At 40.7% G+C, this 121,896-nt stretch overlaps 4 protein-coding genes across 6 annotated transcripts in view; 1 reads left to right on the plus strand and 3 right to left on the minus strand.

The window, feature by feature from the left end:
• The window catches only part of rb1 (retinoblastoma 1), a 174,754-nt gene extending 126,323 nt beyond the window's left edge, over positions 1 to 48,431 (minus strand). The window contains exons 1-12 of the mRNA XM_048540579.2: positions 48,224 to 48,431; positions 44,520 to 44,646; positions 32,841 to 32,944; positions 30,820 to 30,954; positions 23,540 to 23,578; positions 23,393 to 23,457; positions 19,971 to 20,081; positions 16,651 to 16,799; positions 13,274 to 13,351; positions 11,885 to 11,994; positions 10,615 to 10,692; positions 2,053 to 2,140 (exon numbers count right to left, since the gene is read on the minus strand). Coding sequence (XP_048396536.1) covers positions 2,053 to 2,140; positions 10,615 to 10,692; positions 11,885 to 11,994; positions 13,274 to 13,351; positions 16,651 to 16,799; positions 19,971 to 20,081; positions 23,393 to 23,457; positions 23,540 to 23,578; positions 30,820 to 30,954; positions 32,841 to 32,944; positions 44,520 to 44,646; positions 48,224 to 48,288 — 1,149 coding nt within the window. The 5' untranslated portion in view covers positions 48,289 to 48,431. The remainder of the gene's footprint in view (positions 1 to 2,052; positions 2,141 to 10,614; positions 10,693 to 11,884; positions 11,995 to 13,273; positions 13,352 to 16,650; positions 16,800 to 19,970; positions 20,082 to 23,392; positions 23,458 to 23,539; positions 23,579 to 30,819; positions 30,955 to 32,840; positions 32,945 to 44,519; positions 44,647 to 48,223) is intronic.
• An 11,866-nt stretch (positions 48,432 to 60,297) lies between these two features.
• Positions 60,298 to 79,739, minus strand: LOC125456842 (integral membrane protein 2B-like). 2 transcript variants are annotated; one of them, XM_059650429.1, is made up of 6 exons: positions 79,481 to 79,739; positions 74,224 to 74,358; positions 67,924 to 68,133; positions 67,492 to 67,602; positions 64,055 to 64,199; positions 60,298 to 60,858 (listed from the first exon to the last, which is right to left on the minus strand). In XM_059650429.1, the coding sequence occupies exons 1-6, from the start codon at positions 79,565 to 79,567 to the stop codon at positions 60,770 to 60,772; spliced, it is 777 nt and encodes a 258-aa protein (XP_059506412.1). In that variant the 5' UTR covers positions 79,568 to 79,739; the 3' UTR covers positions 60,298 to 60,769. The 2 variants fall into 2 exon arrangements, with proteins under 2 accessions (XP_059506412.1, XP_048396244.1); XM_048540287.2 differs by having other exon boundaries at positions 64,049 to 64,199; positions 79,481 to 79,734.
• A 62-nt stretch (positions 79,740 to 79,801) lies between these two features.
• On the plus strand, positions 79,802 to 100,730 carry med4 (mediator complex subunit 4). Of its 2 annotated transcripts, none has more exons than XM_048540288.2 (8): positions 79,802 to 79,907; positions 84,209 to 84,366; positions 87,403 to 87,469; positions 91,233 to 91,403; positions 93,711 to 93,768; positions 95,070 to 95,156; positions 95,954 to 96,085; positions 100,286 to 100,730. In XM_048540288.2, the coding sequence occupies exons 2-8, from the start codon at positions 84,296 to 84,298 to the stop codon at positions 100,456 to 100,458; spliced, it is 759 nt and encodes a 252-aa protein (XP_048396245.1). In that variant the 5' UTR covers positions 79,802 to 79,907; positions 84,209 to 84,295; the 3' UTR covers positions 100,459 to 100,730. The 2 variants fall into 2 exon arrangements, with proteins under 2 accessions (XP_048396245.1, XP_048396246.1); XM_048540289.2 differs by having other exon boundaries at positions 84,212 to 84,366.
• nudt15 (nudix (nucleoside diphosphate linked moiety X)-type motif 15) lies at positions 100,721 to 116,233 on the minus strand. The gene is made up of 3 exons (XM_048540113.2): positions 115,998 to 116,233; positions 114,490 to 114,686; positions 100,721 to 108,092 (listed from the first exon to the last, which is right to left on the minus strand). Exons 1-3 carry the CDS (start codon positions 116,153 to 116,155, stop codon positions 107,935 to 107,937), a joined length of 513 nt encoding a protein of 170 aa, XP_048396070.1. The 5' UTR covers positions 116,156 to 116,233; the 3' UTR covers positions 100,721 to 107,934.
• Between the last annotated feature and the right edge of the window lie 5,663 nt (positions 116,234 to 121,896).

The raw sequence follows: 121,896 nt of genomic DNA on the forward strand, positions 1-121,896 counted from the left end.
GGTTAGCCAAGGAATTACAAAGACTAAAGCAACTCAACCCACTCAGCCCAGGAGTTCCTCAAAGACATAAGAAAAAACCATGATTGTCCTTTGATGTTACCGCCCTATCCACATTGATCGACATACCGCTAGCAAGAGAAACACTAGCAACACTACCGAAAGAACCGGACCCGAGCAAACACCAAACCACAGACAACATGCTGAAATTACTGGACCTATGCCTCACGACCCACTTTACTTTTAAATGGCCAGATCTATCAACAAATCAACAGGATATCTATGGGGTCATCCACCTCTGAACTAGCAGAAGCAGAGATAAAAGGCTTGAAAGCATGGCCCCTCCACAGATCCAACCCAAACTATGGATCTGATACATGGACAACACTTTCATCATAGTCAAATAGACTAAACTAGAAGAAACACACCAACTTACAAACAACATTTTCACCAACATCAAATAATTCAGAGAAGTAGAAACGTTCACATTCCTGGATATGATGGTAGATCGCACAGCCAAGGGGAATTTCTGACCAAAGTATACAGAAAGGCCACACACACAGATCAAGTCCTAAATTTCAACTGTAACCACCCCAACACCTACAAACAGAATTGTGTAAATACACTGTTCAAACGAGCTGCAACACACTGCAGCAACTCAGAACTATGCCAAAATATTGAATACCTCCACCAAGTATGCAGAGACCACAGATACCTGAACAGCTGGGACTGACATTGCCTGTCACACAAACAGAGATACAGTATACCCAGAGGTATAGTATAGAAGGGTCTAGGCCTGAAATGTCAGCTTTTGTGCTCCTGAGATGCTGCTTGGCCTGCAGTGTTCATCCAGCTCCACACTTTGTTATCTTATACAGTATACCCTGATACTTGTCACATTACCATACATTAAGAACGCATCTGAACTGACTACAAGACTCCTATGGCCACTGGGCATCACAGTAGCACACAAACCAACATCAACCCTATGTCAATTGCTAACAAGACCAAAAGACCCCTTACCCACCATGGGCAGAACCAACGTAACATGCAAGATTCCATGCAAGGACTGTGACAATCATTACCTCACACAGGCAGGAAGTAAACTGGCCACAAGAATACAAAAACACCAACTAGTAACAAAAAGACAATGACCAGTACTCATTTGTCTCCATTCATATGGATAAGGAGAACCACCAGTTCGACTGGGGCAATGTCAGGGTCTTAGGATAGGCCAAACAGAGGCAAGCACAGGGGTTTCTAGAGGCCTGGTTGTCCACCAAGAAGACCATCAATAAACACTTAGAATTAGACCCTATGTACACAGCACTGCAAAGAAACGCTAGAAATCAGGTAATCAACTTCAACAGACCTCAGCATTTAAATAACAAGCAGGAAAACACAACAACGCTTCACTGGAGAAAGCACTGGTGATGTTACCCAGCAAGGTAATGAAACATCTGCAAACCAACGAAACAGCTTGGCGAGCAACCCAAACACAGCACCCACAATCCGAGCTACAAGTCTACTCAAGAACCTTATCTATATTTGTAACCACCTCAGTTGTACAAGTAGATTCTGAAAGAAGCCAATGTCATACTCACAGATTATCAAGCTTAGATTTCAATTTGTAATAAAATTTAGCTAAAAAATTTTCATTTTGGAGGATAATTTTTCAAAGACACACCATGCACATATCTTATAGGTCCAGAACATATTTAACGACAAAACAGCAAAAACTGCCAATTAATGTTTTTCTTTTTTGACGCATGATGAACACAAAGTATATCATCCAACAACCCTTCACACTAAGTAAGTTTATTTTGTTTTCTCAATTAGGTTACAAAAGTGATTCAAACATTTGAAACCCAGTGCACAGTTTTCAGTTTATGAATTTCCATAGATATATGCAGCCTACAGAAATAACAGCATAGCATACAGCAACGACAAAACTCCTCTTGATAATTTTGGCTATTAGCAGTTGCAACCTTTCTTTTCATAAAAACAATTTAACTTTCCCCAAGGTCTAATAACCTCACTACAAAATCCACTTACGTCAAAGTATGCTTTAAGTAGATTTGAAGGTGTGTCATCAGCTGTATTTAAAATCATCTGTAACTGCTGGATGGTGTTCATTGCGGTCCTGCATGGGAAAACAACGTATGCATAAAGCAAAAATTAAGGAACAACATCTGACACATACTCAAATCACACCGACACCATAAAACAAAAATTCTACATATCTAATGACATCTTAGAATTTGTTCATCTCACATTTTCCAAGACATATTGTCATAGCTGATTTCTTCCACAACTAATTACACAAAAATATAATCTACTACAGCAACAGTTTGATGAAATACATTGCATAAACATTAAATAGAAAGAAGAGTGTACAGCAGAAACATTAAAAAGTGGTAAACATCAAAATAAAATTTATTTTAAAATATACAGTGAGCTACTTATGTCAAATTAAGAAATAATGTTTTAAGATCATTTTAACAACACTATCACAGCACTGCAGAAATTACTTTTTATTTTTGCAGTGAGGGTGCCTTTTCTCTCTTCAGAAAATGGCAGTAGAGAGAACACAACTATAATAGCAAGTCACAAAGTAATACATGTACTCAAGACTCTTCAACAGAATGGGTGGATTTGGGCTGAAATTTGATATGTGGAGAATGCTACAGCTGAAAAATAACAACAACGTAATATGACGTTTCTTTCCTATAATGCATTAGCAACGCCTAGGAGAAAAGCTTTCTTAGTCAAAATAAAACATCTGCATGAATAACAATATATTGCCTCCTTAGTTGCCAAGCTCATATTGTTTGCAGTAACAGCCTTTCTTGTGTACATGTAGCCCATGAATTAAACATACTTTTTTCAAGTCCATCACTGCACTCTTACCTACTGATCCTCACCTGTGGTAAATGCACATGACAATAACTGATCCAAAGTACATTGGAAATTGACAATACCCACAAAATGATTGTTGTCTACAGAATATTCTCAATTTATTCACACAAAGGAACGGGCTTCTCAATTCTGATCAATAGCAATTGTTTGTTACAAATTAAGCTGCAAACCTACCTTAAAAATGTTTGGGATGAGATCAAAAAATTCAATCATACCAAATTAGGTATGATTTGATCACTAGTAACTGGGGTTTATAGCCTCTTATGCTATCAGGGAAACAAGGTTTGTACATGAGAAATAGAACTCCGACAGATCAAAGAGTTTAATCTATTGCATACTGAGATTAAATCTTACTAAAGGAAGGGAGTCCCCTTCAAGTGGGAATTGGGCAGCACGGTAGCTCAGTGGTTAGCACTGCAGCCTCACAGCGCCAGGGACCCAGGTTCGATTCCAGCCTTGGGCGACTGTCTCTGCAGAGTTTACACCTTCTCCCCGTGTCTGCGTGGGTTTCCTCTGGGTGCTCCGGTTTCCTCACACAGTCCAAAGATGTGCATGCTAGGTGAATTGGCCATGCTAAATTGTCCATAGTGTTCAGGGGTGTGTGGGTTATAGGGGAATGAGCCTGGGTGGGATGTTTCAAGGGGCGGTGAGGACTTCTTGGGCCGCAGGGCCTGTTTCCACACTGTAGGGAATCTAATCTAATCAATACAAGTCAAAACTCTCCAAGAAATAAACACAGTAGCTACAAAAGATTTAATTACTCAAAGAACCTGGCTTGAGACTAATTCAAGTATTGAACTGAAATTGGTTTAGTTATCACTATGATTCAATAGCTAGTCTGCTAGATGCCATGTTAAATGAAGAATGAATGCTGATGTGCAAGATGGTAGCTCCAAGACATTTGTTTCAAAGTGCTGCCATGATATCAATGAAAATTTGGACAACTTCAGAGCGCATCACCAGAATTGCTGATCAATTCTAAAATTGTCAGAAATAAACACGAAATAGAATGACAGTTCTTCTTGCATCAATTCACATTTCCCAATTTTGATCCTTGTTGTATTGGGGCAAGTGCAATTCTGATTAAGTTTCAAGTGAATGATCAACTTACAAGTTAAAGCTTAGAGTTAAATGCCACAAAATCCATACCCAACCACGTGAATCAATGGTTCTAACATGGATTGACTTTTGTAATTCATCCTAGCGTAAGGAGTTAAAAATGTTTCAACATCCATGTTAGCAAAGTGGGTCACCGTGATATCCTGAGTCCACTTTCAAAGCCTTTTTGGTGTGTAAATTTCGTTCAATGCTAATTAGGTCACTCAAGATTCAGAGATTGAGTCCGAGTCATGTCTATACATCGTAGATGATAGTGGAAATGTAATGTAAATTCCAACATAATTGCCTCTAGGACCCACTATGAGATCCCAGTCTCATGCCAGAGTTAGTTTCACAAATAAATGACTGAAGAGTCACCCAAAGTGGAAATTTAGTTGCAAAAATCTCAAGAGGCTCTTTTTTGAGAGGTCACAAGAACACTATCTAACAGAAACCATTGGTTATTTTTGGACAGGATATATTGACTTACTCCAAAGGAAAGTAGTTTAAATTCTTATTTGATACTAATCACAATCTTCAAGGAAACTGAAGGAAAAAATGCAGTTGACCTGCCAGGCTGCTGAGCCAAGCCAGGGATGTCTACTCATGTGTAAATTCAGATGAGTGTGCAAAGGGAATAGCTAGTTCCATGTGCACTTGAAACCGCATGCATAATTTTATAGAAAAACTGCTACTTGCATAAAAGGATCTTTGCTGTCAACTCTAGTCAAATAAATTGTGGACAGTTTATTTTTTAAGATGTGTAATTTGAGACAGTATTGTTTTGTCTGGTTCTAAAATATCAGGGCCTTTTTCAACAAGTTTTATGACAAAGAAACAATGAATATTTCTTCATGAACTGTCTCACGATTTCCAAGCATAGGGCACATCTTTTTAGCTGAATCTTTATTTGCAAAAGTTAGATGTATTTCTAACTGCTTACAGCCTTAAATATAAAAAGCAGATTTATTCAACGCTCTACCATTCCCAGTCATTTTCAGGAAATTCTTTCCATGGCATTTCAAATTAGGCCCTCTCATTCGAATCTATAGATGTCATAAAAAGTAGGTCAAGAAAATTTACACTTTAATCATCTCAGCAGATAGGTGGGAATCTTGATGGCTCATCTAAAAATATGAACACATTGCTAAAAATTGTGTTCAATAGTCATTCGATTGTACGGAGTTCGAATATTGCTGAAAACAAAGGCATTTTTGTTGAAGCTTTTGTCTCACACTCATCAGGAAATTTTGCAATAAAAATTTAATGGGAAGACCATTTATACTGTATGTATTATATGCAATTTAAATGTTGATTTGCCCAAGGAAATCAACATTTGTATTCTCGCAAAATTTCCTGATGACTATTAGATGAAAAATTTCAATAAAGATGTTGATTTTTCAAGCAATGCTCAAATTCTGAAACTGAAACAACAGCTAAACTAGATCATAAAGATTAGGACCCCATGAAATTAGTGCAAAATGCTAAGGTTCAAAGAGATGACAAATGAATGGATTCTGGGTAATCAAAGATAGAGAATGGGAAAAATATTGTAGCTGTAAGGGCTGCTCCTTTTTTTGAGGTATTTTTTAAGTATTGGAGATGATTTCCTCGAATTCCAGGAGCAGTAATTACTGTTTTAGAAGCGGTTACATTTTTTGCCCCCCTAAGTTCCAAAACAATCAAAACAAAGGTGCTTTAAAAAAGAAGGAAGTGAGACAAAGGCAGTGACCACATAGTGAATGGAGAAAGAAACCTATACTGCTGTCTGATCGAACAGTGAACCTTCATAGCTACTGCCTCTGCTGTTTGATTTCAAGTAACTCTAGAGTTTGTCTAAGAAAATAAACGAACAGTGATATTCACAGCTGACCTTAGAGAAACCTGTGTGGGGAGATCACAGCAGGGGAGCAGCTAAGTACCTAGGTTTTTACTGTAAATCTACAATAGTGAGTACAAAGAACAAAGAGAACAAAGAAAATTACAGCACAGGAACAGGCCCTTCGGCCCTCCAAGCCTGCGCCGATCGAAATCCTCTGTCGAACTTGTCATCTGTTTTCGAAGGGTCTGTGTCCATTTGCTCCCTGCCCATCCATGTACCTGTCCAAATAGATCTTAAAAGACGCTAACGTGTTTCCGTCTACCACCTCCGCTGGCAACGCGTTCCAGGCACCCACCACCCTCTGTGTAAAGAACTTTCCACGCATATCTCCCTTAAACCTTCTTCCTCTCACTTTGAAGTCATGACCCCTAGTAATTGTGTCCCCCACTCTAGGGAAAAAGCTTCTTGCTATCCACCCTCATGATTTTGTAGACCTCAATCAGGTTCCCCCCTCAATCTCTGTCTTTCTAATGAAAATAATCCTAATCTACTCAACCTCTTATAGCTAGCAGCCTCCATACCAGGCAATATCCTGGTGAACCTCCTCTGCACCCTCTCCAAAGCATCCACATCCTTTTGGTAGTGTGGCGACCAGAACTGTACACAGTACTCCAAATGTGGCCGAACCAAAGTCCTAAACAACTGCAACATGACCTGCCAACTCTTGTACTCAATACCCCGAGCAATGAAGGAAAGCATGCCATATGCCTTCTTGACCACCCTACTGACCTGCGTTGTCACCTTCAGGGAACAATGAACCTGAACACCCAGATCTCTCTGTTCATCAATTTTCCCTAGGACATTTCCATTTACTGTATAGTTCGCCCTTGAATTTGATCTTCCAAAATGCATCACCTCGCATTTGCCCGGATTGAACTCCATCTGCAATTTAATCGACCCAACTCTCCAGTCTATCTATATTCTGCTGTAATCTCTGACAGTCCCCTTCACTATCTGCTACTCCACCAATCTTAGTGTCACCTGCAAACTTGATCAGACCACCTACACCTTCCTCCAAATCATTTACATATATCACAAACAACAGTGGTCCCAGCACAGATCCCTGTGGAACACCACTGGTCACAGGTCTCCAATTTGAGAAACTCCCTTCTACTAGTACCCTCTGTCTCTTGTTGCCTAGCCAGTTTTTTTTTTAACCATCTAGCTAGCACACCCTGGACTCCATGTGACTTCACTTTCTCCATCAGCCTGCCATGGGGAACCTTATCAAATGCCTTACTGAAGTCCATGTATATGACATCTACAGCCTTTCCCTCATCAATCAACTTTGTCATGTCCTCAAAGAATTCTATTAGGTTGGTAAGACATGACCTTCCCTGCACAAAACCATGTTGCCTATCACTGATAAGCCCGTTTTCTTCCAAATGGGAATAGACCCTATCCCTCGGTATCTTCTCCAGTACCTTCCCTACTACTGACGTCAGGCTCACCGGTCAATAATTACCTGGATTATCCTTGCTACCCTTCTTAAACAAGGGGACAACATTAGCAAGTCTCCAGTCCTCGGGACCTCACCTGTGTCTAAGGATGCTGCAAAGATATCTGTTAAGGCCCTCACTATTTCCTCGCTCGCTTCCCTCAGTAACCTGTGACAGATCCCATCCGGACCTGGGGACTTGACCACCTTAATGTCTTTTAGGATACCCAACACTTCCTCCTTCCTTATGTCAACTTGACCTAGAGTAATCAAACATCTATCCCTAACCTCAACATCTGTCATGTCCCTCGCCTTGGTGAATACCGATGCAAAGTACTCGTTAAGAATGTCACCCATTTTCTCTGACTCAGCACATAACTTTGCTTCTTTGTCCTCAAGTGGGCCAATCCTTTCTCTAGTTACCCTCTTGCTCTTTATATATGAATCAAAGGCTTTGGGATTTTCCGTAACCATGCTTGCCAGCAATATCTCATGTCCTCTCTTAGCCCTCTTAATGCCTCGTTTCAGATTCGCTCTACATTCCCGGTATTCTTGCAAAGCTTCGTCTGTCTTCAGTCGCCTAGACCTCATGTATGCTTCCTTTTTCCTCTTGACTAGTCTCACAATTTCACCTGTCATCCACGGTTCCTTAATCTTGCCATTTCTATTCCTCATTTTCACAGGAACATGTCTCTCCTGCATGCTAATCAACCTCTCTTTAAAAGCCTCCCACGTATCAAATGTGGATTTACCTTCAAACAGTTTCTCCCAATCTACATTCCTCAGATCCTGCCGAATCTTGGTATAGTTGGCCTTCCCCCAGTTTAGAACTCTTCCTTAAGGACCACTCCCATCCTTGTCCATGAGTATTGTAAAACTTACGGAATTGTGGTCGCTATTTCCAAAGTAGACCCCTACTGTAATTTCAACCACCCAGCCGGGTTCATTCCCCAACACCAGGTCCAGTATGGCCCCTTCCCGAGTTGGACTACATACATACTGCTCCAGAAAACCCTCCTGGGCACACCTTACAAATTCTGCTCCATCTTGACCCCTAACACTGAGTGAATCCCGTCAATGTTGGGAAAATTAAAATCTCCCATCACTACCACCCTGTTTCTCCTACATCTTTCCATCATCTGCTAACATATTTGTACCTCTATCTCACGCTCGCTGTTGGGAGGCCTGTAGTACAGCCCCAACATTGTTACTGCATCCTTCCTATTTCTGAGTTCTACCCATACTGCCCACTGCTTGAGTCCCCCATGGGGCCCTCCTTCAGTACGGCTGTGATATTGTCTTTGACCAGTATTGCAACTCCTCCACCCCTTTTACCTCCCTCTCTATCCCGATATCCTGGGACAACTAGTTGCCAATCATGCCCTTCCCTCAACCAAGTCTCAGTAATAGCAGTAACATATTTCCAGGTACCGATCCAAGCCCTAAGCTCATCTGCCTTATCTACTACACTTCTCGCATTAAAACAAATGCACCTCAGACCACCTGTCCCTTTGTGTTCATCATCTGCTCCCCGACTACTATTCCCTTTATTCTCACTGACTCTATTATCGAGTTCCCTACAGGATTTCGTTACTACCTCTTTTCTGTCCAATATTTGGTTCCCATCCCCCTGCCACATTAGTTTAAACCCTCCCCCACAGCATTAGCAAAAGCACCCCCAAGGACATTGGTTCCAGTGCGGCTCAGGTGTAGACCGTCCAATTTGTAATAGTCCCACCTTTCCCCAGAACTGGTTCCAATGTCCCAAAAATCTGAACTCCTCCCTCCTACACCATCTCTCAAGCCATGCATTCATCCTGACTATTCTTTCATTTCTGCACTGACAAGCACGTGGCACTGGTAGCAAACCTGAGATTACTACCTTTGAGGTCCTACTTTTTAAACTTGGCTCCTAACTCCCTAAATTCTGCGTGTGGGACCTCATCCCGTTTTCTGCCTGTATCGTTGGTGCCTATATGCACCACGACAACTGGCTGTTCACCCTCCCCCTTCAGAGTGTTCTGCAGCCGATCGGAGACATCCCTGACCCGTGCACCTGGGAGGCAACATACCATTCGGGTGTCTCGTTTTCGACTGGGGAACCGCCTATCTACTCCCCTTACAATTAAATCCCCAATGACTATCACCCTTCCACTCTTTTTTTTGCCCTTCTGTACAGCAGAGCCAGCCACGGTGCCATGAACCTGGCTACTGCTGCCTTCCCCTGGTGAGCCATCTCCCCAACAGTATCCAAAACTGAATACCTGTTCTGGAGGGAGATGACCGCAGAGGACACCTGCACTGCCTTCCTGCTCGTCCTCTGCCTTTTGGTCACCCATTCGCTTTCTCCCTCAACAATCCTAATCGGCTGTGTGACCCACTTGCTAAACATGTTATCCACGACCCCCTCAGCATTACATAAGCTCCAAAGTGAGTCCATCTGCAGCTCCAGAGCCGTCATGCGGTCTAACAAGAGCTGCGGCTGGACACGCTTCTTGCACGTGAAGGAGTCAGGGACATCAGCCCTGTCCCTGAGTAGAGTGGGTTCTTTTTGATTAAATGCTTTTACTGAGATCTACCTCTTGATTAAACTTTAAAGGTGTAAAAGGGGCCTAAGGGACAACTTTTTCACACAGAAGGTGGTATGTGAATGGAATGAGCTGCCAACAGAAGTGGTGGATGTGGGTACAATTACAACATTTAAAAGGCACCTGGATATGGGTATATGAATAGGAAGGGTTTAGAGGGATATGGGCCAAATGCTGGGAAATGGGACTAGCTTTATATAGGATATCCTGACAGCATGGATGGGTTGGACCAAATGGTCTGTTTCCATGCTGTATACCTCTGTCACTCTATGAATATTAAGTGAAAAGACAAGCACCCCGAAGAAGAAATTTGATCACATATTTGCATAAGAAAATCATAGAAAGGGATGTACAGGCATTTTCATGACAGACATTCCAATTGAGATGGCAGTGAGATAAAGATGTAAAGAGGAACCAGGACCAGCCTGACACAATTGACATGCCAGTCCTAAACCTTATCCTCAAACAGAGCTTTTGTCAGAATAGAGGGGCAGGAGGAGAGGAGAATGAAAGCCAGCACAAAAAAAAAAAGAGGTATTTAACTAGCAAGCAATACATACTATAAAAGCTTACATTTTCATTTCTGACAGATCTAATTTAGTGCACATCTATAACTTAAGATGTTTATTGTGAAACATAGCTGGCACATTTTAGTCAGCATGTTGACATAAAAATGAGCATAAAGTCAGTACCTGACAGGAGTCTGGGGAGGAATAACTGTGTGACTATCTTCAGTCTGACATTTCTTTGGCGTGCTCTCAAGTTCACACCTTTAAAGAAAATATATTCATTATCAAAGAATCACAAAGCGTGTCAAGATATAGGACAGAAACAGGACAATTGAATGGTGGAGAAAAGTGGCCTCAACGAGATCACGACTGATCTGGCAATCCACAACTCCATTTCCCTGCCTTTTCCCCTATTGAACCTTTTGACCTTCTTACTAATTAAAAATCTGTCTATCTCAACCTTGAACATATTTAACAACACAGCCTTTGTGGTCCTCTGTGGTGAAGAGGTCCACAGATTCATAAACCTTAGAAGAAACTCCTTCTCATCCGTCCTTTATTGGTGACACCCTATTCTAAGGCTTGGTCATTGATTCTAAACTCTCCCATTGCGGGAAACAACCTTCCCACATCTGTGTTGTTAAGTCCCCTAAGAATCTTTTTAAAATAGCATTACCTAATGCCACTCCAATATTAACTGAATGCAAATTACTCAAAATAACCATTTTAGATGATTCTTACATTATGGAACCAATAATAACGGTCCATATTTCTGCCAGACATTTAGACTGCGTTTTGAAGATATATCGCTGAAACTAAGCCCAAACAAATTTCAATAATAGGACGTTTAACGTGATTTATTTGAATATCTCAATTTATCAGCAATTAGACAGGTTATTTATTTCTAAATTTGGTAATACTTTTTTTATTGTTCAAATTTACTAAAATCCGCTCCAGTAATTTTGTTTTACTTTCCTTTCTGAAAGTCCCAACTGTGCACTAACTGTGATCAAAACTTTATCTTGGCTTGATGACCGAAACACAAGTCTCCTTATCCTTTCAGGAAGTATCTGATTCACCACAGAAAAAGTGGGTTAAGTCTGCAATTTTTTCAGCAATGGAAAAGGCTTAAAGAAAAAGTTTGGCTGAGACGAATGAGTTGGGATCATGCTGGCAGCATACTGAATGATTGGAATGATAGTGCAATTAAACAGTAGGGCATGGGTACACTGTCACTGATCCTTCAATAGAGTCTAGTTAATACTTGTCTTCAATGAACTAACCACTTTCTTGAAAAGAACCTTGCTAACTAAAAATAAAATAACCCTCAATGAGCTATCCTGACACTTTATCAAACATTGCTGAGCAAGGCAATAGAAATCTACGACAGGAGCAAGTTTCTTCATCAACAGCAAAATACAGCATCGGTCTTTTTTCCACAAGAGCGTATTACCTTTGATCTGGATCTATTTGCAGAGTTTTATCTTGCTCAAGGAACAATCTTCCATCAAAATCTTTGTTCTTACGGTAAAGCTCTTCATATTGTCTTGCAAGTGGCTCCATCTGTACAGATGTCACATCAGCAGAAAAAAACCCACAAAGAATATGATACCTAGCATTAGTGCAGCTCATGTTTAGAAATGCTTCAAGTGCTTTCCAAGCTCAGTACAATTAAGAGACTGATCTGACCACATAGCGCTTTATATTTTTTCCTGGATATGGTGATCATGTTAAGATTTATTATTGCCTATCTCTAGTTGCCTTGAAGAGATAGTGGTTGGAGTTCTGCTTGAGCCTCACCCAAGCAAAATTATGGAGAGAAATTTAACCATCTTAACCAAGTGAAGGACAAATAATTATATAGCTCCGTGGTGTATGGCTTGTAACGTTAACGTTGAGGCAACCGTATTGTCACAATGTTACTGCTCAACCTTCCTAATAATAAAAGTTGCAGTGAAGAAAGATGTTATTCGAGAAACACTTAAAGATGTTGCATGACTTAACACAAACCATCAATGATGAAACAGAGGTACATTGAAACAGATGGTAGAGACAATGAATCAAGAATACTACTATAAATATTCTTGTAATTACACCCATTCAGGTGAATAAGAGATATCCAAACATATTCATGACTTGAGCAGTCTCTAACCTGCTCTTGTAGCTATAATGGTGTTGATATTTTGGGCTAGTTAAGACGATGATCAACGTGACTACTCAGCCCTTCAATACCCATTCTTCAACAAAAGATATCTATGGCGATGCTCTTGAAAGTTAGAAAAAGATGTTTAAGTTCATTTTACTAAATAGCACAAGTTACTTGGCCAATTGTGAGACAATGGTTAGGTAATAAAGTGCATTTCTCTCTCTCACCAGGAGGAGATTAGATCAAACAATCAAACTGCCTGCTTTCTTTCAACTGATGAATGCAAATTGTTTTTATAAATACAAAAAAATGTCTTGTCATTGAGCAAAATTGCTGAAACACTCCCCAAAGCCAGTTCTGGGGACGGGTCACCGGACCCAAAACGTTAATTCTGTTTCTCCTTCACAGATGCTGCCGGACCTGCTGAGCTTTTGCAGCAACTTTGTTTTTGTTCCCGAAGCTTGCAACCACTTGGCGTTTTACCAGCAGAGTTAAGATGTTAAGTTCTGACGCAAAGCATGCCCAACAATCTTAAAGTTTGGCTCATGAACATGATTGCTGACATGAAGATGTTCTTACAAAACTTTTTTTCTAGTCGTAATGTTTGTAAACATATTAGTGTGCAAACATATTAGTTTGCATGACAAAATGTATAGTTCTCGTTAACAAGTATAATTACACATCATCTCTGTTTACCTCAGGAAACCCACTAGAAAAGGGTATTTTAAGGTTATCCAGGAAAGGAAGAAAGCTCTTCAAATAGATGTTCTTTACCTAGACAAATGAAATACAAGGTTCACAGATATCACATGCAAAAATGTGGTCACAAACATTAACTTAATTAGTTTTAACATGTTAAACCATATTTCTTACAGGAAAATAAAGAACTACTTTCATGATCTGAGAAGTACACTCTTCTCACCAGGACTGTGATCTCAGTTATTTGGTTTCTGCTGCCCTCTCCAGGTAATGACATCCAAAATAAATCCTGATACTGCGTGAGAAACCATCAAAAAATGGAAGTGGTTTGTGGGCGCTCTGTTGCTAAAGGATTAATTGAGTAAGCAAAAATAGTTTGCTGTCATGAGCTTCTGAATGCAAGCATCTGCAGTTCCCCTTACATTTTTTGAGCTGATAACACAAAAGGAAGGTTAAGGAAGTGAAGTAACAAATTATATGGTGCATTCTACCCTGTGACTCAAAGACTAGTCATTCCATTTTAACATGCAAGGACAAACCTTTCTTCTAAAAGGGTAATTCTATATTGAGCTTCCAAAGAATACTGGGTTACGATCATACAGCACGGAAACAGACCCTTTGGCCCAACCAATCCACGCCAACCACTTTCCCAAACTAATCCAGAACCATCTGTCTGTCCTTGGCCCATATCCCTCCAAACCCTTCTTATTCAAAAATGTATCCAAATTTCATTTAAATGTTACAACTGCACCTGCATCAGAGAAACCTCACTAGAAAAATGGCTGACAGAATACAATGAGGCACTATCAAAACAACTTTCTGGCCAGACTTTCTCCATGACTTATCTAGGCCGTCAGAGGGTGCGCCAACACACAAATCAGGGCCTGGCAGTGGATGGCCACTCAAAGCTTTATATAAAAGGCCACTTAAATCAATTAATTTTACATTAAATTAAAGAAGTGAAAAATCAATAAAAAAAGGGCAAGGAATTAGAGATCAGATCATCAAACGAATAGATTTTATTTAACTAAACCAATTTGAATGAGAATAGAGGCAAATGAGGAAAAATTATGATCAGCTCAAATTGGTATTGGCTATAATCCCACTTCTAAATTGTTTGTCTTCAATGCATCCCTCACAAAAAAAATGTATTTGTTATCAGAACAAAGGGACAGGAAAAAGGTGAGGAAAAACGTGATTCCACTCAAGCTTTTTCACAGAAGCTTTAGAAGCATCAACATTTGTAAGAGACAATTGTTTGCAAGACATGATGGGGCTGCCAGCATTCAGATGAGAGAATTTTGTATGAAAAGAACAAACATGACCTGTATTCAATATGGATTGGCATTATTTATTCTCAATGGATGATATAAATTTTTAAATTATCCTTTGTCATAAGCATGTGACTTATACTGAATTCAAATTATGTTTTTAAAACTTCAGTTTTTCAATACTTTAATATCTTATGTATCTTAACACTTTTATTTTATCACTGAAAAAGTGAAATTTACAAATTAACATTCATGAACTTATAACTGGGAACTGTTTAAGAAGACCTAATCGAATTCTTGATCAATAAGCCTATATGGCTTGCTTGCTATGGGGAAGAGTGAAAAGGCCCAGGTTGTTTGACTACTTAGTAGTTGCCAGACATTCAGATCTGTAAACAATAGGAAGAACGTCTGTGTTGACACTTATGTCTCACAGACAGGTATAATAAATACCAGGTACTCTTTGTACACTCATGACTGCATGGCCAAATTCTACCCCAACTCCATTTAGAACTTTACTGACAACATCACCATTGTAGGTCAGATCTCAAACAACAATAAGACAGATTACAGGAAAGAGATCGGGTGCTTAGCGGCATGGTGTAAAGACAACTATATCGCCATTAACGTCAGCAAAACAAAGGAGCTGGTCACCAACTTCAGGAAGCGGAATGAAGGGTACACCCCTGTCGGCATCAAAGGTGCTGAGGTGGAGATGGTACAGTATCAAGTTCGTGCACGTGACGATCATCAACAATCTCTTGTGGTCCATCCACATCAAGGCAATGGTCAAGAAAGCACAACAACGTCTCTACTTCCTCAGGAGGCTAAGGAAATTCGGCAGGTCCACAAGGACTCTTACCAATTTCTGCAGATGCACCATAGAAAGCATTCTATCTGGTTGTATTACAGCATGGTTTGGCAACTGCTCTTCCCAAGACTGCAAGAAACTATAGAGAGTCATGAACACAGCCAGTTCATCATACAAACCAGCGGTCCATCCACTGACTCCAAACAAAGAGGTCTAGGGGTACATGTGTACCGTTCCTTAAAAACACAGTTGCAGGTTTGGCACATTTGCACTTATTAGTCAGTGACTGGAGCATAGGAGTTGGGACGTCACGTTGCAGCTGTACAGGACATTGGTGAGGCCACTCTTAGAATACTGCATTCAATTCGGTTCTCCCTGCTATAGGAAAGAAATTGTTAAACTTGAAAGAGTGCAGAAAAGGGTTAGAGAGTTTGAACTATAGGGAGTGGCTGAAAAGCCTGGAGCTTATTTCCCTGGAGCGTCCAGAGGCTGAGGAATGGCCTTACAGAAGTTATAAAACGGGGGATGTGTGTGTGGGTGTGGGTGCGTGCGTGTGCGTATAGGATGAATAGCCATATTTTTCCACCTCAGGGGAGGGAAGTTGAAAACTAGATGGCTCAGGTTTAAGGTGACAGGGGAAAGATTTAAAAGGGTCCCAAGAGGCAGCTTTTTCACACAGGTGGTGGTATGTGTACAGAATGAGCTGCCTGAGGAAGTGGTGGTAGTGGGTACATTCACAACATTGAAGAGGCTTCTGGATAGGTACATGAATAGGAAGGGTTTTGAGGAACATGGGCCAAATGCTGGCAAATGAGACCAGATTAGTTTAGGATATTTGGTCAGCAAGGACAAGTTGAACCCAAAAGTCTGTTTCCGTGCCATCCAACTCTGACTCCTTGTTGTCATACTCGGTTAAGTGCTGCCTTCACGTCAAGTACTGTCAGCCTCACCTCACCTCACCTCTGGAATTCAACCCTTTTGTTCATGTTTGAACCAAGGATGTAATGAAATCTGGACCTAAGTGGCCCTGGCACAACCCAAACTGGGCATTAGTGAGCAGGTTATTGCTGAGTAGGTGCTGCTTGATAGTACTGTTGATGACACCTTCAATGAATTCACTAACGAGCGAAAGTAGACTGATGATGCTGTTTTTGCCAATTGGTTTATTGGCATAAAACGTGTGGGTTATGAAGGATTCTTCAGTTACGGAATAAATTTAGAACTGTACCATTCCATTTTGTACGTCTTTCGATTTTTTATTCTAAATCCAATTTGTATAATTTTGAACTTGCCTCTTCCACACTGCACTCATTTTCCTCACAAAGGATTTCCATAATTCTGGGGTCTACTTCAGCTGAGTTGGCTGTTTGTGTAATTCTGATCTGACTTCGTCTAGAAGATCGTGGCAGGCCAGTGGAAATTACACTGCTTGCAGCAGCTCCTGTAAGAAAAGTTGTTTCGTAAATTACACAAAACTACGAGTACATTATGAGCAGAGCATTCCTGTACAACTTATTTCTTGCATTTTACCCTCTATTGTACATACACAAATGAATGGTGACGCATAAAGCATGCAAGAAAATAAGTACTGTAATCAAGTCACCGAGATAACATTTGGCTGAGACTGCCATAATTCAATTCTAGTAGTGGTGCTTGGAATGTAGATTCCACACACTTTAAAATGCTATATTGTTATAGTTGTGCTGGATTTCTAAACCAGATTTGTATAAGAAACTGCTAAATGCGGTTTCATTTAGAATTTTACTTTTAATTGATCACCATTTTAATTACAATCTTCAGATCCAGGCGATCAGTGAAATTTTGTCTTTTATATATATTTACACACATGCACACAAATATACACACAACATACATGTACACAGTGATGTAATAAAGGTATAAATGTAACTATTAAAATATTTTAAAAGAAAGATATTTTTACATATATTGTGTCTAATCAGTATGTTTCCTTAACATGATGATACAAAATGACGAACATGCTATAGCATCAATAACTAGCTCTTGAAAGTGATGGCATTACCCTGGATTACGGGGTACCACTAATTAGAATGTATTTGACTACCAAAAAAAGTAGTGATAATCAAACAGTAATTAAGGCAGTTTTATTTAGATACCTCAGCTGAGACTTCATAGCTTTCTCAATTTTAAACTTACAATTAAAATTGTAATTGCAGATTTTGCAATTGCAAAAGTCAAATAGGACTAAAGATATCTTGTGGCTCAGTTGACTTCTGTCCATTTCTCTGAGCCAAAAGCTGTGGTTTTAGTCGGACCCCAGTATTTGAAGACTGTGGAAGGTTTGTTCACAGCGTAGTCAAACAGATTAATTATCAACATACAAAACTTTCCACTACATCTATGGCAGATTGACTAAGTTGGGAGAGTTGCCTGGTCAGAGCTGTATGACGAGCTGCAGTTCCCCCATCACCTTTTTTGGGGGAGAAGTTAGAAATGGACAACAATGCTGGCCTAAGCAGCAACTGACACATATCATAAACAAGTTAAAAGACTTCCATGTCACTCCATGATAAATGCCCTTTTCACCTCGAGAGAGATTTATTTTTAAGGAGGTGGTAATGTAATTGTAAGTTCATTTTATTAATAATTAGATAAGTGTTTTGGGGACATATGTTCATATCTCACCACAGTGAAATTTGAATTCAATAACAAAAACAATCCGGAATAGAATTTGTCTCAATGGCAACTATATATACACTAATCAATTGGTGGAACAGGTTTACTTTTGAAGGAAATTAACTGCTTCCTGAACAATTAGGAATGGTCAATAACTGCTGCTTTAGCCAGTGACACCCTCATTCCAAATTTAAAAATACTGTTCCAGACAATAGAAAACTTTTTAAAAACACTGTTCAGCATTTCAGTTAAATAATTTCCAAAAACAACTAGGTGTGTCATCAAGAACACATGACATACTAAAACAGTAATGGAGAAAGGGGTCAACAACATATTCTCCTATGCAGGTGCAAAGAGGAGAGGGAACACTTCCATCATTTAAAGAAATGGATCAATAGATAACAAATCAGCAGTGTAAATTCTCACCCCAATTCTTCTTATCTGGGTGCTGAGACAATTGCAGCACGGCCTGGATGAAATCAAGGAACATACCATGGTCTAACAACAAAAGAGGGATTTCATTCTTTAATAAGACAGCATTAATCCTTCTTTATAGGTTTCTGAGGCAACTCTTGGCCAGATCCATGAGCCAATAACTTGCATGGAACAAGCTTTTACTTGCACCTGTGAAGTTACATGCCACTAACTACTTATTAATATATTGCTTTTAAAATGTGATTACCAAAAATGAACTGCCTTAAAAGACTGTTTCAAAGTACACTGGGTTCTCAAAATGCACTGCACAAAAAAAAACTAACAGTATTAAATTTAGTCACAGTATTAGAGAAATCTTTGGAGTTGAGCAATCTAAGAACAAACATAAGTTGAGGACTTGAAGCTATTCAACATAACTTGAAAACAAAACGTTTCAAAACTAACTGTTACTTGCTGCTAAGTAATTTTCATTCAATGAACCTGGAAGATGTGAAAATATAGAATACCAAGTTGGTTACAAGACTTTAATTAAAAAAAACTTTCATAAGTTACATTATTTGTGACGTGCCTATTCATGTATTCATTTAGCAGAAATAACCAAGTTTACAATTCCTCTTCCAGTAAAATATTCCAGACCTGTCCTAGTCTTAATGTTTACAAAATTACTGATCTCTCCAGATGTAACATTTACAATTGTCGAATATTTAAGCATTGTCAGGTCTGGGATGAATGTTTGTATCATTTAAATTAGCACAGTGAATATAAGGAGAATCCAAATCCATAGTAAAACCCAGTGGCTTGCTAATAAACCCTCAATAATTGAATGTATTTGAACAGCTCTCTTACTGTTTGCACAATCAGCACCAAAAAGCTCCACTAAATCTAAGATGAGAAATACCATACTCAAAAGTAATAGGAAAGGTATTATTAGCTATGCCTTCCTTTATCCAACTTATCAAAAACATTTATCGTTTTGGTCATGGTTCTTTAATTTTGTTTCTTATTTTAATCTCAAAATTAGCTATACCCACACTTTTTTTCTTTAAATTGTTATTCCTTACATTGGTAGATAGTTAGCTAATTATAATATCTGATTTAAAAGTTGTGTCATTATAGAATTGTGAAGCTTGATACTTCGTGTGTTTGCAAGCTTCATTCTTGTTCCTTTTAATTTATGCTGATTTCCTCCCCTGGTCAGCTAATAGTATGACTGTTGATAGGATATGGCTCCACTAGCTACAGGCGCCCTCTGATAACCTCACTCACGATGTTGTTACTTGACTTGGCAACTCACTACCACCTGGGTGGTTTTTGGATTATAATTTAACTCCATTAACTAACTAGCTGTACGATATTTCGGTTTAACGAAAGTAACTTTAAGACAGAATAAATAGTAGTGGTACAAAACAAGTTTACAGTCTCATTTCATTTCCAAAATTAAACTTTCTAGGAACTAGTGAATGGTTACATTTTCAAAAATTAAAAATGGAAACCAAATTTAATTGCTATTTTTAAAACCTACTGTAAGGCTCCTTGATCATTGCAGGGGGTGAGATCTTGATAAAGTATGCCAAGATACAAAGTAACAACTGGAAAGAGAGCACAAGGTCATCTTCCATCTGTAGCAGCTTTCCTGAAAGCATAATGCAAGTACCAAAGGCAAAAAATTAGTATGACTTATTGCAATTTATTTGAACTGTAAATGTACAGCTTAAGACTAAAAGAACAATACATCTTCGTTTACAAAACCACTTTTCTTGATACCTAAAGAACTGAAATCATGTATAGTGCATAACAAATTCCATATGAATTTTAAAAAATAAAAAGTAAACGAAAAGTATCTTTATCCTTCAAGCAAATCAAAAATCTTGAAGAACTGAAGTAATATCTAAGCTCAGATAGTTGCCTAGGGATTTTACATCTCTTTCAAATAGAGATCATTAAAAATGCTAACATGTACAATTTTTACTCATAAATACAAATCAAGATATGGTGGTTATTCTTTATGCTGATAATTGAGACTCACCGAGCATTCATCAGCACCCTTAATGAATTTACACTTATAAGTTAATAATTCTGAAGAATATCACTGTACTTTTACAACAAACTGAATTTCCACTGAACTTGGCAAACCTACAGAACACAAATTTCCTGCAATAACTTTATATTCATCAAATGAAATGAACAACGGACATACAACAATACCCTCTGGTGCCTGAAAACAACTTATCACACTGAATTTATTTACATGAAAAAGAAACTGCTTGAATGCAGCACAAATGGATGTTTTGGAGGATTCTGATACAACTGAGATGTCCAAACTTTCATTCTGGTGAGACACATAGTGGATGTTAATGAAACAAAGGAGAATATTCATTTCAGGGAATAATTTAGGATATGAATTGAAAATGAGTCTGAAAACTTTAAAGTGGATGTACCAGTGTAGGACTGGGATGGACAATGTCAAAAGTCACGTGACATCAGGTCAGAGTCCAACAGGTTTATTTGAAATACAAGCTTTTGAGGTACTGCCCCTTCATCAGGCAAAGTGAAGAGAGCACCCAAGCAGAGACTTTATAATCCGAGAGATCAAAAGATCATACAAATGATGTGAGTGGAGTGTCAACAGGCTGAATACCATGTCTCTGCAAGTGATCAAGAAAGTCAGATGGTGTAAGTAAAGTCTCAAAAGCTGAACAACAAGGGATGACATTTAATCCAATTAATTGACACACAGACATAATTACAAAAACTTAAAAATGAGGTAGCGCAGGAGAAAAACCAAATGACTGCAATAACGTTCTGGGTATAACATTTGCATGCCGAGGGTCTAACCAAAGTAATAAGTAATTCAAAACTGTACAAACTAATCATGGTAGACAGATCATAACAAGTTATTCAGGTGATAGTGTCAAAATAGGAGAGTAAGGAAGATTTTACAGAGCAGTTTGGTGGGGTCACACGTAGCGTGACATGAAACCAAAATCACAGTTGAGCCATTTTCATGGGTATGGAATTTGGTCATCAATTTCTGCTTGGCAATTCTGCATTGTTGTGCAACATGTGACCCAACCATACTGTACTGTAAAATCTTCCTTATTGTCCTATTTTGACACATTATCGCATTGATAACTTGCTATGAGTGCTCTACCTTAATTAGCTTGTACAGTTTTGGATTACTTGTTACTTTGGTTAGACCCTGGGCATGCAACTCTTATATTTATGTTATTCCAGCCTTTTGGTTTATCTCCAGCATAACATTATGTTTAATTTTTTCGTAATTATCTCTGTGCCTCAATTAATTAGGACACACGTCATCCCTTCACTTACTATTCAGCTGTTGACACTTTATTCAAACATGGGAAAGAAAAGGTGGGGGGATGGTGTTAGATAATGGGGAGGTTCTATTTGATCAATCAATCCCATGTGCCTGTGCCCTGGGGTTCCTTTCACTTTATTTCTGCCCAAATGGTTTTGGCCCTCTCCCATGTGCATCTATCGGAAGGTAACGAAGTTTGCTTCTTTATTCTGCTAAGCGTTCACATCCCCTTAAGCTTCACTTATTTACAATTTGCCAGTCCTAACAGAGGCTATCTCCAAGCTTCACTTCCATTCTGTACATTCAACTGTCAATAATCATCCAGGTGTTCAGGCCAGGTTTGAACCAGTGTTTAACATTAAGAATAGGCCAATATTAAGGTAAGAAAATCATGCCAAGTGTACAGAAAAAGAATCTGTTTAACCCTACAATGTTTCTTTTAACTTCCACATATATTTTCAGAAATGTTACAAAATATACATTGACTAATTGCTAACTGCTTTGCTTCTTGCACTATTTACAAGGTTATAAAACATTCTTGAAGATGTCAATGAGCCTTAAAAGACAAGGTAAGTTACCTACTTCAGTTTTAAAGATTTGCTTTAATGCTTGTGCACCATTGATTAGTTTCTTCCCCTCATCTGTTAACTGCTACTCTGGTAAACCATCATAAAAGATAAATTTCTCATTAAAATACAAGGACCAATATCATCTTCATTTGAAATGAAACTGTGGAATTCACTTTCCCAGAATGTGGTGGACACTGGCACACCGAATACATTTAAGGAGGAGATAGTTAAAGGGTTGTGGGGAGTGGGCAGAAAGGAGAGTCAAGACCGGGATGAGATCAGCCATAATTTAATGATTGATGGAGCAGGCTTGATCTTACAACTACTGAAAAATGTCAATTCTTACCAACACATTTGATTAAAAATGTGTTAAGATAATAATCTCTAAATGTGTTAAAAAATAAAAAGCACCTTAAAGCAGCTGGAAACATTTTCAACACATAATGAGGACACTGAATTTAATTAGGACAGAAGAGAATCTTACAAAATCTTCTACAATGTCGAACATCGAACAATCTTTCTATTAGATTTCAATCAAAAATCTCACTCACTTTATTCAAAGCCTCCCATACATCCTTGCTCAATAATGATCAAAGCATTTAGGCTCTAAGCTGTCCTTGATCTGGTCTGCTGCCTTATGTTGTCTAGTAATCTCACTATTTTTAAAATCAAGTAAACATATTTTGTAAATAACTGAATTTGTCTTTAAATTTCATGAATGTGGAGGTTTACGAAGACCCGTCAAGTAATGCAGCAGTTATCTCTCTGCAGTTTTTTGACACCATTAGGAAATTAGCATTAGAGATGATGTTCCAATCAGGGCAGGGACTGAGGGACTTCTTAGCATTTAGCATGTCTTCTTAGCATTTATGAGGAAGGGGCCACTGAAAATAAAATTCCAATAAATTTTAATTAATCCAGGGTAATAGCAAATTAGAATCAAGAGAGAAAACAAGAATCACTTGGGGTTCATGGGGAACAGTTTAGACAACTCCAAAAGTCAGCTCTCGATACATATACTTCTCAAAATAACATGTTTTTTTAAAAAGAACAGACCTGTTGCCAGTAGAAACGTGATCCAGCAGATTTTCACCACTGGTTTATTAGTTTCTGATGATGCCCTGGTTAAGAAATGAAACAAAGTCAAGCATGATGACTTTATTCAAAAAGTTCTAAAGAAATAAAAGATAATTGAAAACTTACTGGATATTTGGTGTCTCCACAAATATCTTTTCACATATCCTGTAAATTTAAAATAAAAACAGCTTTTGTTACATTTTTAGGGAATGTCATTCACAACTTCTGAAGCACACTTCTCACACGTTTACAAAATTCTATAAGGTGCTATAAAAATGCACAGTGAATTAAATGTACAGCTGTAGCTGGACCTGCTCTCATTTCGACAGAAGAATTGATGAAACAAACAGAAATAAGCTCAATGTGTGAAATCTTTGTCCAAGGTATTCTTTACTTTGAAGAGACAATTTGCTCACTTCTGTTACACTTTTGAAACACAACCTTACTGATCGCTCTTAAAATGGTAATTAAGGTCAAAAAAAGTGAGACAGCAATACATTCAAACTAGTATGATTTCAGCAAACACCTGCAGTCAGTGCTTGTGTATCAGCAGATTTGTGCTAGGCCCACCAGAACTCACTTTCTAACTAATAACCTAAACAGCAAAGTTGGGGTAATAGTCAATAGGTTCACACAAAGAACAAATTTACCATCTTGTGGTCATGTCTAAAATCAAAAACTTTGGATTCAAGTTACATTCCCACAAAAATTAGGTCTGTCACTCCAGTGCCAGGCTGAGGGATGTCACTGTCAGAAGTGTGGTGCTTTGGATGAGATATTAAATCAAGGTCCTACTTGCCTTTTCAGGTAGGCACAAAAGATCATATGACACTATGTGAAAGGAGAAGCAGGTAGGTACTCTTGATTCTGTACAATATTTATCCATCAAACAACATTTTTTAAAAAATTACCACATTGCTGTATTTGGGGGTCTCTTGTGTGCAAACTAGCTGCTGTGTTCCCTATATTACAACAATAACTACTGTTATGACCAGCTCAGGTATGGTGAACTGACTCCTCTCTTTTCCACAGTTGGGGTTAAGGGGTTTGAATTTACAAGGATCCGATTTGTCAATTCAATTGGAGAGGCAATATTGCTCAACTATTAAGCCAGAAACTCAACTAATGTTCTGAGGACCAAGGTTCAACTCCCACCATGGCAGATAGTGGAATGTGAATTCAATGAAAACTTTGTCAATTATCGACTCACCGGAGTTCTTCTGGGAAGGAAATCTGCCACCTTCACCTGCTCTGGCCGACATGTGACTCCAGGCCCAGAGAAATGAGGTTGACTCTCAATTGTCCTTTGAAATGGCATAGTAAGCCACTCAGTTGTAAGTGATTGCTGTAGAGTCTCACAAAGAAACAAAAACCCTGACACTGACCAAGGCACTGGAAAAAGACAATGGCACAAATAGCCTCTAGAAAGTCATCCTTTCTAACATCTGGGGGCTAGAGCCAAAATTGGTTGAGCTGTCTCACAGATTAGACCATAAGACATAGAAGCAGAACTATCTGGCTGATCGAGGCTGCTTCACCATTTGATCATGCTGATAGTCTCCTGCCTTCTCCCCTTTCCAATCAAGGCAAGTCAAGCAACTGCTGGGTCTTTGATGACAGAAAGAGTAGGGGCTAGCTGGCTGGAATAATAACGCTGCCGCTTCGGAGCATACCTAACTCAGATCTGGGGTCAGCTAGGCCAGACCAGACAAGGACAGCAGACATTTTTTCTATGAGGTCATTGGTGAACTAGATGGGGTTTTTTCAAAAATGAAGCTTTTTTTTCAGGCTTTACAGATTTTTATTAATTTAGTTTGAATTCTACCACCTGCCATAGTGGGATCAAATTCATGGCATTAAGACACTAGCCTGGACTTCTGGGTTACTAGTGCAATGGCAGTACCATCTATCCACCTGCAACACACTGCATTTACCTATGCTGAGCCATTTGCCATTGCTTACCTGAATTCCTTAAAAGCTTTCTGGAAAGATCTGCATTTCAAAGCTCTCTTCATAACCACAGGACACCACTTTCAAGTCAGTGTAGTACTTTTGGAGCACAGTATTATGAAGATGTGCAAAACAGATTATTATTTTGTCATTTTGGGTCATACATGAATATTTCCTTAGAAGACTTTGGTAAACAATGGATACTGACTCGAGATAACAAAGTGTGGAGCTGGATGAACACAGCAGGCCAAGCAGCATCTCAGCAGCACAAAAGCTGACGTTTCGGGCCGAGACCCTTCATCAGAGAAGGATGAAGGGTCTAGGCCCGAAACGTCAGCTTTTGTGCTCCTGAGATGCTGCTTGGCCTGCTGTGTTCATCCAGCTCCACACTTTGTTATCTTGGATTCTCCAGCATCTGCAGTTCCCATTATCTCAGATACTGACTCGAATTAGCTGCTAATTTGCATCTGTGAAGTCACAACTGAGTCAGACACTCCTAGAAGTGTGGCTAGTTCCTTTCTCCCTCATCAAGATGATCATCTGGGAGTTAATGACTGACCTTCCTTTTAAAAACACCATCTTGGTCATGAAACAAGGGCTAAAGAGAAAATGAGAGATGTGCTGGAACTCTATTGTTTGAAGAGTACAACCAATATGGGGGAAGTCATGTGATAAAACCATTTGTAGAAATGCTGGAATTGGGATCTGGGCAGAAAACACACAAACTGCTAGAATGAACAACTTTCTCCTCAACCCTCCACCCGAATTCAGAACTATGGCAGACAGTTTTTCTACTACATGGCTTTGGATTTCTACATCAGTGATTCCAGGAGAAAAGAAAGAGACTAACCTTGACTGAAAAACAGCCGCTTCAGTAAGACTCAAAAATCTGGGCTCAGTGATTTTTTTCTTCTTGACCTATCATCATGCCTGCATTCCTCTTGGCTAGATTTAACATCCGATAGCCTGTACAACTGTATTTCATTTTTGGATGCTTGGAGAGTGTAGGTGTCAAGAGGTAATGGAAATAGGTCATGTTTGTAAATTTTTAACATTTTAAAATTTGGTTCGCAATAAACCTAACTCATGAATGTCTAGCTCGAGAATATATGTTTGGCTTACTTCATACAAGGCTGCAGTCAACTACATTTTTTTTAAAATTCACTTGTGAGATGTAGACATCATTGGCTGGCCAGCAATTACTGCCCATCCCTATTTGGCCTTGAGAAGGTGGCAGTGGGCTGCCTTCTCGAACTGCTGCAGTCTACCTACTATAGGTTGACCAACAGTGCGCCTATGGAGGGAAATCCAGAATATGACCCAAACACTGTTAAGGAATAGTGAGATATTTCCAAGTCAGGATAATTAGTGACTTGGAGTGAACTTGCAGGAAGTGGTCGCAGGCTTGGAAAACCTACTATTCTTACTGCCACCTGTCACAACCCCAATTTTGCAGCCATCTCAGGTCATTCAATCTAATTTTCTGTATTTGCTGCTCACAATGTGGTCTCTTCTACATTGCGGAGGTGCAGTCAACTTTTTTTTAAAATTCACTCAAGACATGGACATCACTGGCTGACCAGCATTTATTGCTCGTCCTTAGCTGCCCTTGAGAAGGTGGCAGTGAGTTGCCTTCTTGACTGACTGCAGTCCATGTTTTGTAGGTTTACCCACAATGCTCTTTGAGCAGGAATTCCAGGATTTGACTCCGCAGCAGTGACAAATGGCAAAATATTTCAAAAAGTGAGTGGCTGGGGGGAAGCTTACAAGTAGTGATGTATCTACTGCTCTTGTCCTTTCAGATGGAAGTGGTCATAGATTTAGAAGCTGCTGTATGTCTACACAGGCATGCAGATGAGAGTTGTGGAAGGGACATTCATAGGTAAAGAGTCTCAAGTCTTCGTTTGAAATAGCTCCATATTCGCACATGTACAACGCAACCGGCTGCTTATGAGAAAGATGTTCTCATCAGGTAAGGTGCTGTTGAAAAAACTTCAGTAGATTCTTTGTCAGTCTTAGTAATATTAAATGTTTATTCTTGCCCAGTTCAACTCATGATCCCAGAAACCAGGGGAAATCAGCAGATTTATTGATTTAGTGGCTTATACAGTGTGCACAATTCCTGCAGCTTTAGCATCTTGAAGGATGAGCTTTACATGGGCAGGTCATAGTCTTCAATGACAAACTGAATTTTGCAGTGTGAAGACAACTGTTAGATAAGCATACAATCCCACATACAAGGCAAGCCAAATTTTTTAAAAAATGCATATGAAACAAGGATACAAATCAGCCAACTCAGAAGGTCAACCCAAATACATCAGTTTGCTATGTCCAAAAATGTCAGCCCTGCACTGCAAGAAGGCTGCCAGTCACAGGAAAGGCCAGGAAATCACTATGTTGAAATGCAAGACCACACAGGTGACAAGACTGTTCAACTGTGGGCACCCAACACATTCACTATGGTAGAATGAGTAATTTGGAAAAATTATGAAATACAAGATCACCTCAGAAAAGCAAGTCAGACAGATGAAGACTGTTCAGAAGTCTACACAGAATCCATCAAGTCTAAGTTTTCTTCTTATTAAACTACACACATTCATTGTTAAGTGGAAACCATTGTTAACTTGTATAGGATCAATCTAGACCAGGATTTCTGGTCAGTCACCTTTAAAAAGTCAAGAACTTTTAGACCAAACTTTGTCTCAACTCAGCAGTAAGTGTTATTCTGTCACCTACCATTTTAGAACAAACTGTGTGCCTTAAAACATCTGAAAGAGGATTTTGGAGGCAACATCTTTTCAGTTACCTACAATGGTAAAGTTATTAATGAGCATATTTATGTCTTACAGAAATCAGAATAGATTAGTGTTGAGTTGAAGGCTTGTGTATAATTAGCTCATCTGCAGCTAGTACAAGACAGTGCAGGCCAAGTTAATGGCTACATTCCATTTTGTGAGGAATTGCCCAGTCTGACGAGGAAAGTGATCCTGTTTACAAAGAAGATTGGGCAGTATTTTACACGAGCTTTTCCAACAAAAAGCCTGGATGATCTTCCCCCAAAAAGCATCCAAGCTTTTCCAAGATTTTGATCAGCTTCCTGATATTCCAAATCCTGTCATACTTGAAGATGATCAGCCTAGTTTCTTTAGAAGTTCCTAGCTGGGAGACATACCGAGGTCAGGCCCAACTTCTGCATTTTTAGAACATTTTGCAGTACATCAGTTTCCAGTCATTGATACAGTACATTGAGATCCCTCTCATTTTCTTCCAGTCCAGGAAGAGCAGAATGCACCTACTCCTCTAGGATTCAAGTTCATTTAATGTTGTGCTCATGAAAAATCACTACAGCGAGGCTATCAAAGATGTGATGGAACTATCAATACCCTCAAATGTAAGAGGTAGTTACAATAATCTTGTAACCAACAGACAGATAGTTCAAGCCTAGTGGGCGGCACAGTGGCTCAGTGGTTAGCACTGCAGCCTCACAGCGCCAGGAACCCAGGTTCAATTCCAGCCTCGGTAAACTGTCTTTGAGGAGTTTGCACATTCTCCCAATGTCTGCGTGGGTTTCCTCCAGGTGCTCCGGTTTCCTCCCACAGTCCAAAGACGTGCAGGCTAGGTGGATCGGCCATGCTAAATTGCCCATAGTGTTTAGGTGTGTGTGGATTATAGGGGGATAGGGTGCTCCAAGGGGTGGTGTAGATTTGTCGGGCCGAAGGGCCTGTTTCCACACTGTAGAAAATCTAATCTAATTTACTCAAAGCCTGATGAGATCTTGTAGAATGCACAGGATCATAAAGAACAACAAACTCTTCACAGAAGTCCCTCAATATTTCAGCAAGAGAATATTTTCTACTTTTCTATGAGACCCCAGAGGTTCTTTGAGCTCACCTAGCCATTTAGGAATACTTTTACCTTTGAATTCTAATATTGCTAAAGTCCATTCCAATTTATCTTTTTAATCCAGGAAGGTTTACAACAATGACAGACTTAGTCTAGACAGTACAAACAGATTTTCCACTGCAAGGAACAATGTCTGAAATGATTTTCAACAATAGTCCATAGTCCTTGCTCATATATATGAATACTGAACCATTCTTCCAGATAATTCATTCAGTTCTTCTCCCTAAACTTGAGAATATGATTCAAGAATCTCAAAATATTGCTGTACTATCAAAAAGGAGGAATAGCAATACCCATTAGCTCTTAAACACAGCTGAGTATTAAAGGTGCACCATTAAGTTTCAGATGACGTTTTCAATAAAAAAAATACAGGAAAAGATAAGATCAAAGTTCAATTGAGTGGAAGTGTATCTTATCAATGAGCACCCAACAATCCATCCGGAGCTAACAAGTCTGTTCAATATCATACCATGCTACTAATGTTGCTCTTTCTATTTTAGTTGATGAAAGCACAATTCAAAGTCAGCCTACAATCGTCAATTCCAATTTGTTCAAGACCAGGGAGAATTAGGAAGCTGTTCCAGCAGGTTGAATCAGAGAGCTGATTGAGAAGATGTTTTTTGGTGGTGGTGGTGGTGGTGGGAGAAGAGAAAGACAGAGAGACAGACAGAGGGAATACTTACTGCTTTCTGATGACAGTGTTACGAAATTACTTTCAATAATGTTAACGACTGAGAATGTATGAGGTGTTTAGGTGGGGTTTTAGGGATAGAGGTTACTAAATACACAGATAAGCATCTGAGGAACACTGTATACAACCTTAATTTCAGCAGGTCCATGGGACAGACATACACTGCTGGAACATTAGAACTAGAGCAGCTTATGGTGGAGATGACTGCAGCAACATTATGTACATATTTTACTCAATGCTGTTGAAGAAATATCTTGATGTCTGGCTTGAACTAATAAACCCATATTAAAATGGTTAGAAGCCATGTGGTCCCAAATGGGCAGGCTTTTGCAGAGTTCATGCTGCTTGACAACATTGTCAATATCATCCTCCACTACTTTGGTGATGATTAAAATTAAGCAAATGGGATAGCAATTGCTAAGGCTGGATTTGTTCTGCATCTTGTGCAAAGGGCATACTTGAGCAATTTTCTATATTGTCAAGTAGATGCAAGTGTAATTGTTCTGGAACAACCTAGCTAACTTAGTTGTAAATATGTCAGCCTTATCTTTTGCATCATCATTATTTGGTTCCACACACATTCTTTGCCAATCTCCACAACTTAATTGTTTATTGTTCATCACCAATCCTGAATCGATGGGAAAGGACTGCACAGCTTTGATCTGAGTTGTCGGTTGAGAAATCATTCTACTCTAGCATTTGCTGCTTCCACTGTTTGGCATATAAACAGTCCTGTGTTGGAGCTTCACCAGGCTGATCTCATTTTTATACGTGCATGATACTGCTCCTGCTATATTGTTCTGTACGCTTCATTATTGTGAGCTTAGAAGCTTAATAGTAACAAATTTTCTTTAGAAGTTACCTCTTAAATTTTTCAAAGAGCGCAGTGAAAACAAGGCACTTCTTCTCCAGTTTCAACACCAGTGAATTTACTTTAGTGCTAACAGTGTCCAAGTTCACATCCATTTTCTTCAGCAACTGCAAAAACTCAGTCACACTTCAGGAAGGAGAGAGGAAAAAAAAATCATTTGTCAAAGAACACTTATCAGCACCACCCACATTATGTTATTACTTAGTTGAAACAGGCTTCTGTTAAACAGCGCTTTTTTTTGAACCAAAGTATTTCAAAAGTATTCAGTAATCCAAATTAAGCAACTTTGCAAAAACCATAATAAATTAATACATTTGACATAACACACATTTATAACTTTTCAGCAATAAAGCAAACTCCCTAAACATACAACAGAAACTGAAGGGTTAGGCCATTCAGCCCATCAAGCCAGTGCTACCATTCTAGATCATGGCTGATCACACACAAAAACAAGTTACTTCAATGTCTTTATGATTTTTGACCAGCCTATTGCAATGGTTCTGCTCTTAAAATTGTTTAAACATTTATTTACATAGAGAACAAAAATAAAATACTGTGGAACATAGAAAATACCGGCCAAACTCAACAGGTCTAGCAGCATCCACGGCAAGAGAAACTATCATAATGTTTTGAATCCAGTATGACTCTAGTCAATACAGACTCCAAATGCTTAGCCTCTCTCGCCACCATACACTACCACACCTGCTGAGTTTCTCCAACATTGCCCATGTTTGCTACTGAATGATCTTAAAAATAAGATTTACCTGAGTCAAGTTCATTCACTTAAACATGTTTAAAATTAATGCTTACATTTTGATGTCAGAATTTATTTATTTTTTTAAAAAAGATTCATTTCTCAGGTGTGCTTTCTCTACCTGCAGGGGCAAGTTTCAGATTTAAATGAGTAGCATCATAGGTGCTCTCATGCTTGATTATAATTTCACATTCCAGATCAGAAGGTTACGTGCCTTGATGGTGGTACACACCATTGGCAGAGATACTGCTACAGGATTTGTATTTATCATCAGACTTGTGTGTCAAATGTCTCAGCACTGTTTATTAATTCTTTTTCTTGAATTAACACACGAGTATTCTGGTTTTCTTCCCTTCATGTTATACTTCTTCCCTCTTAAAACATTAGTTTCCCCTGGTATTTTGTCCATTGCATTTCCTGAACAAGATTCAGGTTGGATGTCAATGAATCTTGCATACTTGAGCACGCCACCAGGAGTATATGCTTACTAATATTTCCTCCTTTCAGAGAAGCCACTGGCTTTTAATTCAATAAATCCAAAACTGACCATTGAGGACTGTGCAAGTGCAAATCTAATTGTTAATCATACATGAGCGATTTAATACAGTATTAATTCACTTTGGCCACTTTGTTTAACTTTTATTTTCAAAAATGAGCTCATCAACTGCATATTTGTTTGCCTATTTGGTCTCATGTGTTTGTTTTCCCTTTTACTATTTCCACAACTGATTACAAGGCCTTCTAGTGCCCATGAACACAAGCTTGCAGCCTACACAGAAGCTCAAAAACTTTGACTGATCAGAATACAGACCTAATTACTGCACCTAAATCAATATGCTGTGAAGGTGCCAGTGTTGGACTGGGATGAACAAAGTCAGAAATCACATGAACCTGATATAGTCGAACAGGTTTATGAAGGCCTGAGAAAGGAGCAGCACTCCTAAAGCTTGAGATTTCAAATAAACCTGTTGGACTATACCCCGGTGTCATGCAACTTCTGACCTAAACTGTAAACTCTCAACAGTGTCCTGAACACAGTACACACAAATGTCATTACTCTGCATAAAAATTTGCAGGATGAATTCAATGCACAAAGCCAGATATCAAAACACGGTTGAGCAATTCTTTCAAAAAGTTCAACTTCACAGCAATGATTTGTTTAAACTAATTAGAAGATTCCTGAATTTCAGCAAAAAATTATGTGAGATTAAATGACACCTTCAACAGAAATTAATAAAATGCAAATTCATAAACCTACTTCAGATCTAATGTTTTCTGCAAATCTGTCACAGTGAAGGAAACTGCATTCAAGTCTACGGCTGCAATGAAGATGCAGACACCCCAATACTTTCGTGTGGCCGCCTAGAAGAGAGCATCCATTTTAACGTACTGAAAATATTAACAGAATAAAAATAAACATGAACATAAATGGAAACAGAGCACCTCAATGTATAAACAAAATCAAATAACTAGTGCCATTAGGTTTGAAACTGATTACAGCATAACGCAAACAAAAAGTGCAGAAATACAACAAGCAAATGTTTCTGGTTGATGGCCTTTCAAAAGGTGGAAACATAACAGGTTTAATCAGGAGAAATTGAAAAGGGTGGATAGAGAACTAAAGGAAAGATTTGAGACAGTGGAATGCACAAAACATTAAATGACAAAAAAAGTTGGTTGCATGACAAAGGGAATGGAAATGGAACAAGCAAGGAAACAAATTATGTGTCCACAGTACATTGCACAATAATGAACTGCCACTCAAATGCAAATAATACAGGAGAAACACAAGATTAAGACCAAATATTGCCAAGAAATCAAAATGGGGATAAAGACTGTAGACTGAAACTGCTATATTCAGCGTTGAGCCTGAACGTTAAAGTGCCTCATCAAAAGACAAGGTGCAGTTCCTCAAATGCTTGAGGCTGAATGCAGACACTTTGCAAATTAGGTATCCCTTGTGTAGAACATAAATATTGAGAGGACGGAATGCAATGGACGAAATTGAAGGAAGCACAAACTGCAGCTTCACTCAGGAGTGTTTGGACATTAGATGGCGATGTGGGAGGAGATAAGAATGTAGGGGCTGCGTTTTTTGCACTTGCTTGAAAGGAGACTGGGTATTGAAGTGATTGAAAGGTGATTAAGAGCATATGATCTCATGGGAAGGCTGAAGGGGAAAGTGTGTTTGCATTAGAACCACAGAGACAACGGTAAATGAGTCATCCTCCAGAGTGAGACGTGAGGGTAAAGAGAACCTTGTCTTGGGTCTGGAAGGAAGGAAAATAGATGAATGTAGAAATGAGCATGGGAAATGAGTGATGCATGAAGGGGATGGAGCTTGTCAAGTAATGAGATGCATCAGTAACACCAGTGTGAAAGCTTGTAGCACCAGGTCGGTTGTATCAGAGAAGCAGGAAGAATAGTGATCTGAAAGGATGCAGGATGTAACGTAGAACTAGGTGTGGGAATCACTGGGCTCATAATGAATATATGCCGTTAGCCTATTTTCAGAAGAGAGGCAGGGCAGTAATGAAAGGGGAGAGTCAGCAATGGAAGGGACAGAGGGTAAGATCTGGAAATAAGGTTAATCAACTTTCTCAGCTCAAAGCACAGACACAGTCATCAGTGCATTGCAGAAAGAAAAAAAGACAGGGTAGACAGAGGGTACCGGAGGAGGAGGACTGAAAGAAACTTTTTAATCCACATCACACAAAAATGGCAGGCTTGAACAAGTACCCACATGGATATCCATAACAACCTATTTTAATTCAAGGAAAAATAACAGGGACGACGTAGTGCAGCAAGTTCAAAGGAACTGTTTGAAAGACAGAAGGCAGCAGATAAGCTAACAATGCCAGTATCATTGTCAATTCTTGATGAAATGATCAAGAGAACGCAAGAGGCGGGTTGGGGGGGGGAAGCCGGGTCCAGACAGAAGGAACATCCTGCAGACAAGTGAGAGGATTCATTAAAAAAAGTTGCTGGAAAAGGTGAGCAGATCTGGCAGCATCTGTGAAAAAAAATTAGAGTTAACGTTTTAGGTCCATTGACCCTTCCTTAGAACTTAATTGTTTTTGTTTCTGATTTACAGCATCCGCAGATGAGCTCAAAGTGTCTTGCTGAGCATCAAGCTCAAGGTGTTGGGATAAGGGATATAGTGACTCCATCACTGTACCGAGATGGTTTTGGATTCGGGTGAGTCACAGGCATCGTGAATACTTCAGACTCCAAGCACCTGCACTATTGTGCTTTTGAAATAGATTACTCGAGTAAGTTTCCCACCAAAAATGCAAAGGGAAGGAGATTCTTTTAAAAATTGTGTTTATTTTACTTCTGTTTTTACTATCCAGAGTGAATGAATAGCTGAGACTCACTGCAGCACATTATGGATTTTGACAGGAATGAACAAAGCAATAACTAGTTGATGCCAAATTTCAGTTTTTAAAAAATTAAGGATAGCAGGATGAAGGAAAGACAAAAATACCTCCATTATAAGTCTACAGATTATGATATCCTACAAAAAGTGCAAGCAAGCACACCATACTACAAGCCCCGACTGACAATCCTAAGTTGATTGTCAGTGTAATTCTTTGTGCACTCAGGGGTATTTAGCAAATGTAATTCAATTACAGAACAGTATGATTAGATGTAATTTAGAGGTTTACAGGTGTGGATGTGATCAGTTGGGGTCAGTGTGGTGCACTTGCATGCATTGGAAGCTACACGCATTATACACAGGATCTTGTTCTTTGCAGACAAAACATGCCATTACACTGTCTGCACCTACTCAATAAAATTGATAGGTAGTCACTTTCTGGTTGATTTATCAGGGCAATCCCTTGACAAGTGTAAACTTGTCGGGCTTAATATTTAATCAATACTTGACAGTTAATTGTCAATCATCATTCTTCACAACAACACCTGTACCAGAGTTCATTTGAAACCCAGACCAACCACACAGACAATCATTGTTTATAGTAAGGCTTGCATGACATTAGAGGCTACAAGGCGAAGTTGAACAGAATCAGTGCATCGTTACCCAACGAGCTCAATGCATTCAATGCTCGCTTTGAACTGGAGGTTATTGAAATTATGTCACATATGCCAACAGCCTTGAATGCACCTGAACCCACAGTCACCCCTGCAGATGTTGGATTGGGCTTCTTGAGAGTGAAACCACAGAAAGCGACTGGCCCAGATGGAATGCCTGCCCATGCACTCAGATCCTGTGCGAACCAGCAGGCAGGAGTATTCACGTACATCTTTAATCTCTCCTTACTAAGATCTGAAGTCCCAAACTGGTTCAAGAAGACAACCATCATCCAAGTGCCTCATGACTACCACCCAGTGACTCTAACCTCCATAATTATGGAGCATTTCGAGAGGTTAGTCATGACTCACATCAACTCCAGCCCACCAAACTGCCATCTCCCTGGCCCTACACGTATGAACAGGTTTAAGAACAGCTTCTTCCCTGCTGTTATCAGGCATTTTAACAGACCTCTCAAATCTTAATTCTGATCTCTCTCTTTGCATCTTCTCTATGGCTGTAACACTGTATTCTACACTCTGTTCTGCTACCCTGGTGCACTTTTTGTATGTTACAATTTGCCAGTATAACATAAAAACAACACTTTTTGCTGTATCTCAGTATATGTGACAACAATAAATCAATCAATTTGTCAAACAATCAGCACTGTCCGCTCATACACTATTAATGTCGTTTTCCCCTTATATTAATGTTTCGTGCAAATTGTCCCAATGAGTCCAGAATGAAAAGCTTTGACCAAATGTGTCTCTTTTCCCAGGAATATTCAGACTATTGTTGCTTATTGAAATTCATCATTTCACATCCACTGCAAATTTGGTCATAAAATTGTCACAGCAAAAAGGTTGTCATTCGGCCCATCATATTCATGCTGGCCCTTTGCATCAGCAATTCATCCAGTGTAAGTCCCCTGCATTTCCCTGTAGCCCAACGCATTTTTTTCTGTTCAGAAAATATTTCAATTCCTGTTGAAGGCCTCAGCTGAACCTGTCTCTGCTGCAGGTAGTATATTCCATGATTCCATACCCTAACTGTTTGCAGTGTAAAAAAATGTTTACCCCTTATCATTGTTGCTTCTTTGGCCATTTACCTTAAATGTGTCCACTGGTTCTTGAACCTTCCAACAAAGGGAAAGTTTCTCACCATCCAGACACCTCATGATTTTGAACACCTCTAACAATTCCTCTCTCACCTTACTCTTCTCTAAGAGCAGCTTCACCAATCAATCCCCCTAATTGCAGTGCCTCATCCTTGAAATCAATCTTGTAAATCTTTGTAACACGTTCTGCAATATCTTCAGATCTTTCCTCAAGCTTGGGTCCCAGAACTGGACCCAAGATTACCGTTGTGCCTGAACCAGTCTTGAAATCTGAACCAGGTTTTAAATATATTATTTATTTGCTATTGTACTGTTACTCCTATTTAAATAGTCTAGAATTCTGCATGCTTTAGTAACAGTTCACTCAACGTGTCCTGCCATCTTTGATGGTTTACATACACATATACACGCAAATCTCTCTGTTCATGCACCACCTTTAAAAATGTACCCATTAATTTATCCCGTCTCTCTGCAGTCTTTTTACCAAGATGAAATCTACTGGAGAAAAGCCATGAAGTATTTAAGCTACTACGCGTCCACCCATTCCACGAAACCGTTTCTCCTCTCAAAGTTTGCAATACTTGCACATTTCACATCATCTGCAAATTGAGTCTTATCCAACAAAGGTCCAGGTCAAGATCATTAATATACATCAGTAAGGGTAGGTGCCCTAACCTTCCTCCAGCTTGAAGGCCAACTCTTCAATACAATACTTCCATGTCACAACATATTTTATACTACCGTTCCTTTAATTCTGTGAGCTCTTCTTGTGCAAAGAAATCTGCTGACTGGCACTTTGACAAATACCAGTCAAAGTTCATGTAAACCACAACCAGCTCATTCCTTTCATGAAGTCTCTGCATTAAGCCATCAAAAACTTGAGCATTTGGCCAAGGAAGATTTAATTTTGACAAACCTGTGTTGGCTTACTTAATTACTCAACTGACTATTAATACTGAGCCAAATTAACATTCTTAAAGCCTCTAACCATTGACATTAAGATATAAAATTAAAGAGAGTTAAGAATTATCTTTGCATTTTTTCAATAAGGATGCGCCTGGGATGCTGCTTGACCTGCTGTGTTCATCCAGCTTCACACTTTATTATCTTAATTGCTGATACTGTTCAGTTGTGCACTGGAAGGTGGTGGAGGCAAGCCAAATCACATCCCTTTGTCCTTAGCACCTTCTCTGTTCCATTGTACTGTTGGATTGTCTAGCTAATTAGATTTTTTTGTTGTTACGTCGTCGACGTTTTCACCTCTTATGTGCCCAATTGGAAATAATTTATGCTGCATCACACTTTGTTAATTTGAAAAATATTTGATTAAATTTGTTGCTGTCATGAAATGTCACTTTCTGTATGTTCTAAGATATTTTCCATAAACACTTTTTAAATGTTGTTCCATTGTAATTGAGAGTGGAACTAACCTGCTTGTTACTTTTTGATGGTTAATGAGTCCCATATCAAAGCTCAGGATATGCAGATTCAGAAACCGCATCTACACTATCTGGTTAATGACTCTCTCTCTTTCAATACGCCCATTTCCACTGAGTGACATGATTGAACAGATTACCTGTGGTTTAACTCCTAATGTCAGTGAAACGCTGTTTGAATACTCTAATTTTGGCAATAATATTAATGTTCTTCATTAATTTTTCCATTTTACTGTGTAAGTATCATTGGTTGATGTTCTTTGATTTGCTGAATGAATGTACTGCCCTTTGCAATGATTTACAGACAAAAAGGTGCCAGATATTGTTACTCACTCAACGTAAGGCAACATAGAAGCACTCCAGTATCTCTAGATTAGAAAGGGTAAAATCAAACTGCTGGACAGGGAACATGCAAACAGTTGGGACATCTTCCATGCTGAGATAGCTGCAGATATATATTGTGTGAGCACACCAATAAGAGGCACAAGTGAACTAAGAGTCCTAATGATTGCACTGGAATTTGAATGTTATGTGAGGGAGCAATTTTGGGGGAGACAATGGTCATGTCGCCAGACAGTACTCAAGGGACCCTGACGAGGTGGATTCAAATTCCATTATGTCAACTGATGAAATTTTAATTCAGTACCTGGAAGTCAGTGGTGAGTGGTGTTCCACGGGGCTCTGTCCTTGGGCCTCTACTGTTTGTAATTTTTATTAATGACTTGGATGAGGGGATTGAAGGATGGGTCAGCAAGTTTGCAGGCGACACAAAGGTTGGAGGTGTCGTTGACAGTATAGAGGGTTGTTGTAGGCTGCAGCGGGACATTGACAGGATGCAGAGATGGGCTGAGAGGTGGCAGATGGAGTTCAACCTGGATAAATGCGAGGTGATGCATTTTGGAAGGTCGAATTTGAAAGCTGAGTACAGGATTAAGGATAGGATTCTTGGCAGAGTGGAGGAACAGAGGGACCTTGGCGTGCAGATACATAGATCCCTTAAAATGGCCACCCAAGTGGACAGGGTTGTTAAGAAAGCATATGGTGTTTTGGCTTTCATTAGCAGGGGGATTGAGTTTAAGAGTCGTGAGATCTTGTTGCAGCTCTATAAAACTTTGGTTAGACCGCACTTGGAATACTGCGTCCAGTCGTGGTCGCCCTATTATAGGAAAGATGTGGATGCTTTGGAGAGGGTTCAGAGGAGGTTTACCAGGAATCTGCCTGGACTGGAGGGCTTATCTTATGAAGAGAGGTTGACTGAGCTCGGACTTTTCTCATTGGAGAAAAGGAAGAGGAGAGGGGACCTAATTGAGGTATACAAGATAATGAGAGGCATAGATAGAGTTGATAGCCAGAGACTATTTCCTAGGGCAGAAATGGCTAACACAAGGGGTCATAGTTTTAAGCTGGTTGGAGGAAAGTATAGAGGGGATGTCAGAGGCGGGTTCTTTACAGAGAGAGTTGTGAGAGCATGGAATGCGTTGCCACTAGCAATTGTGGATGCAAGGTCATTGGGGTCATTTAAGAGACTGCTGGACGTGCATATGGTCACAGAAATTTGAGGGTGCATACATGAGGATCAATGGTCGGCACAACATCGTGGGCTGAAGGGCCTGTTCTGTGCTGTACTGTTCTATGTTCTATGATGTAACATTTGAAAATTTAAAAGAATTGCTTCAAAATTTTCAACAAAAGAAAAAATAAAAATCAGAAAGGAAGATCCACTTGTAACTTATTTTGAATGTTAAGTGCAGTTTTGGATTAACAAGGGTTTACAACATTGCGAAGACTATTTTGTAGTTTGAGGACTGGCTGCATCTTAATCAAAGGGTCTTCAAAAAGTTAGTTTACGTTCCAATGGAATGAAAACAAACTAGCCAGGAGTATAAAAACAGGTTGGAAGATTTTATTAATGTATGAAAAGAAAGAAATAAGCTTAATTTAATGCTGGTCCTTTCGAAATAGAGGTAGGAGAATTTTTAATTAGGAGTAAGCAAATAGCAGACACGTTTAACAACGTCTTGTGTCTGTCTTCACAGAAGAACGCAGAGTTACATATGACAAATGGAAGGTAACCTTTATTTGATTCTTTTGTGGGATGTGAGCATCACTGGCATGGCCAGCATTTGCTGCCCAGCCCTAACTGTCCTTGAACTGAATGACTTGCTAGGCCATTTCAGAGGGCAGTTAACAGAGTCAACCTCATTACTGTAAACCTGGAGTCATATGTAGGCCAGAACAACCAAGGGCAACAGATTGCCTTTCCTAAAGAACATCAGTGAATCAAATGAGTCTTTACAACCGTCAACCACCATTTCATAGTCACTTTTACTGTAGTCAAGCTCTCAATTCCTGGTTAACTGAATTTTAAATTCTACCAGTTACGGCTGTAAGCACATTAGCCTGGGCCTTTATGTGGCAAGCTCAGGGAAATTACCACCATCTCCCCTTTACCTAGGGGGTAACAGATATAGGCAAATGAAGGTAATTAATAATATCTGCAAAGAAAAACTAAAGTAACTAAAATTTGATGAATCACCAGGACCTGATGATCCATACCGTAAAAGAGATGAGTTCAGAGACAATGGATTTCTTGGCTATGTTCACAGAGTCATATAGAACAGAAACAGACGCTTTGGTCCAACAGTCCATACTGAACATAATCCCAAACTAAACTAGTCCCACCTGCCTGCTCCTGGCCTGCATCCCTCCAAATCGTTCCTATTCATGTACCTATCCAAATGTCACTTAAACGTTGTAAATGTGCCTACATTCATCACTGCCTCAGGAAGTTCATACCACACACGAACAACCTTTGGTGTAAAAAAATTTGCCCCTCACGTCTTTTTTAAAATCTTTCTCTTCTCATGTTAAAAATGTGCCCTTGGTCTTGAAATCACCCATCCTAGGGAGAAGACACCTACAATTAACCTTATTTGTACCCCTCATGATTGTAAACTTCTATAACGTCACCTCCTACGTTCCTGTCAAAGAAGTCCCAGCCTATCCAACCTTTCTTTAGGAGTCAAACTTTCCACACACAGCAACATCCTGCTAAATCTCTTCTGAACCTTCTCAAGCTTAATATTATCCTTCCCATAACTGGGTCACCAGAACGGGACACACTATTCCAGAAGAAGCCTCAATGTCCTGTACAACCTCAACATGACTTCCCTATACTCAAAGGGCTGAGCAATGAAGGCAAGCATGCCAAACGCCTTTTTAACCCCCCTATCTATATGTGATGCAAACTTCAAAGAACTGTGCACTTGAGCCCCTAGGCGCCTCTGTTCTACAACACTGCCCAAGGCCCTATCATTAATTGTATAAGCTCACAGTTCTTTGTTGTACCAAAAATGCAATACCTCGCATTTATCCAGATTGAACACCATCTGCCATTTTTCCGCTCATTGACCCGTTGAATCAAGATCCCTTTGTAATCATAGAAAACCTTTACTGTTTACAATGACACCAATTTTGGTGTCATCTGCAAACTTACTAATTATGTCTTCCTGTATTTTCCTTTATATAAATGATTTGGATGCCAAACGAAAAAGGACCCAGAGCCACATCTTGTGGAACACTACTGGTCTTTGAAGAATTTAAAGAAAAGTATGCATTTCAATGTCTCAGCAAACAACTGCCATGTCAGGGACATCTGCCCAGGATAGTACTGAAGTCATGATCAGCAATGCAATTATGAAGACAAAGTCTCAGCTTGAGTGAGGCCATCCTTCATCCAATGGCATTAACACAACATTAAATATTACAGGCAAAAATCAGATCGGCTCAAAAGCGCACATCCATGAGACACAGTTCATCAGAAGTAAAAGTTACACACAATCTCAATATAGGATTTCCTAGCCTGAGACGTCACTTAATCCTTCAAATTGCCATAAAGCAGGCTGATAAACACTAATGTTTAGAAAGGGCAATTAGTGCTATTTCATTTGAGGCATCTATGAAAAGATGGCAAAGGTCTGGCCAAAAAGGGATCCTATTAGTGGAACTGGCAAAGGGAGCTGCGAGAAGGGAAGCCAGCAAACAGGTGAGGGCAACAAGCAGGGCAGTGAGGGAAGGCACCATCAATGGGTGCAATAATTCCTGTTCCATGACAGGTGCACTTCAGATTCCAGTGTATTGTCATCATTGTGTGACCACATCAATGGCACTAATTTTCTAATTAAGTATGCAAGTACGAAAGTTGTTTGCTGAGACATTGAAATGCATACTTTTCTTCAAATTCTTCAAAGACCAGTCGTGTTCCGGGTCCTTTTTCGTTTGTCATCCAAATCATTACTTCTTTACATCACTCATGTATAGTTCTGCCTCAGCCTATCTTCTCCACTACTGTGCCCAGGTAAAGTATACTAAACAAATACACAGGACCACAAAACAGCAGTTAGCAAAAGTGAGGCGGACGAGAGGCTGCAAAGCTGAGATGACAGTAGAAACAAACAGTGCTCCAGTCAAGTCTTACATGGAACTACTCTTCAGTAGTATCTTCAGCCAGAGTGATGGGCCTGTGGAACATCATTGCCACGGAGTGCAGTGGAGGTCGGGACATTAAATGTCTTCAAGGCACAGAGTGATAATTTCTTGATCTCGCAAGGAATTAAGGCTACGGGGAGAGTGCGGGTAAGTGGAGTTGAAATGCCCATCAGCCATGATTAAATGGCAAAGTGGACTCAATGGGCTGAATGGCCTTACTTCCACTCCCACGTCTTATGGTCTTACTCTTATATATAAGCACAGACTTACTGCAAGCAATGTCATGGCAGGTGCAATAAAGTAACCTTGAGCATGTATCCAATACACTTCATGTCATGAGTGCAACTGATTGATAGTATAGCTATTTTCATAACACACTGACAATCACTAGATAATGTAAATCAAAAAAGAAAAATTTCTTTTGATAATGATAACAATAATTACCAAGCTTCATGCAAAAGTAATGATTTTAAGATCCATGCAAAGTATGCACATTGGTCTCAATGCCAAATGCTAATTATTCCTGAAAGTCATATAATATTCACTAGACTTGCCACAGAGTTATTAGTCCTTAACAGATTAATGTGCTTTAAACTTAAGATAATGAATTAACATATCAACACGTGTTTATATGCCTTTACATTGTACAATTCCCTAACACATTTTCAAACAAGAAAATGGATGCTGAAGAGTGATGACAGCATGACGATAAGTGACCAAAAGACGGACTGTATATATACAACTTCCAGGAAGAATTTAAAATGCTTGAGGAAGTAGTGAGACAAAAGAGTTTAAACAATCTGCATGCATGTGCTGCCTTTCATTTCACAAAGTCAAAAAACACTTTATAGACAATTAATCATTTGAACAGTAAAGTGGAGAATCAGTGGAGCAATTGTTGGACAGAGGGCCAAGTCAAAAACTATTATCATAAAATAGTGGGGTTGCGTTTATAAGAATCTGAATTTTTTTCCCCTCTTTAAATATAGAATGAAGACAGAGCTGCTTATGTAGCTTACCCAAGTTAAGCCACTCGACTAAGTCAAAACTGGTTCATCTTTGTGCTGGCAAATCATATCATTTCATCACAATGATGCCTCGGAAAAATAGCTATCGCTCTGGATACAAAGTCTTTATTATTGTGTATTCTAAGGTCCAAGAATAACAAAATAATAATGATAATCTGAACAAGCTCCTGGGATGCTGCTTGGCCTGCTGTCTTCATCCAGTTTCACACTTTGTTATCTCGGATTCTCCAGCATCTGCAGTTCCCATTATCACTGAACAATTAGACAATATTAGCTTCTTACCCCAGCCCCCACCAAAAAAAAGAGCAAATTACATATAAAGCAAACCTAAGTACGCTCTTCATAATCTATAACCTTGAAGTATTGAGAACAAGTCTGGGTCAACATCACTAACAACTAACCTAAGAAGTTCATTGCAAACAGGTTTCTAGAAATATGAGTGCATGTACTGCTTTGTATGTAGCCTTAAGATAATGCTTTTAAATAATAATGTGATCAATTGCCAGGTATGTTCTTGTCTCTAGCTTTTGGAACTGGTTATTAAAATGGATTAGAATCATCTTAACAAAGATGCACAGGAAATAAGAATTAGAGGACAGAAACTACAGGATAGAATGAGAACTGCAGGTAAAATGGAACAAGACCTTCAAATTCAAAAATTAGCCTACAGTTAATAAGAATTGGAACTAACTCTTCAGTAGATAATGTTTCCACCATTTCCAAAGTAATCCCGTACATATTATTTTAATTACAACCATGTAGAAACCAGATCCTGTTTTTCATCAATCAATCAATAAAGCTAGAGTCCAAAGCTTCCAAAAAATTATAAACTTACCAATACAATACTATCATTTAAAAGTACCGATACTGACTCCCAAATCTTCCAAGCCCTCTCATTCACATTTTCTCCCACTTTAAGGCTTTGGCACAGTAAGACAAAGTCTGTGTCTTTGTGATCAGGTCTAAAAAGAAAAAGACAATGTGAAAAACAAATACGAAATCACATTACAAAGACGAGTCCTTAATTTCTGTGGCACTCAGCTACTCAGTAACAATTATTTTTATGAATTAAAACTTCAGGTTCTATGCTCCAGCATAATAAATGGTGCCAATGGTAAATGAATTACAAAACAATGGATCATTCTTAATTGTAAATTTTTATTTTGTACTCAGCGTGGGCATTACCGCCGAGGCGAGCATTTACTGCCCGTCCCTAATTGACCCGAAAATAAGGCACCGTTTGAAGGTCCAGTGAGAAACTTTAATCTGGGACCATGGTTGTTTGATTGATGCCTCGCATGCTCAGCAGCAGCAAAATCTGTAGATATCTTTGACTTCTTGGTGAATGTCTGTGAACTGCAAACTGCAGAAGCAGCCAATGTCTTCCAAAAGGCTGGGAGAAACCAGGGGAAGGACTTCCAGTGGGTCTGGAGTCACATGTAGTAATGATGTAAATTTGGTTTGAAAGGGGTGCACAAGGACCTTAGGGACTGAAGGAGTTCAAAGCATTAAATGCAATAAATTGACCTGCTTAATCATATTCACAGACTTAATGATCATCACTGTAATTGCCAAATGAATGGTAACTGCCAAAGCCACTGTGCTACCACTGAAGATATAATAAAGCTAACATACGAAATTACATGTAAAGGAAGTCACTGAATTTGAAATATCTGAGATCACGACAATTCTACCAAGCAAACGAATCTGATGAACAAAGACAAATTCAACAATTACAGGATGGAGTATTTAACCCTGCAGTGGAAAAACTTTCAGAAACAATAATCCAAGACAAAATTAAGTTATTTGAACATACATGAATAACAGAAATCAAGTGTTTTCCAAAGACAAAAAGAGTTTTTACTACTTTTTAAAAAATTAGTAACAGGTTTTTCATAAGGGTAATATGATTCACGTGGTCCATATGGACTTTCAAAAAGTGTGCACCAGCAAAACTGAAGCATGTGAATAAAAAGGACAGTGCCAGCATGATTTTAAAGTTGGTTCAGTGACAGGAAACCGTGCAATGGTTATGAAGTTGATACGAACAGAAAATGCTATAAACACTCAGCAGGTCAGGCAGCATCTAGAATTAAAAAGAGAGTTAACGTAAGGTTGATGACCTTTCATCAGTGCCTTTCTGGAAGTTCTATATAGTGGAACAAAAGACTCACCCTTACAGCGTCCAATCTGAGAGAAAGATAAAGCCAGCTGCAGAAATAAGCAAATGCAGCATATTTCAAGCAACAGCTTTTGGGCAAAGTAGAAAGGAATAATGGGTTTCTAAGAATAGAACTGGAAGCGCTCTCTCTCTCGCCCTTCCCGTGGTTTCTACCAGCCTTTTGGAAGACATTGTCTGTGAACTGCAAATTGCAGAAGCAGCCATTAACCAAGAAGTCAAAGATATCTACAAATTTTGCTGCTGCTGAGCATTCAAGGCATCAATTAAACAACCATGGTCCCAGATTAAAATTTCTCTTTGGACCTTCAAACGATACATCATTTTCTTGGATAACAAGGTGTAGAGCTGGATGAACACAGCAGGCCAAGCAGCATCACAGGAGCAGGAGAGCTGACATTTTGGGCCTAGACCCTTCTTCAGAAATGGGGGAGGGGAAGGGGGCTGTGCAATAAATAGGGAGAGAGGAGGAGGTGGCTAGAAGATGGATACAGGAGAACATAGGTGGAGAGGAGACCGACAGGTCAAAGAGGTGGGGATGGAGCCTGTAAAGGGGAGCATAGGTAGGGAGGAGATAGGTCAGACCAAGGAGCACGGACAGACAGGTCAGGGGGTGGCGGGATAAAGTTATGAGGTAGGAGATGGGGGTGGGGCTTGAGGTGGGAGGAGGGGATATGTGGGAGGAAAGACAGGTTAGGGAGGTGGGTACAAGTTGGGCTGGTTTTGAGATGTGGTATGGGGAAGGGAGATTTTGGAGCTTGTGAAGTCCATATTGATACCATTGGGCTGCAGGGTTCCCAAGCAGAATATGAGTTGCTGTTCCTGCAACTTTCAGATAGCATCGTTGTGACACTGCAGGAGGCCCAGGGTGGACATGTCATCTATGGAATGGGACAGGGAGTTGAAAATGGTTCATGACTGGGAGGTGCAGTTGCTTAGTGTGAACCGAGCATAGGTGTGCTGCAAAGCGGTCCCCAAGCCTCCGCGTGGTTTCTTCAAAATCTCTCCGCCGTCCTCCCCACGCTCCACCACCACCACCACATCTCAAAACCAGCCTGTCCTTCCTCCCACCTCAAGCCCCACCTCCATCTCCTCCCAACTAACATACACTTTTACTGGCACCATCCCCACCTCTTTGACTGGTCTGTCTCCTCTCCACCTATCTTCTCCTCTATACATTTTCTATCTACCTCCCCTTCTCTTCCTATTTATTTCAGAACCCTCTTCCCACCACCCCCCACCCAATTTCTGAAGAGGGGTCTAGGCCCGAAACATCAACCTTCCTGCTCCTATGATGCTGCATGGCCTGCTATGTTCATCCCGCTCTACACCTGGTTATCTCAGATTCTCCAGCATCTGTAGTTCCTACTATCTGAAACATTATTTTCTTGTCTGTACTTGGCACTTGTCCCCTTTTAAAATGTAAAATCTGTAAGAATACAATGTGTTTTATTGATTTTTCGTCAGACTTAGCAAGTTGCAAAATTCCTTTTTCTTTCACTCACTCAAGAAAACCTTGGAATTAGCTCCTTAATGCTGAACTACCAAACTATGTTTTAAGTGTGAAAGAGTAGTGTGCTAAAACAGAAAGGGAGCCAGTTCAGCCTTTCTCACCTCGTCAACATTTTATCACACTGCTGTTGAAGGGAGTTGCCTGTGAGGAATTGACTGTCAGAAACCCTTCACTATCTTACGGTTCAAAAGAAATTCATCAGGGTATTGCGCTGTCGAGAAAGGCTCTGTATAAATCGAAGTCCTCTTTCCCCTAAAGTAAATTGTGAATTAAAAGGCTGTTGCCAAGGAATGATGCATTATACTATATTCCAGCTACTACCGATTACCCTATATTTGAAGGGTCGTCTGCTAGCTTCTCTGGGTAATGACTATCGTCAAAAACACTACATGTGATAAATACGGTGTTTTGGAAGATTACCCTAATGCTACCTACGGAGGATTATGCCCTTTTTTAACTGCCACAACAGTAGAAATTGGACATTTAGCACAGAGTCGGTCTCACAGAATTAGCACTGAGTCAGCAGTGGGGTTCTGCACCAGGTTACTGCGGTGCTGCGATCCGACTTAAAAGTTCCCGGGGATTTTGCACAATGAAGGAAAAGGCTAGTAGCCAGGTAAAGGGCCACAAAACTGAAGCACAGGGCAACGACAAGTGCAGCGAAAAAGAGAGACAGAAAGATGTCGCGTGGGGGCGGGGATTAGCTGCTCTCGAGAGCCACTTTACAGGTAACCACCCAAGTATTCCCCACACCTCTTGCACCCTCCCAGTGCCCAGGCCGCGGCTGGCTGAGGTGGGAGCTCGGCCGACGAAAGCAACAGCTGCTGCCCTGTTACCCCGTCCTTACCTGGCCGGAGAGATGCTCTCCTCGGAGCCACCAGCGGCCGTTCTCCTCAGCGACTTGGGGGGCATGATGTGTGGACAATGGTGGGTGGGGCTCGGCGGCGGCAACCGTTCAGCTCGCGCTCGAGGCCACCGCTTTCGAATGTTTAAAAGGGTGCAAGATTCTAAACCGAATAGACGCCACCACAGCCCAGAGACCGCGCCAAACTCACGCCGCTTCCGACTTGTGCGTCACTTCCTTAGCAGCGCCGCCAGCCCAGCCACAATGAGTCTGATTCTGGCAGCGGTGAGTCACGTCTTCGCTACATCCATAGTAAACGGTCTAGCTCCGTTATACTTCCAAATGCTCACCGTTCTAATCCCCAGGCGATGGCGTTTACTCCGTTCGACAAAGACGATTTGGAAAAAGGAAACGAAAGAATACGGATGCTGTAAATCAGGAACAAAAAAAACAGAAGTTTCTGGAAAAGTTCAGCAGGTCTTGGAGTTGAAAAAGATATTCAGATGATTTTGAGAATTCTCGAGGCTGAGCGGTTTGAAACGGTCAACCCTTTGTTAGGAAGCAGAGGTCGAACCCCTCTTATTTAAAATCGAAACACAAGCCTGCAAATCTGTTAAGGCAGGAGTCGAGGTTCCTTTCGAATAATTAAACTGGAAACATTCCGAGAAGCTCGCCTCACCTCACCTAAAAGGGAGTAAACTTAGAGAAGGGGCAGCTAAATGAAAGAAAAACCATGATATTTGTTTTATAAGTAATAATTTATTTACTTAACCCTAACAGTGAACAAACTAACAGAATTACAACCAAACTGCACAATTCCCCTTCACTACTATTCCCTAACTGAACTGAATTCTACTGCTATGCTGTTCCAAAAATCACAAGTCCCACTTATATAAACCCAAGTAATAAGAAAATAATTTAAAATTTACTCTGTCAAAGTCTAAGTATCTTTCTTCTGTCGTTCTCCAGTCGTAAATGTCTTTCTTCCGCTGATCTGGCTGTCAGGGATGTTTTTCTGTGAGAGCTCTTAGTTGGAAATGCTGTAGTACCTTTTTTATGGATAAATGGTGCTTACGTTGAGAACTTAGTGATTTCTTGTGAGAGCTAAACGCTTATTTCTCAAATGGCAGTTCACTCACTTTTTTAAATATCCTTTTCTTATATACCTTTTGTTGAAGTATCAATTTTTCTTCAAATAGCATTGGTCTCAGATTGTCCAAACCATCAGATTTAAATTCAACTTTCTTTCAATCGCTAAGTGCTTGGTTTAAATTAGTTAACTGATTCCAGCTATTTGCCAAAACATCAAAACCAGTCTAAGGTTTCCAATCACACAGCCAATAGATATGTTTCAATTTCAGAACTGTCTGCACCATCTTCAGCTACTGACATGTTCTGTATAAATCTCAAAGCTTAGAAAAGCACTTTACCTCTTAAAAGGAGCCACATACTCCTTTCCCCATCATTTTTACAAACAAATTCTAGCTTCCTGTCTTTTGATTCATGATTACTCTACACAACTTCATAACATCCTACTGATGAAGAGTCATCTAGACTCAAAACGTTAGCTTATGCTGTCTGACCCACTGTGATCTCTAGCATTTATTGTTTTCAGTACAGGTTCCAGCATCTGCAGTAATTTGTCTCAACTGATTCATGTCAATTTCATTAAAGTCTTTCCAAGTGATGGTGAGGATTCTCTAAGACCAGTTCTCACTTTCCAGCTCACCAGCCTCCACACCCAAAGTACCATAAGCTGCCATTTTTACCACCTCCAGAAGCATAGTCCCATCCTCTGTTCTCCCTAGCCAGCATTCTGCAGGAACTATTCACTCCAGGCCACCCTGGTCCACTCCCATTACCCCCATGACAGCTTCCGATGCAATTGTGGAAGGTGCAACACTTACCTGTTTCACCCTTCATTATCTCAGACCCTGGACACACCTTTTCAGGTAAAGTGGCAATTTACCTGCACCTCATTCATGGGAACAGCAGTAGGCCATTCAGCCCCTTAACCTTGTTCCACCGTTCACTGAGATCATAGAATAGAATAGCCTTTATTGTCACATGCACTTAAATGAGCGCAGTGAAAAATTTGTAATGGTGCCTGTTGATGCCATCTTAGGTACAGGGTAACCAAGTACAGATACTTGTCATAGAACTGAAATAGTAGAAACAAAAACTAGGATTGTAATAGAGTTTTAAACTCTGGAGTGAGAATAAAAAGTGTCTTTAAAGTACTCAAGTTATAGTCCTTTTCTACCAAGTCTGCACCTACCAGGTTACAGAACACACCTCCACTCTGTCCTTTTCTCGGATACGTACCCTGAGCCAGCCATGGCTGATCTGTGGCCTAATTCCATATTCCTTTGCTTAACCAAAAAAATTACTGTTTCAGATTTAAAATTAATTGATCAAGCATCCACTGCTGTTTGTGCAAGATCATTCCAAACAATTACCACCCTTTGTGTATAGAAGTGCTCCTTAACATCTCTTACGAATGATTTGGCCCAAATCCTCAGACCATGACCCCTAGTTCTGGTGTGTGTGTGTGGGGGGGGGGGGGTGTGGGGTGGTTGTGGGGGGGTGGTGGTGTTGGGGGAGGTGGTGGTTGTGGGGGGTGGTGGGTGGCGGTCCGGTGGGCGCTCGGCAGTAGGGAGCTAAATTAGTGGGGTTGGGTGTCAATAAAGCACTTCAAGTAGGCCTGAAACGTCTGCTTTTGTGCTCCTGAGATGCTGCTCGGCCTGCTGTGTTCATCCAGCTTCACACTTTATTATCTTGGATTCTCCAGCATCTGCAATTCCCATTGTCTCTGATCACAAGCTTTCCCACCGAGGGTCTGTTTTAGTTTTTTTTCTTTAAAATGAAGGGTCTAGGCCCGAAACGTCAGCTTTTGTGGTCCTGAGTTGCTGCTGGGCCTGCTGTGTTCATCCAGCTCCACACTTCGATATCAACCACTACCAGTTTCATCATCTCATTTAGCCAATTAGTTATTTACATGCAGAATTTGTTACTAGTGAGGGAGAGTAGGAAGTGACTAAATCAACATGGAGTTGAAGAGGGAGATAAAGCACTATATCCCCCACTGTGCCTACCTCTCTCAAGACACTGAGCGCATTGATGGAAGCTGCATGCTCCCTCTCCCTGGGTCTGCTTTTTCAAACGTGATCCATTGGGTCACGGCCGTGACCTGGGTATGCTTTATTTTCTGTTGTTTTCTAAGCAACCTGTTCAAGTACAGCAAGTAGGACTTGAACCCATCTCCTGCCTCATACTATCATTGTATTATTGGCATTCAGCTGAATGCATATTTATTCTACAGCATTTCTTTTGCATTTGAATTGCTAATATCATTTTCTTTCACTGAAGAGAGTTCTGTTATCCAGCATTGATCTTTTACATTAAAAAAATCCTTTTTAATGCCTTGCAACATTGTTTTTTTGTTTTGGTTTCTTTACTTCCTTCAGCACACACTCAAGATCTAGTAAGCAGTTCCTCAGATACTCCCTCACCCTAGCACACACTGCTGTCCTCCTCCTCCTCCTCCTCATAATATGCTACCATTACTGTGTGTCTGGAAAATCAATAAAAAGGACATGCTAGCCTTGCTCCCCTGCCCACCAGGTTGCCAAACCTCCACAGTACCACATCTATCTCTGATTATTCTAGAACAGGGTCAACTCCTTTTACATTGAGAATATAAGCACACAATTTTCCTTGACATTCACTGACCATCACCATTCACTGTTCTGCCCATGACTGCTGGGATGGAGATGAGAGCAAATCCCACATGGTATCAGGTTGGATTTATTTTTGTATTTATAACCAGAAGTTCCATTCACATGTGTGACTTTCCCCACCACCAAATCCTGTTTGTAGGATACATGGAACAGTCCCTCTTCCACAGCTACACTGGCACTATCCCCCTCTGCTAAATTGATGATGATCAGTGCTACCTCATGCTTCCACTAGGAGCTTGAACAGTTCATCAACTTTACTAATAACTTTCATCCCAACCTCAAGCTCATCTGAACTCTCTGATACCTCTCTCTCCTTCTTTGATCTCACTGTCTCCATCTCTGATGACCGTCTTGAAACGGACATCCATTTCAAGCCCACTGACTCCCACAGCTACCTAGATTACACCTCCTCTCACCCACCTTCCTGCAAGAACGAGATCTCCTACTCCCAATTCCTCCACCTCTGTCTTGTCTACTCCCACGATGGGGCATTCTAGTCCTGAACATCCCAGATGTCCTCTCAATTCAAAGACTGCAGCTTACCTCCTTTGGTCAGATATGGTCTCAACTGCATTTCCAACACCTTGCCCTCACATCCCCTCCCTGAAACAAAAACAGAGACAGACAAAAAACAGAACTCCGCCCTTGTCCTCACATATCACCACACTAACCTCTGGATTCAACATATTCTCTGCCACCTGCAATCTGACCCCACAAACAAAGATATCTTTCCCCTTCCCACCTCTGCCTTCTGTAGGGACCTCTCTCTGCAACTCCCTCATCCCCTACCACTCTGGCACCTTTCCCTGCAACTGCAGAAAGTGCTACACCTGCCTCTACACCACCTCCCTCGCCTCCATCCAAGGCACCAAACAAAACTTTCATATCAGATAGAGGTGCACCTGCATATCCATCAATGGTCTGTTGTATCCATTGCTCCCGATCAGGCAGCCTCTATATTGGAGAGACCAAGCGGAGGCCCGGAGACCACTTTGTGGAGCACCTTTGCTCTGTTTGCGCTAAACAACACCTTCCAGTCGCGAACCATTTCAACACCCCCTCCCACTCCCTGGGCAACATGTCCATCCTTGGCCCTTCTCCAGTCTCACAATGATGCCCCCTAGAAACAGAAGGAGCAGCACTTCATATCTGCCTTGGGAGCCTCCAAACCAATGGTCTCAAAGTGGACTTTATCCATTTCAATATCTCCCCACTCCCAGCTTCATCCCATGACCAACTCTCCCTCTCATCCCCATCTCCTTGACCTCAGGCAACCTGTCCATCTTCTCTCCTGTGTCTTTGACCAATCCCCACCACTGCCTACGTGCACTCACCTATTACCATCCCACCTACCTTCCCCAGTCCCACCCCTCTACTTATTTTGGAGCTCCCTTCCCCCTCCCCATTTCTGAAGAAGAGTCCTGACCCAAAACATCAACTTTCCTGCTCCTCTGCTGCTGCCTGGCCTGCTGTACTCCACCAGCTCCACACTTTGTTATCGTTGTGACTTTTAGTTTTATTTAAAAGAAACTAATGACCAACAATCATCAGCCAGTTATATTGATAAGCAAAGCCCATTAAGCAGAATGCAAATATCATAAATGGAGAGGGTTGCAGGGGCTAAGGAAGAATAGGAAGGCACTAAGTCAAAGTGGAGTTGGAATGGGGCAAGTCTACATATTTTTTAAAAAGTTGAACTATTTTTCAAATCATCTTTTTCAGAGATGTTATACAGCTCTGTAGCAGCTGACATTTTAACCCAGGCCTCCTCTTCCAAAGGTAGTCCAGATGGGCAGGCTATTCCTGTTTCAAGGGAACTTTCACTCAACAATACCAGACGAGAGATTAATTAGTGATTTCACATGGACCCTAAAGATGTTATCACATGCAAGAAAGAGAGAATTCCTTGTGGCTTAATATTAGTGAAAGAGAAACATTCCAGAAGCACAAGGATACGGAACAGCAGTTAAATAATGCATGGTTTTAAAAAAAAACTGTCCTAGCAGTTTAAAGGAGCTCCAGAAGAGACAGTGAAGAAAATATCAACTCAAAGCAGAATTTGCCAAAGTACAGCCATGCCAACTGACCAAGAAATGTTAAAATGAAAGTTCTGTGTAAAACAGGATTCTTTCTATCCCTGGTATCCAATAGACTCTGACATTGGAAGTACATTGGCAGTTTATGTTTAATAACTGACTGTGTTAAACAAATTACAAAAATACCACCTACGGTCTATCAAAAACTGCCATTCAGTAACAGTGGACAATTCAGATTCCAATCAGCTGTGATCATCACAGGTAGCAAAATACATTTTCCCATGGATTCACTGGTGTTATAGTCACTATTTAAACCGTAACATATTTGGTTGATACTGCTTTAATTAGAAACTCATTGATAATATGTGGAATCACAACATTGCTATGTTAATATAAATGGGTACAAAGTATCCAAATATTATTGAAAGTTAAATTTTGAAGCACATCCAAAGTAATCAGAACGTGAATCAAAAGCAGCTAGTCAACACCTAATGAAAAAAATTTAAGCTACAAAGAAAACCTAATACAACAGGGAGGGGAAAAAAAGCAGATCCCACAGGAAAAAAAATTCAATTTGACTAAAATATTTCAGTGGAAAGTGGAAAGATACTTGCCGAGGTCCTCAAAATGCTATTCACCGGGAATTAGGTGGTTTGCAGTGCAAGTGATGCCCTGCCTCTGAACCAGAAGATCAAGTCCCTTCAAGTCAAAGAGAAAGTGCATGAAGGTTGCTGTTGTTTCACAAACACAGCATCAGCCAATGGCCAGAAAACTGAGGCATGGGTCAAGCTTTTAGCGTGAACAGATGTGTGCACAAAATGGTCATCATATTTGCATTAAGTGTCCCCCATGTAGAGGAGACCATATTGAGAACTGCAATTACAACTGAAGTGCAAATAAATCATTCCTTCACTTGGAAGGATTGTTTGAGGCCTGGGCAGCCATTTGGTGAGAGAGGTGGTGTTCATCCCCTGTTCATATAGGAACATTGACCAAGGAAAGGCAGAGGTTTTGGGTGACTGAGGAGTGAACTCAGGTTTTGTGTCCTAATTGCTGCAAAGTTGGGTAGAGTATTTGTGGATGGAAGACAGGACATTAGAATTTGATGTTTATAAAATGATAGGGGGTGAAGACTGCAGGTCCTTTTAAAAGATGTCCTTATTCTTCTGTGCTTACAGATTAAAAAAAATGTCTGTGCGCACCTTGTGGATTGCAGGCACAGAGTTTCTGAAATTAAAACATTTGTATCAAAGGCTCTTTGGTTAGCAATCTAGGCAGCCGTTCTGTTAGCAAGGCAACCAGTTTAAACCATGAATTTAGAGATTAAAATTCAATTAAATTAAATCTGGGTTTGACAACATAGGACCAATCCTATTGTGACATTGATGTCATCAAGGGTATAAGAGGGCATTTGAAAATCTGTGACAGCAACTGCCGTCTGATTGAGTTAACAATCAGCTATAGAGAGAAAAATCACTGACTCTCTCAGAATAACCACCATGTAACAGTAGGTACAGCAGCATTCTTAGCTAATATTCTTCACAAGAATTCAGAGAAAGGCATTCCGGACTGAAGATCAGCAGAGAAAATTCAGACGTTCCAGATGATGTATCCCGGTCGTAATTTTGAGAGACTAAGTTTCAATTTTTAAATTTTGATTTATATTTAGTTTGTATTTGTATTTATTGGAACAGCATACCAGTTAGAATTTTGTTTTTACTCTGGAATAGTTAATAGCTAAGGGGAATTGTTCAATTTGTTCACTGTTAGACTTAATGTATAATCAACAAATCAATGAGTAAAAACGACTTCATTTCACTTAACCGCTCCTTTATAAAACAGCCAGAGGGTGAGAGGCAGGTTATACCACGTTTCACACATTATAGCGAGAAGCAAGCCTCTCTGTGTGTTTCAATTTCAGTCATATGGGGGAAATGGCAGTCAACCTCCACTTCAGAACACCATCAAATACTGAACTGAGCAGGGGTGGGGTAAGATACTGCATGAGATTGTTTGGTATTTGTCATGAAGTTGGAGGACAAAGTCAGAAGGCACATGATACCAGGTTATAGTCCAACAGGTCTATTTGAAATCACAAGCTGTCAGTGCTGCTTCTCCAGTTGAAGTCAGGTGAGGGAGTGAGTGCAGAGATGTACAAAATGACACACAGGACCCTCCAATCAACCTTTCAGGAGGATGGGGTATATGTAAAAGGAATAGAGTCCTTGAGCAAAGGAGGATATGAGGAAAGTTCATCACGCAAGAATGGTGCACAAAAGAACTCAAAAGTTCAGACCAAATTGCAAGTTTCAGTATCATTACAACTGCAAATTTGATCATTCTGACCAGAAACTCTTCATCCGTACAAATCAGCATGCAAGTGTAAAGTCCAAATAAAAACGTAAAGAACTATGGATGCTGTAAATCAGTAAGAGAAACAGAAGTTGCTGAAAACTCAGTGGGTCTGGCAGCATCTGTGAAGAAAAAGAAATCAGTTAACGTTTCGGATCCAGGTGACCTGAGACGTTCTGAAGAAAGGTCACCGGGTCCTAAGTGTAATGTCCACCTATCTAAAAACCAAATCAAGTCGTTCAAATATTGTTTAGCCTCCTATTCTCTTAATGTACTTTCTGAACCCAGAATATTTTATGAAGAAAACATCCATGGAATTCCATAGAGTACCTTTAAGCATCTTTTGGGAAGTCCATTCGTGTACTTTAATGTCCATAGTGTGAAATTGACAGTTTGGCTACAGATATTACCAATTAAATCTGCTTATTACCACAAAGCCACATGCAAAATTTTTGCAGTATACTTATACCAATGCAGTTCTCTGTGGAACTGTGTCTATTTCTGCTGCAGACAAAACAGTTGTATTTTCTTTAGAATTATTTTCACCCAGCTTTTGAACTAAAAAGAAAGCAATCATGGAAAATTTTTTTCTTTCCTTCAAACAAGAAGGTTTTAACAAGTGACAGGCATATACAAAGACCAAGGCATAATGAGGAAAGTGCTCTATTTGCTGTTACAAACAAATACAATTAGCTTGCATAATGATAAGTTTGTCTTTCCATGTGAGAAAGTTTTTGCCCTTAAGAAAATGGTCACTAGAATTTTTCCACAATTTGAAAAAAAATTATAATCTTGTAGAATGGAATAACTTCTTTCCAGTTTGCAGGGCAGATTTTATTTATTTCCATAGTGGCACATATGCTTAGGAGTGGTTTGCAGCCAGATCTTTCCTCATCAGGAGCAACTGCAGTCAGTATGTCCTGGGTGGGTGTTTGTATTCAGGAACGAATAAAGCTTGGGAAAAATATAATGAGACACTTTACGTGTAGAAAAAGGGAATTGTTTAAAGAGGAATAACAGGAAGAGGTTTGGCACTTCTGCAAATAACAATGAAAACAAATTAAGTTTTTTTAAAAGAAAGTGTACATAAAACAGGTCAGAAAGCCTTTTCACAACTGTTATAAAAGGAGATAGGACCGGTCAGTTTGGTTTTAGAAAAAGTGAGAAATTCCCAAGGAATAGCAAAATGACAAGTGCACAAGATTCAGGAAATACCAGGAAACGACACAGCCTTAATTTTAGCACTTGTTTTGAATGGGACTTGTCTGGGAGGGGAAAAATGCTGCCCATTCCTAATTTCAATGGGCAATAAGAATTAACCATAGCACCAGATCTGTGGCACATGCAAACCAGGCCGGTTACAGAAAGCAGGACATGCTTCCCTTGGGTGCTTACACCAAGTACTGACAGCTCTAACTCCAGCCTAAAATTTATCAAGATTTATTGAATTCATCTTCGACAGTGCAATTAACTACCTCTGGACTGCTAGTCCTGTAACCATAAGAACACTGCACAGATCATACATAGCTGATGCCTTCAACACCCTCTAGCTTTTGTTGCCTCTATAGCAGTAAATCAACATGCATCAATCACGTACATAGTCAAATGAAGCTTTTTCCTGTGTTCAAGTTTAAAAAAAAATAGAAAGGGGAGCTACAGATAATTACTGTTTGTTTCCTCTTAAGTTTAGATGGTAAAATGTAGAAATTGCATTCAGCAATGTTTTAGAATAGAACTCAGTAATTTAGTACAAAGGAAATGAAACAAAAACCAAGTATAATAGCAGAACATGTAATGAAAGCAAAGTTACAATATACGGGAGCCAAATAAAAAGTGGCAAGGAACACAAAATTCTACTATGTACTGGACAATTGAAGTGACCAGAAAAACAGCTATACAGACAGAATCAAAAACTGCTCTTCCCACTGTAGAGCAGATCACACTAATCAAAGTAGACAGTGCAAAGTTTTTTAAAAAACTAAGGAACACCTGGGGCCCTGGATATCAAGATGAAAGGGTGAACAAATGAGGACGAAGTGAAAAGACCACCTAAACAAGGTCATGCGAATCCTCATTGTCCTGTTCAACTCAGCTTTCTAAAAATTCTCTCATGGGCACGTCAGCTATCTGACATTTATTACCTGTTCCTACTTGGCCCTGAAGGTGGTGGTGGACTGCCTTTGGAGCTCCTACAGCCCATCTGCTGTAGGTGAACCTACAATGCCATTAGAAGGGGAATACCAGGATTTTGACCCAGCAGTGAAGGAAGAGATATTTCCAAGTCAGGACAGTGAGTGGCTTGGAGGGGAATTTGAAGGTGTTCCCATGAATCTCTGCCCATATCCTTCTAGGTGGGAGTGGTTGAGAGTTTGGAAGGTGCTAAGGATCTTTGGTGAACTTCTGCAGTGCATCTTCTAGATCATATACACTTGCTGAGCATCAGTGGAGAGGGGAATAGATGCTTGTGGATGTGGTGCTAAAGGGGCTGCTCTGTCTTAGATGGTCTCAAGCATCTTCAATGTTATAGCTGATGGGAAGTGGGAAGCATTCCACCACACTGCTATCTGGTCTTGTGGATGGTGAGAGTATCCTCACTTCTTATTAATCAGCTAGATTAATTGCCTTAAAAAGAGGCTTTTACAAAATACCTGCCCCGTCAACCTGTCCAAAATGTGGTTGGTCATGCCTTATTTTATTATCATCTTAGCAGATCAGTCCTCGCTGATGTCCCGACACCAGTTTCACAATTAATTATTAATTTCAATCCTAGTTTCAAAGTCCCATTGTCCCTCAAACCACCAATTCTCTGCAGTCTCAGATCACCTCCAATTAAATAGTCAGTGTGTTTGCAATCACATTCACTTCTCCCAAGCATTGGTAGCACCTTGCAGGGTCTTGGGGCTGCTTCTCTCAAACTCTTCCTGTCTGTAGACATAAACTACAGAAAGAAATTCTCCCAATGACTCTTTTGGCTAGCCAACGATTCAGTATCAGTTTTTCTATTTACCTCAAGACATGGGAGGGTTAGTAACTAATTTGCTAAATATACTGTTATTTTTCTTTTAATGCTAATGAATGGGAAATGGGGATCAGTTGGTAGGCAAGCATTATGTATTCTAATTGCCTAACAGTTCAGAGCAAACTACATTTAAATTGTCTGGGTCATACCAGCTCAGGTAAGAACAGCAGATTCATTTTCTAAAAGGCATTACTGAACCAGATGGGTTTTTCTGACAATGGTCAAAAATACTTAATCCTAGACTTGTACTGAATTCAAATTCCACGACATGCCATGACAGGATTTGAATTCAGATCCCAAGAAAATTACCTGGGTCTCTGGATCAGTAGGCTGGCAATAATACCACTAAGCTTGTGTAGAGTGCTGGCCAACTAATCACAGAATATTACTACCCACCATTGGAACAATTTCCATCTTATATCCTAGGATGTCCTGCCTTTGGAAAATCTACCTCCAAACAAGCAGCTTGGCGTCTTTCCCAATATTTCTTTTGGGAAATCTTCTTTCACTGATTACAATGTGAAGCTCCCTGGGATGCTTTCCTATATATTGAGATGTTATGCATGAGTGGCACATTGGCTCAGTGGTTAGTGTTGCTGCCTCTCAGCGCAAGGGACCCATCAATCCCTCTGGCATCTGTGTAGAGTTTGCACATTCTCCCGTTGTCAGTGTGCATTTCTGCTAGGTGCTCCAGTTCTCAGTCCAAAAGTATGCAAATTACCTGGATTGGCCATGCCAAATTACCCATTATGTTCAGGGATGTATAGTTTAGGTGGATTAGCCATGGGAAATGCAAGGTTACAGGGAAAGGGTAGGCAGATGGGTCTTGGTAGGATACACTCCAAACTGGACTTAGTGGGCTGAATGGCCTGATTCCACACTGGAGAGATTCTTTGTTTTTTTAAAAAAGTTGTTAAACATTTCAGAGAATAAATTTAAAAGATTTTATTTTGTTACCTTATACCGTATACCATTTATATATACAATCAATATGAGTTTATCGTAATTTATCTTTCCCACACCCACCCCAGTGTATATAGGTTAACACAGCATGTATTTGAAATGGAAAAGAACAAGGTGGGATAGTCTCCAGTTTCTTCCCACCTATGCAAAGAAAGGTGTTAATTGTGATAGATTAAATTCCAGTCTAATACATAGTCTATTAGAATGAGTAAAAATAATCTCAATGGCTAGCCTTTTCTTACAGTCTACTATTGCACCTTTAGAAATCTGCCTGAATCTTACACTTCCAATAGTAGTTAAGCTGAGATGAAAATTGCAGATGTACAAAATAAACCCTGTTTTCATCACTGTTTTTAAAAAGATAAATGCATTGCACACCAGATAAAAGGAAGTGATTTTCTGGGATGAGCTCTGAGCCTGCACTGGTTGTCTTCTGTAATTACTGCTCACAAATAAGTGTTTCTACCGCAACCCGGCTTTCAAAATGGAAAATTGAGAAACATTTCTTTACATCTCGCTTTTGGATACCTAAAGGGAGAAGAAGAAACTTATTAAGTAGGTCATTCCTATAAAATAGGTCAACATTGAATTTAAATTCATAAAAGGCAGTTGGGCATAACTGGTTCCTAGGTAATGAAAAGAATCCACCTGACAATCAAACAGCACCCTTGCCATACACAGTACAAATTGTTATTCCCTCAAATTTGTAATTTGTGCATCTCTCCTGAGGACTAAGACGAACAGTTTTAACGTTGTTTCTATTGTTGAAGGAGACACAAATTGAATAAACTAATTCTAAATCCAGGTACCTCTAATGCAAAGATCAAAGATGAGGAGAAAGGATGGTTATGGGACATGACTGAAGACAAATGGGAGTTGATTGAGGGGTTTTGAATTGGGAGACACATACAGCCAGGCAAAGATGTTATGTAGTAGGGCATAGACTTATACATCTATCTAGTTTCTGGAATTTGTCTAAGTGAATTCATGCAATCAAATCTGAGTATTGGACGCAGGTGATGTAAACATAATTCAGAGCTGTGTGCTTTAATATTTCATTTTCTGTATGGAAAAACTTGGCATGAACTTAATGCCTAATCATTTTCCAAATTGATGAAGAAATGTGAGAAAATGAAGCAAATTTCTACTTAAATCACACTTTACTATTACTGTGGTGGCTGAAGTGTTTTATCTACAATGTTATTTTCTCCAATTTAAATTGACATGGTTCAAACCATGCTCTTCGGTTCCACCAATCTTCACCAGTTAGACTCTATACCCTAGCATTCCACAGCTGGATGTGAGTGCCAAATTTAAAGGTCTGCAAGATTGGTGTCCTGTTTGGCTTTTGAAGAGATTTGAAACCCCCATGGCTGTCTTAAGGATCTACCCCCAAATTCTCCTTCATTCTCAATTTATGTAAAATTATTCCAAACTATTCTCCTGGGCCTGGATAAGTTATAACTTGTCAAAACCTCTTCTGCTCAAATCCTGTTAAGGCCCATTGCTCTTGTAATAGAAACCAAAATTCACAATCCTTAAGGATCCTTTGCAACTCTCAATACACTGCCCAAATTTGAACTTTCTTCTTAAAAGCAATAAAGAACCTTGTCAATCTACTGTCAGATGCCTGCTCTCTACTTTTGAAAGTCTTTAAGCACCCTGGTCCCACACATCTTTGCCTGGCTATCTGCTTCTCCCAATTCAAAGCCACTTAATCTACCCCGGTCGTCTTCAGTTGTGACCTTTAACCATCCTCTCTCCTTGTCTACCTTAATAAAATTGCCAAAACCTGACATTACTGTATAAACAGTAGTTGCTGTATTTTACCACACAGCTCAATCATTCAGAAGATAAAGTCCTATTTGCAATATACTGGCTTAAAGTGTAGCTAAGTTTTCTCCTGTTTGATGCATACATGCTTTTTCACTTTCCACTGAAAATTGTGAATTTGGAGAACCTGATTAAATAGTGCCAATGATGCATCACTGTGCTTTTAAACTACTCTCAGTTCATCTTTAATGAAGAAACTACAGAGTATTATACTTTAAGCAATATTGCTTAAAGTCAGTCAACAGTATTTAAAATTAGTCAATCCAATGTATATTCTCAAAAGCACAAGACAGGACCAGACTACACGTAGATGCACTTTGTTGCATTTTCCAAAATGGAACATATTACTTGCTGCCACTGGCTAAATTTGAAGTCCCTTCTGGTGTATCAAGTGCTCCAGCAGTTTGATGCAGAAAGCATTGGATGATGCATGGGTGTAAGGTAGCTGCAAACACTTTTTGGCCACTCACTTGCCCTTCTTCAAACTCTGACTTTAAGCTGGCAAATATTAAAAATTATTCCAATGAATGAAATTGTTAAGAAAAAAGTCCTTTATATCCTCCAAATATCACCCCCACATCTTTAAATGGCTACATATACTAATTTTCCCTTGCAGCCTTTGGGGCTGTCACTACAAGTGTGAGGTGATGCACTTTGGTAGGAGTAACCACAAGTGTGAGGTGATGCACTATGGTAGGAGTAACCGGAAGGCAAAGTACAGGGCTAATGGTAAGATTCTTAGTAGTGTAAATGAGCAGAGAGATCTCGGTGTCCACGTACACAGATCCTTGAAAGTTGCCACCCAGGTTGACAGGGCTGTTAAGAAGGCATACAGTGTTTTAGCTTTTATTAATAGAGGGATTGAGTTCTGGAACCAAGAGGTTATGGTGAAGCTGTACAAAACTCTGGTGCGGCCGCACTTGGAGTATTGCGTACAGTTCTGGTCACCGCATTACAAGAAGGATGTGGAAGCTTTGGAAAGGGTGCAGAGGAGATTTACTAGGATGTTGCCTGGTATGGAGGGAAGGTCTTACGAGGAAAGGCTGAGGGACTTGAGGCTGTTTTAATTAGAGAGAAGAAGGTTGAGAAGTTACTTAATTGAAACATATAAAATAATCAGAGGGTTAGATAGGGTGGATAGGAAGAGACTTTTTCCTGGGCTGGTGACGGCAAGCACGAGGGGGCATAGCTTTAAACTGAGGGGTGAAAGATATAGGACAGATGTCAGAGGTAGTTTCTTTACACAGAGAGTAGTAAGGGAATGGAACGCTTTGCCTGCACCAGTAGTAGATTTGCCAACTTTAGGTACATTTAAGTCATCATTGGATAAGTATATGGACGTACATGGAATAGTGTAGGTTAGATGGGCTTGAGATCGGTATGACAGGTCGGCACAACATCGAGGGCCGAAGGGCCTGTACTGTGCTGTTATGTTCTATGTCTATGTCTATGTCTACACATTCAAAAAAAATAGAACACACCCATGGTGACACCAATATTTTTGCTGCAGGTTAGTCATAAGAAAAAGACTGTTTGATTTCTCCTCTTCACCCATTTTACCTTCAAACTGTTAGTAACTGCCATACCTCATCCAGAATGACCATTCCACACACAAGCCTAGTTATGGAGGTTACTGTAAATTATTCAGTTGAGAAGGGCATGATAATTACACTTGATTTTGTCCCACTCAACAGTCATTTTATAGGAGGACAACTTTTGAAGGATCTATGCCAATTGCTATTTATCCACCTCCCAGCAATGATGCCAGTTATAAAGTTCACAACTGATAATCAATTAAGACATCAAACACAAGGGAACAAGCTTAGGCCAGTTTTAGAACTGTTAAATCAAGAGTTAAACCAGGATATTCATTTTTAAGAATTACCTTTACCAAGCTCTCTGCGTTGAAGCTTGAAGGTCTCCTTCCCACGACAAAGACGTGCAATAAAGTATCCAAGCTCATCCACATTTTCAATGTAATCAGTAACCACCATCTCTTCATGGATCAAGTAGGATTGGGGCAAGTACGTACCAGCCTGTTTAATTAAGTACAGTTTAAATTGTTAGCAAAACACTTGATTCTCATCACTATCCAGTTACGGTCAGCCAAGTTCAAAGTTGACTGATACTTGCGAGATAGATTTTTTTCTCATCTCCATGGGACACTCCATCAGCAATACCTCTCAATTTGACTCTTTACTGTCCAGCTAGCTTTCATTCAATTTTGCCTTCATTTTTAGTCACTCATTTGCTGGTTTCTAGAGTTTGTCAAATCTTCTCTCATATACTAACAGCATGCTCTCTGGTTGGCTCTTGAACATTTGGCTCTAAGAAATTACATTGAATTGATGGCACTGCGTAATGATGGAAAGCCAGAACATTTGCATGACTGCCAGTGTAAAGATAGTCTTGAAAGGAAAAAATTATGACAGATCTAGACTTGCATACTTTTAACTGGAACTGTCAAATAATTTAGAATAATCAAAATCATTAAGAAAACAGCATTTAAACTAATTAGAATAATCTAAAAGTGATAAAACTTCAGGGAGCTTTGTGTGCATATGTACACAAATCCTAAATTCCATTGGCATGTCCATTTACACAACATAATGGGAAGCAAATGAAGCAGATAAAAATAGCAGACATAAACGTATCCCTCCCTGACTTGCTCAATGCTTCTTACGCTCAGTTAGAACAGAATGCCAGTGGTGTGGTGTGGTGTTGCCTGCCCCAAGAGCCCCTCAGACTCCCTTCAGTCACCGTTGCAGACGTCAGATCAGCCTTCTTGACAGTAATCCAGAGGAAACTGACTGGCCCAGACAGAGTCCCCATCGTGCGTTCATATCCTGTGCAGACCAGCTGGCAGAAGTACGTGCTAACATCTTTAGTCTCTCCTTGCTACAATCATCAAGATGACTAGCATCATCCCAATACTAAAGAAAGTACGTGCATCATACCTCAATAATTACCACCCAGTGGCTCCGATCTCCATTATCAAGTGCTTCAAGGAGTTAGGCACAGCCCACATCAACTCAGTCTGCTTACCAGCAAAACAGATAGCAGACACCATTTTCCTACCCCTACGTGCATCCCTGGAACATCTAGACAATAAGGATATCTACGTCAAGCTCCTTATTGACTACAGCTCTGCCTTCAATGCTATAATCCCAACCATCTCAAAACTCCGAGGCACAGGTATTGGCCTTGACCTTTGCAACTAGATCCTCAGTTTCTTGAACGGCAGACCAGAGTGAAAATAGACACCAGCACCTCCTCCATGATAATCCTCAACACCAGCCATCTGCAAGGATGTGTTTCAGCCCCGACTATTCCCTGTACTCTCACAACTGAGACCAAATTTTGTACAAATGCCATCTACAAGTTCACTGATGACATCACCACTGTAGACCAGATAGCTAACAATGGTGAGTCAGAATACAGGAACGGGAGATTGTGATTGTTATCATTGCACCACAACATCAAACACTTTCTCAAAATCAGCAAAAAGAATTGATCACTGGCTTCAGGAAGAAAGGTGGAGGATAGGCCCACTGTCTACAATCGACAGAGATGAAGTGAAGTGGAGAGGATCGAGAGTGTCAAGTCCCTTGGAGTGACAATAAACAACAATCTGTCCTGGATCTCCCAAGCAGATGGTCAAGGCGGCACGACAACTTCTTCCTCAGGCTGAGGAAATTCAGAATGTCAATAAGGACACTCACCAACTTTTGTAGAATGCTTTCTTTTTATGGTGCATCTATCTGGGGTATAAAACACTTGGTGGAACAACGGCTTTGGCCAAGACAAGAAGAAACTACAGAAAATAGTGTACATAGCCCAGACCATCAAAGACCAATATCTCATCCGTGGACTCCATTTTCACTTCTTGTTGGCAGCACTTCTGCAGCAACGTAAAAGACCTCTCCCAGCCTGGTTATAATCTCTTCCAACCTGTGTCAGGCAAAAGATACAAAAGCTTGGACGTACATACCAACAGGTTTAAGAGCAACTTCTTCTCTGCTGTTGGATTGCTGAATTGATTTGAAATTAGAGATCTAATGTTGATCTTCTGCAGCCATAACTTTTATATGCCTCACTGTCTAAACACCTTATGATTTGTATGACCTTGTATGATTTGCTTGCAAAGCAAAATTTTTCACTGGACCTAGGTATGTGACAATAAATCGAGTGCAAGAGCCTTTATAAAATGAAGAGGAAGATTCCTTAAATTACCTAAACCTAGAGTAGTAATTTCATTTAAAAATCAGAGCGAGCGCATGTCTGGTTCTTCCGCATAAATGAAAAAAATTGCACTGTACATCTAATTCTATTTTAATCCTGAGCAAATTTACACAAATGCAAGCCATTTAGCTGATATTACCATCCAATTATGTCTCATCAAGTAACTTCCTGAGGATACAGAAAGAAACATTCTATGCAAAATGCAAATAACGAAAATGGGCAAATTTCTCCTTTCAAAGTGTGGGCGTCGTCATTATTTGTGGTATCCACCATTGGGTAATAAAAGTTTCATCACTTTCAGTTAATACCAACCTACCAATCTGCATGACTAGAATCCACCCTGCATAGCAGTGCTGTTTTACCACTGGTGATAAACATCAAGTTTCCAGCGGTGGTGAGATGTGTCACCTATTTTCTACTGCCCAGTATGCCTTATCTTCCTTACCAAATAAGGGAAAGCAGGAGTTTAATTGCACAAAAAAAATTTCCTGTACACTAACAAAAATCATGAAAATTAGGAGTATAGCATAAAACCCAATGAAGGTGGAGTAGAGAAGACAAATTCAATAATTGAGAAGAATAATTGGACTGCAAAGTCAACCCAAATATTTGCTCAGTCAAGACACATTAGCTGACTTAAATTGGATATCCGGGCGTTTGGAGTTAAGACAATGAATTAAGAGATATTTTGATACCATTAAATAGGTAAACTGTTACAATACAGGTCCACAACTACAAGTCCCAGTATCTGAAGAAAATTTTGTTAGACCTAACAACAAGATAGCAGGACAATGGAGGCTTCAACTTGCATCCACAATAAGCTTCTGCAGACAATGTAACTTAACAATTTTGTCTTTTCTCATTCTCCTGCAATCTTGAAAATAGATTAACTATAATTAAGAACCAAGTCAAGGCCATTTTAACCAAGGGTTAAATTCAAGAACTAAACAGAGTACTTTACCATCTTCCAGACAGGGATTAGAATACATTTTCTAAATATTACACCTTCAAATGATCTGCATTACGTAGAATTTTGGGTCAATTTCCACTACCGGATTTTCAATTGTAATTTTGAGCATTACATACCTTGACATTAATTAGCAATTCAAACAAATTCCGTGGTGGCATGACAATAGTTGAGTTCAATGGAATCATGTAGCATTTGTCCAAATTGAGATCCAAGTATGCTGTGAGACCCTAGGAAAGAAAATTTGAGAGCTCTAAGCCAGTTTCAATTGGTTTCAATAAGCATGCAAAACACATTAGATTAGGAGTGCAAGTTGATTGAAAAAAAGTCTCATTAAAGTAGATGTGTTTCCCAAAGCAACACAATTATCCTACTTTCTCGTTTTTGGGTATTTTTTACTTTTTTATGCATGTACGTAATCTATACAGACACTGAATTCAATTTTGATTTTTTGTAAAGTATATCATAAAGCAAATTTATAAAAAGCTCATTAAACAAACTAAAATGCAACTCGCTATGAAAAGCACATCTGTATGACAGTTAATACAGACCCTGTGGAAATCATGAACAATATCTGCTGGATCGCCATCAGCAAATTCAGGGACAAGAACATTGATCAATTCAACTCCATCATCCTCGAGGATCCGGATGTTTTCTTTAATCGATTGGTAAGGAGCCAATTGTGGATCAACGTCAACATCTGGGACATGATAATCTTTAGGATCACTGTACTTTAAGCCACAAAAGAAGACTTCACCTTCCTGGGGGAAAAAATCATGGGAAATGTTTACTTTTCATAGGGTTAAAACTAAATTTGAGGAGAGTTTGATTTTTTTTAAACCAGAGAAAGATGACATAGGCCAGGAAAAGAATAAAGTCAACTTTCAACTTAATTCAAAAGAACCTGCAGACCATCTCAGATTATTACAGCAGCATTAGAAATAAATAACTTTGGTAAGGGTACACAGTTCTTACTTTAGAAGTTAGTGTTGTCAAAAGTGTACTGATTAAAAAGGAGGAGATGCCTGCAGAGTCGAAATAGAAACAACCTGCATTTGGAATTCACATAGGAGCTGACACAAGATCAAGCTAAAATGCAAGTAAATCAGATTTCCAACTGCTCACCTCAAGTCCCAACTGATATGGGCCACATCATTGGAAACCGTAACATCAAATGAAGCAATATTGTACAAATCAGGTTTTTACCATTATAAAGTAAAAATAGTACTTAAAACCTATCGAACTTGAAACCTTAAGTTATCATGCTTTACAATGCTAAATTCCTATACTGGTAAATGAAATGTGTTTTGATATTTATTTCAGAAGGAAGGAAAGAAATATCATGAACTTGCTTTCCTTCCCCCCCAAGTTCCACTCTGGCAGAGGGCTACAAGTTAAGGAAACAGAATGAGTAACATTGAGTTGCTCAAGAGGCTGGTCACACCTAGAAGAGTCAGGGCATGGAGGTCACTGCAAAATGGCAATCATTTGAGTCATGTGACTCCACATCAAATCCAAGGTAAAAGTGTTTAAATTTAGAACTCCCCAGTTGCTAATGATGAAAACAGGGCCTATTAAATGATTGTTTAAAGAGAACAACTTAAACACAGCTTACCACTTATGTTTGGCAATTTTTAAAGACAGTTATCCTTTTAACTAAAAAAAGTGGTCCCAAGGCACAGATGCATTGCACACCATTTTTAGCGCTCACCACTCAATACTTTAACTACTGCAACCTACTTTTTGTGATGAACCAAAAACTGGAAGAGACACAGGCTGGATCATTTGTTTCAAACACAAGAAGTCTTTTGTGCTACACATTTCTATGATTTACCATCTTCCAACCTGCAATTTAGGCAAAATTAGGCTAGCACTATGGATTGATTCATTTAAATATTAACATGGAAAGTGTAGATCATTAAGTTATTTAGAAAACAATTGGACAGATAAAGGCTTTGGTTCATATCTGTGGTCACCATGTCCTTAAAGACCTTGTCACAGTACTAGCTTGACCACCTCAAGACTTTTACATCTGCTCCCACAATACACAGTTAATCAAGGATTAAGGGGAACAGGCTGGAAAATGAAGTTCAGAATTATCAGAACAGTTATGATTTCACTGAATGGCAGAGCAGAATCAATGGACTATGGCGGCCTACTTCTGATCCTCTACCTGCCAGAAAGAATTATTCCTCCGGACTGCACCAGCTCTATGCTAGTTAGAATCATAGAATACAGAACAGGCTCTGTGGCCCATCAAGTCTGAACCACAAAATACATTACTACCTGTACTAGTCCCACTGCCTTGAATGTTATCACATTTTAAGCACTCACCCTAGTACCTTTGAAAGGTTGCGAAGTTACAGCCTCAACTACCCTCCCACGCAATTCATTCCAGACCCCACCAACCTCTGGGTGAAAAATAAGTCTTCCTCAAATATCTTCAATGTCTGCCTTTCACAAAAAAAATTTCCTTGTTCTTGACCCTTCAACTAAACGTAACAGTTGCTTTCTATTCACCTTTTCCATGCCCCTCAAACAGATCCCTCCTCAACCTTCAATGCTCTGAAGAAAACAAAGTAAGCTTATCCAGTCTCTCTCAATAGCTGAAGTGTTCCATCTGAGACAACATCCTAGTAAATCTCTGCACCCGCTCCAGTGCAATCACATCCTTCCTTTGGCATGGTGACCAGATCGGCACACACTACACTGCTCCAACTGTAGCCTAACCAAAGTTCTGTACAGCTCCAACTTCATGTTTCTTCTCTTATAATCTATGCCTAACTGAGACAGGCTTGTGTCCTTAATTACCTAATCAACCTGTCCAATTACTTTCAGGGATCAGTGGACAAGCACCATAAGATCCCTCCGAACTTGGTGTCCGACTGTTCACTGAGGTCTTCCTTGTCTTTTTGCTTCTTTCAAGTGCATCATCTTACATTTATCAGGGTTAAAGGCCATCTGCCAGTCATCTGCCCAAATTCTGGTATATACTCTAGTAACCAAAAGCCCTCACCCTCATTGTCAACCACCCCACCGGTGTCACCTGCAAACATAACATTCTCCCCACATTCTCATCTACATCATTTATGAATATCAGACAGTTCAGGACCTACACATTCTGCAGAATGCCACTGCACACCAGACTCCAGTCACACAAACAGCCTTTTATCACCATCCACTGGATCCAAAATTGTCTCCTGCCTCTAAGCTAATCAGCCATCTAATACAGGATCCCATGAGGTTTTAAACCTTCTTTATCAGTATCCCATATGGGACTTTCACAAAGGCCTCACTAAAATCCATATCATGCTTTCATCTACACCCTCAAAAAAATTCAAACTCATGAAAAGTGTGACCACCCTTGACAAAGCCATGCTGACTACTTTGATCAAATCATGCCTCACGAAATGGAGATTCAGAATATTTTCTAATGGTTTCCCTACCACTGATGTGGGAAACAATGGACCATCACCCTTCTTGTAAAGTGGAACCATATTAGCGGTCCTTCAGTACTTCTCCTTTGGCCAAAGAGGTCTTTTAAAAAAAAAAACAACTTTGGAACATGGCCCTCTTATTTCCGCTGTCATCTCTCAGAGCAGCCTGGGATGTAACTCATCAAGACCAGGGGATTCTATCTAATTTGAAACCCACCAAAACTTCCAACATCCTGGCTTCTTATATCAACCAGTACAAGGACACAGTCCACCTTTCCAAATCTGTACTTAGATCCTTCACCTTCCAAGTAAAGATATATGCAAAGCACTCATTTATTAATCTACCAATGTCCTTTGGCTTCATGCAGATTTCCTCTTTGGTCCTTACTGAGCCCCACTCTTTCCCTGATATATCCTACAAATATCTTGGGAATCTTCCTAATCTTGCTTGACATTTTGTTTTTCTCTCCACACCAGCACCCCCCCAAACTCTGTTCTTCCAAATACTTTCAGGTGATATGCTAAATGAACTCTGTACATTCCGCTAGGTCCTACATTGTTTTACCCCTTTAGTATCTGTTGTTATATTTGTCTCTTCTTCAGGACTGACTGTTCCTAAACAGACTATTCTCTGGGCTTGTTGCTCCTACACTTCACTCTAAAGGGAATATGTTGGGCCTGTACTTTTCCCAGAACCTTACACTCTCCCACTGTTCTGCTCTAGATTTATCCTTAAGTAGCTGTTCCCAGTCTAATGTGGCCAGGTTTTAATAAAATCTGCCTTACCCCAATACAAAAAACGTTTTTCTACAGAACATTTCTCCCTTTCCACAACAAACTTCAAACATAGAGTGTTGTGGTCACTACCACTAAAATGCTCCCCCATCACGACCTCAAACACCTGTCCAGCTTCATTCCCTAGAATTAGGTCCAGCTGTGCAATGTCCCATGTGGGACCATCTATATGCTGATATGAAAAGCTCTCCTTTACATTTCAAGAAATCTGCCCCATTAAACCCTTCAGTTAGCTGAAATCCCTAATATAGTTACCCTTTTATTTTTACACAGCTTAGTGAGATGATTGATGAAGGCATAAGCCCAGAGGGGCTTTCAGTTTTATTCCTAAGATCTATCCATAAAGCCTCATTTAACATCTCTTCCAAGTTATAATCCCTCCTTACTGTAATAACTGACTCCTTAACCAGATGTGAGACCATCTCCATTTCAGCACACTCACTGTCCCACATTCTTACACCCCCAGGATGTTAAATTGCTGTCTTGTCGACCTGTCAACCACATCTCTAATGACAACATTGCAATTCATGCGGTCATGTTGGAGAGGTGATCATCTCGTGATATTAATCACTAGACTTAATCCAATGACCCATGTAATGGTCTGAGCGCTCTGGTTTGAATCCAGTCATGGCAGATGGTGGTATTTGGATTCGATAAAAATCTGGAATTAGGAGTCCAAATGATTACTATGAATCTGTTGATGATTGTCAGAAAATGCCATCTCATTCACCAATGTCCTTTGAGGGAAGAAAGTGCCATACTTACCTGGTCTGACCTACGTCTGACTCCAGACCCACAGCAATGTGGATGACTTTTTGATGTCCTCTGGGCAAAAACTTGCTGGACTGGCCAGCAACACCCTCATCCTATGAATGAATAAAAACCCCACACCCTTAACTTATCTGCATTATCTCTGATACTCCTAGCATTAGAGGCCATTCTGCATCGCATTACTCCCTTGAGACACAACAGCATCCAATTAACACTTACACCTCCTCCACACCCTTGATAATCATTTGCATTCAAATACTGTCTGTAACTAATTCTCTTTTGAATGTCATTATTGGTGAATATAAACTTGCCGCAATCTTCTTTAAAGAAGATCCTCAGCCTCTCCAGTCTCAGAGTTGAACTGTCACAATCATTGTAACCTTCTTATAAATCCTTTAGGCACCTTATCCCAAGATTGATATTGTTCCTGAAATATGTGCCTAGAGTTGGGTGATAGCCGGTTACACCACAGAAAGATGGAGAAAGGTACATTAAAGTTAAAAAACTTTTACCTGATTTTCACACAAATTCGATGTCTCGTGGAAAATAAATTGTTTTATTTTACTGTCATAAAAAAGGCTAAAAACTGCTGAGGCTAAAGATGTAAAACAAAAATCTGAAACTGCTGGAGAAACTAAGGTCTGGCAGCACGTGGGCGGAGAGCAGAATTAACTACAGGTCAGCTTTCTGAAGAAGGGTTTCTGAACTTGTGATGTTAAGTGTGCTTCATCTCCACAGATGCTGCCAGACCTGCTGTGCATCTCTGAAACAAAAAGAAATTTCTAGTCTTCCAAAAATGTGTGTATACATTTAGTGTTCTTAGCACCTCTTTAATTTTGTATCATTAAGTTGTTCCTGTATCAACCAAAGTAATCTTTGCATTGTTAGTTCAGTTTTATTCCTGCGATGGTGGCATTATAGCATATGCCATGTCCATCCCTAACTGCCCTTGTACAGAGCAGTTGTCAGGCTTGATCGTAAATCAGTTAAGAATCTGTAGTTATGGTGTGGCCTAGTAGGTTGCCTCCGAGTTTTTACACAGCAGAGATACAGCCAAGAGACTAAGACAGAGACACCGAGTGGCTGGGTGGGGGTGGTTTGATATGGCAGTGACATGACATATTCCACTTCAAATGGACTTTGGTAGAAATCAGGATGTAAATCGATCCAAGCGTACTAAACCCAGCTTCTCCTGTTTCATATACATGACCAGACTCCGGTGATTTATTTCCAACAGCTATCTTATAAAAAGATGAAAAAGACTTGAGGTTGTAAGTCTTTTGCCCAGAATTGAAGACCACACTCCAGATGTTAACAAACTAGCATTTTATTGGCGTACAGCATAGTGTACTGTTTGTTTTGAACGCCATGCCTCTACTTACGAAGTTTAGGAGCCCACATTTTTTAAAACTCGGAACTATTGTGCCACCTTCAACAAAAGTGCATGACGTTGCACTTTTCTGCATTGAATTTGATTTGACATCTGTCCACTCCACTTGATAATTTCATCAAGAAGTTTGCGATGATACGGTTTTAACTTCAACCTTTCATCGCCACCAGAAATGCGTATATAAGAATTTACATTTTAAGTTACAATACAAAGATGGAATTTAGTATACAATACTGCATAGCAGGAAAATCTTTTAAATAATGCAGTGTAGTGCATGTTTTGGCTGTTTATTCATACAGAAAATATTCAACTTTACTGGATAAGATAACAAAATGTATTTAAATATGACTAATACCTGGACCTGGTCATCACTGCATCTTTGAAAACCTTTATTTCAGCTCACATTTAAAATACATGATACCAGTTAAACAAGCAAGTTCTATTTGGCATGCCCCTACCTGCAAGATAAAATATCTGTAGAGATATGCACCACCAACCACTACACCAGACAGCAAGAGAGCTAGTCCAAGGCACATGCACCAGCACCAGACACGAGACTGGCGTCGAAATGGAACAACATCTTCCTCTGGATCCTGCATTTTAAAAACAGGCTGGTTCAGTATGGCAAAGTGTTCATGACATTGTAAATCTGCAGAACTCTACACTTTAGAGAACTTTGTATCGGACTCAAAATATCAGTTGCATCTGACTGAATGAATATGACTAGCTTTTACCAATAATGTGTTGATTGTGATTAATTTACAGTTAACTATTAACATCACAAACCAGAGATCTGCGCACTTAAGTTACATTAAATATTCAACGACAACACTGCACTGAGTTCAAAAAGGTGTCCGATTCAATGTTACTGATTTATTCACTACTCCCAAGTACAAAACCAGAGTTCAAATTGTCTGGAGACTAAACACCAAACAAAATCAAGTTTGATTTTCAAAATCAGGATGCAATTCAATTCGTTATATTTGTAATTAACTGGGACGGTTACCCCAACAGATCAATTTCTCTACAGAATATCTAAATTAAGGAACAAGCAAAGTCAAAATGAGAACACAGGAAAATCATCAAATAAATTAGCTGACAGTCTGGGATTAAAAGATTCTGTTGCTTTAAATAAACTGGAGTGATGAAATGAATTCATATTGGAACAAGGGAGCTAAAGTGAGTGAGCACCCAGAACAGGGATGTATGGCTGGAATTGGTTAAGAGGCCAACGGGGGTGTGGCTGTGCAAAAATTTAAGGAGGCAGGAATTAACTTTAGTAGTACAGAACTATTGACGATCATGGAATAAGTAAGGAGCAGGCTAAGTAGGCTGGAAAACAGGTTTGAGGAATGGAAAACCAATATAGAACCTGTAAGTTGGAAAAAGATTCAGCAGGATTTTGGTTCCAGTCAGGCAAATTTGCCTGGAATGAGCTTGCCAATTTTGCAAAGACAGAAATAAGCATCATTTAATTTTACAGGCCGGTTTCCTTGGTTTAAACTTCGACTGGAAAGCCAATGTACTAATTTTAAAAAAAATCAACTTGCATCATTCAGTTGTAATGATAACATGTATATGATGCCTTGAAACATCCAAGATGCATAATGAAACTGAATGAACCATGTCACATAACGGAAATATAAACAGATGGATTAAAAATTTGGTCAAAGTAGTTTTTGAAGCACTATAGGAAAGATATTGTTAAATGTGAAAGGGTTCAGAGAAGATTTACAAGGATGTTGATAGGACGACAAAGATTGAGCTACAGGGAGAGGCTGAAAGGGCTGGGGTTTTTCCCCCCTGGAAGGTCAGAGGCTGAGGGGTGACCTTATAAGGGTTTTTGAAATCATGAGGGCACAGAGGGTGAAAATCTCTCTTTTCAAAAGAAAAATCAAAGAATCTCAACAGTGTGGAAGCAGGTCATCAGCCCATCAAACTCACACCAACCCTTTGAAGAGTGTATCATTCAGAATCAACCCCCTACCCTATCCTTATAGCCATGCATTTTCCATGGCTAATCCACCCAACCTACACATCGTTGGACTGTGGGAGGAAACCTACACAGACATGGAGAATGTGCAAACTCCACACAGTCAGGGGGTGGAATCAAATCCATGTCCCTGGCACCATGAGGCAGCAGTGCTAACCAGTGAGCCACTGTGACACCTGTAGCCAAGGTCATTTTGCTTTGGTAGGACAGTACAAAAGAGGGCATGGGTTTAACAATTCTACAACTATCTTAAAAGATGAAAAGCAAGATAGAAACATGAAGATACGTAGGGACGATATTCGAAAGCTTGGGGCCTCAGCAATTAAGGGTACTGCCATCAACTGCAAATGGGAAATGCTCAAGAGGTTAAGAATAAAGAGTGAAGATCTTTCAGATCTCAGGGCTGGAATTAAGTAGACACAGGACAGGGCAAGGTCTCAGCATAGTTTGAAAGCAAGAAAAGGGAGAATTTTAGAAGATGCATTAATTGTGAGTCAACTGAGTTAGTGCAGTTTGATGGCAAGGACATTTGGTGGGTATTATGATAAGCAGTGCATCTCAAGTTCACACAGGTAAAACTGAGGAGGGTGAATAGAAATTTACAAACGCTAGAACAGTCAGATCTGGAAGTCTCAGAAATAACTGAAGGTGAACTAGAGATAGGCAACATTAGAGATAGAGATAACAAGGTGTGGAGCTGCATGAACACAGCAGGTGAAGCAGCATCTTAGGATCAGGGAAGTGACATTGGGCAACATTAGATCATGTGACTGAAAGCTAACCCCAGAGTCAAATATGACAAAGGTTGTTTATACTCTGGCTGAGGGTTAGTGCTGAAAGAGAGAAAGTGATGGATTTTGCAGCCAGGGAGCAGAGTTTGAGGTGGAGATAAGATTATGGCTTCAGATTTTCAAATTCTTAGGAATTTTCTGTTCATCCAATGCTGGATGTCAAATACCATACAGCAGTCTGAATTCAGGGAGAACAGGCAGAAGGGTCAAGAGAGGTAATAGTTCCAAACGTTGTCAATGGATAGTTTATGAAATCCACCTTAAACATTCTGCTCAATTGAAAATGTTCTCAATTTTCAAGTTTTTTCAATTCCTCACATCAAAAAGCATTCTAGGCAGTCTGGGCTGTATACTCCAATATCCTTCCAGAACATGGAAACTAAAATTGTACAATACGTGCAACTGTTATCTCAGGTTCAGAATCAGAAATCTCTGCAGCACAGCCTGGCTACACATCAGTCTTGAGGTTGTTTATGTAAACCAAAAGTTTACAGCTGGAATTCACATATGCACACAGGAGTTGCTGATTAAGTTGTGTTTCATGCCCAATTAATAGCATTCAGCAGAAGCACTACCCTAATATCATTCATTAGCATGACAGGAGTTGGAAATGAAGCCTAACAATTATAACACGACAAACTGCCATGGCATTACCAATGAGCCTGAGATCACATCAGTGTCAGAGATGTTTTTGGCTAATTGTCGATAGCATGCTTCAAGTTATTGGACAAACAAAACACAGCATAATGTACATCAGCTAAAGGGACTAGATGTGTCACCAACATGGTGCAGGTCAGTGAGTGCGAGTATTTTAGAGTACCACCAACCACCTATCCTTGTTGATGCCATTGTCTCTGGTCCTTCAACTTTAAACTTATTATGCCTATTTTAAACTTTAACCACCTCTACCAAATTCTCCACATTACAGTAATGTGCTGTCGCCCCACAAAGCTCCAAGATATTTAAAAAGTGAATTTATGAGAATCCCCAAATTTAATTTCTTCCATTTTGTGGCTATACCAAGGTCCTAAGCATTCTGTCTTCCAAACTCTCCTTACCTCCACTGTCCTTTAATATTTTTCTTAAAGCCTTCTGTACCAAGCTTTCAGAACTCATCATCAACTGGTGTTCCATAGTAGTCTAATGTAGGGTCTCAAGTTGTATGCTAAGGGAACCACTCCAATCTATACAGCAAACCTCTTCGACCACATCAGCTAGAAGGACACCTAGATCTCACATTCTTGGTTCCTGCCACAAAGCTTCCACCTTTCCTCAAATCAAAAGAAAACCATTTTATAAAATTTGTTTTATTCAAAATAAAAAATCATTTGACAAACCTTTAATCACTACTGTGTTCCAAATACAGACAAGACCATTTTAGTTTTGAAAACTACATTTTTAAGACGTGGTTTAAATTTTGAAAAGGCAGTCTATTAAAACCAAGTTATTAGATAGGCGTGAATTCCTGGATTTGGTCAGCAGGGAGAAGAGGGTGAAGAAAGAGTTCTACTGTGTTGCTGGATTGGTGGCAAGGCATTCATGCCTTGGATTACAATGGCTTCTCTAAATATCTTGAGAAGACAGGCCATAAGCACTTTGCAAGAATATTTCATATTAAATTGAAAGCCAGTAAAAACAAAAACAGTCAGGGCGTAGGAGGAGCAGTTTAAATTATTCTTGCAATTAAAATGTTTGTAGACATCAAGACAATAAGACATCAAGTATTCACTTCTTCCTCAAATAACAGTTTACAGGTGTTTGGGAACAGGCCATGTGCACTACCATTGCCCAGGTTATGGAAATGGGTCCATAGAGTTTAGCAAGGTTCTTTTGTCCTAACATTGCCTCTATAGGCAAAGTGTCTTTATGTGCCTCCTGCATTTTGAAAAATTAAAATTGCCAGATCTACCAAGTTGGTAATGAAACTGGCAGAGTCCTTGCAGAAACAGGAGATTAGGAAATCTGAATGCCAAGCTAGCAAACTAAGCAGAATCTTTTGCGAGCAAGAGTCCAAAGTAGCTTGGTTCCAAATTAGAACAGAACTTCGGGTCCCGTCATGTAGCTACGAAAGTTGAAAGTGCAACCAGAACAGGCGGAAAAGTCGAGTGGGGAATTTTGGTTCGAAGTGCAAGTACTTACTAGTTAGTTAACAGAACTTTCGCTTTTTTTTGTCAAGTTCGAATTTTCTGCCACCTAAAAGATCTAATGCATGGTCTTCTCTATGCTAAACCATTTCAAAAGTTGACTTTTTTAAAAAAAAAATCCAGTTCATCAGAAATTGTAACAATTGATAATCTCTCCCGTTGTTTTCCCCGAACCCGACGTACTTCAACAATGTGACAGAAGATTTGTGCAGACACCCTGATATTGAATCTGAAAGTTGTAAGAGCGTGCACCAATAGGATTTTTTTAAAAAGTGACTTTTTTTCCCTGTACCACCCCACCTAGTGAGGGAACATTCACCAGTCCCTGATCGGATTTCCCCAAATCCAAAAGCAGAAGTGGGGTTGGCCCATATGCAGGGTATTGGGCGATCGCCAAGCGTGCGTGGACTTTTCCCAACGACGCCGATGCCTCCTCCGCGGGGGGGGGGGGGGGAGGGAAAGAGACAGACAGTCAGGACGAAGAGGATGGGCCCCAGCCACACCGTCAGCCATTTTACAGCGAACGGTCGAAGTCGACTCCTTCCCACATCCGAGGACAGGGACTATGACCCGGGCTCAATATCCAGGGACAGCTGATGCACGGAAGGGCAAAGAGATCAGGCCACCAAAGGCCGCATTCCGGGTCACAAACTGGAAATCGAAAGCCCAGTCCCTGGTTCCAAAAACACTGTCCAGACTTTGTCCAAGGTCCGGCAATAAACTGAAAAACCACGGACAGTTCATCCCCCTCCTTTCCCCAAACAGCCCCCGCCCCCGGTAAACGTACCTTCTCGTGGATGACGAGCGCCTCGTTGTTCTCCTCTTTTTTAGGCTCCTTCTGGCTCAGCGAAGAGTTAAAGGACACTTTCACCATGGTGGCAGTACGAGATGGCAGCGCAAACCCAACAAAAACACAACTCTCGGCTCGGCGCACTCCGGACTAAAACCCACCCCGCTTCACTTCCAGCTGGACCTCGGAATCATCCGCATGACGCAGCTCACAAACATAAATATCCGACCGCGTTCAGCAAGAAGATCCCAGGGAACGCTGCCCCGCCCCCATGTGTCGTGTGTGTGTGGGGGAGGAGGGACCTATGAGCCCCGCCCCAGGGAGGAGGGACCACCCAGTGGGCGGCACGCCCCGTCCCGCCCTTAGGGTAAAGGACTCCTGCCCCGTATGCCCAGTGGGCGTTCGAAGGGAACGTTGCCCTCAGGTAGGTGAAGGTAAAGGTAATCAGTGATAATGGGATCTGCAGATGCTGGAGAATCCGAGATAACAAAGTGTGGAGCTGGATGAACACAGCAGGCCAAGCAGCATCCCCGGAGCACAAAAGCTGACGTTTCGGGCCTAGACCCTTCATCAGAAAAGGGGGATGGGGAGAGGATTCTGAAATAAATAGGGAGCGAGGGGGAGGCGGACCGAAGATGGATAGAGGAGAAGATGGGGAGGCGATAGGTCAGTCCCGGGAGGACGGACAGGTCAAGGAAGCGGAATGAGTCGTTTATCTGCAAGTCGCTCGAATTGGGTTTTCGTGGTGCAGTGGTAACTTTAGACTAGGAGACCTAGGTATTTCCAGTCTGGCAGTTAGATGCACCATTCTTCTGCCATTCTGATATTCCTATCACTTAATCTAAACTATCAACAGCCTTTCTCCCCCAGCACTCGAACCCCTCCCCAACTGTTGCAGAAGTGCTGCTCCCCCCCCACACCTGACTTCAGTTCTGATAAGCTCATCTAGACTCTTAAACGTTAGCTTGCTTTCTCTCCATGGACGCTACCTGACTTGTTGTAGTCTCCAGCATTCCCACAAGCCCCAAAGATATCCAATAACATCTCTGAACAGAGATAGTAGGAACTGCAGATGCTGGAGAATCTGAGATAACAAGGTGTAGAGCTGGATGAACACAGCAGGCCAAGCAGCATTGGAGGAGCAGGAAGGCTGGTGTTTCTGGCTTAGACCATTCTTCATAAATCTCGAGACTCAAAACGCAGCCGTCCTGCTCCTCTGATACATCTCTGAATGTGTTGATTAGAGAATAAAATAAGACACTAGAAATACAGCAGGCTATTGAATGAAATGTAGAAAGCTAAGGAGCAATTCGAAAATAAGGAAGGGAGCTATGATGTGGACATCAGAGTTTTTGGGTAAGCACAATGTTATTAGATTAGATTCCCTGCAGTGTGGAAACAGGGCCTTCGACCCAACAAGTCCACACCACCCCTTGGAGCATTTCACCCAGACCCATCCTCATCCCCCTATAACCCACACACCCCTGAATACTATGGGCAATTTAGCATGGCCGATCCACCTAGCCTGCACATTTTAGACTGTGAGAGGAAACCAGAGCACCCGGAGGAAACCCACGGAGAGAATATGCAAACTCTGCACAGACAGTTACCTGAGCCTGGAATCGAACCCAGGTCACTGGTGCTGTGAGGCTGTAGTGCTAACCATTGAGCCACCGTACGTAGAGAGGAAGCTGGGAGATCAGTCAGAGAATGCAACGATCAGATACCGTTGGGCTGCAGGATTCCCAAGCAGAATATGAGTTACAACGACGCCACCCGAAGGTTGCAGGAACAGCAACTCATATTCCGCTTGGGAACCCTGCAGCTCAATTGTATCAATGTGGACTTCACAAGCTTCAAAATCCCTCTTCCCCCACCACATCCCAAAACCAGCCTAGCTCATCCCAGCCTCCCTAACCTGTTCCTTCCTCCCACGTATCCTCTCTTCCCACCTCAAGCCCCACCCCCATCACTTACCGATTAACCTCAACCCGCCACCTTTTTCTGATGAAGGGTCTAGGCCAGAAACGTCAGCCTTCCTGCTCCTCTGATGCTGCTTGGCCTGCTGTGTTCATCCAGCTCTGCACCTTGTTATCTCGGATTCCCCAGCATCTGCAGTACCTATTACCCTTGACCTGTCTGTCCCTCCTGGACTGACCTATCTCCTCCCTACCTCCCCACCTACACTCACCTTTACTGGCTCCATCCCTGCCTCTTTGACCTGTCTGTCTCCTCTCCAACTATTTTCTCCTCTATCTATCTTCTATCTGCACCCCCCCCCCACCGTCTCCCTATTTATTTCAGAACATCCTTTCCTTCCCCCATTTCTGAAAAAGGATCTAGGCCTGAAACATCAGCCTTCCTGCTCCTCTGATGCTGCTTGGCCTGCTGTGTTCATCCAGCTCTACACCTAGTGCTGTGAGGCAGCAGTACTAACCACTGAGTCACCGTTCTTTGGACCTCACTGACAACTTGTATTGCAATGCTCCTGACAGGCCATTAGAGACAGACCCATCTCTTGCATGGGAGCAAGCTGCATCTCGAGGCTTTTTGCTCGTTCCCCTTAGCATTTTGGGACTGTCTGGATCCTCACAGCACGTCTGTCCTGCGTTGCCTTCCTGCATATTGCCGTATCATTCAGAAAGGGTAACCCTTTAATATTTCTGTCTTGCCTGTCTTTCATCAGGGACACAAAGCTAGGCAGCTTGTCATGGTTCAACAGTTACCTTTGACTTGAATGAGGACTACTGTCTTTAAACTTTGAAACATGGCATTCAGTTAAGGCACACTTAGTGCTTTAATCACACAAGCTGCCTACAGGCTGTAAGTATGACATTGATATAGCATGATGCAAGACAGTTTTATGTCCACCCCCTTGACTGATCACTTCTGACAACCATGACAAGCTGCCTAGCTTTGTGTCCCTGATGAAAGACAGGCAAGACAGAAATATTAAAGGGTTACCCTTTCTGAATGATATGGCAATATGCAGGAAGGCAACGCAGGACAGACGTGCTGTGAGGATCCAGACAGTCCCAAAATGCTAAGGGGAACGAGCAAAAAGCCTCGAGATGCAGCTTGCTCCCATGCAAGAGATGGGTCTGTCTCCAATGGCCTGTCAGGAGCATTGCAATACAAGTTGTCAGTGAGGTCCAAAGAACGGTGACTCAGTGGTTAGCACTGCTGCCTCACAGCACCAGGGACCCGGGTTTGATTCCACCCTTGGGCAACTGTCTGTGTGGAGTTTGCGTATTCTCCCTTTGTCTGAATGGGTTTCCCAGGGTGTTCTGGTTTCCTCCCACAGTTCAATGACGTGCAGGCTAGGTGGACTGGCCACGCTAAATTGCCCATGGTGTTCAGGGATGTGTAGATTCAGTGGGTTTTTGGGGGATGGGTCTGGGCGGGATGCTGCAAGGGTCGGTGTGCACTTGTTGGTTCGAAGGGTCTGTTACCACACTATAGGGATTCTATAACCTGGTTTCATGTGACTTCTGACCTTGATTTACAGATGTTCAGAATAAATGAGATCAGTCTTCAAGCGATAAGTCTATCATTCTCCCAAGTCTGAAGGGATTGGGGGTTTTGGGGAATTGTGAACTGTCTAGATTGCCTGAATTTGTGAAGTCAGGCACTTTGGGGGAGATGGGGTAATAGTAAATGTATTATAATTAATTGCAAGATTGCGTAAATGATTAACTGTGGGGGATAACAACTTGTGGTTAGAAGTACATTAACTCCTACAGTCATCAATTTTAATATTTATCTTGCCCTGATGTCTACCCCATTTGATAATGTCTGAATTTGTGAGAGAAGCCAACATGCTCTGCATAGCTTCTGACAGTCCTAAGTAATTCTGTGGAACAAGATAATGTAAATTGTAACTATTGCTATCATGTGAAACAAAACTACCTTGTTATGTAAAACAAGTGCCTCTTCTGTTTGGACTCACAATTTTGATTTCCTCTAATATTGTTTTCTTCTGCGCTGATCTTTGAAGTCTGTACACAGCAGAGCCTGAAGTCAGTGCTAGAAATTGCAAGGCACACTAATCAGTGTGTTCAGATCCTTGGAGTGGCGAAACAGCCATTCAGATTCGAGGGCACATGCTCACAGAGGATCTATCTTCTATTACTGATAATTAGACAGGTCCTGGACTCAGCAAATAAAAACTGAAAGAACTGTGGATGCTGTAAATCAGTAGTAGAAACAAATTTCTGCAAAATCTCAGCAGGTCTGGCAGCATCTGTGGAGAGAAATCAGAGTTCACGTTTCAGGTCAAGTGACGCTTCCTCAGAACAGACCATTCCTAGACTCAGCATATTGGTGGCCACAAACTATCCAAACCAGAATGCAACACTATCCCAACTAGGAAACACAGGTGTTGGAATAGAAATATGTTTATTTATTTTTCTAATTATTCCTGTAAACTGTAATGCTGGACATTTTATTTATTTTTTTCCCTTAAGAATGTGAACTTAATATGTATCTCGGTATCTTTGTACCTACGTGGCGACTTGTAAACTTTTCACTCATTTGAGTACAATAAAACTAATCCAAATTACAGTTGAACTCCATGGAATTGTAGGTAAAGGTTGTGAATGGTCTGAAATAAAAACAGAAAGCGAGGAATCAGCAAATCAGGCAACATCTAGAGTTTGTATTAATATATATTCATGATGATAACACAAACTGTGAATTACTGTATTTCTATACTGTTATTCCTAGTAGAACAGAGTAAATTTGGCACCAGCTGTAGCTCCCACAGCCTGACCTGAGACGCGCAGACGCAGTGGCGGCAGTCAGCTGGCGGTAATGGCGGCTTCGGAGAGGAGTACCAAGGAGAAGCTTTTGGCTCTGCTGGACGATCTGGAAGTGTTGTGTCGGTAAGAGGCCGTATTTTGCGCCCCGAGGAGTGGATTGTGATAGAGTGTCTGCCTATTTTATTTACAAGGGATTTCCGGCCCTCGGCTCCAACGTCCAGGGCCCTCTGACTGGCTGGAAAATACCGCGGGGGAGACAAAACATTGAAACAGGGATGTGGAAGGAAGCTCTGGAGCACTGAGGCTGAATAAAAGATGATGGGACGGGAGAAAGCATTTGGTGAGGGATATAAGGCAGAGGGAAGGAAAAGCGTGTTTTTTAATTTGAAGGAGTTGAGAAGCCAGTCGAGCTCTGGGTGTTCAGATTTCAGAAGATGGGAAGTTGGCATTTCAGAATAGTCTAGAGAATGATTTGAATACCACCAAACCTGTGTAAGATTTTGTATTACTTTTCAAAATAAATTAAGGATTGGTGCCAGTAAAAAATGACCGTGGACTTGATGTAAAAATCCAATTAGTTTAGTTTATAAATTTAAATACGAGAACTCGTTTCTCTGTGATTCCATTCATGCATTCATACAGATGGTTCTTTTCTTTAAACTTAAGCAGGTGTGAAAGCCAGTTAAGTTGTATTAAGTTATTCCCTAAACACGAAGATAAGTCTCAGAATAACTAGGGACAATAAATGCCACTTGCACCCCCAATAATTAATTTAATTTATACAGTGTTGGTTCTTTGGCTGTTCTATTGATTTGCAACTATAACTTCCAAAAGGAATGTGGAAAATTCTATTGAAATTCTATCGCCATTTTAGAGATCCATGTGCAATACAGAAAAGGCCCTTTGGCCCATCAAGTCTGTGCTGACATTACTACCATTAAAAGTGTGTTAATCCCACTTTCCTGCACTCGTCCCATATCCTTGAACATTACGATATTTGAAGTATTCATCCAAATTTTATTTTAAAGGTTGTAAGGGTTCCAGCCTCCACTACCTTTCCAGACAGTGGTTCCTGATTCCCACCAATAGCTAAGTTTCTCCAATCCCCTCTGAATCTCCTGCCCCTTACTCTAAAACTATGCTGTCCTGTGATTGACCCCTCAAGCAAGGGGAACAGTTGCTCTTTCTTCACCCTGTTATACCCCTCAATATCTTATACACTTCAATCATGTGCATCCATCAGTATTCTCTGCTCTAAAGAAAATGATTCAAGCCTTTATAATCTCTCCTTAAAGCTCATTTTCTCCATCCCAGGCAACATACTGGTGACCCTCCTCTGTAGCCCCTCTAAGTGATGTCACATCTTTCCTGCGGTGAGGTGACCAGAACTTCACACAGTTACTCCAGTTGTGGCCTGACCAACACGAAATACGACTCCATCATTATCTCCATGCTGTCATACTTGATGCCATGACTGATGAAAGCAAGTGTCCTATATGCTTTCTTAACTATCCTATTCACATGCTTTGCTGACGTCAAGGATTTGTGAATAATTATTCCAAGATGCCTCTGTTCCCCTAAACTACCCAGTATTGTTAAATATTCCTTCCTCATGTTTCTTCTGCCAAAGTGCATCACCTCGCACTTTTTAGGATTAAATACCATTTGCCACTGGTCTGCCCATCTGACCAACCCAACTATTTCTTCCTGTAAAGCTACGAACCATCTTCACTATTAACCCAGATATATGTAGACAATATTAGGCAGATTTTTAAATGGTTCAGGAGTGGAGTGAAGAGGTACTAACTTTTGAAAAGTTGTGGTGTTTTTCACATTGAGGGGAAATAACATTTCTACTTAGGTCTTTTGTATTTTTGGCAGCTTGATTGAATGCTCATAAAGAATTGAAACAAACAAATATCTTGGACATAGGACAGCGTTTTCACTAAATTAGCTGAAACCTCACAAATTGTGAGGTCTTTCAGTTAGGTCCTTCTCATTCCTTTTTAGCATGTCATCTTTGCTTCCTTAAGAAAAATCTATACTTAAATAACCATGTTGTTTCATATTTGCCCACTGTTTCTCTTTGGCAAGAGCAAAATGTTACCAGTTGCATGTTACTTACGATGAACAGTGTTGAGGCATAGCATATCTGTTTTCATGGCCATGCCCAGCTGTGCATCTTCCCCAGAAGTACTGAACATCCATCTTCCATCTTTCCATCCATACCTTACACAACTGATTATTCATTTTGATTGAACCTGGGCTTTGAGTTTCAACAAACAGTTTGTCATTTGGGGCTGGGCATGGAGGTGGGGAGGGAAATTAATGACCTGTCTCACTCGACACCTTTTATCTAAATCATATCTTGTTCACAAAATACGTACAAGTACATTACATGACACTTCAGTTTTCCTCTTGATTTTACATGAAATGTATGTAAGGTCAGTTTCTTTCAATATGATAGTGGCACCCTGAGATACCTCACTACAACTTGAATTACTCTTGTATTTTCAATATTTTGCTTGATGTTCACATTTGTCAGTAGGGACCACTGTTAGTGGATGTCAAGTGCACGTGTGCAACAGGCTATGATGCAGCATTGTACATAAAACACTGGAAGCCTCAATGTGAGACAAAATAGATCTCAGGGGAAGCAGGTACTACTACATCATTGTAATTCTTGCAGTATCTGAAGGGATGAATGTCTCTGCCCGTGGTAAAGATTTTGTCTGAAGTAAGTTTAAGCATTTTTTTTTACAGTTATTCCTGGGTGTGAGAACATGACGATGAAGTACTTATGATGTGACAAAAAAAATGCACAACTATGTCAGTTCATTGAGCCAGTCAATAATATTGACTGACCTAGATCGCTGCAGTAGAATATGTTGTATAAAAGTTGTTGCCACGTTGATTCAGAGCAGACACAAAGGAACATTTTCTTTATTTCTGACTGTGCCATACTTAACTTGGAAGTACTTCATGTTGTTGTTGGTTGCAAAAAATAATGTTCTTTTTCTGGTACTGAGGATATTTCAGCTTTGATAAATGTATGAAGTAATATGAATTTGTATGGCCAGGTTAGTGAAAAATGTTTTTCTCCAAGATCAGGAGTCATGAGTTAATTTCCTTGCTAATAATATTATTTTCTATCCTTAGGGAATTGATTGAACTGCTTGCACTATCCAGAAACCAGAAAATTGCACAACCAGGAGAGGAAAATCAGGTGAGAAATGAAAGATTTTAAAAAATACAAAAGAACTGCAGATGCTGTAAATCAGAAACCTAAACAGAAGTTCAGAGGAAGGGTCACTGAACCTGAAACATTAACTCTGATTTCTCTCCCCAGATGCTGCCAGACCTGCTGAGCTTTTCCAGCAATTTCTGTTTTTGTTGAGGAATGAAAGATGACTACCTCGGGCATTGCATTTAATCTTGAATTATTTCTAAGATGCTATAACTCCCATCACTGCAGGAATAGTTGTTGTTCATTCAACCCACATTTGTAGCTGCTGGTTTGTGTGCAATTACTGTTGGCAGGATGGAATTTTTCTCTATCTGGACTACTATATTAAATCACATTTTGTAGACCTGCCTATTTATTACCACCTTGGATGAGAGTGAGTGGAGGTATTAATAAATACATCCATTGCCAATGAAGAAATGGCTTTGCCAACAGAGGCGTTAACACTGCTGACTCCTCTGCACCACTCTGACAACACCCACCCCCACTCTCACGTTGCCACGTTCTATAATATGTCAGACCGTGAAGATAATTTATATAAATTATTTTATTTAAATTCTACTTTACCCCCAGGATATTAAGGTTTTGTTCAGAGACCATGTACCAGTGAGTAGGTCATTTAAAATGTGTTTTGCTTGATTTTTACCAAAAATATAATCAATTCTCCATATTTTCTGCATCAGTGGAACAAAGGAAGTAGGAGCAGGCTTAGGCCAATTGGCCTAAGAAGCGCATTCTACCAAGTCAAACAGAGCATGGCTGATTGTCTATCTCTACATTTTCCCCAATGTCCTTACATCCCTGAATTTGTTCGTGTCCAGAAATCTTTTTATTTATATCTTGAATATGCTCCATAATTGAGCTTCCACAGACTTTGGGCTAGAGAATTCAAGAGATCTACAACCCTCTAAGTGAAAAGATTACTTCTAATCTTGTTTTTAGTGGCATTCCTTTTATTCTGATAATATGTCCGTGGTTCCAGACTCACCAGCCAGGAGAAACGTCCCTCAATATCTACCATATCACACCCTGTAAGAATTTTGTACGTTTCAATGCAATCACTTCATATTCTTTGAAGCTGTAGCAAATATAATTCCAATTTCTTGAATCACTTTTCATAAGATGCTTCTGTCAGGCCATTGATTAGTGTGGTAAATCTCTGTTGCACTCCCTATGTCAAGCACATCCTTACATAAGGAGACTATATAAAACTATACATTGTACTGCATGTGTGATCTCATTAAGGTTCCATATAATTGCAGTGAGACAACTTTACTCCTGCATTCATGGGGACTAACATATTGTTTTCCATGCTAAGCATTTGATGCACCTGTACCCTAGCTTTTGAAAATCATGAAACAAGGACGCCCAGGTCCCTTTGGACAGCAACACTTCCCAAACTGTCATCATTTAAGAAACACTTCTTCTTTCTGTTTCTCCAACTGAAAATGTAATGTATGATCTGGCTGGATAGCATGCAAAACAATACTTTTCACTGTATCTTCGTACATGTAATAATACTAAATCAAATCAAAATTGATAGCTTCACGTATATTCATATTTTATTCTATCTGCCATGTTCTATGCCCTGCGGTCCTCACAAGTCAAATTCCAACCTCATTTTGTGATATCAACAAACTTGGAAATTTTACATTTGGTCCCACACAGTTATCATTGATATAGATTGCTACAACACATCTGATTCTTGTAACTCACTCACTGGTAACAGCATGTCGTTCTGAGAGTGACCCATTTATTCCTATTTTCTGTATATAAACAATTCTCGATCTACAGCAATAGATCATCCACAATTCCTTGTGCTTTAATTTTGTTTATCTGTTATCTTTTATCTGTTGGACACTGGGAATCTCATTTATTGAAATTTCCTGATTATTTATCTTCATTCCCTGAATTGTCAGATCATGCTAATAAATGATAGGTAAAGTGGAAATGTGAACTTGTAACTGTTTAAGGTCTGTGCCAGAGCTTAAAATACACAGAATGGTCACTGGATCCATTCTGGAAAGCAGCCAAATCACCCATGAAAATTCAATCACGAGGGCAACAGATCTGGAAAAAGTCATCACTGTATAACTTGAATAGTCACAATTGGTGAAGAGCTTCTCCTTGAATTACGGGGTAATCATGGTCTGTTTCTTGAGTTTGCTGTTGATGGGTTCACAGTGGACTCCTCAGCAGCAAACCTGAGAGAAGCAACATGTGACTGGAGGAGCAGCGCTGTGGTGAGAGGTGGAGGTTAACAAATCTGTTCGTGCTGGAGCATTGCCGAATGTAGGGTGGCCGGTGCAATCAGACCAAAGGAAATGTGGCTGGAGACCTGAGCAAGCAGTGACACAATTAGGTGGTCAGGGAATGTGAGACTGGAGGGAGCACTGGGCAAAGTAGGACTGCCAAGGCCAAAGATAGTGTAGCCTGAGATTAGCTAGTAAGCAAGGCCAGGGCCTAGAGACTGGTGCAAAGGGGTTGTGGAGAGGCACTTTAAAGTTGAAAGATGGGGATGAAGAGAAAAGGACTGCAAAAGTGGGGATGAGGAACTGAGGAAGGGTCACCGGATCCATAACATTAACTCTGATTTTTTTCTTTACAGATGCTGCCAGATCTGCTGAGCTTTTCCAGCAATTTCTATTTATGTTCCTGTAGTTAACATTTTAAGTTTTATTTCACAAAGGTATACATTTACGTGCCATCACCTCTTAAATTGTTTCATATACTGTCAGTTGTTTCAATTTAAATATTGTGATGACTGAAATTAATGCTCTTATTGAATGATGTGGCTTCAAGTTTAATGGAGCAGTGATGACTATTGAGTATATTTTGAATTCTTCCAATTATGCTTCTGTGCAAGTCCCAAATATCCCATATGTCTACACAAACGCCAAAGGTAATATTACTATAAGACTGCTTCACCTATTAAAGGTATTAGTGTGAATTTAAATAGAGCCTTTGAAAACCAAAACATAACCCCCAAATCTCAAGGGGAGTCCTCTGAACTGCGCAGAATTGATTGCATATGTCAGCCAACTTATTTGTTTTAATACAGCATTTGACACTGAGTATTCTTGTTGAGGCACAAATAAACAGTCTTTCTAAGAAGACCATGTTGCTGACAGTCTTCAAATCTTATAAAAATTGATTAGATTTGTTTAAAAGAAAACTCATGTCCAGATTGACTAACAAATTGGTGACCGTTACTTAGTGTAAAGATGTAAGCTTAATGACATTGCTGGGTATAATTGCTTCCAGTGTTTCCGTGTTATTATTGATTCTAGCTATGGCCTACATTGGCACATGATGAGTATATGTTTCCCCTCATGGGGGAGTCCAAAACTGGACGCTGTTTAAGAATAAGGGTCACCTGTTTAAGACACAAATAAAGAGAATTTCTGCTCTTAGAGGGAACGCTAATCTTTGGAATTCTCTTCCGCTGAGGGTAGTGGAGGCTGGATCATCAAATATATTCAAGGCTGATTTTGATCTACAAGGGAGGGGGTCAGTAGGAAGGAAGTCCCAAACAGATGAATAGGTAGCAAGTTCAATGGACCGCTGAATGGCCTACTCTCGTTCCTATTTTTTTTATAGTACTAAAATCCAGTAAGTATGAAACTAATGCATAGAGGATCTCAAAACAACTTTCTACCACCAATTTTAAAACCCAATTAGTTTAAGTAACTGAATAATGCCAAACAATGGCAGTATCATTTATATTGTAATATTTGTTTTTCAGATCCTGGATCTGTTGATTCAGAAAGATGGAGAATTTCAAGAAATAGTAAGAGTAGCAATGGAACAAGGCAAAATCCAAGAGGAAATGCATCTTCTGGAGAAAGAGGTAGAAAAAAGAGATGGTGATATCCAGCAGTTACAGAAACAGCTCAAAGAGGCAGAACACATATTGGTGAGTTACAGCTATTTGGAAATGTACAAATTTAACAAGTCTTAAAACCTGAAGCGGACTCTTCTGTTGAATATTGGGAATTCACAGATAATTGAAGGTTCCCTTATCTTTCCCTTTGCCTTTCTAAGGTTTCAGTCAGATGTTGTAAATGAATCTAATCAAGTTCTCAAAATGTGGAGATAAAATATGACTTTTTCTACTTCATAAATCTCTTGAAACTGTTTCATGGGAGCTATAGAACTGGTTACAGCACAGTTGGAAGCTGTTCAATCCTCAAATCGATGTCTCCCCTGCACAATTTAGCCAACACTTTTATTCTTTCCCTGTAACTTTAACTGTTTTCGCCTCACGTGCTTTTCCAATTTCCTGCTGAGAAACCCAGATGAATCTCCATCCATGCCCCCTTCAATCAGTGAATTATAGATTGCAAGCAATCACTTTAAATGGGTGTCACCTGGTTTCTAATGCTTTGACCACTGGGAACTTACTGTGTAGACCCCACATCGTTTTGAACACCTCTACCACATCTGTCAATTTTATCCTCTCTAAGAAGAACAACTTCAGCCTCTCCAGTTTAACCAGCAAGTGAAGTGTCTCATCCCTCGAACCATTCTTGTAAATATTTTCTGCACCCTCCCTGTGCCTTCACATCCTTCGTTAAAGTGTGGTGCTCAGAATTAGATGCAATTCCGTATCACTACTCCAATTTATTTTTGAAACATCATCATGACCCCCTTAGTTTTGCAGCCTGCTCTGCCACCTTCAACACTTTGTGCACGTATACTTCTCGAAGTCCTTCTGCTCCCACATAATGCATCTCCTTTTCTTTCCTACCAAAATGCATTACTTCACATTTCTGTGAATTAAATTTCCCCTGCTGCATATCCATCCACTCCACTGTCAACTTGAAGTTAATTACCATCTTCCTCACAGTTCACTATATTTTCAAGATTGTGCCACCTTCAAATTCTTAAATTGTGCCCAATACAACCAAGTCTAAATCATACATAAATTCAAAAAAATGTAATGGTCCTACCTAGTACATATGCTTGGAGGACTTCACTAAGAATATAAGAAAGGCTTGCTGACACCCATTAGTGTGCGCACTAGTAGTGATGTTTTTCATAAATATATTTAAACAAACACTAACATCTAAAAGTGAAACGAGAAGTGAAAATATATTGTGTAAGGGAAAGTATTAAACACAGGATTTTAATTTTATTTTTAATAATTAGCGTAATATTGCACAGGCATGTGCTTTTGGAAATAATCGGTAGTGAGCATACCGTGTCGGTGCTGATTATTTGGATATTTGTGTCAGCAAACATACTGTATTGCAGAAGTAAGTTTGTGAAGTAGAATAGACAAGATGGTTCATTAAAGTTTTGGTAGTTGTAAATTATTGACTCCATTATTTTGGCTGTTCATGCTAAGAAATTGCTGCAGATGAAGAGGATATAGTTCATATCAGTTAGTTTTTCTTTGAAATTCTAAAGTTCGTTCATTAAGTAATCAGTCCCCACCTTGGAAAGTGCTATCAAATAAACGTTTTTTTCAGAAAATGTTATCGCCCACAGCCACACACTCTCAGCTTGCTGTTCAGTTTTAATGCCTTCTATTTTTGTACTTGATGTACCTAATTTAGTGACCTAACTTTTTGCTTCTCAACCTGTACATTCAATCAGTTATATTTTCCAGTGGGCTTTCATGCTGTACTTGCAATAGTTGCATTTCTCCATTTATTAGCCCCTTCAGATAAACATTTCGCTTCAGTTATCCTATAGGACTGGTGGCTGACTTTGAACATCAGAATTTTGTTTTCATTCAACAAGCTACCAGTTGCAAAAGTCTGATTCTTTTGGCAGTGCTGCATATGATCATGGGACATACCTGGTTCCTTCATACTCTCAATCTATCATTTTTCCAGATACATAGGACAGTATCATAAGTTGAATGCTTGTCTTTATTACTTCAGCTCGTTGAAAGACTTCAGATAGAATTACTCACTAAGATGCCATAGAATTCATCTGAGCCTATGACTCTTATGTGGATACTATTTTGGTCTTCATTGCATCTTGCTCTTATTTTTCAGAAATTTGTTTGAAACCTATGTTAATATGTAAGCTTAACTTAATGTTTTTAAAAGTTGCCCTTTCCCAAGATTTCTCAATTAATGGGGCTCCTTAACCAGTTTAATAGTTGCTGTAGAATAGCAACATTTAAATCTGCACCTTTGGTCTATACTTAAAAAAAAAAAGTGAATTTGTTCCTGTTAAAAGAAGCACTAATTGTGTTCATTCTTTTCAGGCAACTGCTGTGTATCAAGCCAAAGAGAAATTAAAATCGATAGAGAAAGCAAGAAAAGGTAGACATTTTCAACTGGAAAGAAACTTTGAACCATTGCAGTTACTGAACTGCAAAGACAATTAACAAAGGTCTAATAATAAGACTTATTTCTGAATGAAGTTGTGATAATTAGAACACAGAATATAAGAACTAGGAGCTGGATTAGGCAGTTCTCTGTGAGCTTACTCTGCCATTTAATGAAATCAGTCTCTTTAATTTCATTTCAGCCTCAATTCCACTTTACTGCCCGCTCTCCAAAATCCTTCATCCCATCACGACTTAAAAATCTGTCCATTGGCTTCTTAAATTTACTTAATATCCCAAGATCCACTGCACTCTGACGTAGTGAATTTCACAGATTGACAAGACTTTGAGAGAAGTAATTTCTACTTGTCTGCTTTAAATATGCTATACCTTATCCTAAAATCATTTCAGATCTTAAAAAAATGCTTTTGGATTAGTGTGTGCTGATACGAATTTTTCAATATTTGTGAAGGCTGTCTGCAATCAGTGCCAGTGTTAATGCGCTGATAACCTAAGATTAAATTCTTCTCTTGTTTTAAAAATTAATTAATGGGAATGTGGGCATCACTGGCTAAGTCAGTATTTATTGCCTATTCCTAACTCCCCTGCAGAAGTTGATAAGTTGCCCTCTTGAACCATGTAGATCTTGGCATAGGGACACCTACAGTGTTTGGCGGCGGGGGGGGGGGGGGGGGGGGGGGGTAGAAGGAAGGAGTGAGGGTGGGGGGGGTGGGGGAAGGAAGGAGTGAGAAGGAAGGAGTGAGTTCCAGAATTTTAATTCAGTGCCAGTGATGGAATGCTGATTATAGTTCCAAGTCAGGATGCTGAGTGGCTTGGAGGGGAACTTGAAAAGATGTCCCCTTGCATCTGTTAACTTTGTCATTTTAGGTGACTAGACATTGTGGGTTTTAAGTTGCTGTTTGTGGAACCCTCTTGCAGAAAAATTTCTGATAGCATACCCTGTTTAGTTTTTACATTAGAGGACATAATTAAAACATCCTTTGTAGCAAGCTTTTTGTAATTCTTTTGAAGTTTTCTTTAGGGTTAGTTGTACTTTTTAAATATACGTACATATTCATTATACAGTCACTGTAGCGTAACACTTTGTGTGCTTTGGATGTCTGGTGAATAGCTGAAATGTGATCTGCAATAGAGTTAGCATTAGTGTTCTGGCTTCTTGTGTGAGTAAATACATTTTTTAAAAATTCAACAATATTTTTTCTGGTGTGGCAGCTAAACTTACTGATCTGATCTTTCAAAATACAGTAATAAGTTATGTTTCTGTTTTCTCTGTAGGTGCCATCTCATCTGAAGAGCTTATTAAATATGCACATCGGATAAGTGCTAGTAATGCTGTAGCAGCCCCATTGACATGGGTTCCAGGTACCAATTTAAATGTTATTGCTCATTATTTTGATGAAATGCTATTCTTGGTGCATTCACAGCTCAAAAGGAGATCATTTTACCTGTACCAACTATCTCTGAAGCAGTTGTCCACTTGTTCCCATTTTCCTGCTATTTCTCCACACCCTTTTAAAAGTTTTGTTTTTCAAATATTTATCCACTTCTATTCCATTGAAAGCCATAAATGGATTCTGCTTGCACCACTGTGTCTGGCCTAGTATCCATATCATTGAAACTCTGTGTTTGTAAAAGTAAATAGTTATTGCAAACATTTAATTGTTTTCACGATGATCTTAAATAGTTACTAACTTGACAAAGGGTGGATGTTGATTTTCTGGATTTACTTACAAAAATCCTCTTTCAATTCTGACATGTTCTGCAATGGTGTATTCCTTTGACTATCTGTTGTTTAAAAATAATGAGTTGCTAGATTCCTCAGCGCAAGTGGGAGGTATTGTGTGATTTCTGTACCATCATTATGATACTTGTAAATGATTTTTTTTTAAATCAAGAGCATTCCGATTTCTAATGAATTATTCTCTTTAAGGCAAATTGCTATCAACAGGTTTTGTTTAATGGGGACAGGAACTGAAGTTTACTTCAGTAACAATTAAACTTATTACTATGCTTCCAATTGTAGTATGCTGTGCATCACTGAGGACTCTGAAGGTTGTGTTGCCTGCTTCGTACCAGAGATAAAGTCATCACCCCACAGCTGAGTATAAACTTTGAAGACATGGATGTGAATAATTCTTAGCATTATGCATTTAATATAGGTGATCCACGGAGACCTTACCCTACTGATCTGGAAATGAGGAGTGGTCTTTTGGGACAGCAAAGCAACCTATCTACCAATGGCGTGAATGGACATTTACCTGGGGATGCATTAGCTGCAGGCAGATTACCAGGTAAAAGCAGTTGACAGTTTACTTAAAAAAAATTATAAGACAAAACAAACTGTAACTATATGTAGGAATCTAGATTGGTACTATTGACTCTGAAATGAGGGTTAGGCCACTAGATCTTTTCATTTAGCTTACTTTGTGTCATTCTTTGATCAATGATTTAAAGTCTTTGGGCAGATATCGTCATATCCTGATCTTGTTGTGAAAGATTGTCATGGGTGGTTTCATTTTCCCATCAGTGCTACATTAGCTAATCCTAGCTGGTGTGGTGGATGGACTAGCAGTTAAGAAGGGGAAATCCTCTTCAGATTCTGATTGCTATAAAGTTGAAATTGCATTTGCATGACCATAGGAAGAGCATTGGCTCTGCTGTCTATTGTGTTAGTGGTGAGCACTCATTTCGCAGCGTTCTAAATAAGGCCTTAGCAATCTCTCGTACAGCCATAACATGATGCCCCAACTCTTGTATTCACTGTTTTGATTGATGAAGGCAAGCATACCAAATGACATCTTCACCACCCTGTCTACCTGTGGCACCACTTTAAGGAACTAATTGCTTGCACCTCTCTCATTGAAAACATTCCCCAGGGTCCTACCATTAACTGTATAAGTCCTGCCCTGGTTTGTCAGACCAAAATGCAGCACTTGGCATTTATCTGAATTAAACTCCATCTGCCATTCCTCAGCCCACTGACCCTGTTCATTACGATCCTATTGTACTCTTAGATAACCTCTTTCACTGTCCACTATACCACCAATTTTGGTGTCATCTGTAAACTTACTAATCATGCTTCCTATGTTCTCATCCAAATTGTTTATATAAACAGTGGATCCAGTACCGATCATTGTGGTACACAGCTGGTCACAGGCCTCTAGTCTGAATAACAACTCTCTGCCACTACTCTCTGTTTGCTACCGTCAAGCCAATTTTACATCCAACTGACTTGCTGTCCCTGGATCCCATGTCATCTAAACTTAATAATCATTCCATCATGCAAAGGTTTGTCGAAGGCTTTGCTAAAATCCATGTGGACATTTGATTTTCTGTCTTCATCTGTCTTCTTGGTCACCTCTTCAAAAAATACAGTCAAGTTTGTGTGACATAATTTCTCCTGCACAAAACTGTGCTGACTATCCCTAATCAGTTCTTTCCTCTCCAAATGCATGCAGATCCTGTCTCTCAGAATTCCCTTCAACAACCTACCCTCCACTGACTTCAGGCTTACTGGTTTATAGTTCCCTGGCATTTCCTTGTAGCCTTTCTTAAATAATGACACAACATTAGCATTCCTCCAATCTTCCAGCACCTTGCCTGTCACTGTCGACGACAGAAATATCAGCTAGGCCTGATTGACAATGTTCTGGGATACCCTGGTCTAGGGGATTTATCTACCTTTATGCATTTTAGGAACTCCAGCACCACCTCTTTTATACTGTCGACTTTTTTTTCGAGAAGTCAGAATTTATTTCCCCAAGTTCCGAAGCTCCCATGCTTTCTACGCTGTAAATATTGACACAAAATACTTTAGTCTCTTCCCCCGTCTCCTCTGGTTCCACACATAGGTGGCCATGCTGATCTTCAAGGGGCGCTGTTCTCCCCCTTGTTACTTTTTTTTATCCTTAATGCATTTGTAGTATCCCTTTGAATTCTCCTTAATCCCGTCTGACTTCCGTCTTAAGTGTACTCCTATATATCTCATACTCAAGGCATTCACTTGACTCCAACTGTCAATTCCTGACGAAGCTTTCTTTTATCTTGACCAAAGTCTTGATAGCTCTAGTCATCCAGTGTTCCCTATTCCTGCTAGCCATGCTCTTCATACTAGCAGGAACATGCTGTCCCTTAACTCTTGTTATTTCGCTTTTGAAAGCTCCTACTTGCCATCTATTCCTTTACCTGCGATCAGCCTCCCCTGTCAACTTCTGAAAGTTACATCAAAATTGGCCTTGCCCCAATTCAGAACTTTAACTTGTAGACCAGGCCTATCCTTTTCCATAACTGTTTTAAAACTGATAGCATTATGGTCACTTGTCCTAAGTGCTCCCCAACTAACATCTCAGTCACCTGTCCTGCCTTATTTCCCAAGAGGAAGTCAAGTTTTACTCTTTCTCTAGCACCATCTACAAATTGATTTGAGAGAGTTTTTTGAACACACTTAACAAATTCCTCTCCATCCAAGCCCTTAACATTATGGCAGTCCAGACTAGGTTTGGAAGTTAAAATACCCTACTGGTACAACCCTATTATTTTTGCAGCTATCTGCGATCTCCTACATATTTGTTCCTGTTTCCCATTGACTGTTGGGGGTTCTACAGTACAATCACATCGAAGTGATTGCCTACGTCTTATTTCTCAGTTCCATTCACATTAGCGTCACTGGACCATTCCCTAGGAATATCCTCTCTTGTATTGCTGTAATGTTTTCCCTAATCATAAACACTACTTCACCTCCTCTCTTCCTTCCTTTTATCCTTCTGCTAGCATCTATATCTCAAAATATTGAGCTGTCAGTCCTGTCCCTCCCTTAGCTCCTACCTATGACACTTTTTGCCTCCCATATGCTCCTCAATGCATCAAGTGCTGCCCTAACTGATGCATGTGGTCTGAGAGGAGGTGCAGTCAGAGCGCACTTCCCGCAGACATAATCGCCAAGGATGATTGACTGTTCTCTGATCTCCATATCTGACAGGAGGAGCATAACACTCCCCTGACTGCCATCTCCATCCCTTTAACAACTAGCAGACTTGGGGGAAAGAAAACGTTTTACCTTTAGCTTGTTGTTGTTCACCTTACGCAACAAAGTCTGGTATTCACTTAGATCCTTTCTTAGATCTAACCAAGTGTACCTTGACGACAAAGCAGCCATTTGCAAAAATGGCCGGAACAAGAGACAACAATGCTTCCGTCCCTCATTGCCTAAACACTCAGGTAGCTCAACTCCCAGCATATGCACACTCACGCTGGTTGCACACTTTCTCTATATTTTAGTTTTTTTTCTGAGTTTGGATTTAGCATGTGAATTTTAGTTTGTGTCCGAAGATGTTTAATAATTGTAAATATTTTGAAAACAGTCTGAGACAGAGTACTTGAAGGCTAATGGGAACTTGTTTACATTGAGAGAGTTTTAGACCGAACAAAGTAAACAGTTGTGCTTTGGGCTTTCAGTTTAGAAGATCAAACATTGCTTTTTTTTGATTAGGAAAAATATCCGCACCTTCAAGGAAGCCCTTCATTTGTTTGACTGGATTGGCAGAAATCTTGCCTTAAGCAAATGTGTAAAAGTTGCTTTTAAAGAAGGGTGATAGTTCTAAACTTAAGAGATAAATCATGTCAAAATTTGAAGGCCTAGAACAGAAGTATTTGCTTAAAACCCTGAAGAGCTTATGTGAAACTGAGAAAATCTAAGTCTAGATGTATGAAGATTCAAGGAAAAGGCTAATAGTTCCCAAGATCGGGAATTGAAGGCATTGTTCAATTAAGCCCTATAAGATATATTGGAGAGGGCAGTTCTGTCTGTGAGCAAATGAATGCTTTTGGGATTAATGAGATTGTATTTTGCTGTGTGTTTTGAAATCTTTTGAGTTACGCTTTATATAGTCACTTTGGTTTATTCTGTTTTATCTTTTTTTCTTTTGCATAGCCAACTTGTTTTTGTTGTTCAAACCAAATTTGCAGCATTACGTGCTTGTTTTGGTGAAAGTTCACCTAGTTTAAAAACCTAAAACAATTTATGATCTATCAAGCCAGATTTCAGTTTAGGATGTAACTTGTCCTATAGTGCTGTCAGCTGGGATCATAACACGTTTACTTCAAGTCTGGGAAGCATAACTTGTGTCTTTTTTTTATGCGACTTGTGCTTTATAGGACTTTCTTTGTTCTGTACTTTAATTTTCTTTTAGAAGCAAATATAATTTGATATCAAGCATTTAAAATGGTGTCATAAAGCTAAATGTATATAAGTATGGAAGGGTACACCATATTAAGGGTTTGACATAATTGACATGTGTCCTGTAAAGGATCTCTTAGGATACTATTGATTATGTTCCAAGAACAGGAGTTAAAATGAGAAAGCACACTGAACCCGTAACACTGGAGACAACGTTACAAGTTTCATAACTATCTTGAATAAAATTTAAGAACCTCTCTTTTTACAGATTTAGATAAAATACAGTTGTATTTCATGAAAACTTTCTGTATTTCAGATGTACTTGCACCTCAATACCCATGGCAGTCAAATGACATGTCCCTCAACCTACTGCCTCCAAACCACAGCAATGATTTTATGCTGGACCCTCCTGGACATAACAAAGAGAATGAAGATGATGTGGAAGTTATGTCAACTGATTCTTCAAGCAGTAGTAGTGACTCTGATTGATTGAACAGAAAAAGACACGTTCTTGGTTTCAATGTTTGAACTTATCGCATTGGAAATTCATTTTCTTTCCACTGCTCTTCTGCTCCTTTCTACCCAATGCTGTTGATGCTGACCTGATAGGAACACATCAAGAAAGTGTACTTTGATGAACATGGATAAAACTTTGCTTTAAAAACAGAAAATTTTTCTTCATGCTGAACTTGTTGTCCGTTGTGAATATCCTTGATTATATTTTATTTTAGTAAAATGTGGTAACACCAGATAGTAAGAAACCGGGCATTATTTATTCTGAAGACTTTTATACCTAATACAGAAACTCAAATATTGACGCTATTGTTTAACATTCATCCACAAGTAGAAATCGGTCATTCTCCCTGGTTACTGCATAAGTGTCCGATGGAGTGTTCTAATTCATTGTATCTCTTGCCAATGCACTGGATCAGGAAGTTGGCACTACTGAAGTTATTATGTCCACTGATTGCTGCTTCTTGTCCCAATCTTCACTTCATTCTCATTACCTCACTTGCCGTCTGCTTTGATGTCACCCTGTCTAACAGCTAGTGTGAGATGCAAGCCAAGAAACAAAACAAAACTTTATTGCAACGATACGTGAAACTGGAACTAGGAGATTTAACTGCCTAGGACACATTAAATGAACTCTGGTCATGCACTTTTTACTTATAATGTGATAGGTTAAGAAATTGAGTGTATCGCTGTTAGCATTTGCAAGCAGTCCACCAGTGTATGCAATACAGTGTACTATTACTTATCCTTATCCTATTTGGACTTATTAGAGATAGTCAGCATGGTTTTATGCTGCAGAGATCTTGTCTCACAAAATTGAGTTGTTTTTTTTGAAGAAGTGACAAAGATGGTGAAGGATAGGGTAGTGGATGTTGTCTACCTGGATTTTATTAAAGCACTTGACAAGGCCTCTTGTGGTAGGCTGGTCCAGAAGATTCAGTCACACGGATCCACAGTGAGTTGGCAAGTTGGATGCAAAATTGGCTTGGTCATAGAAGATAGAAGGGAGTTGTGGATGGGTGTTTTTTTTTGATTGGAGATCTGTGACCAGTGGTATTTCGCAAGCATTTGAGCAGAGACCTCTTTATAATGTAAGTGATTTAGATGAAAATGTAGATGGTCTGATTTTGGAGTTTTCAGACAATACACAAGTTGGTGAACTTTGTGGATAGTGAGTTGGTTATGAAAGGATATAGCAGAATAAAGATCATTTGGAAAGTTGGGCGGAGAGATGACAACTAGAGTTTAGTCCCTGGTCCACTTGTCAAGTGTGAGGTGATGCATTTTTGGAAAGTCAAATGCAAGAGAAAAGAGTAAATGACAGGATCCTTAGAAGCATTAATATATAGAATAACATTAAGGAAAAAGTCCATAGCTCCCTGAAAGTACCTTCATTGGTTTAGGTATTGAGTATAACAGTTGGCAAGTCATGTTGCAACTGTATAAGATTTTAGTTAGGCCATATTTGAAGTTTTGTGTGCGGTTCTGGTCCCCACACTACATAAAGGTAGTGGAGGCTTTTGAGAGGCCGAAGAAGAGGTTTACCAGGACGCTGCCTGATTAGAGTGTATTAGCCACAGGAAAAGGTTGGACAAACTTAGTTTGTTTTCCATAGAGCATAGAGGCTGAGTGGCAATCTAATAAATGTATTTAAATTGCAGAGGCACGGATAGGTTGGATAGTCGAAGTCTTTTACCCGGGGTGGAAATGTTAAGTACTAAGGGGCGAAGGTTTAAGGTGAGAGGGGAAAATTAAAGGAGATGTGTGAGTAAACTTTTTACATGCAGACGGTGGTAGGTGCCAAAACACGCTGCCAGGGGATAAAGCATAACCAAGAAGATATGTTAACAAAGTTTGAGGAGTTTAGACAGACACATGAACAGGCAGGAAATAGAAGAATATGCACCATGTTAAGCTGTGTGGGATTTATTTCAAATGGTGTTATGATCAGCACAGATATGGTGGGCCGAAGGGCCTGTTCTTGTGCTGCACTTGTTTAGTGTTCTACCTGTTGGTTCCATTCAAGTACATTCATAAGTCAATTTATATGCAAGTTGGAATGCAATACAGTACAATATAAACATCTGTTCATAAGTACACATGAACGTTCACAGATCCTCAACAGTAAAATGGAACCTCATTCTTTAGGTTGCACAGTCATCAGTCAAGCACCACCTCTATCTGTCTTAATTTGTTCTCATGTCCGTGTTTTGCTGTTGCACACTGAATGTGGGGTTAGTTTTAGCGTGAAGCCACCTGCAGCATCCCTGACATTAATGTCACAGGCACTAACTACAAATGCAGTGAGTGCACCCCTGCAATTGCAGTGAAGAAATAGAATAATTTTCATCTGTTATAATAGAAATTCTTGTTCTGAGGTTGTGTAAAAGTACACTATTGAGATAGGTTGATGAGATTGCACTTTGTACCTTGGTGTGTTACACCAACCTGAAAGTGAATAATTTGCCAGTGGACACTTAAAATACCATTTTCAAACTCCTATCTTCTCAAAAGTTGACACTGTTAAACTTGGCAAGCCCCATAAAAATTTTGTTAAAAGATAACTAGAGGAACTATTACATTGTGATATTGAAACAAATTTTCCACAATAATGCAAACTAAACAAATCATAAACGTTGTTTTGGAGATGTACATTTCATAATATAATGATCCAATACATATGTTGTAAATAAATTATGGAAAACTCTCTTTTATATTGTCAGCAAGTTACAGTCTTCACATATGTACTGGGAGACTAGCGCTTAAAAGTCTAAACAGTTATTGGTTAGGTAAAGTATGCCGTAGATGTATAGAATGTCAGATTAGAGGAATGAATAATTCACAAAGGAATGTTAGGCTGAAGGAGGTTGTGGATTTGGGAAAGGGATGAGGCCATGGAGGAGTACGAACACATGGACTTGTCTTTCAAATTTGAACTGTTTAGAAGATTGAGAGCAAAAATAGTGAACAAGACTTGGTAAATATTAGAATACCGACGGAGGTTCTGGTTAAATATTAAGAGTCAGAGTTTTTATAGGATGAAAAGAGGCCATTTGACCTATTGTATTTGAGCTGGCCATCAAATAACTTCTAATCCTATTTTCCAGTACTTGTCCCTGGTCTTCTATACTATAGCATTTCAAATGCTCATCTAAATAGTTCCTAAATCTTTGAATGTTCTCACCTGTCACCCTTTTAGGCAGTGAATTCCAGATACTCCCAACCCTCTGAGCAAAATTTGTTTTCCTCAAATCCCTTCTAAACCTCCTGTACCCTACCTTTAAATGGTGTGCCTTAGTATTGACTCCTCCACTAAGGCAAAGGTTCTTCTATATCCACCCTGTCCATGCCCCACAGAACTTCGTACTCCTGAATCGGATTTCCCCTCAGCCTTCTGTCCAAGGAACACAACTTCAGCTGACCTAGTCTCTCTTCATAGCTCCAACTCAAGCAACATCCTGGTGAATCTCTTGTGCATCCTCTTGAGAAAAATCACATACTTCCTGCAGTGTGGTGACCGTAACTATACAAAGTTCTCTGGACTAAATAATGTCACTGGCTGGCTAGCATTTCTGGCCCATTCCTAGTTGTGTTGGAGGTGATGGTGGTGAGCTGCCTTCTTGAACCACAGCAGTTCGCCAGCTGTAGGTTGACGCACAATGCCATTAGGGAGGGAATTCCAGGATTTTGACCAAGTGATGGTGAAGGAATAGCAATATATTTCCAAGTCAGGATGGTGAGCGGCTTGGAGGGGAACTTAGAGGTGGTGGTGTTCCCATACATTTGCTGCCCTTGTCCTTCTAGGTGGAAATGGTCGTGGGTTTGGAAGGTGCAGTCTGAGGTTCCTTGGTAAATTTCTGCAGTGCACCTTGTAGATAGAACACACTGCAACTGAGCGTCGGTGATGGGGGGAGTGGATGCTTGTGGATGTAGTACCAAACAAGCCGGCTGCTTTATCCTGGATAGGGTCAAGCTTCTTGAATGTGTTGTGGCTGCACTCATCCAGGCAAGTAGGGAGTACTCCAAGACACTCCTCTTGTGCCTTGTAGATGGTGGACAGGCTTTGAGGAGTCAGGAGGTGACTTAACTGCCACAGTATTCCTAGCTTCTGGCCTGCTCTCGTAGCCACTCTGTTAATGTGGTGAGTCCAGTTGAGTTTCTGGTCAATGATAACATCCTGGGGGGTTGATAGTGGGGGATTCCATGATGGTAACACCATTGAATGTCAAGGGGTGGTGGTTAGAATGTCTCTTATTGGTGATGGCCATAGCCTGGCACTTGTGCGGCACGAATGTTACTTGCCACTTGTCAGCCCAAGCCTGGATATTGTTGAGATCTTGTTGCTTTTGCACATGGACTGCTTCAGTGTCCGAGGAATCACAAATGGTGCTGAACGTATTGCAAACATCGGCAAGCATTCCCACTTTTGACGTTATGATGGAGGGAAGATCGTTAATGAAGCAGCTGAAGATGGTTGGGCTGAGGACACTACCCTGAGGAACCCCTGCAGAGATGTCCTGGAGCTGAGATGATTGACCTTCAACAACCACGACCATCTTCCTATATGTCAGTTATGACTCTAACCACCAGAGATATTTGCCCTAGATACCCACTGAATCCAGTTTTGCCAGGGCTCCTTGATGCCATACTTGATCGAATGCAGACTTGATGTGAAAGGCTGTCACTGTCAGCTCTTTTTGTTTGAAAAAAAGATTTTAAATGGATCAGGAGCTGAGTGGCATCACAGATTATTGCTGATCAGGTGCTTCTTGACAGCACTGCTGGTGACGCCTTCCATCATTTTACTGATGATTGAAGGTAGACTGATGGGACGGTTATTGGCCAGGTTGGATTTGTCCTGCTTTTTGTGTTCGGGACATACCTGGGCAATTTTCCACATTGCTGGGTAGATACCAATGTTATAAATATACAGGAAGAGGTTGACTAGGGCAGCAGCAAGTTCTGAAGCACGAGTCTTTAGTACTATTGCTGGAATGTTGTCAGGGCTCATAGCCTTTGCAGTATCCAGTGTCTCCAACCGTTTCTCGATATCACAGAGTGAACCAAATTGGCTGAAGACTGGTATGTGTAATGTTGGGGATCACCAGAGGAGGCTGAAATGAATCATCCACACAGCACTTTTGGCTGAAGATTGCTGCGAATACTTCAGCCTTATCTTTTGTAATGATGTGCTAGGCTCTTTCATCATTGAGGATGGGGATATTTGTGGAGCCGCCTCCTCCAATGAGTTTAATTGTTCACCACCATTCATGACTAGATGTGGCTGGACTGCAGAGCTTAGATCCTATCCCTTGGTTGTGAGATCCCTTAGCTCTGTCTATCACTTGCTGCCAGTATTCCATATGCTGCCTTCAAGGATAATGTATATGCGCACCAAGGTCCCTCTGATCCTCTGTATTTCCTAGGATCCTACCATTCACTGTCTGCTCCTTTTGCCTTGTTAATCCTCCCACAATGCATCACCCCTCAATTTTCAGAATTAAATTCCACGTGCCACTGTTCAGCCCATCTGGCCAAGCAGTCTATATCATTGTGTAGTATAAGGCGTTCCTCCTCGCTATTTACCACACAAATTTTTGTGTCACCTGTCTTCTGATCATGCCTCCTAAATTTATGTCTGGATCATTAATATACACAACAACAGCAAGGGACGCAGCACTGAATCCTGTGGTTTCCATCTTTGACCATTGCCGTATGCTTCCTGCCACTAACTCATTTTTGGATCTAAACCGCCTTGGATTCTGTGGCTCTTAGCTTTGAGATCAATCTGCCAGTGCAATACCATGTCAAAAGGTTTTACAGAAATCCATGTGGACTACATCAACTACACTATCCTCATCACCAGACCAAGTGACCACCTTAATAAATTCAAATTCTATTAGACACAATCTACCCTGTCAAAACTGTGCTGAATATCCTTAGTTAGCCTTTGCTTTTTCATTTCGAGATTAATTCTGTTCCTCAGATTTTTAATCCAATAATTTCCCTACCACGGACGTTAGACTCACTGGGCTGTATGTCCCTGGTTTAGCCTCAGCACCTTTCTTGAATAATAGTACCACATACTCTTTGTTTTACAATGAATAGCAAAATTCTGTTTGTTATCCTTATGACCTGCTGTAACAGCATACAAACTTTACGATTCATGCATGAAGATGTCCAGATCCTTATCCATCTAAAAGGTTAACACAGGCTTCATGCATTATACTGAGAATGTGATTTCGCTATACATTCTGCTCATAAAGTCAAATTCAGATAACAGAAAATTCCAGATCTGAAGTTGTCAGCCATTCATGTTGGCACAATAAGAAATCCACAGAAAGATACTCATGAGAAACTAAAGTTCTGGACTGGTAACTCTGGATTAGCCAAACTCACGCAACGCTTGTCAGTTGATGATGCCAACCAATTGGAGTGAAGTTGGGCAGAGTGAAAATTCATGGGCAATCTTGCTGTGATGGCTAGAAAGTGGTCTCTTCCTATATGTGATTGTGCCAAGAAATGTATAATATGACTGTATAATGGACTGCTTTACCATAGTTTTACCAGAATCCACTTTAAAAATTGAACATTTAATGGTGGAAACTGAATAAAAAAACATGTCAACAGTATGGTCTGCACCAATCTAGATGTCATTGAAAAGCTGCTGTTTCTTATAATTGAAGTGCAAGAAGCCACTTTGCACATTTCAAGTCTTTACGCATGTGTTATAAGGCTAACAATGGCACCTGGATGATGGCCTGCATTTTGGAGCATGGATCAGGAAACCAAACAACACCTATCAATGGAAGAAAAGGAAGGTGATCCACTTTAGGTGAAGATTATCTGCTGTTTGTCTAGCTGAAGCTGCAAAGGTCATGGAGATAGTGTGGGATCTTGTGTTGTAGCATGAAAACACAGTAAATATGTTGACCACAATAATGATAGAACAGACTCCTCTAAAAACAGACCACTAAGTAGTAATCTTTTTCTGAATTTTTCTGGAGTCAAAAATCAAAGGAATAAATCAGATCGGCAAATACCTCCCCTAATTCCCATTATTTCAAAAGAAGGTACCAGCAATCAACCCAACACATTATACAAAGGATGCATTGGGAGCTTATTAAACATAAACCACAAACATGACATCAAATGTTACATAACTGAACATCACAGGTGAGGAATTTCAAATATAATGTTTTTCCCCAAGCAATTTTTTTTGGTATACATGTATCTAAAATAGAAATACATCTCAATAGTTTGGCATTTACTTAATATCATTTTAATGTATAGCATTTAAATGTGGGAGATGCACATAAGGCCCAGTTCAGATTACTGACTTCAGTATATTTGTTAACAGATCTTCATAATTAAAATCAATTAGTTTTACTGATCTTCCAATTTCGAACCATAATTTGTAATTGTACATATCATGTAACTGATGTATTCGGCTCATAGACGATGATGAGGATGATTACCATTTACTGATGGATTCCCAGCAGCATTTTTAAGTTTTTCTTCAAAAGGATGATAAATTTGTCTTACACGTGCTAAAGGACAAAATAGCTGGTCTGCTGGTGGTAAGTCTTCCCACTTGATCCACTCCCAACCTAGAATAAAGACAGGCTTATGTGAAACTTATGTTATTAACAAGTACTTAATTGGATGGGAAAGACTTCCATGTCTTGATAAGAGGTGTTATTAAAGTCCAAGTTCAATGGTTTTCAGATTTGATGCTGAAACAGCTGAAAAAAATTCTTTATGTCCAAGAAGGAGCAGAAACCCTTAATGTTTCAGCTTCAAATTCAAACTACCTCAAACTCTACACCCATTTGTAGGATTCCAATTTGGCTAATGAGAGTAAATTAATCTCTACAGATTGAAAATTGCACATATTGCTTCATTATTTAAGAGTTATCAAGTCTCCAGCAGAGACGTGATTTAACTCCATTGCTCCAGTTGATGGATGAGTGATTCTGAAGCCATATTAATCCCAAAGAGCCATTCAGATAATCATTACTTGCTGTAACCAGTAATTGACAAGACATCTGCACAATACTGCATTTGCAGTTGAACTGACTTAAAGTTGCTGCTTCAAACAAAATCATACTATCACATCGTATTTCATCATGCTTTTTATTCCATAAAACTCCCATTTTGTGATCAATGAAAACAAAACTACAATTAAGTTTAGGGCAAGACGGCATTTAACTGATTATACGTTCTTCTTTGGAGTCAGTTTTGCAATGTGTTTATGCAGCTCATAAATCATTTGAAAAACTAATGTACCCATACTTCCTAAACATTTTTCCAGTGTGACCCCATATTGAGACTTGAAAATTGTCCTGATTCCTTGCCGAGTGGTGGGGGTAGAGGAGAATACTGTGAGAGCAGGGAGACAGGAGTCAAGTATTTCAGAGGAACTCAGGACCTCAAAGATTCAGCTTTTGACTCAACCCCCTACCTAGAAGACAATACCTAGAATACATGCAAATTGACAATCAATTGCGTTACCATCACTGAATTCCCCACTATCAACATCCTAGGGGTTATCATTGACCAGAACTTTAACTCGACTCACCACAGGAATATAGCAGCTACAAGAGCAGATCAGGCTAGGAATACTGTGGCGGGTAACTTCCCTTCTGATTCCCCAAAGCCTGTCCACAATCCTCAAGGCAAAAGTCAAAAGTTCAATGGTAATAACTCCCCACTTGCCTGGATGGGTGCAGCTCCAACAATACTCAAAGAAAGTTGACACCATCCAAGATACAGCAAGCTGCTTAATTGGCTCCACCTCCACAAGCATCAACTCCCTCTTGCAGCAATGCACTCACTACACCATCTGCAAGGTGCACTGCAGAAATTCACCAGAGATCCTCAGACAGCACTTTCCAAACCCACGACCACTTCTACCTAGAAGAACAATGGCAGTAGATATGTGGGAATACCACCACTTGCAAATTCCCCACCAAGTCACTCACAATCCTGACTTGGAAATATTCACCATTCCTTCACTGTTGCTGGGTCAAAGGCCTGGACTCCCTCCCAATGGGTGTTGTGGGTCTACTTACAGTTCATGGACAGCAGCAGTTCAAGAAGACAGCTCACCACTATCTTCTGAAGAGCAAGTAGGGATGGGCAATAAATGATGACCCACGCATTGATGCCTATGTCTCATAAGTGAATCTAAAAAAAGGTAGCATTCAACTGAATTCAAAGTTCCAGACAGATTCAAGTACAAATCAGTGGGGGAAGAAGCAACATAAATATATGTTTATATCAGTACCAAAGTGTATATTACACATCAAAACATTTTCACAGTGTAATTTAAACTGCTTCCTTTGGTGGGTTGACAAACTAAGCTGTACTGCATTAGGTGATTAATGCAATGGGAGAAAATACTCCAGCAAAGGTTTCTGCTTGTTGTGTAGAAATATGTCAGTGATTCACAGTAATGTTATAAGTAACTTTAATACTGAAGCTAGAATTGCAGTAATGACTTGTTCTGGAGAATTACTTTTATCTTGAAGTCAGAAGTTAATCGAACGTATCATTATGCTTTGGCAGTCCCTCGCGACAAAGAATGATTTCAATATAAAGTACATCGTATTCTCTTTGATAGTAGGAACTGCAGATGCTGGAGAATCTGAGATAAGAAGGTGTAGAGCTGGATGAACACAGCAGGCAAGCAGCATCAGAGGAGCAGGAAAGCTGACGTTACGGGTCCAGACCCTTCTTCAGAAATGGGTCAGGGGAACGGGATTCTGAAATAAATAGGGAGAGAGTGGCAGGCACAAAGAAGATGGATAAAGGAGAAGATGGGTGGAGAGGAGCCAGACAGGTCAAAGAGGCGGAGGTGGAGCCAGTAAAGGTGAGTGTAAGTGGGAGTTAGGTGGGGATAGATCAGTCCAGAAAGGACAGACAGGTCAAGCTAGTAGGTAGGAGATGGGGGTGGGGCTTGATATGAGAGGAGGAGATTGGTGGGAGGAAGGACAGGTTAGGGAGGCAGAGACAGGCTGGGCTGGTTTTGGGATCCGGTTGGGGGAGGGGAGATTTTTAAGTTTGTGAAGTCCACATTGGTACCATTGGGCTGCAGGGTTCCCAAGCAAAGTGCTAAAACTGCCCCTACACCTCCCCCCTCACCCCCATCCCAGGCCCCAAGAAGACTTTCCACATCAAACATGTTCACCTGCGCATCTGCTAATATGGTATACTGTATCTGCTGTTCCCGATGTGACCTCCTCTACATTGGGGAAACCTCCCAGTCGCGAACAATTTCAACTTACTCTCCCACTCCTCAGATGACATGTCCTTCCTGGGCATCCTGCAGTGCCACAACGATGCCACCCAAAGGTTGCAGAAAGAGCACCTCATATTTCGCTTGGGAACCCTGCAGTGCAATGGTATCAGTGTGGACTTCACAAGCTTCAAAATCTCCCCTCCTGACCGCATTCCAAAACCAGCCCGGGTTGTCTCTGCCTCCCTAACCTGTCCATCCTCCCACCTATCGCCCCACCCCCATCTCCTATCTACCAGTCTCATCCCGTCCCCTTGACGTGTCCATCCTCCATGGACTGACCTATTTCCCTCCAACTCCCCACCTACACTCAGCTTTACTGGCTCCACCCCCACCCCTTTGACCTGTCTGGCTCCTCTCCACCCATCTTCTCCTTTATCCAGAGATAGTAGGAGCTGAGGATGCTGCAGAATCTGAGATAATAAGGTGCAGAGCTGGATGAACGCAGCAGACCAAACAGCATCAGAGGAGAAGGAAAGCTGACATTTCGGGTCTAGACCCTTCTGAAGAAGAGTCTAGACCTGAAATGTCAGCTTTCCTGCTCCTTTGATGCTGCTTCACCTTTATCCATCTTCTATCTGCCTCCCCCTCTCTCCCTACTTATTTCGGAATCCCAATCCCCCCCTCTTTCTGAAAAAGGGGTCTAGATCCAGAACTAAGAGATAATGAGAACTGCAGATGCTGGAGAATCCAAGATAACAAAGTGTGGGGCTGGATGAACATAGCAGGCCAAGCAGCATCTTAGGAGCAGAAAAGCTGACGTTTCGGGCCTAGACCCTTCAGCAGAAAAGGGGGATGGGAAGAGGATTCTGAAATAGATAGGGAGAGGCAGACTGAAGATGGAGAGAGGAGTAGAGAGGTGGAGAGGAAAGTATGGGTGGAGAGGTAGGAAGGGGATAGGTCAGTCCGTGGAGGACAGACAGGTCAAGGGGGCGGGATGAGGTTAATAGGTAGGAAATGGAGGTGCAGCTTTAGGTGGGAGGAGGGGATAGGTGAGAGGAAGAACAGGTTAGGAAGGCGGGGACGAGCTGGGCTGGTTTTGGGATGCAGTGGGGGGAGGGGAGATTTTGAAGCTGGTGAAATCCACATTGATACCATGGGGCTGCAGGGATCCCAAGCGGAACATGGGTTGCTGTTCCTGCAACCTACAGGTAGTATCATAATGGCACTGTAGGAGGCCCAGGATGGACATGTTGTCTAAGGAATGGGAGGGGGAGTGGCAGTGCTGTCGAGACATTAACCACCTCGACCTCTCCACCCCTCTCAACCACTCCAACCTCTCCCCTGCAGAACAGGCAGCCCTCGGCTCCCTCTGCTCCAATCCCAACCTCACCGTCAAACCCGCAGACAAGGAAGGCGCAGTTGTGGTATGGCGCACTGACCTTTACATTGCTGAGGCCAGATGCCAACTCTTCGACACCACCTCCTACCGCCCCCTTGATCATGACCCCACCCCCGAGCACCAAACCATCATCTCCCAAACCATCCATGACCTCATCACCTCAGGTGATCTCCCACCCACAGCCTCCAACTTCATTGTTCCCTGAACCCGCACGGCCTGCTTCTATCTCCTTCCCAAAATCCACAAACCCGCCTGCCTTGGTTGACCTACTAGCTCCGCCTGTTCCTGCCCCACCGAACTCATCTCCACCTATCTGGACTCCATTTTCTCCCACTTGGTCCAGGAACTCCCTACCTACATCCGTGACACCACCCATGCCCTCCATCTCCTCCAGAACTTCCAATTCTCCGGTCCCCAACACCTCATTTTCACCATGGACGTCCAGTCCCTATACACCTGCATTCCCCATGCAGATGGCCTCAAGGCCCTCTGCTTCTTCCTGTCCCGCAGACCTGACCAGTCCCCCACCACCGACACCCTCATCCGCTTAGCCGAACTTGTCCTCACCCTCAACAACTTGTCTTTCAATTCCTCCCACTTTCTACAGACTAAGAAGGTGGCCATGGGTCCCCGCATGGGCCCAGGCTATGCCTGCCTCTTTGTAGGTTATGTGGAACAGTCCCTCTTTCGCACCTACACTGGCCCAAAACCCCTTCCTCCGTTATATTGATGACTGTATCGGTGCCGCCTCACGGTCCCAAGAGGAGCTTGAACAGTTCATCCATTTCACCAACACCTTCCACCCCAACCTCAATTTCACCTGGACCATCTCCAACACATCCCTTACCTTCCTGGACCTTTCCGTCTCCATCTCAGGCAACCACCTACAAACGGTGTCCATTTCAAGCCCACCGACTCCCACAGCCATCTGGAATACACCCCCTCCCACCCACTTCCCACAAAAATTCCACCCCCATTCCCAATTCCTTTGCCTCTGCCGCATTTGCTCCCAGGATGAGGCATTCCACTTCCACATATCCCAGATGTCCTCGTTCTTCAAGGGCCGCAATCTCCCCCCAGCAGTGGTTGAGAACGCCCTCGAACGTGTCTCCTGCATTTCCCGCACCCCATCCCTCGCACCCCGCCCTCGCAATAGCTACCAAAGAGAATCCCCCTAGTCCTCACATACCACCCCACCAACCTCGGATACAACGCATCATCCTCCGACACTTCCGCCATCTACAATCCGACCCCACCACTAAAGGCATTTTTCCCACCCCACCCTTGTGTGCCTTTCGGACAGACCACTCTCTCCAGGACTCTTGTCCGCTCCACACTCCCCTCCAACCCCATCACACCCAGCACTTTCCCCTGCAACCACAGAAAGTGCTACACCTGCCCCCATACCATGTCCCTCACCCCCATCCCAGGCCCCAAGGTGACTTTCCACATCAAGCAGATGATCACCTGCACATCCGCCAATGTGGTACACTGCATCTGCTGTACAGAGTGTGGCTTCCTCTACATTGGGGAAACCAAGCGGAGGCTTGGGGACCGCTTTGCAGAACACCTACGCTCGGTTCACAGTAAACAACTGCACCTCCCAGTCGCAAACCATTTCAACTCCCCCTCCCATTCCTTAGACGACATGTCCATCCTGGGGCTCCTACAGTGCCATTATGATACCACCCGTAGGTTGCAGGAACAGCAACTCATATTCCACTTGAGAGCCCTGCAGCCCCATGGTATCAATGTGGATTTCACCAGCTTCCAAATCTCCCCTCCCCTCACTGCATCCCAAAACCAGCCCAGCTCGTCCCCGCCTGCCTAACCTGTTCTTCCTCTCACCTATCCCCTCCTCCCACCTCAAGCTGCACCTCCATTTCCTACCTATTAACCTCATCCCGCCCCCTTGACCTGTCCGTCCTCCACGGACTGACATATCCCCTCCCCACCTCCCCACCCATACTCTCCTCTTCACCTATCTTCTCCTCTATCCATCTTCAGTCTGCCTCCCCCTCTCTCCCTATTTATTTCAGAATCCTCTCCCCATCCTCCCTTTCTGCTGAAGGGTCTAGGCCCGAAACGTCAGCTTTTGTGCTCCTAAGATGCTGCTTGGCCTGCTGTGTTCATCCAGCCCCACACTTTGTTATCTAGACCAAGAGCATCAGCTTTCCTGCTCTTCTGATGTTGCTTGGCCTGCTGTGTTCATCCAGCTCTACACCTTGTTATCTCGCATTCTCTTTGATATTGTTTATGCATAAAAGATGCTGAAAGGAGATAAGCTGGTGCTAGGCTGTGAATGGATTTACAATCTTGCTCCAGTTACTTGTAAAAAAATCAGAATTTAATGTTATAAATTTACCTTCATTCTTCTGAGGTTCTAGGTTCTTTGGCTCTGAATCATAATCCATATTGACTTCTCCTTGCATGAAAATTGTGACGTAGTGATACTTTTCTTCTAACTTGATACTATTTACAACTGCAGCAAAGCACACATTCTTCATGCGAAGCCCTGTCTCTTCCAGAACTTCCCGCTTAGCGCAGTCTTCCCAGCTTTCTCTATTTAAAAATAAAGTTTTTAGAAAGTCATGTTGATGATACTAGTTCTCAAACACTTCAAACCTATAAATGGTGTCTAAAAACAAGTGCTCGTGTGGTGTAAACAAAGACTGCCCAGAAATAATTTCAAATTTTCATTTACATTGAAATATTTGCTGCATAGGTGGAGTCTATTCAGCCCACTGTTTCCATGCTTGTTAATTTTCTTTTGAACAAACTGCACTATAAACTGTACCCTTGTTTCCCCTCCTGCCCCTGTAAGTCGAGAAAAATGTCATAAATAAAAGTGAAAGCTATAGCATGTTGGTGTTCCAATATTTACATCAATGACAAAAGCAATTAGGGATGGGAAATAAATGCTGCCTAGCTAGTGACACCCACATCCCATGAATAATAAATTTAAAAAAGCAAAATACACTGGATGCTGGAGGTTTGAAATAAAGACAGAGTGTTGCAGGAGTCCATTGGCAACATTTGTAAAGAGAAAAACAGAAAATAGCTCAAGTCCCATATGACTCTTCTTCAGAAGCACTGAGCTTCCCCAACACATGTTTATTTGCATCTATGATATTCAATTGGTATTTTCCTACTTAAGAAACGTAATGAGACTACTTCAATCAGTTCCAGGGTCATTCTTGAGCTGACTGCCGAGCATATGGTGCCTTAATTAAGCAATGAATTCTAGCTCCCTTGCCCTTGCGTTCTTCAATTATTCATTGCTAATGACAAAAAAAAGTATGAATGGAAAAATCATTGTGATGCACCACATCAGTATACAAAGACTGCGCAAATTCCCTCAATTCTGTAATCCCAGGTGTAAACAGTAAAAGGATAAGCAAAAGGAAGGGCGAGCCTAGAATGAGACTTCTTGTGGCACTAAATGAATGTTTTGCACCTATCATCAGAACAGGATGCAGTAAAGGAGTAGTTGTAGTTATAAGAGGGGGTAAGCACAAAGTTGACAATACCCAGTACGATTGCAAATGGGGGACATTTTAGGGCGCTGAGGGATGCAGGGATGGAAACTGAGGAGGCTCTGAACACAGTCTTCGTTGGATGTAGGGTTGCTGCTAGAGAAGATTATCAAACCGGCTGAGACTAATCATCGGAGTTTAATAACTGATTCCAACGACTGGAATACATCGCATTTTGAATGCAACCTAAATCAGCATACAATAATTTACTAATCATTTCTGAAAAGGAAACTAATTAAGATACGAGAAGGAGGGTAAACACTGCATCACACAAAGCACATCTCCACACTTGCTACAAAGTGATCATCATAAATCTGCGGCAGAGAGGAGACTGTACCCGAACTCCAGGTGGCCCCCGGGCAGCTGGAAAGTACCTGCTCCGATTGAGCCTTTCCTTTTCCCAAGAAGAACACAGCCCGGCTGCTCCCGGCAGGTCACCACAACACCTACTCCTACGGCCGGTCGCCGGACCGGAGGACATTCAGAATTGGCCATGCTAGCGAAGAGCGGGACAGCAAGCAGCACCGACCGTTAACAAACTGACAGCTGCTGCTCCGGGAGCCGTGCGGTGCGCCTGCGCAGGTCCGGACAGGGCTAGCCAGCGATGGATCGTGCGCGTGCGCGGCCGCCGGAGGCGCCGTATTTGGAAATACGCGAGACTGCGTCTGAGTCGCGCGAGTCGGCCGTTTGGCTCATCGAGCACGTTCCTCGCTGTTCAATCCAATTCAAACCAAACCTTCTTGAACACAACAACAAAAACAAAGTTGCTGGAAAAGCCCAGCAGATCTGGCAGCATCTGTGAAGGAGAAAACAGAGTTAACGTTTCGGGACCGTTGGGAAATTGTAAAAACGGGGTCATGGTCAGGCCTGTAACCGAACCTTACAGCGACCGGAAACATCCACTCCTATCCGACCTAAAGTGACTTACTTCTGCATGTTTTTTTTTCAATCATTTATTGGGTATGGGCGTCGCTGCCTAGACAGCATTTATTTGCCCATCCTTAATTGCCCACAGGGCAGTTAATCAACCACATTGATGTGGGTCTGGAGTCACACGTAGGCCAGACCAAGTAAGGATGGCAGTTTCCTTCCCTGAAGGACTTTCGTCAACCAGATGGGATTTACCAACAATTGGCAATAGATTCATGGTAATCACTGAATCATGTCTGGCATCACCATCCCTGGATATGTCCTGTCTCACTGGCAGGACAGACCCAGCAAAGGGGGCGTCACGGTGGTATATAGTCAGGAGGGAGTTGCTCTAGGAGTCCTCAACATTGACTCCAGACCCCACAAAGTCTCATGGCTTAAAGTTAAAGATGGGCAAGGAAACCTCCTGCTGATTAGCACATACCATCCTCCCTCAACTGATGAATCAGTACTCCTCAATGTTGAACAACACTTAGAGGAAGCGCTGAGGCTCCAGAACCTGCCGCTCCCCTAGCCGCACTGTTCCAGTATAGTTACAACACTGGAATCTACCAGACAATGTGGAAAATTGCCCCAGTATGTCCTGTACACAAAAAGCAGGACAAATCCAACCCGGCCAATTACCACCCCATTGGTCTACTCTCGATCATCAATAAAATGATGGAAGGGGTCATCAACAGTGCTATCAAGCAGCACCTACTCAAATAACCTGCTCAGTGATGCCCAATTTGCGTTCTGCCAGGGCCACTCAGTTCCTGATCTCATATAACCTTGGTTCAAACATGGACAAAAGAGCCAAATTCCAGAGGTGAGGTGAGAGTGACTGCCCTTGATATCAAGGCTGCATTCAACCGAGTGTGGCATCAAGGAGCCCTGGCAATACTCATGGGTATCAGATGGTTGGAGTCATACCTGACACATAGGAAGATGTTCCTGTTTGTAAGAGATCAATCATCTCAGCTCCAGGACATCTCTGCAGGAGTTCCTCAGGGTAGTGTCCTCGGCCCAACCATCTTCAGCTGCTTCATCAATGACATTCCCTCCATCATATGGTCAGAATTGGGATGTTCGCTGATGATTGCACAATGTTCAGCAGCATTCGCAATTCCTGAGATACCAAAGCAGTTCATGTTCACATGCAACAGATCTTGACAATATCCAGGCTTGGGCTGACAAGTGGCAAGTGGCCAGTGACATTCACGCCAGACAAATTCGAGGCTATGCCCGTCACCAAGAAGAGACTATCTAACCGCTGCCCCTTGACATCCAATGGTGTTACCATCACTGAATCCCCCACTATCAATATCCTGGGGGTTACCATTGACCAGAAACTCAGTTGGACTTACCACATTAACAGAGTGGCTACAAGAGCAGGCCAGAAGCTGGGAATATGGCAGCAAGTAAATCACCTCCGGACTCCTCAAAGCCTGTCCACTTCTACAAGGCACAAGTCAGGCATGTGATGGAATACTCCCCACGAGCCTGGATGAGTGCAGTCCCAACAACACTGAAGAAGTTTGACACCATCCAGGACAAAGCAGCCTGCTTGATTTGCACTACATCCACAAGCATTCACTCCCTCCACCACCAACACTCAGTAGCAGCAGTGTGTACTATCTACAAGATGCACTGCAGAAATTCACCAAAGATCCTCAGACAGCACCTTCCAAACCCAAGACCACTTCCATCTAGAAGTACAAGGGCAGCAAATGTATGGGAACACCATCACCTCCAAATCACTCACCATCCTGACTTGGAAATATATTGCCGTTCCTTTACTGCCGCTGGTTCAAAAACCTTGAATTCCCACCCTAATAGCATTGTGGGTCAACCCAGAGCAGAAGGAATGCAGCGGTTCCAAACGGCAGCTGTTTAAAAAGGCAGCTCACCACCACCTTCTGAAGGGCAACTAGGCATTGGCCAGAAATGCTGGCCAGCCAACGATGCTCATATCCCATAAATGAATAATTTTTAAAAATCACGTTATTTTGGAAGCTTGATTTGTTCGATCCTGCTGTCAAAGTCTGGGCCCAGTACGCGAAAAGAATGAGTTATTCTCTCAGGGCAAGTGACATTGGGACCGATGAAAAGCATCCAGAAATTCTTCTGGCAGCTTATGGGCCCACAGTTTTCTGAGGCATCAGATACTAAAACCTTTCAAAAGTTAATTGATTTAGTCAAGGAATATTATGACCCCAAGCCTCTTCCAATTCTGTTACACTATCGTTTTACTCGGCAATTGGAGAACCAGGGGAAATCCGTATCGGGATTTTTGACTAGGTTAATATGACTGGCAGAAGCATGTGACTTTGGTTTAACCTTTAGTGAGATGCTGAGAGATTGTTTGATGTATGTGATCAATGATCTAAACAAGGAAACCACCGCTCTGCAACTGGCTTTACCATTGGAAAGTGTGGCAGGTGGAGCATACAAGTTACAGGGCATTCCGATGGAAGTGGACATCCTCACCAGAACACCTGAGCTTGGGGAACACCGCTTGAGTGAAGACAATTGCATAGCCTCACTCAGGGCATATACTGAACAGAGGGACTCTAGATCAGCGCACAGCAAAACTCCAAAACAAAGTCCACCCCCAGCTAAATAGTTAAAATTTTTTCAGGATCTGGGTTAGCAAGCAATTACAGTTGCTGCTGGTATACAGGCTCAAGTCAGCAAAAGAATCCCATGAGACCTTAATTGACTAAGAGAACTCTTAGGCTGGCATCTAGGAGATTGCACATGCTGGAAAGTCCACCTTCATCTGCTTTGGTACAGTTAAATTGCTCAGCAATGTTCATATCAGAAGCAATCAAAATAAAATTCAAGTGAAATGGTCACCTGGTCCTATTGGAGGTTGATACTGGTGCGGCCATTTTAGTGATCGCAAAACCAGTCTTTACCAAAATTTGATCTGGACTCCAACCCTCAAACTTGCACAAGATCTTAGCTAGACTGAGAAGCTACAACAGGGAACCTTCACAGATTAAGTGTACAACTTCAGTTCCTGTCTCTTATGAGAAGCAGCTGGTTCAATTAACACTGACTGTAGTAAAAGTCTTGGGCCCAGGCTTGAATGGGGACAAAATTGTCTGAGTAAGATTTAACTGGACTAACATAACATTTTTTGATTAGAAAATGACTGCCTGAGTGAAGACCTAATTAAATACCCAGAAGATTTTCAGGAGGTCTGGGGACCTTTAAAAGAGACAAGGCCACCTTGCATGATAACAAAGTGTGGAGCTGGATGAACACAGCAGGCCACCTTGCATGTTGACCAGGAAGCAATTCCACAATTCTGCAAGACTTACCCAGTGCCATTTGCCTTACTTGCAAAAGTAAAGGCAGAAATCAGAAGGCTGGAAAGCGAAGGAAACACCAAAACAGTATAATTTGCAGAATAGTCAGCACGAGTCATAGTGATTGTGAAACCCAATGGATCAGTTCTGCTTTGTGGGACTTTTAAACAAATGGTAAATGCTTTTCACAGCAGGATCCGTTGCATACAGGATTCATATGCAAAGTTAGTAGGGATCTGTCCTTCATAAAGCTGGACAGGAGCCATGCATACGTGCAATTGCAGTTAGATTGCGATTGCCAGAAGTATGTTACAATTAATACTCATAAGATTTTGTACCAATATATGAGACTGCAGTTTGGGATATCATCAGCCTGTGCAATTTTTCAGCAGACAATGGAGAACATTTTACAAGGTCTACCCCAGATTGCCATTTATCTTGATAATGTGCTAACCACAGGGAGGACCAATGAGGTGCACTTAAGAGAACTTGGACATAGTCCTTATACATTTCCCCAGGTGGACATATGCCTTCAAAGGAAAAGAAATGTATTCCAGGTACCGCAACATGGGCTACACCCATTGGAAAATAAAGTGAGGGCGATCAAAGGCACCTGCCACCCACGTCAGTACCAGAGCTTAGGCCTTTCATTGAGCTGGTGAACAGCTATTTTAGCCACGTCAGTAGATTCATCAAATTATTATGAGAGGCGTTCACAGTCCTCCAGATCCTGCTGTATTGCTGAAAGATGTCTTTGGTTAAAGATTCCACTCGTCCTTCTACTGCGGAAGCATCAAATGACATCCTGTGGCTTGTCATTATTATCTCTTCTTTGTTCTCAAAATATTTGAATAAAGATCCGGAAGCCACATACATTGCTTCTACAATTATTTCACCATCTGTAAATGATCAGGGTGTAATCAATCAATGTTTCAGCTGTAATTCAGTGTGTTACTATGCTATTAATTGTGCCAAACATGAAAATAAAGTATTCAAAACCAAACACAAAATTAAGGATTAAGAGAAAGAAGATGGACATTGAGATCAAAGAGGCGGCATTGCATTTGTCAGAAAAAGATTCAGCCTAGTGACAAATATACTGTTGGCAGTCTTTCAATTGTGCAGTTTTGGACAGTGGATGCATACCTACTGTCAATGGAATAACTGGCTAAAGTACAATGTAGACTGTCTGAAGAAAGAAGATTACGACAAAGTAAAGGAATTTGAGAGCTCTACCATTTTCGGATTTGGCAATGATAATACACTAACCATTTTGAAAAGAGTGGTTATTCCTTGTAAAATAGGTAGAATTTCTTTTTAGCACAGATGAAGTGTCCTATGAAATACCCATTATTAATTAGATCATCAATGAAGAAAGTACAAACAAAACTGGATATGGAAAACACCTGTTGTATTTAGAAAATCTGTGAATCTGAAGTTTACATATTTGAGTCACTAGTATGTTCCTTTAATGGAACATAACATTTCCACTAAAGAAATTGCAGCAAGTTGCAACCAAAAGGGGCGTGGAAATACTTGTTCCATAAAACCCTGAAAGCTAGCATCCAGGTGCAGTAGGTAATCAAGTTTGCTAATGGAATATTGGACCTTATTTCAAAGGGATTGGAGTGTAAGGGCAGGGAAGTCTTACTGCAACTGGGTAGTTTCTTGAAGGAGCTATAGAAAATGGTAAGGAGCCAGGTACCTCTTATAATCAAATGTTGCACAGCTATGAGGATCACACTGTCGCATTTAACAGCTTGTCTGACAATGGACAGATCAGTTCTGATGGTCAATATGAGGCCATTTGTCTCAATGGACACCTGCTAAAAGTGAGTCCCTAAGTCAAATATTGACTAGAAGGAGATAGTCATTTCTCCAATGTGACTATTATTCATTGACAGAGAAGGCCACTGGAAAATATAATAGCTAGATTGTACACAATGAAGATCAGGAAGTATGGCCCATGGATTGGGAACATGAAATACAAAGATGGAAGGGAAGAAAATG

The sequence above is a fragment of the Stegostoma tigrinum genome, chromosome 12, assembly GCF_030684315.1.
Source record: "Stegostoma tigrinum isolate sSteTig4 chromosome 12, sSteTig4.hap1, whole genome shotgun sequence".
NCBI classification, from domain to species: Eukaryota; Metazoa; Chordata; class Chondrichthyes; order Orectolobiformes; family Stegostomatidae; genus Stegostoma; species Stegostoma tigrinum.

What these genes read in the sequence shown, in the direction of transcription:
- LOC125456842 (XM_048540287.2), bottom strand. Translation starts at nt 79,567, where the DNA reads ATGGTGAAAGTGTCCTTTAACTCTTCGCTGAGCCAGAAGGAGCCTAAA. An exon ending in ACAGATATTTTATCTTGCAG is followed by an intron (nt 68,134 to 74,223) that starts GTAGGGGCATGC and finishes TTTTTCCCCCAG; the next exon opens with GAAGGTGAAGTCTTCTTTTG. An exon ending in ACGCAGAGAGCTTGGTAAAG is followed by an intron (nt 60,859 to 64,048) that starts GTAATTCTTAAA and finishes TTCTCCCTTTAG; the next exon opens with GTATCCAAAAGCGAGATGTA.
- nudt15 (XM_048540113.2), bottom strand. Translation starts at nt 116,155, where the DNA reads ATGGCCAATTCTGAATGTCCTCCGGTCCGGCGACCGGCCGTAGGAGTA. An exon ending in GGGGGCCACCTGGAGTTCGG is followed by an intron (nt 114,687 to 115,997) that starts GTACAGTCTCCT and finishes ATTTTTAAATAG; the next exon opens with AGAAAGCTGGGAAGACTGCG. An exon ending in AGAACCTCAGAAGAATGAAG is followed by an intron (nt 108,093 to 114,489) that starts GTAAATTTATAA and finishes TCTTTATTCTAG; the next exon opens with GTTGGGAGTGGATCAAGTGG.
- med4 (XM_048540288.2), top strand. Translation starts at nt 84,296, where the DNA reads ATGGCGGCTTCGGAGAGGAGTACCAAGGAGAAGCTTTTGGCTCTGCTG. An exon ending in AACCAGGAGAGGAAAATCAG is followed by an intron (nt 87,470 to 91,232) that starts GTGAGAAATGAA and finishes TTTGTTTTTCAG; the next exon opens with ATCCTGGATCTGTTGATTCA. An exon ending in AGCTGCAGGCAGATTACCAG is followed by an intron (nt 96,086 to 100,285) that starts GTAAAAGCAGTT and finishes TCTGTATTTCAG; the next exon opens with ATGTACTTGCACCTCAATAC.